The sequence below is a fragment of the Hoplias malabaricus genome, chromosome 9, assembly GCF_029633855.1.
Source record: "Hoplias malabaricus isolate fHopMal1 chromosome 9, fHopMal1.hap1, whole genome shotgun sequence".
NCBI classification, from domain to species: domain Eukaryota; kingdom Metazoa; phylum Chordata; class Actinopteri; order Characiformes; family Erythrinidae; genus Hoplias; species Hoplias malabaricus.
The window spans coordinates 12467488-12601595 of record NC_089808.1 but is presented as its reverse complement, the minus strand read 5'-3'; the positions used below and the strand labels follow the sequence as shown (position 1 = coordinate 12601595).

General features: G+C 38.2%; 9 protein-coding genes, 1 long non-coding RNA gene and 1 other non-coding gene across 13 annotated transcripts; 7 read left to right on the top strand and 4 right to left on the bottom strand.

Moving 5' to 3' along the window:
* The first annotated feature begins 20642 nt into the window (after positions 1–20642).
* Positions 20643–25266, top strand: penkb (proenkephalin b). Its single transcript, XM_066681843.1, has 3 exons — positions 20643–21028; positions 21758–21901; positions 23655–25266. The coding sequence occupies exons 1-3, from the start codon at positions 21017–21019 to the stop codon at positions 24288–24290; spliced, it is 792 nt and encodes a 263-aa protein (XP_066537940.1). The 5' UTR covers positions 20643–21016; the 3' UTR covers positions 24291–25266.
* Positions 25267–28622: 3356 nt separating this feature from the next.
* On the top strand, positions 28623–36907 carry sdr16c5b (short chain dehydrogenase/reductase family 16C, member 5b). The gene is made up of 7 exons (XM_066681842.1): positions 28623–28865; positions 29030–29357; positions 30658–30789; positions 31784–31883; positions 31999–32143; positions 33630–33755; positions 35212–36907. The coding sequence occupies exons 2-7, from the start codon at positions 29037–29039 to the stop codon at positions 35303–35305; spliced, it is 918 nt and encodes a 305-aa protein (XP_066537939.1). The 5' UTR covers positions 28623–28865; positions 29030–29036; the 3' UTR covers positions 35306–36907.
* A 164-nt stretch (positions 36908–37071) lies between these two features.
* Positions 37072–43352, bottom strand: chchd7 (coiled-coil-helix-coiled-coil-helix domain containing 7). Its single transcript, XM_066681890.1, has 4 exons — positions 43214–43352; positions 40593–40678; positions 39889–39987; positions 37072–39020 (listed from the first exon to the last, which is right to left on the bottom strand). The coding sequence occupies exons 2-4, from the start codon at positions 40650–40652 to the stop codon at positions 38916–38918; spliced, it is 264 nt and encodes an 87-aa protein (XP_066537987.1). The 5' UTR covers positions 40653–40678; positions 43214–43352; the 3' UTR covers positions 37072–38915.
* Positions 43353–46081: 2729 nt separating this feature from the next.
* plag1 (pleiomorphic adenoma gene 1) lies at positions 46082–54766 on the top strand. Its single transcript, XM_066680177.1, has 3 exons — positions 46082–46161; positions 52978–53316; positions 53809–54766. Exons 2-3 carry the CDS (start codon positions 53081–53083, stop codon positions 54764–54766), a joined length of 1194 nt encoding a protein of 397 aa, XP_066536274.1. The 5' UTR covers positions 46082–46161; positions 52978–53080.
* Positions 54767–67215: 12449 nt separating this feature from the next.
* On the top strand, positions 67216–69283 carry rps20 (ribosomal protein S20). The gene is made up of 4 exons (XM_066681649.1): positions 67216–67358; positions 68185–68284; positions 68459–68532; positions 69035–69283. Exons 1-4 carry the CDS (start codon positions 67356–67358, stop codon positions 69215–69217), a joined length of 360 nt encoding a protein of 119 aa, XP_066537746.1. The 5' UTR covers positions 67216–67355; the 3' UTR covers positions 69218–69283.
* On the top strand, positions 68325–68392 carry LOC136707938 (small nucleolar RNA U54). The gene has a single exon (XR_010804297.1). It is a non-coding gene; the product is annotated as a small nucleolar RNA U54 (small nucleolar RNA).
* An 875-nt stretch (positions 69284–70158) lies between the features above and the next one.
* zgc:56231 (uncharacterized protein LOC406257 homolog) lies at positions 70159–80146 on the top strand. Of its 3 annotated transcripts, none has more exons than XR_010804157.1 (19): positions 70159–70368; positions 70817–70941; positions 71406–71498; positions 71846–71965; positions 72090–72228; positions 72504–72694; positions 72954–73047; positions 73554–73733; positions 74310–74421; positions 74896–74958; positions 75035–75181; positions 75524–75689; positions 76058–76237; positions 76315–76454; positions 77016–77181; positions 77752–77881; positions 78282–78352; positions 78746–78885; positions 78962–79098. XR_010804157.1 is itself a non-coding variant. In XM_066680497.1 (19 exons), the coding sequence occupies exons 2-19, from the start codon at positions 70819–70821 to the stop codon at positions 79193–79195; spliced, it is 2463 nt and encodes an 820-aa protein (XP_066536594.1). In that variant the 5' UTR covers positions 70159–70368; positions 70817–70818; the 3' UTR covers positions 79196–80146. The 3 variants fall into 3 exon arrangements, 2 of the variants coding, with proteins under 2 accessions (XP_066536594.1, XP_066536593.1); XM_066680497.1 differs by having other exon boundaries at positions 72504–72688; positions 78766–78885; positions 78962–80146; XM_066680496.1 differs by having other exon boundaries at positions 78766–78885; positions 78962–80146.
* Positions 80146–92004, bottom strand: LOC136706841 (tyrosine-protein kinase Lyn-like). The gene is made up of 13 exons (XM_066680499.1): positions 91878–92004; positions 90934–91045; positions 89177–89219; positions 87479–87584; positions 87263–87361; positions 85358–85461; positions 85004–85153; positions 84247–84399; positions 82849–83031; positions 82400–82476; positions 82028–82181; positions 81458–81589; positions 80146–80776 (listed from the first exon to the last, which is right to left on the bottom strand). Exons 2-13 carry the CDS (start codon positions 91042–91044, stop codon positions 80574–80576), a joined length of 1515 nt encoding a protein of 504 aa, XP_066536596.1. The 5' UTR covers position 91045; positions 91878–92004; the 3' UTR covers positions 80146–80573.
* Positions 92005–96041: 4037 nt separating this feature from the next.
* On the bottom strand, positions 96042–104297 carry LOC136707302 (oxygen-regulated protein 1-like). Its single transcript, XM_066681290.1, has 4 exons — positions 103641–104297; positions 102391–102541; positions 99905–101827; positions 96042–99655 (listed from the first exon to the last, which is right to left on the bottom strand). Exons 1-4 carry the CDS (start codon positions 104295–104297, stop codon positions 96042–96044), a joined length of 6345 nt encoding a protein of 2114 aa, XP_066537387.1.
* A 5750-nt stretch (positions 104298–110047) lies between these two features.
* On the top strand, positions 110048–122932 carry LOC136706767 (uncharacterized). The gene is made up of 4 exons (XR_010804146.1): positions 110048–110263; positions 110989–111048; positions 111179–111272; positions 122719–122932. It is a non-coding gene; the product is annotated as an uncharacterized lncRNA (long non-coding RNA).
* sox17 (SRY-box transcription factor 17) lies at positions 114417–118355 on the bottom strand. Its single transcript, XM_066681363.1, has 2 exons — positions 118005–118355; positions 114417–115853 (listed from the first exon to the last, which is right to left on the bottom strand). The coding sequence occupies exons 1-2, from the start codon at positions 118225–118227 to the stop codon at positions 114817–114819; spliced, it is 1260 nt and encodes a 419-aa protein (XP_066537460.1). The 5' UTR covers positions 118228–118355; the 3' UTR covers positions 114417–114816.
* Positions 122933–134108: the final 11176 nt, after the last annotated feature.

The window sequence follows — 134108 nt, the reverse complement described above, 5'->3', positions numbered from 1 at the left end:
AAATTGCACCCTCCACATTAAGAAGACTTATGGGCCAAAACGGTTTAATACTCACAGCATCTTTCTCCTTAGGAATAAGAATACCGCCTGCTCTTCTCCACACATTTGGAATGATCCCTTTCTTCCAAACAACAACCATCAACCTCCACAAAAACTTAAAGACCTCAGGTGCATACTTGTACACCTGATATGGCACATCATTAGGCCCTGGAGCAGAACATGTCTTTGCATGATGCACCATATTTTGAACATCACTCCATTTTGGTGGGCTAACCTTCATTTGCCACTTGATTTCACCTAATGGTGGAATATCCCATGGCACCTCTAGCTCATTTGCCTAATCTTTATCTGTATACACACCATTGAAATGCTCCTCTAATTCCCTCTTTCCAACTTTTAACTCCCAGATTTCTCCTTACCAAATAAAGTCTTCACAAAATTAAATGGATTCCTAAATAATGCTCACCTTGCAATTTCCTTCTTTTTCTGCCTTTTCTTCATGTTCTCTGCTCTTCTTCACACTGCCATCCTACTCTTAGGTTCGTTCTGTAGTATCTTAATAGAATTTTTTCCTTACTCTTATATTTTAACAGACTTACCATAGTAATACTCTCAATTTATTGTTTAGATTTGCTTGGAAAAGGGTGAACTACTTAATTCAAAGGTTTTTTTTTTTTTTACCCCGGTGTCTAAGTAGATACAGCCAGGTAAGCACTCCCATTGCTCAGTAACTTAAACCAAGGACAAAATGTACAGATTAACCACTGGCATGATTAGGAATTGACAGTGGAATTAGTCAACTGCACTTATGGTGTTTTTCCACTGCATAGAACCTACATGACTCTATTCAACTCGGCGCGGCTCTTTTGCTTTCCCACTGGCCAAATCTGGTACCTGATACCTGGAACCTGGTAGGTGTTCAGTCCCAGCTTCCCCGGGGTTCCAACCATGCTGAGTAGGTACTAAATGGTGATATGTAAAGCGCTGATTGTCATGTCAATCACCACAAAATGCCGAGCTCATTCAAATTTAGCACAAAATCGCTGCTTGTAAAATCTCTTCAATTACAAAAGCTTTCACGTGTATTTGTATCTGACTCACAATGGCAGCTCATAACTTTACCTTGAGATGTTTTGAAGAAGTTTACATGCTCCTTGGGTCGGTGGCCAAATAAATTTCCAGTCAATTCCAGCCGAATGTGCAACAAGTAAAACTGAGCTGTGAGAACTGGGTGCGGAGCCGTGTTCAGTCCAATAAACAAAAACAACACAAGAATACATGATGAGTAAACAGAGCCTAACTTTTCCGCTGCCATTGTTGTGGTTTTTGAAAAGCCAGTGATTAGCCAGGTCTTGTTAGAGACTGGGTTAGAAAGCTGAAGCAAGCATTGAACACATTACCCTGAAATACTGGAGCTGGGTGGCAGCATCACTACCTTTGGCACCACTGCGCCACCCTCTTACTTGAGTTAAAATTTTGATAATGAAAAAAATGGGGCAACGTCAGATGTGAACATGTCGATCAAGAATGTATCAGCTGTTTTCCTGATGCACTAACACTTTTTGCACCACATGTCAGTGCAACACAGACACATGACAGTGTGAGAGAGAGGTGTCTCAGGTTGTGTTTGAAGCAGGTTAGCAGGTGTTTAAGGCCAACAAATTGATTGTGGGTGTCATGAAGATTGCTGTCCTGAGGCTTAGTGTGTGTGTGTGTGTGTGTATGTGTGTGTGTGTGTGTGTTTGTGTGCGTGTGCGTGTGTGTATGTGTGTGACGCCTAAGATGTTCAATCTGTCAAAACAGTGTCTTCCTCAGATAAGAAAAACTGAATGTGTGCCAAAGAAAGTAAATGCAGACACACTGTGTACCTGCTCATGATCTGGGCACATGTCCAATTTTGGGGTGATTATGCACAGTCACTGCAAATTAAAGTAAAACATTCTCCATAATTTTTCCTCTTCTCAGTCTTTTTATCACTCTTTATCAACCAGAACCCCACAGTTTACAAGGGAAGTGCAAAAAAAATGTTACAATAACATATGCCTACTATATGACAAGACTCTTGGTTCTCCACATTTTTAAACAAACACTAAATATATTATGTGTCTTGTGTCTTTCAGCCAGTTTGCCCCCAGCCATGAACATGATCTGGGTAAACTTCATTCAGAAACAAAGTTTGTGTAGTATAGTGGGCTTAGTTTGTGTTTGGCCGCTGCTTTGTCTGATCCACTGATACAAGTTCTACACACACTAACAACTCACCACCACCACCACAGGTGTCACTACAGCACTAAGAACAATAATAAGCACTAAGAACCACCACCTAAATCATACCTGCTTTGTGGGAGTCCTGATCAGTGAAGGACAGTATATATAATATATATGTTATTGTTTTGTCAGATTGAAAACTGCCATCATGATAGCTTTTATGCAATCAGCTGTGAAAAAAAAATCCCTAAGAACCAAGTAAAGTTCCAGGTAAAGTCCCGCCAAACATTTTGGCCATGGAACTTTGATCTAATGATCTGAGCTTGAATATATTACAGAGTACAGAGGGACGTGAACTCCCCTCCGTCCATCAAGCACTAACTGCCGCAGGACAAAAGGACAGTGGCACTGAGACTGAAATGGATAGAGAGAATAAATTAAAGAGTAATTGATGTGGAAAAAGTGTTTACATTAATAAATATTAAATTAAGGGCAGGAATGAAGAGGGACAGTGTGTGTGTGTGTGTGTGTGTGTGTGTGTGTGTGTGTGTGTGTGTGTGTGTGTGTGTGTGTGTGTGTGTGAATGTAAACCTGCTCTCTAATCCAGCTACAATAGTTGCCAAACCGTGATGTCAAATGAGCTGTACACTTCAGTGAGTGCTAGAATATTACAATACTAATTAAAACTGACACTTTGCATCATCATCCATCTTTCTCCCTCTCTCTCTCTCTCTCACACACACACACAGAAACTCTCACAATAATCACCTTGATTGTAAATTGTCGCCATGTGTCATTCAAAGAATGTGTGCCTGTGTGTGTGTGTGTGTGTGTGTGTGTGTGTGTGCGTGTGTTTGGTGAATGTATAAGTGTGAGAGTGGATTTTCAGCTGTCAGATCTTATTACTGCATTTGATACAAAAAAAGAAAAAAAAAAGGAAAAGTTTCAAGCAAAATTTCTGATCATCAACTGGTAGCAATGCTATTTTCAGAATTCCATCTGAAAAGAAGCATCTCTCAGACTGACATAACAAGGCAAAACAATCAGAATAACAAACTTGGGTGCATATGTTCAACCGAAAACACATTATTAAGACAGTTACATAATAATGTAATTAGTTCTGGGAGGTAGAGATACATTTTTTGAACATCTGTTCATTCTGACTTCACAGGTGTATTGAGCTACTGTGGAGATAAGATCAATTTAGATCACACTACATTTTCAAAAGCTTTGCATCACCTGCTCATACCACATTCCTTCAAGTGTAATATCCAGGAGTGCTGCAGGAACAGACCTTTACTCTTCTGCAAAGACTTTACACTAGCTGTTGAAACATTATTTTGAAGGTGTGACTGCATTCAGCCACAAGTTTAAAAGGTCAGGTGCTGAAGTAAGAAGATTATATCTACGTCAAAACACCACTCAAACTCTTCCCAAAGGTACTGCATGCTGGTTGTAGGTTTGGCTTATGTGCAGCTTCTCGGGAGTGGGGATAATACAAGCTCTGTTTGCACTATAAAAAACCACAGTCAGCAATATGTGCACCTTAAAGCCGCTGAATTTGCAGACTTTCTGACACATAGCGTACATTCTGTACAGCCCTCTATACCCCTGTGTTCCCATGTTGCAGTTTTATGCATTCTTAAACCCATTCAATCAGCTGATAATAGATGGCTCTATGTAATTCTGCATCTTTATGCGAAAGGCGCTAGAGCAGCAATTAGAACGTCATTTTTTGAAAAAGACTTTTGTGAAGAATCTGCGATGAGTGGGTTCTAAGCCTCAGGTTTTAAAGTGAAATGACAGCAGTGACAAAAGTGTAGAATAACAACCCATTTGTCTCTTTCTCTCATTATGTCTGTACCATTTTCTTCAATCTGTCTTCTCTTTCTCTGAGGACACTTAAGAGTGTGGAGAGCACCTAAGCCTATTACTTTCTCTCTGCATTTGTTAGTAGAAAGTTTTCTCCTTATTTTTATATGGTTATGCAAACAAACTGTTACATAAGAATTACAGTCAACTAGAATCATCACATTTTACACCTATGATCCTAAGTGGCCTAAAATGTATGACAAAGTTTATAAATGCCATAGACAGTACTTCATAAAGTTAATAAAGAAAGAAATAAAAAAGAATTTTAAAGCATACTTTTACATTCCCCAAGCACAGGGTCAGTAAAGACAGGAAAGTGCATATTATTTTTTTCTGTGCACAGTAATTTAATTGTAATAATACAATTAAATGTGGTCCTGTGTGTTCCTGAATATCTAAAGCTTGTGTTTGATATAGATATGAATCACATGATGTGTAGGATAATTTATTTGGTCCTAACACCAATGTCCTCAGCCACCATTTCATGCCAGATTCAGCACGCATACAATTTTAGAGTAAACACAAATCTCTGCTTGACTCAGACTTAAAAAAGAGGTAAAACTATGAGCCTGTGTAGTCTACCAACTAAGTGAGTGTACATTTTTTATTACATTTCTCACCCGTGAACAGCGTGAAATGGCTGAGAAAATGTGATATGTGATTTGTGTTTACAGAATCCTTTCCAGTCTGAAAGGCATCACTTCAGGCTACTGTCACACTGCCTCCTACTGGCGATACTTTATAACAGCAAACGACAGGAAATGAAAGGATTTGAAAAATGTTTAAGACATTTAAAATAAATTAAATAAACAAAGAAGACAGTTACATATGTAAGCACACTGTAGGTGTCACAATAAAACATTTTTGGTGTGACTCATTTTGTGAAACATAGACTAAAATATTGACTATCCTCCATGTGGCAGACCAGAACTCATTTCCCAGCTCAGGCAGGAACATCATACTTTACCAAGACTCCTAACACTACATTAACCTCTGTAATGTGATCTTACATGGCTCTAGATTAAGTGCATCTACAAAATGCCATGGATGTAAACATGATATTACTGGCTAATATTACTTTGCCCCACCCACAGATGCATGGTGATGTAGTAATACATTTCAGAAAATATTTCATAAGCAGACAAATGTCATTAGACTTAGATTAAAGTAAGCTGGACATGTGCAGAGTTTAGTCTTTTAAATAAGAACAAATGACGAATCATGTTTGGTTTATGTGACCAGGTCAAGCAATGCATAATGTTAGTTTAAAGTTCACTTTAAAATGACACATATTTAAAGCATCTAGTAATAACCTGTATAAAAGATTTATTTTGGGAAAAGTGTGTGAAAGTGCTTCTGACATTCATTATTTAATTATCCAGAAATTTTGCCAGGATATTAAAGGGTTACATTTATGAAACACACACAGACACACACACACATATATATATATATATATTGTTCTGTCTAAGCCTCCCTATCTGTATACATCTCTGTCTCTAGTCCCTTGCTCTAAAACTAGTCAAAGATTACATCCAAAACTAATTACCCAGGTTTTGCTATTCAGCCGAATGTTAATTAGCCCATTCCTTCAAGCTAAAGTAGTGCTTAATTACTTTAATGCCATCCAGAAAAAAGAAGTGTTGCTGTTTTTACAAACAACAGACCTTAGAAGTCAAGATAAATTAGAGCATTATATAGCTTTGTGTGTATATACAAAAATTTCAGTTCCAGGAACCATGTTTTTGTTCTAAAATAAACTTGACCATTCATTGGTGGCAATTTTCATGTCTTAATTATTCCCTTTCTTATTTTCCTCCCTATGGCCAGGCAACTTCGTTCACGCTTTTCAAATTTTCTGTGAACCATGTGTGAGCTACTTAACAGAGGTTAAATAAATAATCTGTCAGTTTGTGTGAAGCTTCCTACAGGTGTGAGTGTGTTAGTGTGTGTGCATGTTAAACTTCGATGTCCAGAGTGGGTTCCTGCCTTCAGACCAATGACACCAATTAAGTTATGGACCCACAGTGACTCTAGTCAGGATGAAGTGGTTATAGAAGGTAAGTGAACGAATGAATTAATTCAATAAACATATAATTTATGTATAAAATATAAAAATGTAGGAAATAATATTAATTGAAATGCTAAAGAAAACAAAGCACTTAAGAAAGAGCACAACATGTTTTGATTAATTATCAAAATTCATTTTGACATCATGATCCTGATGCCGTCAGTAATAGATGCTGAGAAGCAGATATATTAATTGCTGCTATTCTTAGAAAGAGAGGGGAGAGAGAGAGGGTGGAAGAGAGAGATAGATGGATAAATACTTGTTAGTGATAATTATCCTTAATGAGATGCTAGCAGAGTTACAAGCAGGTACTGATAATGGAGATTTGCGTGGGAAAAGTGTGTGTTTAAAGCAATAACACACTGTGTCTCTCTTTCTGTGTGTGTGTGTTTAGAACCTCTTCTGGGAAGGCTTTACAATAGCTGTCGGAACAATGCTTTCAGGTTTTGATGGCATTACGCCACAAGAGCATTAGTGTAGTCGGGTACTAATTTGTTCCGGATCCCAAACCCCACTCGTCCCAAAGGTATTGCACGGTACTTCACCATTCCAGTGAACAGTTTCACGACTGTGTGGTCCTGTGCTGCAGGGATGTAGGGCTTAAAAATCCTTAAAACCATGCTAAAGTATGAATCATGTTTGTGTGTGAGTTTATTTATATAGCTGGAGTGTTTAGAGGGGTGTCAAGAGAAGCACCGGCCCTCATTTGTTGTTTCGTCTGATATTCATCGGAACAATAGAACGCCAGCAAGCACAAGGTACTTCTTCATAAGAAGCACCACTTCATGTGACTCATAAGCAACAAATAAAAGGGGCAGGCAGGAGCATGTTGGGTATTTTTATATGACAGGTGTGACAATCATAATATATTTCTGTTTCTGTCCACCTCCCAATCCTAAGTCATTCAATATCCTGCAGAATTTATAATAATTATATATTAAACTATATGATCACAGAAAGTCACCCAGAGTGGGACTCAAACCCACCTCCAGGTCCCTGGAGCTGAGTGACTGCAACACTACCTGCTGTACCACCATGCCACCCTTCCCCTTACAGCTGCACTGTGTAATTCATTTAATAGCACCGTCTTGAAATCATAGGGGAGGGAAGAGGTTGGTCCTACCCTGCTCCAAAAGTTACATAGTTCAGTTTCTGCAGTTCTGAGCCTGGAGTAGCAGAAACAGCTGTGTCTTCATTACATGTCAGTAATGCCTCACAATGAAGCTGTAATTTAAGGTGAATACACTACCTAATGTTCCTTTAAGATGCAATTATTTTGGACAGAGGTGTTTGATTTTCTACATACAGTTAGTAAAAATCTTCATTGAAATGTATGAGCAACACAGGCCACAATATTCAATCCCAAGCATAAGTTAGAGGGGTTTAAAGCTCCTGAGCACTGATCTGTGGAGTAGTGGAACAACATTATCTGGAGTGATGAAGCTACAGCTAATACTTCTGGGAGGAGTTGGAGTGGTGTATGAGATTCAGAAGTAATTATCCAACACCATTAACTGACCCTCAATGCTGTCATGGTTGATTGTCTTCAAGTCTCCACAGCAGTTTTCTAATATTTAGTAAAAAGCCTTGCCACAAGAGTAGAAGTTTTTAGTGTAGAAATGAAGTGCAGACTACCTACTGATACCCTTTATTTCAGAAGAAATGTTGGATGATAGATAGAATATAGACATAGTTATGAATAAATTAGTCTGTGCCCATAAACTTTTTAGTGTAACTTTAATGACCGTTAGCTTTAAGATATTTACTGGCCACTTCTGTTGGTCAGTTTGTCAAGGAAATAACTATTGTTCCCAAATGATGTAAAAATGAAATAAGATACAGCTATGAAAGAAAACAGAAACTCAACATAGCTATCTCTCTCTCTCTCACACACACACACACACACACACACAAACTCATTCTGATATCTTTATACTGATATATACTGTTTTTCATTTGGCTTTAATTTCCTTCATGAACACTTCCTCATGAAGTAGACAGTTCAATATTCCCCTCAAGGCAAAATCTGCAATATAATATTAGCATGATTATAATCTAATCTATTTAATCTTAGAGCCTGAAATTAACAACAGCCATCACCGGTATGCAGGATCTTACACATCAGTTTCCTACCTAACATGGATCCCTAAATGAGATAAATACAGTCTCATCTCGGACAATAAGTAGAATTTTCACGCTAACTTTAACCATAACCATTTCATTAATATAAATGCATACCTTCACCTTAAATGTAATGATTCATGCTATGGCAATGTGTTTTTGTCTCTATAAGGAAGACACAATGGTCCCCACCATGTGATAAATAACAGAGGGAAAGAGAAAGAGAAAGAGAGAGAGAGAGAGAGAGAGAGAGAGAGAGAGAGAGAGAGAGAAAGAGAGCATGTTTCCACAATCAGTGTCACTGAACCATCATTAGTATAACCAGGGTATAACTATATTCATTACTTTATTAAAAGGCTTCACTCTTCACTCTTAAAAATAAAAGGTGCTGAATAACTTTTTTTGCACAAGTCCATAATAAGCCTCTAATATACTGATGCTCATATTCATAGATTTGGTTTTGTAAGAGTATACCTCCATAGTTAACCTTCCTCAACAGCAAGCATAGCTAAATTTTGTTTATCTCCTTCTTATGTAATAAAAAACATATAGAACAATGTAAATGCATTTTCAAGTAATGTATTTTTTAAAAATCAATGCATACACTAGCTTTTATTGTATGTTTCTATAGTCCTTTGCTCTGTGCTCACATTTTCAGTACAGGACTTCACATAAACATTGTTCCTCATAAAGTAATGCTCTGTCCCAAATATATAGCATGTCAACTTTTAAAGAAACATGGGACAACAGCACATATTCCTTGCACTGTGTGAGCATTTTATTGCAACATCCTGCCGTGCCGTCTTTCTCCTCCCTCCTTTTGTTTTGGTGCTGTTTCTCCACTACACTCCTGCCCCTCATTTAGCGTCCCCACCTAAGTGTGGTCTGCAGCCTCACCTACCCAGGTGTTCCTAGGCCTGTGTCTAAGTAGGCCCTTTGTTTCAGAGTTCCTCTGTCTGGTATTGATTCATTTTTCCTGTGGTCCAGAAACCGGTTAAACTCATTAAGAACATCATGTCTTCAAATGGTTTTCTGCGTTCTAGTGGCTGTACCAGTGCTAAACAACACTGATAAGCAATTATTAGGGTGTAGCTCCCTAAGGTCATATGTAATTGTCGCATCCTTGAAAGGACCATTGTGTAGTATTTTTACCTTAAAATGACAGTTTCAGAATGAATGGGATTCCTTACTGATCTGTGACCTGAGAATATCATTGCTGACTTGGGAAGAGACACAGGAAAGCTGTGTCAGAGGAAGCAAGGAGGAGGAAAAGAGAGAGTGATACAAGAGGCAATGCTGATTTTACTTAATGGTGTGAGCTGAAAGAGACGTCAGGATACAAGACATTGGGATGTAATATTATCCATATTAGTAAATATTTTAGCATTACATTCTGACGTTCTGGTGCTTTTTTATTGGTGTGGTTGTACTGGTTCAGGTTCTGTTCTTGGCTTGCTATGATACTGAGCTGTGGAAATTTCGAATGCTCCACAACAGAACTGACTAAACATAAATGTTTATTTCAAAATGTACATCCCTGCCAATTATATTAAATATTAATCTTTTCAATTCTATCCTTGCGTCACTGGGTTTTCTAATATGATTTCTAATAGCTACTTGTCTGGTCAGTTTTGTTGCATGCTAAAAAAATATCTTGGGTTTGCAACCTAACAAAGTTATCAATTAGTTTATAATAACATGGTTCACTGTATATTATGATATTAGGTGGGATATATAGCTTTTATCATGCAGCCAACAACATTTTTATTCCATTACACACATTCTCCAGACATAACATTCGAAGCTTAGCATTCACTGGTGTCAGATAGGTTGGAAATGCAAGCAGTATTTCAGCATATGTAATCTGTTTGTTTGTGTGTGTGTGTGTGTGTGTGTGTGTGAAAGAGAACGAAGGAGAGTGACATTGTGTGTTTAATGTGTGTTTAACTTGATTTTATAACAGTACTGTAAATGTGAATTATACTCAGCAACTCTAGGGTGAGCCCAGGAGACAAAAAAAGTCTATTCTTAGTTGTTCCTTTAAGGTGGATCTGAGGCATGAGAATATGTGAAACGTAAGTAAAAATGTAGAAGTGCAGAAGGGAAAACACAAATAAGAAACCGATTTTAGCTTCAGTTTGTTCCTCCTTCACAGCTCTGACTGAAATGCAAACACCATTCTCATTCAGACTCTACTCAAAACAGGCTGCAGATTAAATATCACGTTTACTAGCATAGACCACGCCCAGAGAAGCGTCAGAGAGGGGGGCAAACTCAGAAGGTTTTTGTACTGGAGTTCGAGGTGGCTTGGAGGCATGCGCGTAAAGCCATGCCCCTAAAATTAGATGGTTGCCAATCGTTCATGGGCTGCAAGCAGATCGTGGGCATGGGTACGGATGTATCTGTGGTAGGCTTGCGAGGACCAGCGGCCGAGGACTTGGACGGTGTGGTCGGGAATTCTTTGATGGGAGGCTGAGGAAGCCACTCTGATCCTAAAGGAATGAGCACAGAAGTAAGCGGGATTGAAACCACTGACAGAAAGGATGTGACGGAGATGAGGCTTGCATGTGACGGGTCTGAAGATGGCGAAGGAGTTGTTCAAATGGACTGAGTAGGGAAGACAGTTTGAACAGATATACTGGAGTGGTTCTGCCAAACTGGTCCGTTTTGCTGTGTTTTATAGTGTAGATCAATGTAGTGGTGTCAAAGATTTGAACATCTGTGAAACTTGGGTTGCGTGAAGGATTGTAGGATAAACATGAAGAACTAGATGAGGTGCCAATGCTCTGAATCTCTGAAATTGAAAACGAGAAAGTGAGTCAGCTATTGGATTGGAAGTAGCCCTTAAAATGAACTGGTGCATGACTGAATGCCAAACGAGATGGCAGAGAAAGAACATGAGTGGCAGTGACTTTGAACGCCATTTATTAATTATGTTTATGACTGATGCACTGGATGATAATGGCACAATAGGCCCATTCGTGCCCCCAAAGAATGGCAGTGGCCACGATGGAGTACAACTCACGCAACACAATTGAGTCGCCAGCGTCAATTGAGAAAGAGGAGAATTCTGAGGGCCACTGAGATGCAAACCAGTGATGCATGCCATCATAGTAGAAGGAGCGGCATCCGTAAATATGGAGGGGTCTTCGGGATTGGAAAGAGCATCGTCGTAGAAGAATGACATGCCATTCCAGTGGCGGAGGAGGAGGAGCCAGAGGTTCAGCTCGGAATTACAAGCAGAGTCTAGGTCAATGAACCGGAACAGAGTGAAGACAGAATAGGCAAGATTTAGGAGGTGTGAAACGAAAGCGCGACCTTGGAGGATAATTCGTTCGGTGAAGTTGAGGTGACCCAACAGAGAGAGGAGCTGATGCTTATTGCAACTAGATTGAGTAAGAAGGTCAGAGAGGAACTGGAAGATGCGGTCTTATTTTTCATGTGGGAGGGATGCTTGGAATAAGACGGAATCCAGCATGATGCCAAGGAACTCGAGTGATGTAGTGGGACCAAGGGTTTTCTCTGCTGAGAGGGGAACACCTAGGCGGCGGAAGGCAGAATTGAGTTGGGTAATGCAGCTTGCTGGCGGGGAGGAAGGAATGTCGAGCAACAGGAGCCGTCCAGGAGGTGGATGACGTAGGGAAGGTGATAGATGTTCAGCAATATCCAAGATAGGGCCTTGGCAAAGGAGTAAAAAATCTTGGGGCTGCTCTTACAACTGAAGGTCAGCCGGACTGCAAAATAATATGAGCCTCGCCAGTGCATGCCAAAATGGTGCAAGAAATCATGATGAAGTGGAAGGATTTTAAAGGCGAAGACAATGTCCGCCTTGGCCAACCAGGCGCCGTGTCCGATGATCTTGATGAGTAAAACCCTCAACTCGAGTATAGAACGGGGAAAAATCCGTGCTGGGGATGAGACTATTGATGGATGGCATGGAGGAGCCATGGGGAGCCGAAAGGTCTATGATGAGGCGATTCTTACCTGAATACTTTCGGGTGGTGATGCCGATAGGGTTGATGCAGAAGAGAAGGGAGGCATGGAGGGCCAATCATAAAACCATTTGAGACCTCCTGGCGCGATGGTGGCTGTGGATGAATGCACGGGGGGCTGGGACAGGTCAGCAGCAGCACCTGTAGGCAGAGAGAGTGAGAGAAGGTGAGGGGCCTGTGAAGGTGCAGCCTGAAATGGAAATGGTTGGGATGGCAACATAGGGTCAGGGTGGGATGAATGGGGAGCAGGGGATGGATGAATAGGGACGGGGTGAGATGAAGGTGGAGGGGGTCGAGATGACAAGAAACCGGGAAGGATGAAAGAGGAGGGCAACGGAAGAGGAAGAAAAGAGATGGAGTCGGGTAGCGTAGAAGGAGGGCGAGAGAGAATTAGAAACGAAGGTAGCAGGGAGGGGAGGAGAAACCTGAGGAGATTAAAGGGTCCGATAGCATTGCAGCGTCTGCAGGGTCCGCGGCTGGGATTGCTGTATCAGAAGGTATTGTGGAAGCAATGCGATGTTGTTTGGCACGGAGATGGAGAGTAAAGGGGTATAAATGAAGCTGTGGAGGGGTAATTGGGGCATGGTCTAGCTCCCAAAACTACATTACATGGTGACTTCACTTAAAGAACTTAATTACTATTCCATTCTGTGTTTTTAAACGTGTTCAATATTACTGTTAGTAGCAGAAGCAAGTAGTAGCAGGTCTAGCTAAAGTAAATTGATAGATGTTTCCCCGAAATAATTTTAATAAAAAGTTACTGTCATCATTAATATCAGTAGATTTTCTACCTCCTCAAAAAACAAATAATAAAATAATAATAATAATAATAATAATAATACATTTTATATATATATATATACATTTTCATGTTGCTGTGAAAGTATTTTGGGTGGCACTGCACTTTTCATACTTTTTTTTATAGCAATCCATCAGATGCTGAAGGAATTTGGCAGATTTCTGTCAGTGTTTTTGAGAGATGACTGTCACCCACTGAAGCTAAATGAACAGCCTCTGGTTTGTGCCAACTCATTACACTGATCCCTCAGGACCTTCTGGAGACAGTATCTGCATCCATCACTAGTCATCCAGAACTTCCTCACAATAACACATCACTCTGAAGAGCACAGTATACACTCTGTGGACAAAAGTCTATGGACACTTGTTCATCCCCCAGTTCTTCTGAAATGAAGTCTGCGATTCCTTGCTGCTGTCAAAAAGCCTATACTCATCCGGAAAGGCTTTGGAGTAGATGTTGTAACATTGCTGTAAAAAAAAAACACTACAGCTTTAGTGTGGTCAGGTACCAATGTTGGATTTGTCCCAAAACTCCACTCTAACTCATTTTAAATTGTGATATTTAACTGTAGAGAATTCAGCCTCAGTGCTTCACAGCCCAATGCTGGGAGGATTTAAACCCATCTTGCAAATGCATGCCATTAAACATAGTGTCCTTGATAACAGATCATTCAACAGATGTTTGCGTCTGGCTGAAGAGGACAGGCTAATATTCCCTCAGGAACAAAAATCATATGAGGGATTATCATCAGATCAACAGCCATGGAACTGAACGTTTTAATTTAGCCTTGCACATCACAGGCCTTCAGCATCACGAGGAACGCATTGTTCCTCATGGCCACAGTACACACCATGTGCTAACACACACACACACACACATACACAAACACACTACCGCTGTAGCTAAGTCAAGCTGGTTAGTCGTGGTTAGTATCTGACCACTAAGCCTCAACTCTATTTGTCCAACGCAACATGCATTTACATCAGTTTCTTAACAACCCACCAGTGTGGTGTCACAAAAACAATACGTGAGCGGAATACATTAGTTTAATCATCCACCATAAATCAGCAAGCATGAGAATACAATTAAAATACAGACAACTGCATCTTTCTTTTCCACCCATGTAAACAAGAGCTTTGCTTTTGTTTTTGGATCAATTCATCTTGCTTCCCCTAATATTTCAGATTTTTTTATTCTTATTTACACCTGTACTTTTCTCAACACTTAGAGCAATTTCATTTTTATTTGTATTATTTTTTTTTAAATTTTAAAACATTCAAGAGTTGTATCAACCACCACAATTATGTAAACATTTGCTTGGAGAACGAGATGCCAGCCAACCTGCACCAGTCACCCCACTGCATATCAGCTATTTGGTAGAGGAGCAAGAGAGCAGAGCAGGAATCACAGGACAGTCCACCACAGGGTATTACACCTTCTCTCTGTCACATTCTCAAACCTGTCAACAGTTTCGCACCGCCAACTTAACAACGTGTGTTTGGACTGTGGAAACTGGAAGAACCCAGAAGAAACCCATGCATACACACATGGAAAACATACAAAATTATTAGCAAAGTATTAAAGTCTGTGTGTTTTAGCAGGTGTTTTGAAGCATTGTACACATGTGATACACAGTCCGGTTGGTTAAAAATTATTTGTTTATTTCTTACTCTATATGTACAATGTTTGTGAATTCAGCTATTTCAAGATGCATCTGTTGTGGATAGAGACATTCCATTGTGCACTCACAACTTGTACAATATAATCTCCATTAAAATGAATGAAATTCACATGCTCTAGAGTAGCTTCACTTGATCTCAAATTCATTGTGCTTAATATAAACAAGTGTATAAACTCACTTTAATATTGAGTAGTCAAACTGTATTCTCTGGAGTGATGGAGTTCCACTCAATACCTTTAGGATGAGCTGGAGTGGCTACAATTTTTGTGGCTAAATGCCATTAAACCCTTGCACTGATGTTTCAAAACCAAGCCTAAAGCCTCACCAGAAGAGCAGAGACTGTTACCTCAGTGAAGAATTAAAAAACTGCCTGTAGTCTTCATGTTGGATAAGCAGGTGTTCACAAACTAGCAATGGTACTTCATACTGTGTAAACATTTAATAATATATAGACCGAGTCTGAAGGACACTTGCTAGTAGTCACTGGTCAAATGACAAATTTTTTTTAAATACATTTTTGTCATTGCCAATTCCACTCATTAGCTAACCCGACCTAATCACATGATGCTACCAAGTTAAGAAGGTAAACATTAGCTCATGGTTCCTCTGGGACTTGTGAAAGCAGCAATATTTTTTTTCATACAATTGCTAACGCTTGGACGCGATTACTGGGCCCGTGTGCATTTTATTAGCTTGTTTTTAAACTGAATGTAGAAAAACAGCTCGTTTGTTCGTTTTCCATTTGAAGACAAAGACAGAAATGAGAATTCAGTCCGTTTTTCTGTTATCTCTTTCTGTCTCCACAACAAATATACAGTTCATTGCTTTGTTTTGGAAGTGTGGGCGGGCTTAAAGCACAACTTTCAGTTCATTGGGCTGTCTGAGCGATGGCCTGTTCTTTAGCTGCTCTCCACAGTTAAAATAAAAGTCTTCTAGTTCTAAAAAGAAACTTCTAGTTCCACATTAAGTCCTTAAGGGCGAGTTTCACCTACCGTAGCCGCAGGAGCTAACTGGCAAAATATTAGAAATATTTTATGCTTGTTTTGAAGTAAAGCGACATTTGCTGAAACTACATTAAACTAAGATAATACAATGTTTATCTTAGTTTTTAAAAGGAGAAAATACTGATATCTGTGGCTCGTTTAGTTGCTTGCATTGCCATCTTGCCACTGATACATAAGGCATTCACAGTCAGTCGTATGAAGAGTGTCCCCGTGTTTATAGTGCTATTTGAACATTGGGACCTAGCTACACAGAGTAAAGCAGATAACCAAACTAAATTGTCTTGTTCATTTAATAACTGAACGTCATCATCTTGCACTCTATCTTAGTAAATCTACACTTTCAGAAACACTGTAAGTATACTATTATTGACTGACTGATTGATTGATTGATTGATTGATTGATTGATTAATTGTAAGGATATATAGACGTTGAAAGGGAACTAGATTTTGGAGCACTTCTGTGAGTATGGGATTGCACCCCAACAGCCACAAGAGCACTACTGCCACTCATCCCAAAGATAATCGACAGAACTACATAACTCCAAAGCATAAAGTCTGCTCCCTAGTCCAGCATTGGGGGCTTAAAACCTCTCTAGCTGACTACTGGCATTGAGCATTATGAATTTTGGCTCATGTATAGTTGTCTCCAAAATAGGTGCATTGTGAAGAAGCTAATTTCACTCATTATTTGGTGTGTCTATAACTGTTGTGAGAACAGTGTACCTCCGCTGATCCCTTTTAAGCTCTGAATAATTGCTTGTTACTTGGCCAAGTTACAGTGACTCAACATTCATTGTATTATAATAAAGTCTCAATTTTATCACCTTTAATGAATCTGCTTAACGTTCTGGAGACTCCAGTCTGCTGTGATCCATCACTACATGCTTTAATTAGACATTTCTCTGAATTATTAGTGTGAAAGGAAAGTTTCCAGCTGGTTTGTGTGTGTGTGTGTGTGTGTGTGTGTGTGTGTGTGTGTGTGTGTGTGTGTGTGTGTGTGTGTGTGTTTTATCCTGCTTCTCTCTGCCTTTAAGTGAGTAGTATTGAAGCAAGCTGTATTCACACCTCGATGAAGTGGCTGTAGGTGTTTTTCGTATCCTCAATCAATAGCTTTTATAGTGGTGTGGAGAGCAGGCAGTGGTCAATAGCTGCTGGAGAAAATACTCAAATGCAGTTGAAACACTGGGACAAAGGCATAAAAAAGAGCAATGTACTCATTCTCACCACTGCCATGAAAAGACTGACGTTAACCATTGTCACCTCTCACTGAATTAGACAGCTGTGGATGAGACAGAGTGTATTGACCTGGAGGAAATTACATTGGCTTTGTGTGTGTGTGTGTGTGTGTGTTGGTCTATGTATTCATCATGTTTTGTGGACCAAAATCTGATAAATGTGCTCATGTCATGTCCCCATGATGTCAGTTGTTACATTTAAGGTGATGTTGTGTTAAGGGTAAAGTTGGAGCTAGGGCTATGGCTTACTCTATATAAAGGTCATACCTTGGACCTGGTCTGCTGTTCTGGTGTAACTCCACACAACTGTACTGCCAACGACTTCCCTGTCTCTGATCATTCATTTATTTCATTCAAAATCAATATGGCTTTATCTAACAGTAGACCACCACGTACCATTACTTATCGTAATATAAAAAATTTTAATCTAACTTTACTTTTATCAGGTATTGACAGACTTCCTAATCCTAGTAATTCAGCCACTACTGATGATATGGTTCATCTCTATAACACTGGACTTCACTCTCTACTGGACTCACTCAGATTCAGATTCAGGACTCATGATTCACAAGGATCTGTATCATAACCATCTTCTTCTATATAAAGACAACCTTTGCACAGCAAAATCCCAGTACTTCTCCCAACTAATTAGAGCTGGTGATGGAAACACACGGGCCCTTTTTCCTTTGGTCACCTCCACTCTTCGCCCACCAGACTCTTTATCTTCACATTTCTACTCTGCCGACCATTGCAACTTACTAATGTCATTCTTTAATACCAAAATAGATCTGATATACCAACAATTGCTTCCTGACACTCTCTGTACATTATTTTCAGCTCCTTATATTCACCCATTTACTACATTTCAGCTTCCAACTGTCTCCAATATCTCTGATCTCATCCATAAATCTAAACCTTCCACTTCTCAACTTGACCCTCTCTCAACACCCCTGGTTAAAGCATGTTTATCTTCGTTATTGCCTCTGATAACTGGCATTATTCACTCCTCCCTCACTTCTGGATCTGTCCCTTCATCTTTAAAGTCTGCTGCAGTCACCCCTATTCTAAAGATACCCGGTCTAGATCCTAACAACTTCAATAACCTTCGTCCCATCTCTAACCTACCTAGAGAAGACAGTTGCCTCTCAGGCTCATTCCCATCTCTCTAATAACCACCTCTATGAGCAGTTTCAATCTGGGTTTCGTCCCCATCACAGTACAGAAACAGCTCTCCTCAAAATAAACAATGACCTTCTGACTGCAGCAGACGCAGGTGTCTTATCTATACTCATTCTTCTTGACCTGAGTGCAGCATTTGACACCATCTCCCATTCTATCCTCCTCCATAGGCTATCAGCCATCGGTTTTTCCAACACACCACTGGACTGGTTCGCCTCATATCTTTCTGACTGCACTCAGTTTATTCAGTTAAAGACATTCACATCCCAGCCATCTCCTCTCACTTCCGGTGTTCCTCAAGGCTCTGTCCTTGGTCCCATTCTCTTCATAATCTATCTTCTCCCTCTTGGTCATATCTTCCGTAAACACAACATCCAGTTTCATTGCTATGCTGACGACACCCAGCTCTACCTTTCTAGCAAACCCACTTCTTCTCTCCCTCCCACCTCCCTATGCAATTGCTTAGAGGAAGTCAAGTCTTGGTTCTCCTCCAATTTTCTCAAACTCAACAGTGATAAAACAGAGGTTCTCCTCATCGGTTCTAAATCCACTCTTGTAAAAGTAAACAGTTCCTCTATCCCCAATGACAATACTTTTGTTTCCCCCTCCCCTCAGGAAAGGAGTCTGGGTGTCGTCCTCGATATCTTTCCAAACCCATATAAATAACATTACTCGCTCTGCATACTTCCATCTTCGTCACTTCAACCGCCTCCGTCCTTCCCTCACTCCTGACAATACTGCCATCCTGGTCCACTCCCTGGTCACAACCCGTCTGGACTATTGCAATTCTCTTTTATCTGGTCTCCCCTTCAAGTCCCTTCATAAGTTACAACTGGTTCAGAATGCTGCAGCCTGTATTATCTCTAGAACTCCATCCATTGATCACATCTCCCTTGATCTTCAACAGCTCCACTGGCTCCCTGTTAAATCTCGCATTGACTTTAAACTCATATTGCTTACTTTTAAGGCCATCCATCACCTTGCCCCACCATACCTCACAGAGCTCCTTCACATAAACAGATCCTGCCGGACTCTTAGATCCTCCTCATCCTTCAGCCTCACTGTCCCTCCAGCCTGTCTTTCCACCATGGGGTCTAGAGCTTTTAGCCGCACCACCCCCCGTCTTTGGAATTCCCTCCCACCGGACATCCGTAATATTGACTCACTGGACATTTTTAAATCACGCATCAAGACCCACCTGTTCAGGACAGCATACAGTCTTTAGCCTAGTCCTTTGATTTTATGTATCTCTTTAATTAGCTTGCTTTAATTATCTTTGTTTCTACCTGTTGTCTTGCTTTGATTTTCTTTATGTACAGTGACCTTGAGAGTCTTGAAAGGCGCCAAAAATAAAATGAATTATTATTATTATTATTATTATTTACTCTAGGCTAAGGTTTTCTAAGGTGTTTCTATGCTATCTATCTATCTCTGTCTCTATCTCTCTGTTTATGTATATATGTAGGTACTGCTTATGCATTTACATCTCACACTGTGGGGGCCTGTCTTCTTTATGGGGTGCATGGGCATGTCTCTGTAACAAAAACCATTATATTTTATGATGAAGAAGTGTTAAAGCTAAACAAAATTCTACCTCCAGTTTTTTGTCTGTTTTAATGTTTGGCATGATTTGAAAATGACACTTGCTATTTCCACTGCGTTCATTTCAAGGTAAATGGACAAATATAGACAGCCCAGAAATGGTTCAATATCTAATTTGATCAGAATGGTTAGAAGGGTTGGTCAAACACAATTTGAGGAGCAATTAATATGATTTTGTGATATAGTTCATTGGTAAGAGGCAAAAACAATATTTCAATCAAGTGTAGGAGAGTTAGGATCAATGGTATAATAACATGTGTTACACAGAGGAGGATGTGTTTATAAGAGAATTTGATAGACAGAAGTTTAGCGTGACTCTTTTCTAAGATTTTAGTTTCTGGCTTTGTCAGAGGTAACACTCAAACAAACAGAAATGTGTTAGCAGGGGCTCTCGCTGGTGCTACCCAGAGCCTCTATGAGGAAAAACAACCAGACAATTTTATGAACACGCATCAGAAGACTTCTAAATTAGACAATAAACGTAGGGTTAGTCAATCATTCTGTCTGTAAAAACACTGAGTGGGGTATGGGGTTACACCCTTGTAAATTATGCGCGCGCGATTCTGGACTCCACACAGTGAGCGTTTTAATGGGACAGAAGGCTGCACTCCGTTGCGCTCGCGCTGGGATATGATTTAGTTGAGAGCGACCCCCTTTGCCTTAGTCTTGACCCGGTCTCCTCCTCGGCCAGCCCTTGCCCTCGCTTTGAATAATTGTAGGTCATTATAGAGCAGCACTCCTCGCGCTCGTGCGTCACTGTGCGTCAGGGCGAGTTTCCCTGATCGCGCGGATGGGAACCTCGCCCAGCTTTTTAAAGAGTGAAGGGGGGTCTTCTGGAGCAACTTCGGTCACGCGCACACTCCTCAAAAAAAAGGAGTTTCTATAAAGACAACGAAGCTCGATATAAATCTGCAGTGATCTAGAATCAAGTGCCTGTGCAACCCCTCCTCTCTCTCTCTCTCTCTCTCTCTCTCTCTCTCTCTCCAGCACTGTCTTTACACCTCTCTCTTTGCATCTGCCTCACTCTGTGATCTCCCTCTCTTCTCGTTTATCTTACTGTGTCCCTGAAACCCCCTCCCCCCATCTTTCTCTCTTTCTGCATCTATCTATCTCTGCTTTTCTCTCTTTCTACATCCCTCTCTTTCTCTCTCACTCTTGGGACTTTAAGCCAGACCTGTGGCTCCAGTTTAGCGCGAGACTTCAGCTGCATCACACAGCGCTGGGAGAGAAGCGGACCCCACAGCAGAGCGTGATGATGATGAAGGTCAGTGCACGCGCTTCTCCAAACGAGCACTCACAAATCTCACCGTCCGTGCGCTATAGCGCTTTTATTACCATATTTACCACATGTTCTTCTGCTCTGTCTCCATTAAACTTATAAGACTCAGCGAAGAAACTTTCAAATTCAGGTTAATAACTAATTTCTGAACAGTTCACTTACTTTTGGCAAAGCTGTGCCAAATAGTTTCTGAAAAAAAATAATTATAATAGTTATATTACCATCTCACAATTGCAGCATTTGAAATTGGCTTCCTTTGTGCCAGAGCTATTGATGTGTATACTTTTATTCAAATGCAACAACTGGATGGTTTTTAATTAATCATTTTCTCTGTCAGGTCCAGTGTCAGTAAGCGTGAAGAGCAAACGTCATAATTAAGATGAATAATAACGAATGACGACGTCGTTATAAACTATCTATACTATAATAACTGAAATGTTAAGTAGTGCACTGCTATAATAATTTTAATAATAAACAGCTGTAACATGTTTAATATAACAGCGGTGTTCAGTAATTAATTGGTATAAAAATATATATTAAAATTCAGCTACAATATTAATGTTAATTTATATTACCAGCAGTGTAAAGTAGTGATAATGATAGTGATAAGCAGTACAAATAGTCTACGTTTTATTGTTAATTATGTAAACAGTGATAATTTATTGTAGTGGATTGTAAAGACGTAACTTTAACTCCCCATCTCTTCCCCTTTAGTCGGCGATGGGCTGCAGGTGGTCGCTGCTGTTGTTGTTGGTGTTGAGCGCGTGGCTTGCTCTCACGGCGCGCGCAGACTGTGGTGCAGACTGTGCGCGCTGCTCGGGGCACCTGGGACTTCAGCAAACACACATCAGCTCCATAGTGAGTACATTCAACCACGCACATACAGACAGAGAGAGAGAGAGAGAGAGAGAGAGAGAGAGAGAGAGAGAGAGAGAGAGAGAGAGAAAGAGAGAGAGAGAGAGAGAGAGAGAGAGAGAGAGAGAGAGATGCAAGCACTGCGTAAAACTCAGTCACGCTCCGAGCGCCAGAAGCTGCGCGCGCTGTTCTGGTATTTTGTGGCTGTTACGAATACATTTCTATTGAAGCCCATTGCCTGTCATAAACGCCTACAGACTCCTAGAACAAACATGCCCCACTCTTCATCTTGTTTTAGTGTCACAAAGCCTGGTAGGATGATACTAAATGACTGGACATGTGCCCTGACTGACCACTAGAGGACATATAAGCAACCTGAACGACCCCTGCAGACCCTCAGAGCCTTAGAATATAAGAAAAAGAAGTGACGCACTAATGTGATTTCAATGGGTGCCTCATTTCCACACGAATGCTATATATTACATCAACACATTTACTGGCAAATATACATTAACCAGAGGACAAAAAGGTACTTGTATTATTATTATTAATATTATTATTATTGTGGAAATTAGGCACACATTTGAAACAAATAGATTGGATCAATGATTATATGAGTGAAATATCTTAAAAAGAGTTTATAGCAAATGAAAAGTAGCACAAAATGCATTTCCTAACACATTAGTGTGTCTAGTAAAGGCCTTTGTTATCCTAAATGCTTTGGTTTTAACATTGTGTATCTATTGTTGCTGCTGTTGTTTAATAACCACATTAACCATCATATACATTTATAAATGTACTTGTGTACTTCTGAATGTGTGACATTTTAATAAGGAAAGCTCCTTGTATAATGACATGTCATTACTAGTCAATATATTAGCTATTTTATAGGTCTATATATATATATATATATTGATGCTGGGTGCATTTTATAACGGAAATGAATTTATTTTCCTGATGTATTGACTGAGTGGCATTTTTTAAGCACTGCATGCAGCTTCAATTCATGATGATGTATTGATCAAAGCTGCCTTAAAATCTTTCAGGATTTTCTTCCCAGAGCAAAGAGCGAGAGAGGGAAATACATAGAGAAAGAAAAAAAGAGAAAATGAAGGAGAGCGTGAGAGAGAAAATGAATCTATTTGTATATGGCTGTCTCATTTATCCTGAATCTGGCTTCAGGTTTAATCTAGACTTCAGTGTAGGGATTTTAGACACTTTCAAATGGGGGGAGGGGCTTAATGGTTTTCATGTTTGTACTTTACAGTACTTAAGCTTTTATGTAGTATAAAAAGGGTTCAGTTTTCTTATGACACTATACAGAAAATAGGCTAATACACAAAACCAGGATCTTGGTAAAGATAGGATGACAGGATTGTGTGTGTTACAGAATCTATTCAAGATTTTGTGAAAATTGAGTGTCACGCTGCATTAGCATGCATATGGTTGCCCAAAAGCTTATCACATCCTCACGCCCGCACATGCTCCCTCACTCATCTCCACATACCACACTGCTGTGGAATGAAGGGGAAGGCAGTGACTGGTGTCATATATATTCCTCTTTGATGTTAATGGGGATTTGACAGAGGGCTTGCATTTCGGCCACAACATCAAATCCGATGTGTCTAATTATGCCAGAGTGGTCGTGTTGGGTGTTTATGCTCGTTTGGAAAATTGAAGTTGGTGTGTGTGTGTTTGTGTGTGTGTGTGTAAACTGTGTATCTTCCAGACCGTTCTCATGCTTATGTTTTGGCAGGCATGTGTTTTGCAGTGTGAAGGGCACCTGAACATTGGTAGCTCTTGGGGCTTGTGTCAAGGTCTCCTGCAAGCTGCCGAAAGCACACCTGACTCAGAACGCGCATCGGCCGAAAACGATTCTCAACAACAGCACCAGGAGGAGAAAAGATATGGTGGATTCATGAAGCGTTATGGTGGCTTTATGAAGCGTTATGGAGGCTTTATGAAGCGTTATGGAGGCTTTATGAAGAAGGCTGCTGAACTCTACGGCCTGGAGCCAGATGACATCGACCGTGGTCGAGAAATCCTCTCCAGCAGTGACGCAGAGGTGCTGGCCAATCAGGTGGAAAACGATGGCGAGAGAGAGGAAACTGCTATCAGAGACTTTCTCAGTGCAAGGGGCGAGGATGCAGGGTTAGTGGTTAAGCGCTATGGTGGATTTATGAGAAGAGGTTATGACTCTGAGGGTCAAAGACCACTTCAGAAGCGCTATGGGGGCTTCATGAGGCGAGTCGGCCGGCCAGAGTGGGGGGAGGAGAGCAAACCCTATGGAGGTTTCCTCAAGCGCTCACCACAGTATGAGGAAGATGAGAAGGAGGAAGAGGAGGAGTCGTCCGAGATTGAAAAACGATATGGGGGCTTTATGGGATTTTGAAATCCTCGCAGACTTTGGTTAGCCATTAAGTTGTGTTCCCTTCAACTCTGTTCTCCAACTCTTAGATGCTACTCTATGATCATGGCAGAAATGAATAAAACAAACCACGCTTATAGTGCTGTGTTTATGGTTTATTCATAAAGTCCACATAGTGCTACATTTTTATTACGAACGAGAACACAAGATTCATTCAAAGATTCCAATTACATCTGGTTGTTTCATGTGTCTTGTGTTTCAGGATATAGATTATTCATATAAAAATGCATATGTAAATTCTATGCTACGATGCATGTAATATAGATTTAAGATGGAGGTTGTTTAAGACCTATTTGAGACAAAGGTTATAGCAGTGTAAATGTATACATACTTCAAGCTACATTTAAATACCTGTCTCAATCGAACAAAAGACTCCACACAAGCCAAACAAACCCCTCCAAATACAACCAAAACTCCTTCCAATAAAACCAAATCCCCAGGCAATAAAAAAGAAACCCCTACCATTACAGGAAAATGTAATTGAAGTAATCGATGCTCATATAGTTAATTTATGTTTTGCAACACTTAGAATTTCAGTATGTTTAACTGGAGGTGCATTTGACTACCAAGTGTAAACAGGATATTAAAAAAACATTCCTCCAGCTAATCCCATGAAACAAGTAGGTGTAATAGACAATAATAATATTATAATAATGGTAATTTCCCTTATTACCTCTCTGGTCTGCCCTTTTCTCCATTTTTCCCTTCATTCCTCTTTCCTCTGCCTCACACCAGTTCAAGTGTTCCGTGCCAAATTCACTTAGAGACTGAACCTGTGACAGACAAAAATATAGCAGCTGACTTGAGAGGGTAAAGCACATTGTTTATTCGTCCACAACAGAGTGATTTCCCCATCAGTGCCTGTATTTCACATAGTCTGTTGTTTTGGTGTCAGTCTGAATTTGTCATATGCTGTACAGCTTGAATAAACTGCTCGAAACTGCAACAGAATGTCTCTGTCTCAAATAAATACGTCAATCGGCTGTTCCAGGGACACATCCTGTCTCTTCTTGTGAGTGGTGCTTTCAGACTATTGTTAGTGGGCTAGAATGAGTGACTTTACTAGAGCATGTCAAGATGATGTCTCTCATTATAAAGGCTACGCTAATCACTTGATCAATGTCTCCAGACAATGGCAGAACGCTTTCTTTTGAGTGGTCTGACACAAACGAGAGCAGCGGCTATAGACAGTTGCCATTGAAATCATGGAAACATTTACAACTGTGACTCAATCAAATGCCAAGTTGTACTCATAGTATTTTAATAAACACCCTTATCTACATTTATATGCCATTTTTATAGCCTTTATTTTAGGTTACTTAGGTAAGTAATGTAAGAGACAAAGCCATAAACTGTTATCAAAGGGTGAGAGTGGAACTGTTGATGATATAGACTCCACAAAACATAATACCAATGTCACAACTCTTTTATCTATGTCGCCCAGTAGATTAACAGGATCTGTCTAGATTTAAAGGCTAAGCTGAATTCTACTTCAATGTTATGTAAAAACATATAATGCTGTAAAAATATATGCTGTTTTGATTTCTTTTATTCCAGTATCCATTAACTTTCTATTAAATATTACATATATTAATTAGTATATTGTATAAAATATACTAATTAATATATATAAATGTATTCCAGCCCATCAAACAGTAAAGTTATAAGGAATGTTTTATTGTTTTTCAATAATTGCTTTCTGAATGAGTCACAGCTCAGTCAGTCAGAGTAGAGGTCATTTATGTCAAACAGTAAAAATAAAAAAGCCTTTCATTTTAATAGACAAAGGAAGATTGGTAAATAAGGATCTGAGCCCTTTAACTTCCTCACTCTCATGAATACATGCTTTGAATTTTAGTTTCGTAAAAGTTACTATAATCCATAATTGTTTCCGGACAGTTGGCCTCATGATTTATAAGTGAACAATATGCCTGGAGATTTCAGGCGTTATGTATTAGTGTTTGTACATCTATTGCTGGCTCTGTGGACGAGCATGTCAAAGTCTAACGTCCTGCTGGTCTTTCTCAACCAATGAGAGTTATGAGGGCAATGGTAGCAGTTCTGTTACCTGTTACCCACATCAGTGGAGGAGGCATATAGAAGCTGCTGAACCAACAATAATATTAACTAGGCCAAAGTGTCTGTTTACATAATACATAGCTTACAGCAATGTAACTACCCAACTGAACAGACTCATAAAAGTGCATCAAATATTCTAAATATTTCATACTATAAATATTAAATACGTTTATATTTCGGACCTGGTCTAATACGCCCTGTCGTTCTTAAAATGTACAAAAATATAAATTTTTGCATATTTGAGTATTTCTAAGCACATTCAGAGCAGATTATAGGCAACTCAGATAGATTTGTATCGATTGCTTTAATAGCTTGTTTAAACTAATTAATCCCCCCCCCAAATTGGTCTCCATTCAATTGCAAAATTCATATTACACAAATTGTACACAAACAACTAGTCTGATCCAGGCACTAATGTTCCTCTTAATGATCTTGTCTTTATTGCCCTTATTGTTCATGAGAAGGCATTTGAGGCTAATGCATCTAATTGTTTTAACTGCTTTTTTATGCTTGGATCATACAAATGTGTTCACCTGCTGTGTCGTGGCACTTCCCAGCAAATGTTTCTGCTTGTGTTGCTGCCAGTGTGTTCTTTTGACTCAATTACCCTTTTTGAAATAGAAGGTCAAATAGAAGGACACCTGATCCTGCCTCTAGCGCTCCAATACAACTCCACAAAAAGAAGAGAACCAGAATCAAAGACAAAATAATGTCAGGAAAAACATGATCATTACTTTAACATCCACTTAAATATAACTATGACGGAAGAAGTCTCAGCCACACACTCAGTCTGATACCTTCAGTGCATTAAGTTGCCCTCATTCTCAGGATTCTGCTAGTTGCATTCTGATTGGCTATTTGTACATCCTCGCATATGCTAATCTGTGTATTTTGTTGTACTGGCTCTTTTATTTGTTGCCTCCTTCTAGCAACCATGCCAAAACAGAAGACTTGTTATTGGGCCTTTTGCGTGTCAGGCAAATTTGATTTCCCACAGTAGTAGGTGGTTCTTGGCCATGCTAGGAAGCAAAAGGTACCAGACTTTTTGCTACAAAAAGAGTAGCAAAAAAGCTAACGACTGAAATTTAAAAGGTAACTGTCCTCATAGTCTTGTACGGAGCCCCTAAAGTGACATTGTGGGTTTATTTAGCAAGTTGTGATAATAATGAAATAATATTTTGATGCCAAAAAATAATATATTGAGGCCACAAAATAATATTTTGAGGCCACAAAATAATATCTTGAGGCCACGAAATAATATTTTGAGGCCACAAAGTAATATATTGAGGCCACAAAATAATATGCTGAGGGCACGAAGTAATATTTTGAAGCCACAAAGTAATATATTGAGGACACAAAATAATATATTGAGGCCACAAAATAACATCTTGAGGCCACAAAATAATATTTTGAAGCTTGTATCAAGGGACCTGCATTTGCAATGCACACAAGTTTGATTGGCATAGCAGCTGAACAACCACACAACTACCCTTTGAGATTAAGTCTAACACCAGATTGCAGTTGGTTAACATTAATACACACTGCGTTGAGGTTCATGGACGACATGGAAAAGCAGTGCGAATTACAGAACTTTCTTCAGGAGAGATATATGTATGGAGGAGAATCAAATAGCAAAAATGGTTTTGTCAAGGGGCGCAGTCATTTCATGGCATCAATTTACTATTTTGTGGCCTTAATATATTATTTTGAGGCATCAAAATACTATTTTGTGGCTTCAAAGTACTATTTTGTGGCCTTAATATATAATTTTGTGGCCTCAAAATACTATATAGTGGCCTCAACTTGCTAAATAAACCCACCATGTCACCTTAGGAGCTCTGTACTTTTTGTCTTTTTCTCATTGTACATATATTTTTTATAATTATTCTTTGAAAGACCCCTATACAGTGAGAAATTAAGTGTCTGTGTGGTGCTGCTTATATGCAATTAGACATATCATGAGGAGATTAAACAGTCAACATCTTGACTAGTTATTTTCTCTTTAAAACTGCAGTGTTCCAAAGACCAGGAACCAATCTTGTGAGCTTGTGAGACAGGGCTCAGAGTGGGGAACTAGTTACATATTCATAGAGCTACACATACTGAATGAAAGTGAAAGTGAAGAGTTACAACTAAGACAGTTTTGTGGCATTGGGTGTTATCTAAATAAAAACGTATTAACAGGAGAAGCTGTCTGAGCCGGAGGTGTAGATTTTAGACCAGTCTGTCCAGCTCTTTGATCTTCGTTTCTCTTCGTGGCAGCGTGTAAACAGTTAAGAAAAAACCGCGCCCTCCACATCCTGTAGAGCACCGTTATCGCGCGCTCTGCGTTGCTACGACCTTCGTACCGCGGTAAAAGCCCCAAGAGACCGGAGAGAGGCGGGAACGAAGGCAAACAAGAGAGGGGGTGGGGGGAACGAACAGACGGGTGTAAGTCTGCGCAGTCGAGCATAAGCTGAGGTAAGTTCAGTGTGTCGAGTTTCATCCACTGAGGGGACGGAGGGAGGGTCTAAATGGCGGAAGTTGGAGTAGCCCTCCTCTAACACTTCAGAAGCAGGGTGTGTTTACTCATATTTAATGTAAACAAACCGGAATAAAGCCCCGGACTGGCGCTGTGCTCTCAGGCCCGTGATGAAGTTCCTCCTCGAGACCCTGAAGGTGCTGTTTCTCTCGCTCTGGCTGAGCTTGGAGGCACTATGGCGCTCCGTCGTACCTGCGCGCAAGAAAAGCGTTGCGGGGGAGACGGTCCTCGTGAGCGGCGCGGGCGGCGGCCTCGGTCGGCTCCTGGCGCTCGAGTTTGCGCGGCTGGGGGCCAAGGTTGTGCTCTGGGACATCAACGAGGAGGACAACCGGGAGACCGCGAGAGTAATCAAAGAGACGCACGGAGTGCGCGCGCACCCCTACGCGTGCGACTGCAGCCGCAGGGAGGAGGTTTACAGAGTGGCGGATCAGGTATACACACACACACACACACACACCTATAAAAGTGTTATACACTCTATGTCCAGTAAAACAATGTGGCTACCATAAGGTGAACTATGTATGGACAGTCATTCATTCATTCATCGTCTGTAACCACTTATTCAGTTCTGGGTCACGGTGGTTCCAGAGCAGGAACACACCCTGGAGGGGTGCCAGTCCTTCACAGGACAACACACACTCACACATTCACTCACACCTATGGACACTTTTGAGCCAATCCACCTACCAAGATGTGTTTTTGGACCATGGGAGGAAACCAGAGCACCCGGAGGAAACCCATGCAGACATGGGGAGAACACACCTCACAAACAGTCAGCTGGAGCAGGGCTCTGACCCCCAAACCCAGATCCCTGGAGCTGTGTGACAGCAACACTACCTGCTGTGCCACTGTGCTGCCCTTAATGTATGGACACAGACTTTGAATTCTGTACACAAAGCTTCTATAATCTCTAAAACATTAGACTAAGAAGCAGCAGCTGCACAAGTTTACAGCCCCATACTCAGTGACTAGAGGGATATGAAACTTTAAGGCGTTAGACAGTGGAACTCTGTTCTTTGTTCAGTCTCTATATTTTGAATGAGCTGAAGTGGTGTGTTTGTGATCCAAAGCTAATTATCCCATATCAGGACCTGGCCACAATAATGGTCTTGTGGTAGAATGTGCAGTACATGCGTAAATGGTAGGAGGCAGCATCACAATATTTGTGCTCATAATGGTTGGCAACATAACATACTGGCAAGCTGCAGTAGATGCATAAACGTTAGGGGCAATGCAGGATCACAGTGGCAGAAACTTTTGAAGAAGGTGGTGTCAGAGCCAAGTCCGAAATTGCCCACGTCATGCTCTGGTCTGCTCTCCAATGTAACCTTCCAGTTACAAGCGTAGCACATAGGCAAATATGTGCTAGGCTAAGGGAGTGTTCACACATGTCCCAAACAATTGAGCCTGCACCCAGGACTGATTCTGGGCTTGTGTGGGGAGGGGCTCACTTGCTTTCACACAGAATCCCATACAAACACTGGATCCATTGTTTATTCCACACGTCTCTTGTCTGAGCACATATTAACAAAATGCTATGAGTTAACTGGATCCTGTATTATATTATCATGTAACCTCATCTGTAGCACCGGAATTGGGATAGCTCCCACACACACAATGGACTAAGAAGCACTGTGACAGTGTCTTCTATGGCTGTAGAAGCAGAAGACACTCACTTGTTGTGTGTAGTCTAGTTGGAGAAAGCTAACACTGACCCAATTTGTCTTGCAGGTCAAACGGGAGGTTGGTGATGTCACGATTCTGGTGAACAATGCTGGCATCGTCACAGGGAAAAAGTTCTTACAGTGTCCAGATTCCCTCTTACAGAAAACAATGGAGGTCAACAGCATGGCCCACTTCTGGGTTAGTTATTTTATTTAACACTCACACAGTAAGAACTGTGTGTAAGTAATGACATTTTATTCATGTGCAACTGATCCATTTCTCTAAAGCTGCATTAGGTTAGGTTTTTGGAGTAGGATTAATGATTCAGGAGGAAAATATTAGATTCATTCACAATTCTAAAATACACTATATAGCACCTAGGCATGCAGACTGCTTCTACAAACATTTGTGAAAGAATGTGTCACATTCAGGAGCTCAGTGAATTACAGCATGGTACAGTGATAGGATGCCATCTGTGCAACAAATGCAGTCAAGAAATTTTCTCGCTACTAAATATTCCACAGTCAACTCTCAATGGTCTTAAAACAAAGTGTAAATGGTTTGGAACGACAGCCACTCAGCCACAAAATGGTAGGCCACATAAAAAGACAGCTGCGTCAGCTGATGCTGAGGCATAAGTGTACAGAGGTCGCCAACTTTCTACAGATTCATTAGCTACAGATTAGCTCAAGAACAGTGCTTAGAGAGCTTCATGGAATGGGTTTCCATGGCAGAAAAGCTGCATCCAAGCCTTACATCACCAAACACAATGCAAAGTGTCAGATGCAGCGCAGTTGGGCTTGGCGGTTGCCAGATGAACAGTACTAGTCTGACTGCATTGTGTCATGAGAAAAGTTTGGTGCAGGGGGGGATAATGGTGTGGTGTTGTTTTTCAGGATTTGGGCTCAGCCTCTTAGCGTTTAAAGGCTGGATCTAATAAAATGTTTTACTGCAGTTATAGTGATTGACAGATCTCTTTGGCCAGTCAGCGCTCTGTTAGGGTTATACATCAGTACATTTAGTACCTACTCGTATGTCTTCGTACCAGGCACACACAGGGACTCAGTTCCTGGGACCAGGTAACAGATTTGGCTAGTGGAAAAGCAAAAGAGCAGAGACAAGCCGAGTCAAGTAGGTTCTATGTGGTGGAAAAGCAGTGCAAAACATAATCATGATATTTCTTTCTTAATAGATGTACAAGGCATTTCTCCCAGCAATGATTGCTGGAAATCATGGTCATCTGGTCAGTATCGCCAGCTCTGCTGGACTAATCGGAGTGAGTGGACTGGCAGGTATACACCTACCCTTATAATGTGTTTGATGGTAAAACACTAACTCTTCCATCCCCACAGCTCTCAGAAAGCCTATAGGTTCACCTGTGTTTGTGTACATGTGATTTTTTGGCAGATTATTGTGCAAGTAAGTTTGCGGCAGTTGGCTTTGCAGAGTCCGTGGGTTTGGAACTGTTGGCTGCAGGCTGTGATGGAGTGAAGACCACAATAGTGTGCCCTTTCTTTATCAACACTGGAATGTTTGATGGAGCTAACACAAAGTAAGATGTAGCTTGTGCTTTTTTCCCCCTTTATTTTATGGCAAAATCACAGTAATACGGGGAAATTACAATTGGAGGAAAATCAACATGATCCTACTCTTCAGATTAATATGTTAGGATTTGGATTAGAACGTTTCGGTTGTATAATTTGCTTATAATTTGCTTTATATATATATATATAGCAATATATATATATATATATATATATATATATTGATATATATATATGTATATATATATATATATATATATATATATATATATTGATATATATATATGTATATATATATATATATATATATATATATATATATATATATATATATATATATATATATATATATATATGATACACACACACGTGTATATATGAGAGAGATTGGAGGTTATAGAGATGTAGGTAGACTGACAGGCAGACAGCTTTGGAATGTTTCTTGCCCTGAGCACTGTCTCAGGTGTCAGGTTGCATTTGAAAGATCAGTGTGTGTCTGTCAGATGGTGCTATGGTGAACGCGTTTCAGTTTTCGGGGGGGCTGTGTAGGTGGTCCTGCCCCTTCAGTAGTTCTGTGGCTGATCTTTTTAATTAGTATCCATAAAGTGTGTCTAAAATTTTCTTTTGCCACGCTAGATCATCATTTAGACATTAAGAAATATCAGAGGAGCAGAATGATTACTGGTGAGCCAGGAGTTGCAAGGATTAACAATTCTGGAGTAGAGTTTAAATGTTAAAGGATGTATCCAGCTTTTTTTCCAGTCAAATGCATAATCATCATCTGTTGATTATTTTGTATTTGCAAATCCTAATAGCTTTTTCTTTGGGGTTTAGTTTTGTTCTTTAATTATGGCAGTTAGTCTGGGCTGTTTCATGTCTGAGCTTGATACCAAAGTAATGCTAACTCCAGCAGAGGGCAGTGTAAGGCCTACATTAGGAAGAAGCTTATATTTTGTTAAAACAAACAAACAAACATAAAACACCCATAGAGAATTAAAATGAGGTACATTGCAAACATTGCCTTGAAACAACAAAACCTGAAACTTGCTGCTGCAAGCACGTGCATATGTCAATACCGTGACAGGGCTCATTCTTCACCAGCTTCAATCTCCCTTTGACCCAGAGCACAATGAAAGACAATCAAAGTGGAATTCATGTAAAGACATTAAAATGTTACTTACCTCATTCACATTCTGTTCAATTAGTTCAAACATAAAAAGCATATCTGAAATATCCCAATGCTGTGAAGTTAATCAGAAATGCTCATTGCTGCTGAGCATTGGGCTGTGAAACTAAGGACATTTTTGTTGTTGTTATACCTTTGGGATATGTTGGACTCGCTTCGAGTAGGACCAGCAGGTGTTCACATGACGCCTAAGAAAATTACCTTGGTTCTTTAGTTCTATATAAAAATAACATGGATTATGTAATAATCATGTGACTGTAAATTGTCAACACTCTGATATGTGTGTTTGTCTCTGTGTGTGTGTGTAGGTGGCCCGGACTCATGCCCATTCTGGACCCAGAATATGCATGTAGAAAGATTATGGATGCTGTTCGAAGAGATCAGGTGTATCTCTGTATGCCTCGTTTCATGTACTTCGTCATCGCTATGAAGAAGTAAGTTATACTTCACTTTTAAATGGGTCAGTTTTTTTTTTGGGCCTGGGTCAGCACTGAGGCACTTAATGTCAAGTGAAAAACATAGTGAAGTGAATGTATTTGTTAATACATCAGTATATATAAATCAGTATAAGTATGCTGGTTGGCACAGTGGGGCAGCAGGTAGTGTCACTCCAGGGTCCACATTTCCAGGATATAAGAAGCAAGCACGTAAAATATCAACAGTGCCTTAATATTGGAGGAAAAAGTAATGAATGTACGTTTGGTTTATAAAAATGATTAAACAAAACATGAATAAAACACTTCATTTAACCAAAGAAGACCAAACATATGCTTACACAAAACCTTTCCTGACTTCCAGTGTACGTTAATATAATATGATGTGAAGTAGAAAACAGGTTGTTGTGAAATCTTGGCATAATGTAAACAAAAGCTGGTATTTTGTTAATATATCAAAACATCAACAATAGGGATAAAAGGTCCTGTTCCAAATGTTACAATATATACATTTAATTTTTTACATTTAAAAAAAAAAAGATTTATACTTATTTATTTATGAGTGTGTGTGTTTGTGTGTGTGTATGCTCTCTTTGTTAATGTTCAGAGCTCTTTGAACTCTAGGATAATGATGCCAGCATTTAAGATTTTAATTAGTGACAACACAGCGTATGTCGGAGCTATGAGAGCATGATACTGTAATGGGTAAAGCACTTACGGCCTGACTGATCTACTGCCAGGTCTTTGCTGCATTGTTCTCAGGGCATGTGTGCATCACTGTTTGATCACACGGTTGTATCACTCTGTGAATATGAATAGATGTAAAATTTGTTTAAATCTAGTTCTACTAATTAACATTTTATATTACTAAGTTTAGTTTTAAAAATGTATTAACTCCATTTAGGCTGAATAACCCGAATAAACACCACCACAATAAGCCTATACATTTTTGGGTTACGTATTTCCTTTATATTTACTGATGTTTGCTGTATGTAGATACATCAGACAGAAGTTAAGCGTTCACATATAAGTCACAACAAAAAATTAATTTGTTGGGATAATGCATGTAATTAATTAACTTCATAGTCTGTATGATATAATTAGTCAGAAAATAACATTTCCTTAGTTAACTTCATACAATATATTTAATCAATAATATGTCAAGAGACCATATTTATAAGTAGAGGGAAAGTGATTTCCATAATGTATTGAAAGTACAGTGTTACAGTCAGATGAGAAGCATATTATAGTATGTTTCTGTGTAATTATCTTTTAGGTTTGTTTTCTGTTGTTGTATTCCGGTTGACAAATGAGTACCTTTTAGATAATTAGTAGTAGTAAATAACTAAAGACTTGTCTATGACATTTGCACAGCATTGTGTTTTTACAAAGCTGTTTGTCAAACAACATTACGTCAAAGTAACGTTTAACATTTCTACTTCCTTTTCTCTCTCAGTATTCTGCCTGTTAAACTGGGTTTACTCTATGGCGTGTATTTGGGAGCATTTGATTTCATGGCCACGTTCAAAGGTCGCAACAAGAGCGACTGATTGTGCCAAAAGAAGACTGAACAAAATGGGAATCCGTCGTCATATTGGAGATGCAGAGAGATCCTGAAGAATAAAGGCATCTGCTAGAAGAAATTTAACACTGGGAATAATTAACAACAAGTATTAACAAATATGCAAGTCGTAAACGATCTGCAGCGTTAACCTTTAATAGTTCTTAAAAGCACTTAGTTGTTCAGTTGTTCTGTAGCCTATTTCTGTTAAGGAAGTAGATACTATAACTCAGGTATTTTATGGGTACGTGAATATTTACAGGCATAATAATAATGTTATAACCAAGGATGTAGTGGAGGATAAACACATATATGCTGTTTACATAACTTTTAAAATATGAATTAGTGTTTAATTCACTTTTATTTACTCACATATTCTTAACTGAATGTAAGGGGTCCAGAAAATTCATGCAATCGTTGGTTAAAATGTCCTGGTCTGCAACATATCCTCCCCCTACCTCACCTCCAGGTCCCATTTACAGAATGTGAAGAGCTACGCATACAGAAGTAAATATTAATAATTTTTACTTCATAAAAATTAAAATGAAATAACTTCATTTCCCAAGTATTTAATTGTTGAATAAATCCGTTTTAGTATGTTAACTACCAAGCCAGGCCCATTTAAAGATTTAAAGGCCAAGTTAGCTAATGAGTTAGACAAAAGCTGGTATGGAAAATTTAGGAGTTTACATCACTGGTTATTACAGTAGTATAGTAGTATACGATGGAGTTTTAGGGCCACGGCGTTTAAAAAAAAAAAAAAAAGATTCCAAGAATAAAGTCAGAATTCTGAGAATATTCTCGGAATAATTTGCTGCGTATAATGGAGCAGACACACCGTGTAACTGTGGAATGCTTTGCTTAAGTCATACTATGGTATAAATTTCAGGAATAAACACTCAGTTCTCTTCCACATCAGGAGCACAATGCACAAACCCATGGCATGTAGTTTCACATGATACAATTAATGAACACGAAAATGATCCAGAGCGAGTGGAACTCCTGTGTGCCCACGAGGCTCCATCGCGTTACGGCTCGGACTCGTACAATAAACTAAAGCCTTATGCATCGCAGTCAGGGGCTGCACTGACGGGGTCGTCATGTCGTGTGGATGCATTTAATAAATAATTCTGTTCACTTCACTGACTGCTTCTTGCACAACTCACTCATGGCGCACAGACTGTGAGTCTGTCTGTCTACATTATAATAAATAACTCAAACAGTGTTTCTCTACATATTCTGATTATATTCTCGAAATTATACAAACCTTTTTTACTCAATTATTCCAAGATTTTTTCTCAGAATTATTCAGAGAATATTCTGAGAATTCTGACTTTATTCTCTGAATCCTTTTTTTTTAATTAAACGCCAAAATAATATGCAATCACAGCTTTTAACTGTGTTAATAATATGAAAAATGCACATATTTAGCATGAAATGTACATTGACTGAACCTGTTATTGCTCTTATAAAATAAACTATGCCTTAAAACTTTCTTCTTTCCTTACAAAATATATTCTTTGGAGGTTGGTGCTAAACCTAGCAATGGATTCTAGCCTCGTCAACCTTAATAAAGGGCAATAAAGATGTGATCAAGATTGACATACTTTGTCATTTGGTGTGGCTTTATTTCATTGGATTATATATATTTTTAAAAATCTCTCATAATGTTTTTGCATAATGTTGCACTTTTCACACACAAGCAGATTCATAAAATGTGTGGTTCTCATCAGCTAACTCAGTATTATACGCCACATGCATGTTGCTGGTTGCGTAACAGCTGCACTATGCAAAGCAACTGTACAGTACAAACACACTTATGATTGATTGCAGGTCTTTGCAGAGGAATACTAATTTGAAACAGCTGAATACAGAACTAACAATTGTCTGTGCAGAGTGCCTGAGTCAAATTTCTTGCACAATTAAGATAATCACACACGATTACTCCACATTATTTCATCACAATCTAATTCGAAATCTATGTTAATGATTGCTCATTTTCAAAAATGATAACATAGATCACTTTGGTCTCAATTAACACAGAGGCTTGGGGTGTTAGCAACCACCACTGAGACCATATCAGTAAAAAAAAATCTGTTGTTTGAATAATTCATTTTTCACCATTTTTGTTGCCTATTTGATTTGCTAGTTTCGTACGCACCGCTATTCAAAAACTTGTGATCACAGTTTTCAATAATATGGAACTCATGAATATGAATAAAATAAAATAAAATTATTCTAATAAGTGTACCCTGTGTAACACGATAATGAACAGCTGTAGATGATTGAATAATGAAACTGCAATTCTTTCATTTTCAACAACGGTTCTGTCTCCAGATAGCCGTTGGCTATTGTTCTGTATTGCTTTTTTGTCAGAATACGCACACGTAGTGTTGTCGCCCGAATTGTCCCGTATTTGGACACTACAGATGCGTTCCATTTTGAACCGATACGGGGCGCTTTGTGTTCCGTTTTTTTTAGGTCACACTTTTGTTTGAGACAGAAACAAGCAGCTCTGAGCCGGAGCGAGGGGCAGATTTCGTACGGCTCCTAAACAGAGAACACGCTTTTCATTGGACGTCACTTTTATTTAACCAATCAGCAGCCAGAGTTACCTGTCCATCATTCAGTGTGCAGCCAATGGAGTCACAGTCCCTCCTACAGCGGTTTGTTTTGCGGCAGCGCTGAGAGCAGCAGGTCAGAGCTGAAACACTGAGAACTACAGCTCTACTTTAGATAGAACTAATGTTATCTCATCTCTTTGTGGCTTTGCTTTATCTGTACCTCGTCAAAGAAATTTGCTGCTACGAGGCAATTACCCCAGACCCCCCCTTATCTTTAATCTCTAGTGACGACCATGGTGTCTACAAACATTTGGAAATATTGTACACAAAACTGTCTTAATCATGTCACTGCGATTAGAGACACGTTCATCATGACTTACAAGACAGAAGTGAACACACATGCAGCATATATCACAACAGCTTGTGTTCTTAGTAACAGATTGGTTGTACTCATGGGTGTTAACTACACACAGAACGTTGCAGAGGCATTTGCATTCACACATTTTCTTAATTACCTTAAACCTTACTTACTACTGAATCACACAAGTGCGGGTGAGACTGCTGGAAAGATAAGGAAGCAGATACTGTGATAGGACATGTAGAATTTTATCGCCTCCCTGTGGTTTTTGAAAAAATTACACCACAGCGTTTCACAATAAAATCATATTTAAGCAAATGCCTGAATGTTGTCTTCCTCCACACCCTGTAATAGATATAATTAAATAAAATATTACAAGGATAACTTATTTTTATCTGCACTGGCACAGATATGATTTAATAAACATTGTGGAAACATTTCAAAAAGTTTAATTATGTTAATATACTGGACACCCACAATCGTGTATACATCAAACATTCTCTCACTCACACACACCCCACTGGGCTGCAGAGCAAATAAAGTCTTTAAGTCTTCCCTTTGGAAGAACATATTCTTTCACTCATAATGCACCTTCTGCAAGGCACAATAAGGGCTTCAGTAATAAAAGCACAATGGAAGAGAACTCTTAGAAACAGAGTTAACATTGAGTCTGTTTGTCAGTAGGGCTTCCCTCCCAGAGCAGCAATAATTTCTTCTCTCTCTTTAGCTGTAGGCATATCTGGCTTTATTCCTTCACGTCTGCGTTGTAGCATTACACCATGCTAGGAGAGAAAAAGAGACAGACAGATAACACATGTTTACAAAGTACAAACAGAGAACAAGTTCAGAACAGGTTTAAAAATGTTAATGTAATTATCTAAAAAGAGTCTTGGATTCCATCAATGACCTCAGAGTGAGTTGCATGACAAAAACAAACAAATACATATTTAGATTTAAGATCATTATTATTATTAGGTATAAGCCAACACACTTGTACGAGTGAAAGTCAGGATTTTCTAGAGTTGGAATTCAAAACAAATTATATATAAAAAAGTAACTGTTCAAAACCCAGTGGTCAAGCAATATCTGTCCCCATCAGATAAACAGTAATTAATGCTTTCTTTTATGAATGCTTTCTTTTAGAGAGAGAAGGAAATCGACAGGACAGCAATGAAAGCAAATGCACTACAGAAAGTAATGAAAAATATGCACCTTTTGCTTTTGTTTTTCACCTGATATGGAAAATAAATAATAATTTTACTAAGTCTTAACTGGAAATAAAATAAAGAAAGGGTGGTCTTGGATTTCATTAGTTATTAACATATGTACAACTGTGAAAAATGTTGATGTGTTTGTACACATTTATATGAACTTATAGGAAGTTAAAATATACTTACAAAATATAAAAATAAAAATAAATAAAAACATAAGGAAGGCCATGGTATTTACACTTTTTCCATAACTTTCAATGCAGTGCAGCAAAAACTATTTTGAAGTGACAGATAGCAACATTTTCCATTCACCTGATATTATATTACTTAAGCACATATGCCAGTGCAGACAGCCCACACTTCACAAAACCATTACAAATGAACAAATTAAAATTTTAAATGTTTCAGAAACATAATTCATTACTGTTACATAACTCACCCAGTACTTTCTGCAATTCTTATACTTCAGGAAGTATGCAGAGCACATGTTCTTATCATAGTTATATGCATCCAAGCACCTTTGTGAACCGTCACTCTCCTGAGCACAAAAACAGAAATATGAGACAGAACTAGATGAAACAAAGATGCAGAATGAGCACACACACAAAAAACACCTTATTGTGTGAAAAAGGTTTCTCAAATAAAGTAATTTTATAGAACAAAAACATCTTCGTAACTTTCCATGGAAGTCAATGTAAAAAGATTTTATTCCCATTATGGAATTTTTCTATTGGTCCATTCGTCGTGACATTTTCACACAATGTGAAACACCATCAATAGAACTCATCTATTGACTTTATTTTGTTGTAGGCACCCCCTAGTGGACGAAATATAACTGCACCTGTTTGATTCCTTTTAATGGTGCTTGTCCTACCCCCTCTAGTAAACTTATTTTATGAAAAGACATACAGTATATGACCATCAGTAATACATTATATCATCTTATCTCTCAAGTCCACTCTGTAAGCATTTTTTACCATTGGTGGTGTTTTTCAATCTTTTGACTCTAGCTACAATATTACTGTTAATTTACAGCTTTTCAAATTTTAGCGAACTGCAAATTTTATAAATTCATATTAGACAATTACACATTATACAGCTGTCAGTCAACAGTATAGTGCCACACTAATCTCACAGACTGACCTCGATGCACGGGTTGCTGTCCACATTACGAACCTTTCGGGCACTCGTTTTTTCATTCATCCTTTAGACACATCCGTCTGTCTGTCCTGGAACATCAAAATTCAGCATAATTCTCCAAGGAAATATGTCAGTCATCACACTGTTAATAAATATAACCTATTTGATTGTTGCCATCCTATTTTTTTTTTTTTGTAACAATATGTTTATTTATTTCAGATTCTGATGTCAATTAAAAATAAAGCGAAAAATGTCAAAAAATCTGCTCCAAAGTTTATTTATAAAAATATTTTTTTATATATTTTATTTATTTACAAAATATATAAAAAAAAACATTTTTTAGAATTATGCTATCTGTAATTCACTATAATATTGTAAAAACATATAAAATTATATGTGAAGATGTGAAGGCTATATGTCGAGTAGTTTGTAGGCACTTTCTCATCCAATATTTTCTTTGGAAATTACCAGTATTAATAATGATTTTCTCACACCTTGCTGCACTTAAAACTTCTACATTTCTGGAATATTTCTGTGAGGATATGACAGCGTTCAGCCACAAGAACATTTTTGAGGTCCAGTCCTGATGAATGACTGGTTCTAGACCTAAGTTCTGTGTTAGTGCTGGGGACTATTTAATACAATACACCAATCAACCATAACATAATGACCACCTCCTTGTTTCTACACTGACTGTCCATTCTCTCAGCTCCAGTGTCCACAGGGGCACTGTGTAGTTATACAATTACAGACTGGAGTCCATCTGTTGCTCTGTATACATTATTCATACTTTTTCACCCTGTTCTTCAATGTTCAGGACCCCCTCAGGACCACCACAGAGCAGGTATGGTTTGGGTAGTAGATCATTCTCAGCGCTGTAGTGAAACTGACATATTGGGGTATGTTAGTGTGTTGTGCTAGTATGAATGGATCAGACACAGCAGTTCTGCTGGAGTTTTTAAAGGCTTCATTGTCACTACTGGAATGAGAATAGCCCCCAACCAAAAATATCCAGCCAACAGTGTCCTGTGTCCCCGATGAAGGACTAGAGGACAATGAACACAAACTCTGCAGCCACAGATGAGCTACTGTCTCTGACTTTACATCTACAAGGTGGACCCATGAGGTATGGGGTCCTGACCATTGAAAGACAAGGTGAAAGGGGGAAAATAAAAAATACATAGCAGCAAATTGTCTATTGCCTTCATTATAAAACTACAAAGTGCTCCTGTTTGGTCAGTGGAACCCATAGAATGGACCAAAAGTGTAGAAATAAGGAGGCGGTCATCATAATATGGTTGATCTGTGTAGATGACATTAGATATATCTCATCAAGACCCTCCAGTTCCAAGCACATCATATCAGCACTAATTCCCAGGTGAAATAAGCACAGCAATTAGAAATATTAGATGACCATGTTAATTAACTTTGGGGGTTGGTAGTAATTAATTATAATTATAATCCAGGTGTGATAGACTTCTATTAACAGGACATAATATCTGTAATAATTTTTACTCCTGCTCACATACAGCTACATTTTGTGGGATATACTTTATCTACTATTTACTCAAGCATATTTTAGGCATCATCAATCAGTTACTGATTTATTTATTATTATTATTATTTATTGTATTATTTCACTGAGTGTTTTCTGGAGTGATGCTTTGACAATTTAAGCGGTACTCGAGCCATACCTTAGTTTCAGTGCTAATAGAGGCTGGAGATATTACATTCCATCCCTCCACCGATTACAAACTGAAAACCCATCACCTCTGTTCATCAATATTACATATTTAGAAGCTCTCTCGCAAAAAAAATAAATAAAATAAAATAAAAAATCTGAATCTTGGTCTGCATTCAGTATGCATGGATCTATGAATATGTAATCAGCCCCTGCCTCTATCCACACTTATCCCTCTGCTACTTGCGTGCAGATCAAAATCCCACCGGACAAATTGATTGGACAGAAGCCTTAGATTTTTGACATCAGAAACTCTAGTGGTCTGAATCTGCCCAGTTTCAAAGCAGAAATGCTCAGTCATTGCACTGAATGTTTAATTCACTCACTTTTTGTAGCATTAGCATAAAGAAAACATGGACATGCTAACAAAATAAAAACCTTGAATTTCTTTTCTAAGGGTCTTCAAGAAGTTTCAGTTTTATTCATTCTTACGTAGCTTAAATAATATTTTTTTTTATGTTAACCCCTCTACATACACACTATGTATAAACCAGGTGTTCTTTCCCCAGTGTTAACAATAATCATAGCAGGTTCATTCATTCTGACCTTCAACATTTCCAGCACTTAGACCTCCAGTGAGCTAGGCTACAGCTAACAAACAGTCAAATGTATGAATGGTTAATGAACTGACACTTGGTAAAATATTTTGCTGTGCTTTTCAATCCAGAACAATCATTCCTTGATGCACACCAACAGATACGTTTACAGACAAGCATACACAATGTCAGACCACCATAATCGTAGTTAGCTACTGAGCAAAGGTTTGCTAGCAAGACAAGCGAACTGTGAAGCTGCGTGAGATCTGATTCATTTTCTATATTCTAATAGTATAACCAGCGAGAACAGCCCAAATTGAAAATCTAAGACTTTCCACACAACTTACCGTATAGTTCAAGCAGTCCTTAAAACACAGAGTATATTCTGACTGCATGCATTCAACTAATCTCTGAGGTTAGAGGCAAGAGTCGATTCTAAAAAAATGAAACGATTCTTCTGTCGAGAGCCGACTTCCAAGCTTCAGAATCGAGTCCACAAAGAAATGCACATATTTCCTGCGACCAATGTTTAAATAAACTGTGAAAACGTAATCCTTCAAAACATAATCCGGATGTGTTTTAATAGTAGAAAATAAAATTCGAAATAATATTTTCAGCAAAAAATATAATTACAATCGTACTGTCAGGTGAGGTTTACAATATCCCTGATAAGTTAATTCAGCTGTTTTAACCTCTAGAATTTTTTTGCTGAAGTCAGATATAAAAGTGTATTGTATTACATTTGTACTATATTATAGTTTTAGTTTTCTTTACTAAACAAGGAAGGTCGTTCAAATGAGGTCTTAAAATAGTCAGTCCGTCAAGGACATAGTTTAAACATCAACGAACGTCCAAAATCCATCGTAAGTCAGTTAAGTGGTGACCAATTAATAACGTCTGGAAGTCTTTTCAACTTTCATTTTCAATTTTGAGAAAACGTTGATTAGACGGCAGTCATTACGATATTTCAACGTTGAATCAACGGCTAAATGTTTACTGGGTTGGCTCTGAGACAATGACAGACTGTCACATGCAGTCTGTGACTGAACAGGAAAGGTAGAAGTCGAATAGGACGATTATCAGACTAAGTTCAAACTTCATGGTAGAGTTGACTTGATTTTTGGTGACAATTTTGCTTAATATTTTGTTAATGTTAACGTTTTTCCTTCTATCCCCCTCACTGTGCTGTCTTTAGGATCATTTCTGTTTAGAAAGATGTTAAACTGTCAAGACGGTCTAATAAGAGTATTATGCTGCCTTAATGTATCGAGTTTTTATCCCCTCTGAATCATTTATTTTGTGAACCAAAACTCTGGTGAATTCAGACAGTGCAAGCTAAAGAAAGGTTTCTGTGGATATGAGTGCAAATATTCATGATAAAAGACATTTAAAATGCTTACGAGCACGTGAAAAAGAAAAAAGCCCAAAGCATAAGACGTGTATACATTATATATTTAAAAAATAATCGGTTCAGTTGTTAGCATGTTGCTAGCGGGCCTATAAATGTCTTTGCCCAGATTAGTATTGTGACTAAGAGCGTTAATATACGAATTTAAAGCTTAAATACTGTCACGAATTCATTCATTATTTATTTCGTGTTAAATGTGCTTCAAGTACAGCATTGCCAAACAAAGTGCTGCATCTTGCATTTTTTTTTTCTTTTAAACTGAAAATTAACGACTCCCCGATCTAAGAAGTCGGGCTCAGAACTACAACTCCCAGGGTGCAGTGCGGGTGACATCAGCCGCGCACTCATTCAGTCAGCGCAGCAGACAGACAGATGAAAGAGACATTCGAAACACATACGCACATGTTTGTGATGTTTGTCTGTCTGTGTAGTGAAGATTTGAACATTTTTTCTGATACACATACACGAGAAAGACAACTGAAATGGAAAAACTTAGTCAGAGTAAAAGAAACTGGGAATTGTATCTATTGCAGCTGCATGTTGTTTTTCTTCTTCTTGTGACATCTAATCTAATCATTATCTAATCACTATTTGCAAGGTCTGAATGGATTGTGTACTGAGATATAAACACCAGTGGAAGTTCATATCGTTCTGTTAATAAATACATACTCATATGTAACACTTTAATCCTGGTCTTGAATTTGTGTCTAAGCTCTCCTCAGTGAACATAGTGTAGTACTGACACTGGTCAGTACAAACCTTCTAAATAAATCTTCCTAATCTTTAGGTTGAGGTATTCTGCTTATATTAAACATATTCTGGATGCATTTCTTTGGCCACATAGGAAGAATTCTTGGAAATCACACTCCTATGTTGTAATCAACCTATAAATGCATCCTTTGAAGTATGCAGTCCCTGAATTGAATTGAACTGGCACCCCTGCTCAAATCAAACCCACAATACAGTTCTAGCTTTCCAAACGTGACTAAAGGCTTCCCCACTCATTATGTTTTGCTGCCCATCACCCCCAGTTTCACTGACGTAATAAAACTGGAGGCTATGTGCTAGACAGGAGTTATGTAGTTTTTGAAACTAAGGTATGAACACTCAAACTGTGCATTATTAGCTGAGAGATTGGTGGCTAGAAAGGACGAACTGAACATTTTTCCAGGACTTAAAAACTATTTCCAAGACAACTTTGTTACTTTCCTTATTGCTGCATGGCTGAAAACTAGTATTTAAATGTCCAGGTTGTATGGAAGATTGGTTTATTATGGAATCAATTCCTTTGATTCGTAGTAGGAGTCGACTCAAAACTTTCTGGAACGTCATGTATATGCACATATTCAGAGAGAGAGAGAGAGAGAGAGAGAGAGAGAGAGAGAGAGAGAGCACAACCCAACAGGGGAAAAGAAGTTTGTTGATGGACAGCGCGGAGGACCAATAGGCGATGCCTCTCCGTGCACTCGGCGAAGGATTGGCGCCTCTCCCGGCCACTTAGGTGCGGTGAAGGTCCGCTCTGGAGCCCACCCCCCCGCTTTTAAACGCAGCTCGAGTGAAGTCACAGCGATTGACAGAATCAGCGGCGAGTCCCAAAATTTCGAATTTCAATGGCGTTTGTTGGGGGGCGGTTAGCCGCGGGAGTGACAGCTGGTCTGGCCAATCAGAGGCAGGTGGGGGGCGTGATGAGCGAGTGGGCGTGGCTTCGGCAGCGTTCGGCTGCACCGCAGCGCATAGCCTACACAATGGCTGCTGGAAAGAGGAGAAAGCAAACAATTTTCAGGCCCGCCGCGTCCAGCAAAAAATATGAGAAAAAAATTATTAAAAATTCGGAGAACAGTTGAAAGTGGAGAAAAACGCCCCAGAAAGGATGTTAAGGCTCCCACGGTAAGTTTGGCGGCGGTAAAGCAAACCGTTACGCCGTTCTTGAATTAAAATATCGGGGTTATTCAAATTATGAGAGTGAGGGCTGAAGCTAAGGGGGAGAGAGAGGAAAAAAAGTTTGTGTTAATCAGCGCCCTGACAGGAAAAAAAGCAAAACCAGCGGGGGCAAAAGAAATGCAGAGAAAAGTGAATATAAACTGTGTTGCGAAGTTTGCCGAATGCAAATAAACGTCAACAAACAGAGGAAGTGCTGAAGTTTTTTTTTTTAAGTTGGCCAGAAAAAGTTTGCAGTTGCGTCCAGGTTTAAGAGCTGTTTTTTCCTCGCCTTTCTCTGTGAATGTAATAACGACGAGGACAGTGGCCGTGACGGGGGCGAGCGCGGTGTGAAGCTGGGGACAGGGCTGATAAACTGGGTGAACTGAGAAGAGTCCGCGGCTGAACTCAGTGCCTCTCTCACGTTTTGACACATTTACGGTGCACCGCGTAAACACGGTGGCGGCGGCGCGCGGTCCCTCGCCGAGCGCGTTCACGCCGTGTTTTGCTAAAGTTTGTTGAGGTTAGGAGTGTGTAAGACAGTAAGGGTGTGTGAGTGTGTGGAACTCGGGTCCGTGGCTCTGCTGATAACGGAGTTTTTCCCGCGGAGAGTTTGCCGCAAGGAGGAGGTGACGGTGGAGGGGGAAAGCTGCTTGTCAATATCGCAAACAACCAAAATGGAGGGAGAAAGTTTGAGGGGGAACTAATTGTGGCGATGCTGAGATCAACATATGTCCATCTGTACTTCTCAACACTCTCTCTCACACACACACACACACGTATAGTAGCATATATATAATATTCAGTGAGTACACAGGCCACAGAAGCTCTAAATACACCTCTGCTTTGACTTCACTTTATGTACCCCAGTCCTACGCCTTTGTACAATCACGTAAATGGACGGCTGTGGTTGCGTAGTTGTGATATGTTCAGTTCACGTGGAACTCAGGAGAACCGAGACAGCTCAAAGCGACACCTTCTTCTTCGGAGTGGAGTGTACCGAGCTCTGTGACTGTGTCAGAGCTGTTGTGATTGAGGGGAGGGGGAGAGGTGGGCTTCTCTTGTCTTCCTCGAAAGCCTTGTCGAGTGGTCTGCGGTGGTCTTTTGTACTGTGCCCGTGTGTGGATGAGGCATAAGCCGCCTGTAGAGCTCGGTAATCCCGCCGTGTTGTCATACGAGGAGAGTGGACTTGTTGCCCATGTACAAAGAGTGTGATGGAGGGTCTCTCAGTAAACAACGTGTGTTTTTTAGAATGCGTTTCTCTAGAGGCGTGCTGCTCCTGTGAGTGCATGAAAGGGACACGTGTGTGTGTGTGGAGAGAGGAAGGTGGGGGAGTGGTGTTGGTGGGGGTTGATACCCCTCACCCCCATCCTTAATGCCCCCGAGTGGCCCTTTATGCGGCAGTGATTTGTTGGAAAGTTGTGGCTGTATAGGGCTTATCAGTGGATGTACTTCATCTGTTGCTTTGTGTGAGTTTCGTGCCTCTCCGTGTTTTAATACCCGCTCTGAAAAAAAGGTGTTTTCACGCATTTGAAAACTATTTTTGATTTGCACCGTCTCTTGTTTGCCGTGCTTTCCGCTGCTGTCGGGGCTCCACGTGTTTGCGTTTAAGGCACACGCAGCTCCGCGTGTCTTGAAACCTTTCTCAGAAAAACTTGAAATAAATCAGACAGTCGTGTGTGGAGGAGGGGGAGGTGCTGAGTGTGTTTCATTTAAGAAAAACGTGTTTCTGACTTTTACTTTTCCAGTTTCTGAAACGGCATCTACTTGTTATTGGATTTGATCGCTCTGTTTCATTTTCTCAAAATTTTAACAATAAAATGTGAAGAAAGACAAACAGATTCATTTAATAGTCTAGAAAAACCGAGTCTATTAAGTGTGGGCTTTGATTTCAGTTTCATTGTGATTTTAACTTGATTACTGCATTTTCTAATGAAAATTAATTTAATTTCTGCCCAACAGAAAAAATAGCTTGTTTCAAATTTAGTGTTATTTATTTGCTGTTAGGTGTTGTGTTGGTGATAGGGATTAAACCCCAAATCATTGTTTTTAAATGAAGAAAAATGTTTAGTTTGGCTTTAAATAAAGAAATATGAATAATATATGTACACCTACCAAATTAATATGCAGGACTCTCTGGGTTTTGTCAGCAAAGTGTTCTAGTAAAAAAATAAAAATAAGTTATTTAGGTTGGTGTTTTCAGATTGCTTGCTGTCAGAAATATGTTTTCTAGTGGGATATATTTAGATTTCTCATTAGAAACCAGTGCTACAGTTTTGTACATAATGCTTTTAAAATACTTCAGTTCTTAAGTCTAATAATATTTAAGTTCTTATCTTAAGTTTTATTTGTAATTTCCATTATTAACATATCAGCACCTGATTATTTAGTTCCTTTTATTAATCCAGGACACTGTCTTACTAAAATAATTTCTATAACTTTAAAAGTTTTCCCTTTATAATTAAAATAGATGATTTACAGAATTGATTTTAATTTTATTGTAAACCTATAGAATTTACTCCAGAATTAAATGTATTGTCAATAAATCTACAATTCTATAAATCTCCATTACTAGTGAATATTTTGTTTCTTTTATTTAACAGCAGTCAAAAAGCAGAAACATTTATAAGGCAAAAAAAAAAAAAAAAATCAATTTCACTTTTTCTATTTAGTGTGCTGCTTTTATGTTAAACATAAAGAGTTACCAAAAAAGCAAAGAAGGATTAAAACACATTGTGTTAAATATTTAAAAATGGTATTTTATTTAAATGTAATTGTGAAGTCTTCAGAGTACAATCTGGGAAAAAAACAGGAAAGTACAAATAAACATTAAAAGACAAAAAACCTACATATATTCCTTGTTAAAAACTAATTCTGTTGAGGAGTTTAATACTCCAACATAAATCAAGATTCTGTACCAAATAATAGTTTTCCTTAAGCCAAGAACCATTTTGTAACCTTATTTTTTTCAGATTGCCATCATTATATTATTATTGCTGAAATACAGTGAATCAAGCAGATTAACTGATGAATGTAAGATTGATAGATGACAAAAACATAAAGTAACTTTAAAATATATATTTTTAGCTCTGGAACAGGAAAGGTATCCAGGAGAGAATGAGAAAATTAAGTCATTTATGGTCTTGAAGGGAGTTTAAGGGTCCCCCCCAATTACCAAAATAATTCATATAAATATAATGGAATACTACAATTGCTTTTGGTGCCATAATCCATTATTGATGTTTATAATAGTTTTAGACCATGTTAACATCAAAATATAATCCTCTCTTGGATTAATAACCAGTTTATTACATAAAGAACTGGCTGAACTTTGACTTTGATTTGTTTATATTTCTTAAATATATTTCCTTGATGGTTCTTTATTGTAGATGTCACAAAATTAAATTTAGCCTATACTTTGTGTAGGGAGTGGTCTAAAATGAAGCAAATGCATCTTATAGTCCATGAATAACCTGCCGTTATTATTTCATAAACAGTCGATGAATAAACAGAATGGAATAGGGTTTGTATTCTAATTTATTTGACAGCATATAGAGAATGACTCTTCAGGGTATGACTGCTAAATGAGTATGAAATATATGTTAAGCTTACAGTTTTCTGGTAATCAAGACTATGTGACCATGTGTTTGGTATTGGATGGTGCCATATGGTGATGGAGCATGGACCTCTTCATTCACAGAATATAATGAAACTCTTTCCAGTAAGGTTGCAGATAGCTGTAAGGTTGTTAAAGCCTGAAAGGTGATTTCCTGAAAGCTGTGCATGTTTATGTTTGATCTCTAATATCATGTCCATCAATTATCTTCTTTTTGATCAGAAGTTCCAATGAATCATCAAACTATGTTACCACTGTATTACTGTAATTTTAGGAATTGCTGTCTATTTACAGCATATGATATAAGATATTACACTCAGTGGGAGTCCAGTTTTATTCCCTAATTTTCTTATATTCCAGAGCATATTTCAAGCTTCACTCTGGATTTTGTGCATGCAGGAAAACTTAAGTATTTTCTCTCAAGAATGCTTCTGCACTTGATGAAAGACAAACGGGGGTGTATCAAACATGTCAAATATTACTTTTGTAATATCAGTAGATTTTGTTGTTATGTAGATGAGTATTCTATCATTCATTCAATGACTATGACATTGACAAACTTTCTATTTTAATTTGTGAATAAGAACATGTTCATACATTTCAGGCTGTGTTAAATAACTGGAGTGTTTGGCATGGTGTGTGCCATGGATCAGTGGTTTACGCACAAGATAGTTAATGAATGGTGTAACAATTATTCATTTCTAGCTTTTCTGTAATTGCTGTTGTCTCAAAATGAATTGTTAATATAGTTATTTGGTACATTTTTAAAGTCAACAGTATTTGACGGTCTTTAAACAGCAAAGCACAAGAGGAAGCACACTACTCTGGTTTTATCATGGATATGGGCTGTGCTAAGACATGATGAATCAGAGTGTCCAAACCAACTATGAGGCAGTCATAGGTGTTCCCATATTGAGCATTTTGAGACTTCTAGCATGAATCTGAGTTAAGTACCAGAATTATACATTTATTTACATTTTAGCCTGATAATAAGTGGATATGTTGGAAGGGGAATGAAACATGATTTTATTGGGTATTATTTCCCCCAACCATTGATGTGTGGTGATGTAAACAAAACTCAGGATAAAAACGTTTTAGAGGCACACAAATGTTAGAGTAAAACAAGTGTTTTGTTTGTAATATGTGATATGCTGAATCACGATTAAGCCTCAACTAATGCAAAAGAGAAGGTCCATTTTTATTTCAGATTGACTTTAAAAGCGAGTTCAGAGAGAGAGAGTAAAAACATGCAGACTGTAGAATACCCAGGTAAGATTGAGGTTCGTGTTGATTTTTTAAAGAAAGAGTAACAGATAAAGAACACTTGACAGAAGTGCATGAAACGCCATAAGGTAAACCCTTAAGATGGATTGTATCCTCAAGAACAGAAAAATCAGGTTGCATCTGTACAGCTCAAAGACTAAGTTTTATGGAAAATGAGATGATGATTAACTTGGACAAAAGGAACAAGAGGAGGAAAATGTAAATAAGCAGTTGTTAATGGTTCCATCTCATCTGTGAAACATGGTACCTTGGCCATGTAAAGCTGCTAGTGGAATTTATCATTTCTCGCTAACATCTTTTAAAGAAGTAACTTAACTGTTAGGTCCAGTGAGATGTATAAAACAATCTAAACATAAGGTTCTTCACTGATGAAGTCAATCACTCATGCATTTTAATTGGAAAAGGCAAAACTGAAGGCAAACAGCACCAGAAACAAACAGGAAGTGAAACTCTCAGCTTGGCATAGCGTAGCCAGGAAAGATATGTACAATCTGGTTATGTTTATGCATCACATACTAAGATTATGGTCATTAATGTAATTCCTTTCCTGACCAGCATGACTATGTATTGAGAGTGCTTTGATCATATAGTTCCCCTGGTAACAATGTACAATAAGGGTACATGATTAATGATACTTCAGACAATATTAAACCTTACTAAATGGTTAGATATGTCAACATTAATCATTAATTAATGATAATAACCTAGAAGTGGCCTTAACTATCATTCATTTAGGATCTTATAAAATTCTAAAAATAATATTTGTTCTTACTTCTGTTTCTTGTTTCTAATGATTAATTGTGACTTACCTAATCATTTATTAATGATCATTGCTGCCTTAATATTTAAATCTGTATACCCTTATTGTAAAGTGTTACCATTCCTCAATAATTAACCCCAAATGTTTCCAGTTTTCATATCTAGAGCACAATGCATGATATTTTCCAAAGAGAAACGTGTGTAAGCATTTTAGATTGATTTTCCCATCTTGGAAGTATTTGTGTGAATGCACCTGGCATTCTTCATTGGTTGAGAACTCCGCACAGCATATCTGAACACAACTAAATTGCCAGTTTAGTTAAAAAATTCTTCACTGGAAATAAGTTTGTTAGAGTGCTAAAGCTTAAATTATGAGCTTGAGCCCAACTGCACCCAGTTATTCAGGTCAGGGTTGGGGAAGAATTTGTCAGGCTTAGATTGTGTTCAAGTTTTGGGTTCAGGTTTCTCTCATCTCCCTCATTTGTGGAATGCTTTTCCCCTTTTATATCCTCTCCTATTTTATCTGTTGCCTATAGATTTAAGCCTCCCTGATTCTCGAGAACCCAAACATTTTAACTCAGGAAAATTTGCCAATTAGCCAATTAGTGGATCATGTGAGTTAGAGCAAGCATTATAAGGCACAATGTGCTGTGATAGCCTCTATATAATATCTAAAAATAAGGTTGGTAATAAGTTGTCTGGTGATGCTCTGTTTATTATGAACAGTTAAGTTTAGAATTAAGTGTTTGAAGGTAAAAAATTAGGTTCTTAGCAGAATTCTCCTACTGTATTCAATTCAAAATGTACCTATATTTAAAAGTATATTTTGTACTTATGAATGTGTATTTATTATTTATTATATAACATTTAATATAATATGTGTTGTATGTATGAATGTTAGTTCAAGACAAATTGAGAGTCTACAAAGCACAGACAAACACAGAACGATTTTTAAGCTTTTTTTTTTTTTTTTTTTTTTTAAGGGGGCCTCCATTTCCAGGTGACTTGTAGATGATATAGGGAAACACTGCAATGCTCAGAAATGAAGGATTCAACTGTTTTGTACTATAACTACTATTTTCTAACGTTTCTTGGAACTCACCCAGCATCCTCTCTTATTCCCTCAGGGCCTGGTCTCTCTGTGGTGTTGAAGATTTGGCCTCTCTTGCTCTGTCAGCATTCGGACACATTGCACGTGTCCATCGTGTGGCTTGCCTGTGCTAAGTTGCCATGGCCACAGTCTCCCCTGAAGATGACTGCCCCAACCCGGCAGAACGCGACCGATTGAGGAAAAGGAGGCCAGAGGGCAAAGGGAGGAAGAACTTCCTGTGTCAGCTGTGTGAAAAGGCCTTCAACAGTGTGGAGAAGCTGAAGGTGCACTCTTATTCACACACAGGCGAGAGGCCGTACCGCTGCACACACACCGACTGCACCAAGGCTTTTGTCTCCAAGTATAAACTTCTACGGTGGGTCACATTCTTTTTCTCCATTTCATTATGACAGCCTTACATTTCTTTCTTTAATGGAGAAGCAGGCATTATAAAAGAGATATAGCCTTGCTCCTTCTGTAAACAGCAGAGTTTTCATGTACCCAGTTTTCTTGAGGAGTACATTTGGCCAAATACACAGACACATCATGTACATTACTTGTACATTAGTTAAAAATGTAAATAGATAACTTAAATAGAATAAATAAACCAGCAAGATAAAACATCTACTCAATAACAATCTGTCTATTTTTTCTTGAGTTCAGACGGATGGACCAAGTCTGTCCAGGGCAGTCATGGTGTATTTCCTTTATGAATCACCTGAAAAATACCAAAGACATTTGTCTGCCAGGCCACAGTGAAAAATAAATACCAATTACTATGAAATAAGAGAACTACAATTTTTTTTATCTCTAGTCAGCAACATCCATAACCCTTATTCTTTCTCACAATTGTTGTTTGTTTCTACAGGCACATGGCCACACACTCACCAGAAAAGACCCACAAGTGCAGCTACTGTGAGAAGATGTTCCACCGGAAAGACCACCTGAAGAACCACCTCCACACGCATGACCCCAACAAAGAAGCCTTCAGCTGCACAGAGTGCGGCAAGAGCTACAACACCAAGCTGGGCTTCCGCAGGCACCAGGCGCTGCACTCTGCTCACCGCGGTGACCTCACCTGTCAGGTGTGTCTGCAGCCCTACCCCAGCACCCCACTGCTGTTGGAGCACCTGCGAGGCCATGCTGGCAAGAGTGCAACCGGGGCCAAGGAGAAGAGGCATCAGTGTGAGCACTGCGAGCGCCGCTTCTACACACGCAAGGATGTCCGGCGCCACTTAGTGGTGCACACAGGCCGTAAGGACTTCCTCTGCCAGTACTGTGCTCAGCGCTTTGGCCGCAAGGACCACCTGACTCGCCATGTTAAGAAAAGCCACGCCCATGAGCTGCTGCGTGTGAAGGCGGAGCCAGTTGAGTTGATGGAGCCGCACCAGTCTCCAACATCGGGGTCCCTCTCGTTGCGCTATCCGCTAGGTCACACTTCCTATTCGCCTCCACCCCCTCTAAGGGCGGAGCTTGAAAGCTATCTCCTAGAGCTACAAGGGGAGGAGGCATCCAAGCTGAATGCTGCTGCTGCCGCCCCGTCTGTTGGGGAAACAACACCATCATTGGACTTTTTGTCTCCGCTGTTCAATTTCTTGCCTTATGGTCAAGGGACTGTGCCTGCCTTGGGGATACCTTACAGCCAGGAGGAGGGGCTGCCTGTAATAACGCCCTCACAGGACGCACCTGACCCTCTAAATTCGCTTCACACGCTCCCGCACCCACCAGCGCTTACACCGACCCAGGGACTCACTGCTAATTACACACACTCACAAAGCCTGAATACAACCACCACCCTGCCTCGCTTCCACCAGGCCTTTCAGTGACCCAAATATATATGTACACACATACTTAGCTACCTTAGCACTTACTCAAAATCCTAACCATACTTTACTGTCAAACTGGCACTTAATTATAAAAAAACACAACAAAGCAACACTCGTTTCTCAAGCCAGTAAAAAAAATGTGCCTTTGAGAACATATCACACATTTGTTTATATCTACTTCAGTCTAAATCTGAAGGTTTTTTATCAACAGAGGATGTTGAACATCATCTGATAGCTGTCATTTAAAATGAAATAGTCAACTTGAGTTAAAAAAAAATCATGCCTGCAAAGCAGAGCTCAGTTTGCAAGTTTTGCTCTCAAAAACCTGAGATCATGTAGCTTTCAAAACCCTCTCATTTAGCACTTTGAACTTCTAGCGATGAAGTTCCATCAAAGCTAAAAATATTTTTCAGATATTTTTGTTAATCTTCTTGTTTGTTTGTTGACCCACAAGCTGTTGGGTACTGAAAAACCAGCATTTAAGTGACAGTGTCAGAACTCTACACAGCCAAAGGCAACCAAACCCCTCAGAGCCAGAGTAAGGAAGGCTCATCTTGTTTTGCTTTTAGTTTTTATTTTTATTATTATTTTTTTGTTGGCCATTTGCCTTCATGCTGCTGCTCATTTTAAGGGCCTTTAAACTTTATCAGTGCAGATCTGCTTCACAATACAAAGCAATAAAGGGAAACATGGACATACTTTACAAAGACTATTAAATGTACACACCAACAGCTCTTAAACACCATCCCTCAATGTCTCTTTCCTTGCCATTACAGTCTTTACTTTCTTTCTGTTTGCTATTCAGAAACCAACACAACTTTCAACCTCATCCACCAGAATGCTGTCCATTGCACTGATTTAAGTCACCAATAAAACAAAACACATCAAGTTCAATCTGTGCATACACAGAACTCTTAAGGACAAATGCCGTTCTACAAATCTGCCACTTACAAAGGCTGTAGAAATGAATCTATGTATAAAACAATTATTTGTATTTCCCAAAACTCCCAGCCAAACCCCTAAAGGAGCAGATTTTGTGTGTGTGTGTGGGGGGGGGGGGGTCATGTTAAGGTTGGACATTGCAGAGCTGTGCGTTGACCAGCTGAGTGAATGGTTTGTATTTGAAATTACATTGGGATCTGAAGTTTGTTGGGTGCTGGAAAGCCTCCATGTTGGGCATATGTTTCATAATAGCACTTTCTTAAACAATCTGATGCCTTTTTTGTCTGATGTTTTGTTAAATGTTTTATCATGAATGATTTAGATGTCATATTTAGCGCTTTAGCAGATTTTTAGCACATATATATATATATATATATATATATATGTATGTATGTGCGTGTGATATTTTTACAGGTACACTTCATACAGTGTTTCAAATTTGTTTATATCTCCTTTGTTTTTTTTTTGTTTTGTTTTGTTTTTGCTTTGTTGCACAAAATGTCTGTGTCTCTCACTGAGACTACAACTTACATTAGGAAAAATTATATTCCACCCATACTTCTTCAAAGCACTTCCTTGTTTTTTTTTTAAGTTGTAAAATGCCTTGTATAAATCTGTTCATGAACCTAAAGCAGTTTGTAAATACTTCAGTGCTAATGAAAGTGTACAGAACCGGGAAGACCAGAATGCCTCAATACTTGTAAAGTGTAAAACAGTGATGTCATTGATGCTGCTGAGTGCATGACTCTAAGTTCTTAGAGAACCTGATTTGAATCGCTCTGTTCTGGGGCACTTTCACTGGGAGACACAGACCTTTAGCAATTCAACATTTCAGTTTCAGTGGTACCATCATTCTGTGTGTGTATTAAGTGTATGTGAGAGTAACACAGTCTCTCGTTATTTTGGATATTGCTGCTAATGTACATGTATGTATGGCCCCTGATGGAGCAAAAGAACTTCTCTAGTTTTATTCTTTCTTTTAAATCCAAGACTGTATTAAGGAGAAGGAGTGTGCCTACCTGTTACATTGGGATGTGTTGTGAAGTCGACAAAGCCTTTATTCACAAACTTGTTTGGGAGCTAAATGTTGCCATAACAACGTTCATGGGGTCCTAGCAGAACTGACCTCTAAACTCGCAACCTATTGAAGAAGAGAAATTCAGAAGAGAGTGTTTAGATCATCAAGAGACAGCATTCCAGCCATAATGGTGTTTTACCTTGTGTCCTTTATGTCCTTATTGTTTTTAATCACATTTCTGTAATGCCATCCTGTGATAGTGGCTATTGCTAATCATGTATATGTTACTTTAATGTACTTTTACAAACTACTGTTGTTATGTGTATAGCCCAAGACAGAATGATTCATATATCTCTAAATGTGTGTGAGATTGCGCATCTGTGAGTGTGTGTGTGTGTGTGTGTGTGTGTGTGTGTGTGTGTGTGTATTTGTAAAGAGAACTTGCTGCTGCAGCCTGCATTTCCTTTTGTCTCCTCCAGATGACATCATCCAAAGAGAAAGTTATTTATTGGCTGGCTAGGTGAGCCAGGTGTTTTAGAAGGTGAATGGCTGGCTGTTAGCATGTGTGTCTGTGAGAGAAGGAGAGAGAGATTGTGTGTCTGTGTGTATTCAGACGACCTTTGCTGCTATGTGAGGAGAGGAGAGATTCGGTCCAGTGTTAATACTGTCCACAGTACTGAGCTCAATAAACATACCAGAAGGACTCACTTTACCAGGTGTTTTCTGTCTTTATTTGTGGAATACATCCATGTGTGTAAAGTTTGGAAATAAGGGTGGGTGTGATAGGAAAAATTTTGCAGGCATAAACCAGTATCTTGTTGCTGTCCAATAATAACATCTATCTGTATTTTTGTGAATTTTAGTTTACGGTATCATTTGAACACAACAGCTGTCCTTCACGCTGTCTGAAAATAGACCAATAGGAATGCCCCAAAACTAGCTGGAATTAAACCTTTTACATTGACTTCCATTGAAAGTTCACATTTTTTAACTTCTGCTATGTTTATCAATGGACGGCAACAAGTTATTCTAATTTTGACTTTTTATTATCTGTATTATAAATGATGCACTTTTACATACATATTTTTTTAAGAAAAAAAGAAAAAAATGTTATTTATATTGTTGCTTTGGCAAACAGAAATTATTGAAAATGCAGTGTTTTCGTTTAAAACACAGTGCATAAGCATTGGCTAAAAAGGGAGGCTTACAGAAATTGGCTAAAATCATCTTCCAGTTTGGCTGTAAATAACAATTGTTGATCGATACATCTGTACAATATAGACTTCTATTCAGAATTTTAAAAAAACTTGCCATAATAAAGTCCATTTTAAATGTAATAATAAATATATGGCTATAATAAAACATGCATTCAAATTAATAATCAGGGTATCACAAAGTATTTTGGCAATGTTTTAATAGAATTTTATTTAAAAGTTTATATAAATTGATCCACAAAAAACAGTAATTTACCTATTAATAAATGCCTCTTTTGATCATGAGCTTTTTTTATTCTGGGTATTGGCATTTTATTTTTACTGGTGTAAAACTAAATTTTTCGGTTATTGAATAATCAGCAGCTGTCATCACCTTGACAATACATTTTAAGTAAAAGTGTAAAAGTGAGAGGTCAAAAACCGTACCTAAATATCAGAACTATTATTAAACTGCTATTTTTTAAATAATAAATGATTGAATTTATCAACGTAGGCCAACTCTAATCTTTAAGAACAGAAACAAAAGTATATGGGTTTTAAATGTACACTTTCAGATGTTTTGTGTAAATCTGACAAATAATCAATTTTTCAATATAGATAAAGGTGATTTAAAACACTATTACACTAAACATTATGAGTGAAATTGAATAGAAAATAAAGCTAGAGAAAATTTGAGGTGTTTCCAGAAATTTACTAAGTCTAGATGTTTCTTTATTTTAAAAATATTTGGTGACAAATCAGATATTTTAAAGCCAAAGGTTTGCTGTATATGCTCATTAACTTTCTGATTTACATCACATAATATTAGGTCTTAATATGCACAGACAAAACATCCTCTGCAAAGTCCATTAAAAAAAAAAGAAATTAGTAAAACATGATATTTTTTTTGGGAAGTGTTAAAATTACATTTTTGTATAGAAGGCAAATGCCATAGTTGTGGTTATTCAATTTTTAAACTGGGCAGTGGAGAAATAAAAAAAATCCCCCCCAAAAAGATTTGTTGAATGCAAAAGTTATGTTTTTATATGTTCACATCAAAAAATAAATTTCATTTAATGTCAAATATAAAAATCATTTTAAATTAAAAAATTTATTTTATTAAATTAAATTGTCAAAAGATTCAACTTCATTAATTCATTAATTGTATATTATAATTCAATGCTTCTAAAGTCACTATGTAAGACTAGGAAATGTACAAATTGGGCTGTAAAATGTAACATAAAAATAGACATTGGATGTCATATTGAATATTGTCAATTATAAATATGGCAAAAATACAGTAGTGTCTAAATCATTTAGACTGAATTACTCTTAATGATCCAAATGTCACAGAACATATAGTATCAAAAATTTAAATAGATCTAAAATGTGCTCAACTTTTACACAGTCTATTCCTTCGACAAATAATTATCATTTTCATATTGCAGATTTATACCAAGACTCTCATGCTGGGATTTTAAAAAATTCAATTTAATATCAGTAGAATATAGTTTCTGCCTATTTGTTCCTATTATAATTATTTTCATTGCCAGACTTTTATGGTTTTGAAGAATATCATTTTTTTATTTAATCAAATCTTCCACTGTTTCACCTCAAGCTGTCTTGATAAAAGTTACTTTGAAAAATAGTGATGCAGTGCCATTTGAGAGATATTTAATATTACCGAATCCTTCAACTAAAATGATAGATGTGTTTTTTTTCTGGATTGAAATCATCAGTAAAATAAAATCAAATAATTCTGAATGCTGTCACTTGATTGTCTGCTGTGATGATCTTTGATTTGAATTTTTAACATAATTTTTGGAATGAGTTATTCTGATGGTCCTAAGGTTTCTGAATTGCTATAATTGTATACATAATAACAGATATCAAACCAAACAATTAGAATTCCATCTTGCTAGTTTTGTGAACCAAAAATGTGTAAAGACCAGCTAATTTTCCCAGTGGTTACACTATTAGCAAAACACTAAAATAATATAAACGAAGGATCTTAACACAAAAAATCAAAACAAAGTGCAAACAAAGATACTGAACGTTTACACGTGTCTTGTGCTTTCCTTAAGGTTTTCTATTTTTAAATAGCTGAATTCAATAATGGGTATCCATATAAGCCACTTTATATTACTATATTTTGTGTAAATTATGTGTGTAAAGTGAAGATAAAAGACACAGAGAAACAAAGACAAGTTCCTTTTACAACTTATCTTGCATGTTTCATAAAAATAATGTACAATGCAAATTTGTACTCTGTTGTACTCTAATGCGAAAATAGAACTCTGTTGTATCACTTATTGTTGTTGTTGGGTAGTGTAGGGTTTAATTTGGTGGCTGTGCTGATGTGATGATACTCCGTCTGCATATATGTCTCAAATTTTTTTGTTGCCCACCCTGTCTTTTGGTGTGTTGAGGGCTGGGCTGTTGTCTTTGCTGAGTATTTGTAAAGGCTGCTGTGCATTGCCTGTTCAGGAAAGAGTAATTTGTCTAAAAGAGTGTTGTGGTCCTCACCCTCCATCATACTTTGTTATACGTCATTGACCCTAGGTTTAAAAAATTATAATATTAGTTGCATCCTTACATATTTATCCAGCCTTTTCCATAATTACATTGATTTCTGTGAAAAATGTTATCAGGAAGTTTTTAAACTTTCATTGAAAGGATATTGATTGATGTAACATATAGATAATATCTATATTATTCAATTATTTTTGAATATGCTAAAGTGTCCCTATGGCCATCAATTAAACCCCTAAAAACTAATTTCCTTAGAAGTGTCTAAGATGTAACTCTGCACCTTTGCCTTCCTTCAGTATCATGGATCTAAGGATATACAAGTAGTCCCTTAGCCCTCCATTTCTCCACCCACCCCTCCGCCGCTCACTGGCAGCTCAAAAGCACTGAGTGTCAAGTTGATGATATGGGGTCCTTAGGTTGATGACATAAGAAACCCTGGCCGTCTGAATTCTCCTGTTTGAGTCTTTAAGACAATGCTGTTTCAAAATGGAAATACATGGTGCTGACTGCTTATTTTGCTAATGATATGTATTCTGTTGTAGAAACAACATCACACAGGCATGTTAAGAAAGTTAAAAAATTGAACTTCACTGAAATTGGTCTTTAAAAAAGTTACTGGAGTGTCTTTTTCCTCCAGGGATTAGCATGGATGGATTTGTATTGTGGAAGTTTGTGCTAAAGTAAACACAACTTAAAGATAATATTTTTAACAGTGTTACTCATTTTACCCATACAAACAAACTTCTTAAAATATATATTGTTCCTGAGTTGGATTTCTTTTTGGCAATGTTTGTGTGCATGTATCCTCAGACTGGAAATTTGGGTTGAGCAAGACATAAATTACAAAACATATCATCATGACTAGCCTTTAACTGTACTTATGCTATGCCACCTCCTTGTTTCTACATTGACTGTCCATTCTCTAAGTTCCACTGTCCAAAGGAGCATATTATAAAAATATAAAAATATATGTGAAAATGTACTCCAACATTAGCAGAAAGATACCCTCACTATATGTCCAATGTTTTGTAGACATTTGCTCATCCAATATTTTCTTTGGAAATTACCAGTATTAATAATGATTTTCTCACACCTTGCTGCACAATATTTCTGTGAGGATATGACAGCGTTCAGCCACAAGAACATTTTTGAGGTCCAGTCCCGATGAATGACTAGTTCTAGACCTAAGTTCTGTGTTAGTGCTGGGGACTATTTAATACAATACACCAATCAACCATAACATAATGACCACCTCCTTGTTTCTACACTGATTGTCCATTCTCTCAGCTCCAGTGTCCACAGGGGCACTTTGTAGTTATACAATTACAGACTGGAGTCCATCTGTTGCTCTGTATACATTATTCATACTTTTTCACCCTGTTCTTCAATGTTCAGGACCCCCATCAGGACCACCACAGAGCAGGTATAGTTTGGGTTCTCAGGGCATAGCACTAGGTCACTCAGTGCTGCAGTGACACTGAATGGATCAGACACAGCAGTACTATTGGAGTTTTTAAATGCCTTATTGTCACTGCTGGACTAAAAATAAGTCCGCCAACCTAAAACATCCAGCCGACAGTGACAGGACTAGAGGACAACCAACAAAAACTGCAGCAACAGAGCTACCTTCTCTGACTAGACCAACGAGGTAAGAGTGTCTAACAGAGAGAACAGTGAGTGGACACAGTGTTTAAAATATCCAACAACACTGCTGTGTCTGATCCTCCCATACCAGCACAACACACATCAATTAAACACAAACCAATGTGTAGTTAAAATTTAATTATCTTAAACGAGACCATCTAGTCCCAAAAAGCAGGATATATTTGAATCTTTATAATACTGTAAGTACCAAATGGGGGCTTTTTTTGGCCCTACCTCCCTTAAACTGAAGGGGGCTGAACTTCTTAGCACGTCTAATGCGACCTTCCCTTGATGAAATGTGCTGTTTGCTAATGAATCGGTTCCGTGAATTCACTCTTTCAATTAAACGCTGGGAGTCGATTCGTGTTAAAGAGCCATTTTACACCCTTTGTAAAATTTATAGAGAACAGCGAAACGTTTGATTAATCCGTGTAACTGTCTGAGCAGCGTTAGCAGATTGCTTATTGATTTGATGTGTGTTACAGGTACATACAATGTAAAACAGCCAAAAAAGCGAGTTATCCGATGAAATTCCAAAATAAACACAAATTACTTTTGCTAAGTAAAATCAAAACGTATGTCAATATGGCATATTGAATATATTTTTTCTATATAATCTACGTCCCAACCCTCATCTATGGTCATAAGCTTTGGGTAGTGACTGAAAGAATGAGATCGCGGGTACAAGCGGCTGAAATGAGTTTTCTCCGCAGGGTGTCTGGACTCTCCCTTAGAGACGGGGTTAGGAGCTCGGACATGCGGGACAGACTCGGAGTGGAGCCGCTGCTCCTCCACGTCGAGGGGAGCCAGTTGAGATTGTTCGGGCATCTGGTCCGGATGCCTCCTGGGCGCCTACTGGTGTGTTCCGGGCATGTCCAACAGGGAGGAGGGCCCGGGGATGACCCAGAACACGCTGGAGAGACTACGTGTCTCGACGGGCCTGGGAACGCCTCGGTATACCCTCGGAGGAGCTGGAAGCAGTGGCTGGGGAGAGGGAGGTCTGGGTTTCTTTACTCGGACCCAGAATAAGCGGTGGATAATGGATGGATGGATGGAATATATTTTTTAGATTAATGCATGTGGACACCACACAACCTTTAAATGAATAAGGTGAAGTGAGTTACCTAATACCAAATATGTTATCAATAACTACCTATTCCTTTCATTCATTATCTGTAAGCGCTTATCCAATTCAGGGTCGCGATGGGTCCAGAGCCTACCTGGAATCATTGGGCGCAAGGCGGGAATACACCCTGGAGGAGGCACCAGTCCTTCACAGGGCAACACAGACACACACACTTGAGTCGCCAGTCCACCTACCAACGTGTTACCAACCAAATTTTTGGACTGTGGGAGGAAACCAGAGCACCAGGAGGAAACCCACGCAGACACGGGGAGAACACACCAACTCCTCACAGACAGTCACCCGGAGCAGGAATCAAACCCACAACCTCCAGGTTCCTGGAGCTGTGTGACTGCGACACTACCTGCTGCGCCACCGTGCCGCCCCTACCTATTCCTATTTAGTACAAATCTTGAAGTGTAGTTCATCAGAAAATAACAGATTTCACACATGGCCTGTGAACATCAGTCTGTCAGCAAACAGTAGTATACATTTTAATTTGTTGATTAAGAGATCTTCTGTAATCTTTTGATTTATCAACAGACAAACTCAATCACAGGTCATTTATTTGTAACTTTGTCCACATCTGGATGGTTGTTGACTTCAGGAGAATAAGGTGTAATCATTCTCCACTGAACACTGATGGCTCCACTGTGGAGACCGTTATGAGCACCACATTTTTTAGTGTTCACCTGGCAAAGGATCTCACCCAGTCCCTCAACCAGGCCTGTTGGTTATAGAAGAGGGCTTTGAGTCCTAATCCAAATTTCCTAGGTAACCCAATCCCTCATTTTCCTATCAAGGATCAAATTTTGCCCCAGTTTTTCAAAATATTTCATCATCATAATCGTCTTCTCTTCCGCTTGTCTATTTCAGGGTCACGTTCAAAAAATATTCAGACTGGATATAGTTGATTCAGATATCACAAGATAAGGCTTTCTAGATCAGGATTTTCCACCCTATGTGGCCATCCGCAGAAAAAGTAATATTTTAGCATTTTCCAGTCAGGAAATTAAGAGAAAAAAGGTTTATTAGCAAACTGCACATTGTCCATTTTAAAAGACATTATACAAGAGAATTAAAAGTTGAAACATGGCATTCCTCACTGCCTGTCCAGCTGGTCCTTCAGACTGCAGTGTTGGTGGTAGCAAGTCAGAGCCCCTGTATTTGGGTTGAGGAAGAGCCCACTGTTCATCTCTGCAGTGTTCATGCTATATTGTGAAGTACAATGCAGGCACAGATGATTCAGACAAGCAAAGTGTAATTTTAACACCCCATTTAACCACTCTGTTGTCCCTCTTGCTGTTGCTTGGTCTCTGTTAAAGCTCAACTCTGCATTTGTGTTGAATGTTGCTAAATGTGTCATTAACAATAAGAGTGAGTAAACACTATCACCAAGTATGATACCATCTGGGGGTATTTGCTAGAATTTTTAGGTATTTGGGTACAGTCTATTACCCCAGTCATATTTGGTATTTCACTCAAGAAGAAAAAACTTTGTGTTCTGAATTTCTGGAAATACAACAAATTGGTTCAGAAATCTGCCATGCAGATGAGACTTTATGAATGACCATGCATTCAGTGGACTTGGTACCATCTCCAATAACACCATAAAATGCTCCACTTGTGAAGTACCCATCAATAGGCTGGAGGTTGGTTATTTTTCAATATCTTTAGGAGCCGGTTTTACAAAACTTTTCATCTTGATCCAAATTGTCTGGATAATCAAATCCCCCTTTTTCCTATCCAGGATCAAAATGATCTCAGAGATTTTGCCCAGTTTTTCAAAACATTTTCACACTGGATTAAGCTGCTCCAGATGTCTCAGGATAAGGATTTCTAGATCTGGATTTTCTGTGATTTAATACTCCGAAATATACACTGAACGAATAATGTTACCATTTTTTGTTAATGAAAAATAAAATGATTAAATCAAGCATTTGTAATAGATATAACTGTTCCCTTTATTCTCCATCTCCACACTTTATTTAATTATTAATTTACATTTTATCCTATCTTTGTTTTAATTTTAATTGTCTGACTTTTGTAGTCACAATTTTGTCTGAAAAACATGTTGAGCTACATGAATGAAATAAATGACTAAAATTTCAATGATCACGAGAAAAATGAAGGCTTAATACAGTATTCCTCATTCATGATTGTTTCTTACTCTTGCCAACATTTTAAAGAGTTAATAGCAAAGAGTTAAGAGTGTAGCATTTAATTCTGATTACAGATTGAATTGGGGCTAGTTTTCAAAGGTATCCAACAAGATTAAAACAATCTAGTTGGATTCAACTTGAAAAATGGGTTTTTCAAAACAGATTAAAACTTTTTTTGATCCTGAAGATTTGGATCTGGGTTTTGTAATCCAATCCACACTTTAATCAGGATTAAATGCTACAATTGGGTTTTTCAAAACTTCTAGCAGAAATCTTGGATTGCTTTAAGAACAGATCAGATAGAAAAACTTAAAGCAGAAAGTCTGTAAAGACAACTCTGAAGCAATAATACCCTCAAACTGGAAAAAGCCAGTGAAACATTCAACATCCAAAAAATATTAGGGAGGGGAGTCTGATTCACAGTGAACCAGTCAAAAAAAACAACCAGTTTGAACAGTGTCTTATTGTCGAGGAGTCTGGTAGCTTCGGGGAGAAGCTGTTGCACAGAATTTATTCATATAATGCTGAATATCACTGACGGACTGATATCACAGTCTTTGCATGGTGTCAGGCCTGATACAAAGAGTGAGTCAGGACCTAACAATGAAAGTGCAAAGACATACAGTATATGCCTAGCTGGAAAACAGATAAAGCTAACTGTGGTTCAGCAGAAGAGACTTAACTATGAAATCCCCTTCTTAAAGCTAAAATAATAATCTATGCTGAAATAAATAAAATATGCTGACATTACTTCTGATGAAGACTAAAAACCCCAATGGACTTGGTTTTCTTCTTTCTTCTAAAATGTCCTTTCAGTGAGTGAAAATTTGAATGTAAGTTTACTATAAGATTTTGCTGAACTTTTTAGTTTTTTTAGGTTTTTAGTTAATTTTGGCAATATATTTTTAGAGTAATCTATTTTGTTGCTCTGTAAAAATGTGTTAAATATATTTAAAACATTATTTTAAAAATTTACAAAGGTTTAATTTAAAGTAATTTCTGTACAAAATATCTCTTCAATCCTGTAGGTCCAACTTGAATCCACATCTCAAGGTAGGATAAAACAATAAATTTGGCATTTGTAATCCAAAATACCTGCATACATTTTTGGGAAACCCCAGCTGTAATGTTTAATCCTGTTTAAATGTTAGCTAGATTGGATTACAGGATCCAGATCCAAATCTTCAAGATAAAAAAAAATTCTGTTTTGAAAAAAACATTTTTGCAGGTTTAATCCAACTAGACTTCTTTCATTTACTCAGATACCTTTTTAAAACAGCCCCCAGTTAAGAACGGGTGCCAGCCGCACCGAATGTATGTTCACTGCCATGGATGGGTTAAAATCGAAATACACATTTTGTTGTCTGTTGTGGCAGTATTTGCCCGTTTTTATGCCTTAATAACACCAGCTTCATAACCAAGAAAGCCCAGCACAGTCTAAAGTGTTCAACAGCTTCTCCCCCAAGCTACCGGACTCCTCGACAAAAGAGACTGTTGAAACTGTTTTGTTTTTTTAACTGGTTCACAGTGAATCAGTCTCACCTCCCTAATTTTTTTGGTTGTTGAATATACAAGCAGGTTTGCAAATGTTCTCTTTATGTAGTTTAGGTTCCTTGGAATCGTTTTATGTAGCACTTTGTTCCTGCAGAAACGTTGTTTCCCTTCACTGTGTACTGTATATACACTCTATGTTTTAGATGAGAATAAAATCACTTAGCTTGAAGGGGTGCTGTTGAATAAAGAATCATTTGTGAGCCAAATGAGTCGATTCCTGCTGGTGAACCGAATTATCGAGAAATCTGATACGACTCGATGCTGCTCCCGCCCAGCGGCGCAGTGCCCGGATGTTGTATATATATACAGAAGCGTAGGCCTTAAATCTTTCTTTCTGTGAAGATCTGAGGGACGAAGAAGGTTCCTGACTCACCGCTGTTCGCGCAGAACTCACGAATAAGTCGGTCAGGAAAAAACAGTCATGGTAAATACATCAGTTCTCTTATGCTCAGGGATGTTTGACGTGTATAACTCGCAAACATACTCCTGAAGCTCTGTCATTTGGTGTGTGTTGTTAACAATCGGCACGTGCGGCTCATGCTAACAGTAACTAGCCCCGACATGTAAGTTTCCCCAAGTCCTGACCGTGTTTATTGCAAATTCATGACGAGGACTGTTCTCCTGTAATAGTGGGTGTCGGTTTATGTGAATTTCCTATTGGAAAGCAGAGTGGATTAAGTTGATGTACTTTAGTTCGAAGTCTCGCGCCAATATGATTAGCGATACCTTCATACGGCGTTGGAAGCGAGGCTGGTGTATAAATGTGGAGTGACGCATAGGACTGGTTTTGAGCATAAACTGCTTTTGCTCACCAAATTTCAATTTGAGCTTTGAGAGGGAATTGATTAAATTTGGGTTGGTCTAACCATTCGGTTCGGTTTTTAGTCCAAGTCCTGACTTGTGTCCCTAAAGACTAGCTCCAAAAGCGGTCAGTAACTTGTTCATTCTCCGCTGTACTACTTGCTGATGTTCACGCGTAGCTTTTCTGTGCACAAGTTGTAGAGTTAAAATTTATAGTTTCTGATGTTCAATGCTGAAAGAGTGCTTTAAAATGAGCACAAGTTGAATAATAAACAACCACGACCACATCAAATTGTGTGATTTTGTTTAATTGTTTTTTTTAAACACCTATCCAAATTAAGATCTCTGGAGTTGGGAAGATGTTGGTATGGAATGGAACTGATCTTTATGCAAAGTAGGGGTACTTTTTAAGCCTTGTCTTATTTTATGTTAATCTGTTTTTCCTTCAGGCATTCAAAGACACTGGCAAAGCTCCTGTTGAGCCTGAGGTGGCCATTCACCGCATCCGAATCACCCTCACCAGCCGCAACGTCAAGTCTCTTGAGAAGGGTGAGATTATGCATCTAGATCTTTGTTTTCTAAATGCTGTGGGCAATGAGGATGACAATTGTAATATGATTGTTGGTGATTTGTATTATACGCTATTCTGAGCCTTTGAGAAAGTTTGAGTATCATATGGCTATTTGATGCTATGTTACTTACAAGTCTTTAATAAATTTGCAGTGTGTGCTGATCTGATCCGTGGTGCTAAGGAGAAAAGCCTTAAGGTGAAAGGTCCTGTGCGCATGCCCACCAAGGTATGTTAACATTTTTTTTTATTAGTGATTTCTACACTGTCAATTTCAGTTTTTGTGGTGTCATGTACACATACTGTATCAGCTCACTGACTTGTTTCATCAGGTATGCATTCCCATGTATGTCCAACATAAAACTTGACGTTTAATTTATCTTATCTTTACGTTTGTACTGTGCGCAATTATTTGCTTAGCTTCTGAAGTAAATCTGGGAGATCAATTGTTAAACACAACAGCAGCAATACTTAATGTCATGAAGCTGATGCTTGGGTCAGAAACTTAGCTATGTGATAAAATGGTCATTTTGTGGTCAAAGTAGGGGTTCTGTAGGAATCATATTCCTGAAAATTAAGGTTGAAAATTGAAAACAGGATTTGTTTTGAAGGTTTGAGGTGATTGTTTTGGGATGCTAAAATATTAATTTGTAGTATCTATGGAGTTGTGATTAAACTAGAAGTATATGGCAAACTTTGTACAGTGCTCTTAACCAGTTTTGTTTGCTCAGACCCTGCGCATCACCACCCGCAAGACCCCTTGTGGAGAGGGTTCCAAAACCTGGGACAGGTTCCAGATGAGGATCCATAAGCGCCTCATTGACCTTCACAGTCCATCTGAGATTGTCAAGCAGATCACCAGCATCAGCATCGAGCCTGGTGTTGAAGTGGAGGTTACCATCGCCGATGCATAAACTGCTTTGAATTGCCAGACTGAGCAGTTCTGATCTTATGACAGCAAAATAAAGAGGAAAAATTGAGTTGTGTGTATTCTGGTTCTTTTTGTGACATTCCAGCTAACTTTATTAGAACATGAGCATGAGGCTGGTTTCTTGACCCTATGAAGTCAATGATTTATGACCAACACCTTGACATTTTGCAAATGTGATATGGTATTAAAGGAAGTTTTAATGGCACTGGGGTTATGAGACATGGGTGTTTTATCCCTAACCAGTAATAAGTCACACATTGGTGGTTTCAAGTAAATGGGTGGGAATAACACTAAACGTCATGTTACTCCAAAAATACTCAAGTTCATAGAACTTTAGGTCTGAAAACTGATGTTACTAACACTACACTAGATGCATGTCTTTGTTTTGAAGGTTACAATGTTTGAGTATTGTCTGCTTAATGTTTGAGTCCATAGTTCAGTTAACAGGAAGCCATGTGATTGTGACAAGTTCCTGATGGATGTAAATTTGGGTAAACTGAAAATGAAATTTTTATACAATTCACTCAAATTGAACTGTTAGGTTCATGAGACTACAGTTTAAAGCATATTGAAGCAGAAACTATTACCACATGGCTCTAATTCACTGTGGGTAAAAACGGATTTTCACAAAGTAGGATGTTATTACTCTAGGAAGCCATCGATATTTATAGGTTGTCCAACTGCAGCTCACAATGCACGGGTTGAATGTAAATTCTACGGACCCATGCAGCGCTCTTTATACTGAACTGAGATGCAGCCAATATGAAGAAGCATTCACAACCTTGACGTCCGGTTCAGGTGCCAGTTTGGCCCGCGACGTTGATTGATACTCCAATCTGATTGGTTGGGAGGTTTTGTATCTGATTAATAATTATTTGTTTTCCGTTTCTGGGCGGAGCTTAAATTCATCAGGGAAACTGGAAAAAGCCGATGTTCACCAGTCGGCGACGTTGTTGAATGTCGTTTTTAAATCTTAACAACGCAGTTGAATGTGTTGAAATGTTGGAATATAATTTATAGTCTGTAAAAATCCGGTTCTTTGCTATCTGAAGAGCTGAAGGTAGACAAGTTAGTTTGAGCTCCTACTGTTAAGGGGTTATCTCTCTGAAGTTAAGAAAGAAGAGTCCGTGTTTGGTAAGAAGTAAAGTGTAGCCAGATAACTTAAGCCTGAAGTCATACCTGGCCAGCGTAATACGAGCTGAGGGGCATTCTTATTGGACAGTACTCATCTGGGTTTATTACATTTCTTGCTACAATAACATTTTTTATGTAGATAAAGTACACCTTATGTATCTGTCTTTCATTAAGCAATATTGTTGCCATGCATATATTTTTATTAAATGAACCAGCCACTTTAGTTTATCAGTTCATGTAAATACAAAATATCAGCTGTATTATATGTAAGTTTCATTTTATTTGTGGAAGTATATTTCTTGTTTAAAAAAGAAATGGCATCATGATACTACTTGAACTAAATCATGGTATATTTTTTTCCTACAGTATTTCTGTGCTGATTGCACTGATGTGCTTACATGAGTATGCTTGCATCTGTTTTAGAGACTTATTTTATTTTTCTTTGTAGCTATGGCAGGTAACATTGACCTGACCCATGAGGGCACAGAGTTTGTGGCCATGGAGTCAACTGCTTGTGACCCTCACCACATAGATTTACCTGAGCTTTCTGGACTGTCCTCAATCACTTCACAGGTATAAATGGTGTTAATATCAATATTCCACATCGTGTGATCTCTCCAGATTTAGAGTATAACACTTATGTCCTGGTGGCTCAAACTTTGTGTTCAGGTTCTGGGTTTGTGGGTTCAAACACTGTCTGTGAGGAGTTTGGTGTGTTTTCCCTGTGTCTGTGTGGGTTTTCTTCAGGTGTTCTGGTTTCCTCTAACAGTCCTGCCCTTGCTAATATTTGGCTGAATAATTTCAGAGGGTCCAATTGTGTTAACCCCTCAGAGAAAGCAGGGGTATACTGCATGTTGATACTGTTTTAGGGAAGAAAGTTGAATGAGCAGATGTCTGCAAATTTTGGCTAGTGTTTGTTCACATGTTCTGTAGTGTTTAACGGAAAGCATCACACTGTTATAACCATCTTTACCATGTCTGACTTGGAGTTCTTTCCCTTAACATGAGGTCTAACTTATGTCTGTGTTTGTGTTCAGAGTGAGACTGCAGATGGTTCTGAGCAGCAGCTTCAAGTTTACCTCAGAGTTCGTCCCTTCAGTAAGGAGGAACTCAACAACAGTGAGGACCAGGTTTGAGAGTTTTAACAATCTGTAAGCTGTAAAAGCCACTTGAAGCTGCAGCTGAAACACCCTATATTCTGGTTTTGTGTTGCATCTTGTGTAGTTAGAAGGGAATTTAGAAATATCATGCCTGAGTCTTTCCAGTCATAGTGCTGGTCCTGTGTTTGTGAGAGCACAAAGATGAGGTTAAACAGAGAAATGAGTACTGATTTAATATGGTGAGAATGAAGGCTCTGAATAAGGAGCTGAATTTCTGTAGTCTAAATAGGAATATACAGTATTTAGATATATAAACAAATTTTAAAACACTGTTTTGAAACTGTATGAACATTCTACTTTTTTTTTTTTCTGTTCAGGGTTGTGTTGTTTTGGAGAGTGCTGAAATTGCTGTTCTTCATGCTCCCAAAGGCTCAGCCTCCTTGAAGAGCAGTGAGAAAGGGATTGGTCAGCAGCTTCACAAGTTTGGATTCACCAAGGTGTTTGGAGTCTGTTCATGCTATTCCTCCACCCCCCACCCCCCAAGTCTGATACCCTGTTACTTTGTATGATCTCTTCTGTTTCATTGTGTAATAGTATGGTATGTTATGTCTTTTGAGGTAGATCTTTGGGCCAGGGTCAACTCAGGCAGAATTCTTCGATGGAACAATCAAATCTCAAGTACAGGACTTCCTGCAGGGCAAAAATGCTTTGGTGTTCAGTTATGGAGTAACCAATGCTGGGAAGACGCACACAATACAAGGCATGTCCCATAATATTGGCTGAGTGAAGTTTTAAAGCTTAAAATCGCACATTGCATTTATCCTCTTAGTGGTTAACTCAATTCAACTTTGCAGTGGGGGGTGTTTACATTTCAGGGGTTTTTAATCATTTTTATAAATCTGTTGTTAACAAAAATGTTTTTGTAATAAACTATACATGTTATTAATTAAACATGGCAAGTATTTAAGAAATAGGTTTTGGAATATTTACCTACGATCCAACTCATCAGTGTATTATGTTTTTATGTTCCTGTAGGTTCTCAGAAAGATCCTGGCATTCTGCCTCGTGCTCTGGATGCAATGTTCAGACATATCAATGGACGAATGTATGAGCACATGGACCTGAGGCCATACCTGAGCTCAGACGTGCAGAAACTGGACTCAGATCAGCTCAGAACAGAGAGATGTGCCAAGGCAACACTCTTTAGTCTGCTCAAAGAGGTAATGGTCAGTGTCTGGTGTCCAAAAAGCTTCAAAACCTTAAGATCATCTTAACTGGCAAGGGGTGTGTTTATTTTAGTACTTGCTTCATTGTTTAACACAGTGGTCGGTCTTTGGGGTCTTGGTGCATTTTTGCACTCATTCTACCACCACAGATTTTGATGCCTATGTTTGGGGTTTCATCTAAACCCAGTTTAGAGTGGAAGAACAGATCTACACAAGATTATATTTAAATTGGATTATTAATAATGTGTCTTATCTGCAGGAGACGGAGTCTATCAGAAGAAGCCAGAGTAGAAGCTCCTCCACTTCGTCTGTCAACAGTCTCTCTTTCTCTGGAGTCTCTTATGATCAGACAGGTAACAGATATACTGTCAGCATCAAAGACCAGTAATCACAAATTACAGCTGTTATGTTTTTAAAGGGATCCTATTAGGAAACAATATGGCATATGAAACCATGTTTTTATTAGTGTATGATCACATGTAACTATATATTGGTTTAATTGGCTTAGAATGAGCCCATCATATCTACATAGGGTGAGTGACCTCATCAAACATTGGCTGTAGTGTTTTGTCATTGTTTCTCTACAGTAACCCATAAACAGCTGCTGTGGCTTTGAAAACTTTGGAACTGCAGTTTGAGTAGGGAAGAGTGAGGGGAAAGACAGTAGCCTGCACTGTGAAATTTCACCAGTAGACGCCGCCAAAGTTTATACACTGCACCAGACAACTGGGTTTAAAATTAAAATTAAAATGTTTCCTAGTCTCTGACTGTTACTTTTGTTTAATGCTTAAACAAGAGGTTGCATTATTTCTGGGATTGGAAATGGTATTATGTTTTTGTGCTTATATCCCTTTCTTAGTGGACAGTGCAGAGGCAGCTGTGGATCATGACCAGGCTCTGTACTCTTTATGGATCTCTTACTATGAAATCTATAATGAACATGTGTATGACCTGCTTCAGCTGACTCTCAACAATAAAACAAAGAGGCGCCCAGCTCTGAGAGTGTGTGAGGACAGTGCTGGGAACTCCTATGTCAGAGGTGATACTGTGACAGTCATTATTTAAGTGGTTGATCACGAGAACCCCCAGAATGTCTCTGTATTAATATATTTCTGATAGACAAACCTATCTGTAGAGTTTCTTTACTTCAGAGAACGTTCTTCACTTTTAAATGTACTTTTAAGATGATAATTATTTGTATTTTTTTTTTTTAAGCTAAATGAAAGTTTGGATTCTATTCCTTGAACAGTTCTTGGGTCTTAATGAAACATCAGTGACATATTTGGTCAAAATATCACATGGAACCTACTACACAGCTGCATCTTCCCAGTGTAAACAGCATTTGGTGAATGGTGTCAAGGCTTGTTCCTATTTAAATGAGAATGAGATGCAGCCCAGGAGCAAGGAGCAGAAGCTCTTTTTACAGTAACAAACTCCTGTTCTCCTCCAAAGCACGCCATACAGAGTTAAAATAAACTGTTTGGAAACATGCGGGCTTGTTAAAATGGTGTGTTTTGTGAAATTTTAAATTTCTTAGTAAATTAACTGTTTCAGAATAGCTTTTTTTTTATTGTAAATGTATGTAAAATACTTATGAGGAATTTCCTCATTATAGATCTCAGATGGGTTAATGTGCAGACAGCTGAGGAAGCGAGTAAAGTTCTGCGTGTAGGGAATAAAAATCGCAGTGCTGCTGCTACCAAAATGAACCAGTCTTCTAGCAGAAGGTAATATCACTCTACAGTACACTTACTTTTGCTTATTCATTTGACTGAATTTTACAAAGTATCATCACTGTCCTATTAAAAAAATGTATCTCCCAAAAACTAACTACAGGAGGAGGGGGCCTTAACGTTCAATGGAAGTCAATGTAAACGAGCGCATATATTGCTTCATTATGACATTTCTATACAATGTGACAGACAACTCCTGTGCTCAAATGATGTAGTAAACTAAAAATCCATAAAAGCAGAGATACGAGTCTTTAATTGGACAGTGATGATATATAAATAGTGGTAGCTAAACTTAAATTATCTAGAAACACTTGCCTGCAAAAGTATCTTTACAGCAGAAGACAAAGTGGGGTTTTTTTTCTTATTTTTTTTAGTCAATGTAACATTTCTGGTTAGTGATTTTATAATTCTACATATGGATACCCATGTCCTTCACTGACACTTTTTATTTACTGTACTTGTACACAGCCACAGCATCTTTACCATCAAGCTGATGCGCATTGATGGAGCTGATGTCCAGGGAATATCAGAGTATGTATCTGAACTTCTTGATCCTAACCACTTCATGTCTGTGGATTTGAACAAATCTGTCTGTCTTCTCTCTCAGGCTTTCTCTGTGTGACCTTGCTGGCTCTGAACGATGTAATAAAACTAAAACATTTGGAGAGCGTCTGAAGGAGGCAGGAAACATCAACAACTCTCTGCTGATCCTTGGCAAGTGCATTGCAGCCTTGCGGAGCCACCAAAATGACAGGTACATCTGTTCACAACCACAGTGGGTAACCGTTGCCCTCTTCTACACAAGACTGTTCTGTTTTCAGCTCAGGCAGGAACACCATGCTATATCAGTCCTGGGGGGTGGTGGTGGTTGTAAATGGTTGGTAAATGTTGATTACTAAATATACTACCTTAAATTTAGGTGCGGGTTAACCTCTAAATCTGTTTTTAAATGGGTATTCTGATCATCCATCCATCCATCCATTATCTGGGGAAAATGAACACAAACTAAATTGCATAGAATGTTTTAGTTAATATTGTGTAAAATAAGCTTAAATGAGACGTGTTCAAGATCAGAGTAACCTGTCCATTTTTCCAGGGTCAAGAGCAGCTACATCCCATTTCGAGAGAGTAAACTGACACGCCTCTTCCAGGGTTTTTTCTGTGGCCGTGGAAGAGCTTCCATGATTGTGAACATTAATCAGTGTGCGTCCACTTACGACGAGACACTCCACGTCATGAAGTTCTCTGCCTTGGCCAAAGAGGTACTGGGGAACAGGGGCATGTGTGAATGGCCTAAATGTCTCAGCCTTGTCCTAGGTGTTCTCCTGCTCCCACACACTCAGTTCATCTAATAGTCTAACAAGCCTTTGAAGCCCACCCCCTTATAGATAGATTGCATTTAAAGTAAACACCAATAGTCATACAGTGAAGTATACTATATTGTGTTGTATCAGTTCAACACAAATATAGCCTTATGGGTTGCATGTGCTTTGTAAATGTTTTTTCCCCCTCATTCCCATTTTGAAGGGTATAGAGACTTAAGATGTAAATCTAAATTAGATGCATCTAAACTTTGAGTTGCATATTGAAATATTAAGTTACAAGTTCATTTACAGTAGTTGTCTCTCAGGTTCTTCAGGTGATCCCCCCTCGCTCCATTGAGTCTCTGGCACCTCGACTGATTGGGCGAGATGGTAAACCTTTACTAAGAAATGGGGTGATTGACAGCCAGGCTGTGGATGACTATCTCTCAGAGGATGAGCTGCTGGATGTAGATGAAGACCCTGACATGTCGATACTACCTCAGGAGGTAATGTTCAAACCAGATTTAAAATGAAACAATAATATATTGTTAAACGTGCTTATACTTAACCTGTTTGTGTGTAGGAGCTGTTGAATTTGGTGGAGAGTCTGAGGGCAAAGCTTTTGGCTGAGCGCAAGAAGAATCTGCAGCAGGAGATCCAGATCCGCAGAGAGATGGGTGATGCCATGCTGCAGCAGATCATGGAGATTGAAGAGTTTCACAGGTGTGCTTGTTAGATTTATACATATTTGAAACACACAAGTTTAAATGCAGTTATGCTCTATTGATTGTATTTCACTGATTCTAGTTAAGATAAGAAAACTTTAGATCCAGAAAATTTGTATTGTCCCAGCAGCAAGAAAATTGTTAGAACAGACATAGTAAAAAAACAATGAATGCTACACTTTAAATGCCCCAAATACTTTTACAAAAATGCAGGTTACTCACTTTGTGTTGTGTGCTACTTTGTAACTAATGACCATTTCCTTGTGGAAATATATCTGACTCTCAGTCTAAGTATATGGACCAAGAAAATAGACGGCTAGTGAACATGCAGATATTGAGGTGATTTAACCCACCGTGTATATGACCTTCTAGCATTGTAACAAACTGCTGCAGGTTGACCTTAGAGACTTTTGCACCCAAATTCCAAATGCCTCTAGAATCTTACTGTAGTCTGCTTTTGCCAGCAGAGTAGCACTAACACTCAATTCTTTGCTGATTTGTGACAGCATGTCTATTGCAGTGTGTGAATCTGGTTGTGGTTGTCATGCCTCTGTTTCAGTCGTCAGATGGCAGATTTGAAGGAGAGTTATGAGGAGAAGATGGATAGCACTTTTGACATGTATAAAGAGGCACTGAAGGAGCATGCCTACCAGTGTGCTCTGGAACGGCTAGAGGAAGACTACGTCACTGTGGAGGAGTACACAGCAGAACAGGACCGAGCCAAGGTCTGTAATGAAATTAAACCACGTTTGTGTTGCTTGCAAAGCTCTGAATATGGCTTTTACCATTCCTGATGTTTACTTATGCCTGCATTAACAAATGTACCCAGTTGCAGTCACACAGCTCCAGGGACCTGGGGGTTGTGGGTTCGATTCCCGCTCCGGGTGACTGTCTGTGAGGAGTTGGTGTGTTCTCCCCGTGTCTGCATGGGTTTCCTCCGTGTGTTCTGGTTTCCTTCCACAGTCCAAAAACACACGTTGATAGGTGGATTTGCGACTTAAAAAGTGTCCGTTTGTGTGAGTGTGTTGCCCTGTGAAGGACTGGCGCCCCCTCCAGGGTGTATTCCCGCCTTGCATCCAATGATTCCATGTAGGCTCTGGACCCACCACGACCCTGAACTGGATTAGCGCTTACAGATAATGAATGAGTTTGGACACCATATGCTGGAAAAAGTCACCAGATAACAGATAACTAGAAACGGATTCTGAGAAACTGTAGATTTTGTAGTACAGTTGACTTTCTGTTAAATTGGGATGATCTTCTGGCTCTCTAATCTACAACTGTTTTCCAACTAGGAGCTTGAGAGGCGTGTTAATGAACTGGAATGGAAGCAGAAAGGTTCTGCCGGTGCTGCATCTGCCTTGGCCTTCTATCAGGACAACTCCACGCAGACTGACACAGTTCAGCCAGTGACAGAGGGGACAGGTGTGCTGTTTGCACGTGTAGCACTTAATTTTCTAGCAATACATGAGTATTTATGTATTTACCATGCTGTTTTAGGGACACTCAAATTAGGGGAGAATGGAGGGGAAAAAAACTCTAGTTTTTTAATAATGAAACTAACAGTACAAAATGGTAATTTAAGAATTTTGTTTAATTTTTTCACTAAAAGTCAAAGTATTAAGGCTAAATCATGCAAAAATGTGTTAATGACAGATATGGTGGATTTGGTCGTGGTATACTTTGATCATAGCTCCATGAAACAAGCATAATCCCATAACATAATGCTGACCTATTGCAATTTTTGTTACAAACAAAAATTTCCTTCCAGAAATCCTAATTAAGTGTCTATAATATCCTGTCTCCACATGTCTACTCACACAAGACACTGAGAGGTTTAAACGTCTCTACAAGGAGAAATGCGCTGTGGAACAGTTGTGTGCTGAAAAACAAGAGGTAAATGAATATATATATTATTTATTCACCCTCCCTTAAATCATATTTCAGTGAATGATGTACAGAAAAGGAACCCTGAATCACTTGGATGAACTTGTGGCTTTTATATAGATTCTGAAAAGTTTTTCTACCTAAAAAGCTGGAGTCATTTTAAACATTGAGTCAGGAGTAATAAATTACCCCTGAGTGTACAGACACGTACATTTGAGTAATATTGCAATTATAATATTGACCAAAAGCTGTATTCAAGCGTACACTTCTAGATCAAGATGGACATGTCAGAGTTGGAACAGTTTCTGTATCTCAAACTGTAGGAATATTGTTGCTGAAATAGAGGAAGTATAATGGAGTAATAAAAATATAACTGAGCAACAAGTGTGCTGCTCACAACAGAGTTCATGTTCTTTGCCCAGTCGGTTGTGTCTCTTGAGAAGCGGATCAATGAGTTGAATGAGACACTGCAGGAAGCTGGGGAGAGCTACATGGAGAAACTTGCTGAGCTCCAGAGTCTACGGAACAGACTTGATTATCAGGTACATTAGAACAAACAATGATTTATGTCTGTTTATTGTTGCAAAAAAATGTTTAAACCTTATTTATTGTTGACAGGCACAAGAGTCTGAGCGTTTACAGCAAGACCTCACTGCGAAAGAGGCAGAAGTCTGTGCTCTGAGGGAGGAGCTGATAAAACTGAATATGGACTCATCTGGACAGCCCCGTCAGAAAAGGGGACTGTTGGTCAACATCAAGGAATCAATGTCCAGTCCGTCTACTGGAAACCTGTGCCGCACAATCCGAAAATCTGTCCGTACTACAGCCACTCTGAGGAAGAAACCCAACTGACCATAATATGCTGTCTGTGTATGAGTAAGCCTCTGGATTATATGCAATTTTGTCTGTTTTTATTTATGTAATAAAATTTTTACAAGTATCAAATCTGTTCACGGTCAGGTTCTGCAAAGTCCTTCAGGAATCTTTCATACACAGGATGTCCCCCCTGGACTTCAACTTCCACCTCGAATTACTGGGGGCACCGGTCCTTCATGGGGCAACACACACTCACACCTATGGACACGAGTTCCAACATGTGTTTTTTGGAGTGTGGGAAACCAGAGCACCTGGCGGAAACCCACACGGATACAGGGAGAGCAAACAACTCCTCACACCCCAGTCAAATCAGAATGAATCAATTTGTAATTTTGGCTCAATTGTGCCACTTTTAGATCATTCAAAAACATTCAAATGTAAAACTATATCATACATCACAAATGAACAGGGCTTGTTTCTATTTAGCAAAATGCTAATTCTCAAGTCAAGCAATTTTATTCAGATACAGAGCTGCTAATCATCTTGACCTTTACCTTCCAGTTATTAATTCTGCACATGCCCACCCAGTGGGCTAGTCCACCTTGGAGGACTGGCCCGACATGAATAATGACTTTACTAGAATTTAAAGAAAATAAATTTAGGCTGTGTCCTGAATCCTGTTGCACTCATTTCTCAAGTGAGGAGAAATAGGACAGTTCAGAGCATAAAATCAAAATTGATTCCCTTTAGAATTTCTTAATTCTCATGAGATTTTAGTTGCTGACCAATGCCAGCCCTTTTACATTTGTGTTTCCTCCACCAGGTTTTGTCTGCTGTGCATTTGAAGTCTTAAAATACTTCCTGGAAAGCACATGCTTATATTCTCAGCTTGAAGCTGTTTCAGCCAGTTAATGGTACTGCCAGCAAGGTGGAAGTTTGACTGGGATAGCCTTAGTCCCCTGTGTCCTTTTCCAGCCAGACTAATCCTGAATCCTTAAAATGCCGTCCTTACAAACCTAGAGTTCATATTTGTATGTGCAAGAGGAGGGGTGTGGTGTGTTACAAGGGAGCCCTCTTTCACTGAGATTGACTTATAGGTCTGCGTCTCTTATTGTCAACATTGTGTACCTGATGAGCTGTAGGCAGGGTTTAGAGCCTTGGATCTAAACTTCTGAATTTGTAGGGTGTTTTTTTTTTTTTTTATAAACCATAATTGATGTATTGCTAGATGTTAAAAGGGTTGATGGGAAGCACTAAAGCTATTTAATCTTTAATTATTAAATCCTGTTTATGGTTCTAGTAAACTCACCCAAATCCTAATAAGCCCTGATTGTAAGCTACTGAACAGGCTCCAAAAACAGATCAGTACACAGTCCACTGCTGTTGTGTTCTTGAATTTAAGCCTTTTGTCATCTCAAGGTTGTTTCTGATATTGGTCCTCAGTGGCAGTGAAGTAATCTTCCAGGATACTCTGCATAAATTCAAAGGTGGGCCTCTCCTCAGGTTTTTCTTTCCAACATGTCGTCATGATCTCATACAGCTTTTTGGGGCAGGTGTCCGGTTGCTGGATCCTATAGCCACGCTGCACTCTTGCTATTACTTCAGCGTTGCTCAAACCTGCAGCAGAGGTGTGGAAATGGAAGTAAAATTGTAACGAGATTTAAATGAATGCTTTGACATGTATGACATGACATGATGTATACCATATGGCTGAAGCACTTGCACATCTTGAAATAAAAGGATATTAATATAACATCTCTCTGCCACTTCCTTTAAGGCTTTAGTTTTGATGTTGAAACATTTGTTTGAGGGCTTTAAGCCACCTTTAAAACCCTTAGAGAGGTACTAAAAATAGAGGATTAGTTATGGAGCACATCACAAATCCCACTCCAATTCATCTCAGAAATAATCACTAGAGATCGATTACTCTAGAGAATGCAGTTCTGTTGCTCCACATCTGTGTGCTGGGGGTCTGTATTTCTTCGTGGAGTGAGCGTGGTTATAATGGGCTCATGAACAACTGCCCCGCATTTTTCCCAATTTATAATAATTTCATTATTATTATTTTTATAATAAAGTTAAAATTCATGCATGCACATGAATCTGTTGTGTCTGCCGCTCGTCTTTTGATTCTACCACTAGAGAGCAGCAAACACCACTCTGTTCAAAGCTTTTCTCAATTCCTTTAACCTTCTAAAGCAAGTGTGTGCTAATTCGGATTAGCTTTAACAGTTGAATGCCTGCATTGTCTATCAAACATTTTACACAAAATATTAAACAGGTTAACCTCTTACTGACCAGTGTAGGGGATTTTCCCGTAAGTGATGATCTCGTAGAGTAGTATGCCGAAAGACCACATGTCTGATTTTATGGTGAAAGAGCCATAATGTATAGCCTCTGGTGCTGTCCACTTAATTGGAAATTTAGCACCTAAAAACAGAAGGAAATGTAAAAGCATTTTTGGGTTTGTCTGTTGAAGGCTGTAAATTTTGTCTATCAATTAGAATAAATGTATTAGTTATCATCCACCACCTGGTTTGGTTAATCAATGCTGGTGATGGCGTTTACTGTATCTCTCTAAATATAATTGGTAGCAGCAGTGGGCTCTAATTCTGTAAAAAATATATTGTGTTTTTTATATATTGAGTGTATTATTTGTACAGCTTCATGTTGATTTAGGTCACATGACTATTTTATGGCTTAGCATGTTATCCACGATATGTCAAAGTCTACACTATTCAATTTTACTGCTTGTAATCATCTTATAAATATAGACTAATGTATTATTAGGAGTTCTGTCCAAGGACTCTTATTGGTGTAACATGGTGTTCCTGCCCAAATTAGGAATCCAACCCCCTGTGCACAGACCTTCTTTGGCTGAGTACTCGTTTTCCTCAATGACCCTGGCCAGACCAAAGTCTGCAATCTTACACAGCAGACTCTCACTGACGAGGATATTAGCAGCTCTCAGGTCTCTGTGAACGAAGTTCTTCTTCTCAATGTAGGCCATGCCTTCTGCAATCTACCACACAAAACAGAGTCTTCAATACACCTTTAGAGTCTGCACACGGTTCTTCTTTTCAATTCTTGCCTCACCACAAACATCATGCTTCACAGGAGTCTCAGTTCTCTTTAGTATTTCTGTAGTTCTGAGAAATGTCTTTATTAATCTCACACATCCGTTCAAAACACAGTGTAGTTTACAACTATTTAACCTGCCAATTATCGGTGTATCTTTACCTGAGCACCAAAGTCAGTCAGTTTGGAGAGCTGTAATTTTCTGCCTCGTGGACTCTTCAGGAAATCCAGCAAGCAGCCTAATATCAAGACACACACAGCCATAAGCATTTTTATAATGTACATGTTGAAAACAATAAGAAAAGCTCTAAAAAATAGACTATTTGTATTAGCTATGAATGAATTTTAAAAATATAAAGAACACCATGGGACAAGCATTTTGACAGTAAGATATTACCATACAACCATGAGAAATAATGAAAGACTTTTTATATTTCAGTTAATTTGTATACAATAAAAACAATTGTAATGTAAACATTATGAAGATATTTTTGGTTGTATTGAATATTTTCAAATGAAAATAAACATTGTGATAAAAAGTTATTTACATTGAAAGAAATAGAGACATTTTAATTCAATGTGGATGTGTGCATGAGTAGCTGTTTATGTACCATTAGTCATGAACTCAGTGATGATGTAGATAGGTGCAGTTTTGGTGACCACAGCGAAGAGGCGAACCAGGCGATTGTGACGAAGAGTCTTCATCAGGTTTGCCTCCTGCAAAAATGCCTCCACAGACATGGACCCAGGCTTCAGAGTCTTTACCGCCACCTTAGTGGTATTATTATACAACGCTGAACAAAGACAGATACACAGAACACCATATCAACAGCTTATCAAACTGCTAATTTATAACCAAATGCACTCAAATAACTTGGCATGGAGAGTAAAGCTGAATTACTAGTGACATACAGCCCTATGCAAAAATGTGGATACCACTGAGGAAATAAGTTTTCATTGATTTTTTTTGCACATTCTCTACAGAGAACATAATTCATAATGATATTTTCCTTATATTTTATATGTATGATTTCTATTTATGTGAGGTTAATGTTGCAAAATCAATAAAACAACCAATATTGACATTTTTAATATGTTCAGTTCAGTTTTGCATTCAAATGTATTTACTGACACAAACAACATTTAAATTCCTATAAATGATAAAAGTAGACCTTGAGAGAGAGAGAGAGAAATAGTAAGAGAGAAGCAAACAGCAAACGAGATGATTCCTTAACAGAGGTGTAGAATATCCTGAATTCATACTTAAGTAAACGTACAATCATGTTAAAAAATTCCCCAAGTTAAAGTCAGAGCAGACAAGCCAAACCATGTAACGAAATATCAGCTCAAATATATTACTTAAGAACTTAATAATTCATAGAACTACAATGAAATTCTTAAAACAACAGAGGAGCCCATGTTTAAAAAGCTATATTCTTCTTTTCTTTAGTCACTTTTGATCTAAAACAAAATGGTAAACTTAAAAACTCACAAAGAAGCACAATTGCTGTGATGCAACATAAAAATAAAAGCTCACAAAAAGGAATTGGTAACTAAACAGTAATGCCATAAATGGAACTAGTAAAAAAGTATATTACTTTCCTCACAAATATAGTCAAATAGGAATCAAAGTAAAAACATTCTTGAGTACTGTGAGGAGTTGGTGTGTTCTCCCCGTGTCCGAGTGGGTTTCCTCCGGGTGCTCCGGTTTCTTCCCACAGTCCAAAGACACACGTTGGTAGGTGGATTGGAAACTCAAATGTGTCCGTAGGTGTGAGTGTGAATGTGTGAGTGTGTTGCCCTGTGAAGGACTGGCGCCCCCTCTAGGGTGTATTCCCGCCTTGTGCCCAATGATTCCAGGTAGGCTCTGGACCCACCATGAACCTGAATTGGATAAGCGGTTACAGATAATGGATATAATAATGGACATTCTTGAGTAAACGTAACTACTATTTACCTGAGTTCAAACAGAAAGAAGAGCCACGTATTCAACACTAACTCACACCTACCCAGCCAGACTTCTCCAAACTGACCAGCGCCGAGTCTCTTCAACATCCGTATATTCTCCTTCGAAACTTCCCATGCATCTTCATCCCACTGAATCTCAGCTTTGGGCCTCACACACGCTTTCCCTAATCTCCGACACAATCCATCAGGTGTCTCTAAAATAAAGACAAATGAGAGAGGCAAAGAAAAACATATACTTAATTCAACATGGTCAAAATGATTATCCCCACAATCCATTATATTACTGATATTTTATCTTATTTTTTTAGGTCTAAATTTGCTAATGTTTCCATGTTTTGTTTATTACAATATTTGAAACATTCATTGAGTGTCCCTAGGCCCCAAGCTAATATGCTAATTAATCCAGGTGAGTTCTGGACCCACAATGACCCTGAACTGGAAAGGCAGTTACAGACAATGAATGAATGAATGTAAAAATCACTGGATTAGGAACACCTGCCTTGTATCTAGTTAAAAACTCTAGCAGCCCTACTGTGTCTGATCCACTTGTACCAGCACAACACACACCGACAGCACATCACTGTCACTGCAGCTGAGAATGATCCATCACCCAAATCATACCTGCTCTGTAGAATTACAAAGTGCTAATGTATTGTCAGTGGAGTTGATAAAATGGACAGTGAGTGTAGATACGTCATAGGTGTTCCTAATACAGTGATCGTTCAATGTACAATAATATTTATGTTCAGGTTACTCAACAGGTCATGCCTGTAGAAATGCTGTGTGTGTTTTACCTACTCTGGTAATACATAATAAGTTCATCCATTTTTTTGAAGGTGACTCTCGTAGAAATGTAGAATCCTCCATCGTCCAAGACTCGAACTTTATAATGCCTTACCACAGCTGAAGCATTAGCCTTAATGTCCCGCACTGACATAGAATAACATCCTACACATAAAGACACAAAAATAAAAAAGAATTAATTACATCTCAGAAACTGGAACAGCTTTTGGTGCTTTGCCTCATTAACACTGTTTTCCTGTTTTCTGTATAAGTGTGTGATATTTCATTGGACGTAAAAAGCCATTCCTTTACTTTATCATGCTGAGTGTGTGCACGTGTGTGTATGGTTAGGTGGTTGTGTATACAGACCTTCGGTAGTCTCACTCTTTCGCAAGAGGAAGGCACCAGGTTTATTGCCAGGAGCCAGCAGGTATCTTTCTGCATCTCTTCTGTTGACGTTTGTAAAGAACCAGCTGAAAAACAAAAGTGGGAATTGATGATAATATTAAAGACCCGAGCTTCCTTCTTCCCACAAAACTATTAAGAGCTATCTAGTACATCAAAATAATAAGAAATATTCCCATTATTATTAATAAATATGTCATTATAATGACTTATCAACTCATAATAATGAGAAATGAAGGGATAGTACGTGAGATAGGAGAGTACTTGGGACTTGAGACAGCAAGTCATAATTAAGATTGGACAATCATTTCACTTTCCATATGCGGTACACTCTGTATTCAATGAACACTCATGTTACACAAACAGGGTTACATGTACAGGTCCTTTGGGGTGTGCAGGAAACTGCTAAGGACTTTTTATGACACTGCGGTGGCTTCAGTGATTTTCTACGCTGAGGTCTTTTGGGGCTCTGATAGGGACAGGAAGAGGCTAAATAAACTGGTCAGAAGGGCTGGCTCAGTCTTAGACTGTCCTCTGGACTCCATAGAGGAGGCAGGGGAGAGGAAAATGCTAGAAAAACTGATATCAATTGTGGATAACCCCTCTCACCCCTTATATGTGACAGTGGGGGCCTTGAGCAGCTTCTTTAGCAGACGAATGTTACACCCACAGTGTAGGAAGAAGAGATACCGAAGGTCATTCATACCTACTGCTGTTAGATTATACAACACTCACAATATGTAATATATATTATTATCTGCACATATTTTTTTGCACTATCTGTCTTTGCACTACCAGTATTACTACCTCTGCCCTTTTCCCAACAATGAGAATAATCATGTGCAATAACTTCTCATGTGTAACCATCTCTGTATGGTTGTATGTGTTATATGTTTGTGAGTATGTAAAGTTTTTAAGTCTTTTTCTCCATTGTTTTTATCGCGTTACTGTTTTTTTCCCACTTCTTGTCCAATGCCTAAGATTTATGTACTGCTGTAACAAGTGAATTTCCCCAATGTGGGATCAATAAAGTCAAGTCAAGTCTAAGTCTAAGGGTTGGGAGTAGGGTAAGATTTGAGATAGTAAGTCATAATTAAGGGATGCTAAATCATAGGTTTGCATTGTTGTATGACAGCAAATCGGATATCAAATAACAAACCAAGTTATTTTTAGAGAACAGACATGCTGTCATGTTAACAGTCAGATCAGTGTACACAGCAGTTATTTCACTAATTCACCAGTGTTAAAGCAACACCATTAGTGTTAAAATGCAAACTTGTCAACACTCTCAGTGGTAATTTAACACTAATAGTGTTGATTTAACACTAGTGAATTTAACACTAGTGATTTAACACTAAACTTTGCTGTGTAGGCGTTATACAACAAAAAACAAAGAAACGATCTCCTTGTGGGAAAATATCGATTAATTTGCATAATGTTTTCATATAGGGTCAGTTTCAGGAATCATCACAAAAGATGTTGCAATCTTTTTGCAATTTCATCAATCAATTAAAATTCAACCGAGGTTGTCCCAACCTGCTCTAAAGAAATCCAGTAACACAACACAGGATCAACAACATATAAAACAAAACATGCAGGTGAGCAAAACAAAGGTAGGAATGGCTAAGAAAAACTCTCTGGTTCTGAAGCAGTGGAACCCTGTTCTCTGGAGCAATACAGCACCATCCAATATGTCGGGTATGAGTTACAGTGATGTTTGTGATCCAAAGGCTAATTTTCAAATATCAGTATGCGACATCCTGACTACATATTAATATTTATAATTTCAGAAGGAGTATTGGAAGAGCATGTGTCCACAAAGTTTTTGGCCTTGTTATGTATTTAGTCATTTTAAAATATTGCACTTACTCATTTGTCTCAATGCTCTCTTGTTCCTCAACATAATTGTAAGGTATAAAGCCTTCTTTACCAGAGGTCAGAGACTTAGCTTTCCACCAGTCACCATTCCTGCCACACACACACACACACACACACAGTGTTAATATGTCATTCAGTGTGTATTGTGTAAGAGAGAAACAGTTTGTATATATGAGAAAGTTACACAGTTATATGTGCTATACTCACTGCTCTAAGATCTGGAATTTCTCTCCCTTCCTGAACGTCAGCTGATCTTTGCTTGCAGCATTAAATGCATACAAAGCAAACACAACCTTTTGTTTGTCTCTGGGCTCTGTAGATGCACAAAACAGTTCACCATAAAAGTATCGGAATAATACCAGTATCTCTGAAAGTGCAACTTTACAGAACAAAGAAAAACCTTTGTCTAGAGCAGGGGTCGGCAACCTTTACCACTCAAAGAGCCATATGGACCCATTTCACGCAGTAAAGAAAACACTGGGAGCCACAAAACCCTTTTGAAATTTTAAATGAAATAATAATAACAGGGTGTTTTGCCTTTGTGCTATGTATAAACAAACTATACTGTGTTACATTTATGAAATCAATGAACCACTGCAGAGAAAATGAAATTTGAGTCCTAGTAATGAAAAAAAAACATTTTTAACTCCGAAAAAAAGACGTCAGGTTGAAGGTTAAGTAAAATACTTAATGTTTATTTGAGTCCTTGTAGTAATGAAAAAAAAAACATTTTTAACTCTGAAAAAAAGACGTCAAGGTTAAGTAAAAAATCAATGTCTATTTGAGTCCTTGTAGTAATGAAAAAATAAAAAAATTTAACTCCGAAAAAAAGACGTCAGGTTGAAGGTTAAGTAAAATACTTAATGTTTATTTGAGTTCTTGTAGTAATAAAAAAAAAACATTTTTAACTCCGAAAAAAAGACGTCTGGTTGAAGGTTAAGTAAAAAATCAATGTCTATTTGAGTCCTTGTAGTAATGGAAAAAAAAAACGCCGAACTTAAATTATCCACTGGCAGCAAACAAAAATGCAGTCCTCTCTCTGCGTGCTGTCATTATTTTACTGGCGCCGTGCAGTCAGCTGTCAAAAAGTTCAAGAAACCGCACACTGGCGGGTGTCGCACATTGGAAGTTGTGACGTGTATTAAGAGTGACAAAAAACAAAAATATTTTAAATATTAAATATTAAAATATGCCCTGTGAAGGACTGGCGCCCCCTCCAGGGTGTATTTCCGCCTTGCGCCCAATGATTCCCAGTAGGCTCTGGACCCACCGCGACCCTGAACTGGATAAGCGGTTACAGATAATGAATGAATGAATGAATGAATGAATGAATGAATATTAATATATTTTAGATGTTACAAGATCGCCATAATCTTCATAGAATTACATTTTGAAAATGAACGAACCAAAATAAAATAAATTTTAATTAAATACTCATTAATTATTTTCAAAAGCTGAGCTGCATCAGAGGGATCAAAGAGCCGCATGCGGCTCTGGAGCCGCGGGTTGCCGACCCCTGGTCTAGAGCAAGTTAAAATAAAGAAACTTTATTTAAATAATAATTTTGAAACATTTCAGTTAGTTTGACCTTCCTTTGTCTTTTTTCATTTTCACTTTTATTTTAATCACTGTTGAAAAAATAAATCTCCAAAAATATTTGACAGGAAATGAATAATAATGATCCCACAGAACAAATACTGTAGCACTAACTGTGATGCACTGTGTTTTCTGTCAACTTTGTTTAACAGCTAGCATTAATTTATTCAGCAGTGTCTGTGACTTCACCTATCTGTGTTTTTAATCATATGGCTTATATTTATTTTAAATTTTACAATAACTGTTTCTGCTGAAACAGAAGAAACAGACAGTAAGCACATGTCTGTGTGTTTGCATGTGGTGTTGCACCATCAAAGATGTGTGGATCCTGTCCGGGCAGCAGGGCTGAGTTCTAGAAAACAAAACACCAGGGTCAGAGTGGAAATGCAGTGGAAACTCTGATATGCAAATCCTGAGGGTGTTTACCTTTCTCTTGGGAGACTGAAAATGCCATCAAACTATTTGAATGTGTACACAATTTGAATGACGAGTGACAAAAAAAAAATGCTTTCCATTTAGCATTATGTGTTTGGGTGTGTAATTAACACAGTTAAGATATACATTTACGAACAGTAAAAATATCCATTTACATATAATAGACCCATTCTGAATATTCCGTTGTGACATACAGCTTGCATTAGTCCCTCAGCAATGGGCTAAAAAAATAATGGAACTGTAGAGTAATGAAGCAACAACCAGTATCTTTGGGATGTGTTTTAGTGGCACTGAGATCCAGACCTGACACCACTACTTGACCACACTTATGTTTTCTTATAGCTGAATATCATACAATCCCAACAGAATAGAAGAAGAAGAAATGATGGATGAGCAGATGTGCAAATCTTTTGGCAATACAGTGTAATTTTGTGGTGAGGGCACTGAAAGCTGATATACATGCTTACTGACATATGACGACTTGCATACTACTTTCAAAGTAGTAATAATATATATATCATAATATTAAAATAATACAAAGCCCAAGGGGGGAATACCAGTCGATTTTCGAAGTTGTTACCTAAATAAACATTCATTCTTAGTGTTTTGGTGTGAAATGTAAAGAAACAAACTTGCTGATTTCTTAAGAATGTTGCACTGACTGCAGTGACTGCAACACACTTTTTTTCACTACTCCTACTAGCCACTGCATTTAAACACGTGTTTAATAAATATAATGAAAAAAAAAATGCATCAATCTTACAACCAGTGACCCGTGTCCTTTTTTATAACAACTCTGGGCACTTGCATGTATTTGCAAATCAAAATAGTCCCCAAAGATGTTATAAAGGAGGACTCTGGTCACTGGTTATAAAATGATTAGGAAAAAAATCTTCACAGAAGGTGAAACAAAGTGAAAAGAATGGTAGTTGTGCCTGAAACTGTGCTCTAGTTACTATTCCCTATATTTGAAAATCTGGGTAACTATATATTGCATTGTTACAGGGAGCAGTATTTGTTTAGTTGGTGAATGATTTCAGACACTACTTTTTTGCTCATTGCTGTGCATTATGTAAATAATATGTCATGTGAAACTTTGGGGGAATTGTCAAACCAAACAATGCAGTGCATGGTGTGTATTCTATATCCGCTAGTATACTTTGCATATAAACTACTGTGGGGCACTGAATGCTCCACTCTATATTTACAGACCCCACTACAAGATGGTGGTACCCCAAAATAGTGCACCACATACATAAGGCAAAGTTCAAACACAGCTCTTTTCTGTTGTTATTTCAGCCTATCATTAAAACATATTGGTACAATTTTTGTGACACCGTACATGTTCACATGTTTGTGTGGCCTTTCTATTTCTATTCATAGGTCTCTGTCCATTCAATTAACATATTTGGAAGAAACCCTGGGCTTGAATGTGTAAATGGAAAAACTGTAAGTGTCTACAGAGCAACTAAAAGCCCAGAGCCCCCTAACCACAACAAAAGCAGAGTTGTACTGACAAAAATGACGTTTAAATGTTAGAGATTTTTGATTTAAAATGTGTATGTAATTATTAGAATAATAAAAATCATACAAGATCTCAAGCAAACATATGAAACCACCAATATATTTACCTTGTTTGGGCCTGGCTGTGTGGGGTCACTGGTGTATCTGTTATTACGAGGCCTGGGATTTTGTGTCTGTTTAAGGGCATCCTTTTTTTCCCTAGAGTTCGCACATCCCATACTAAAGAAATAAAGAAAGACAACCAAGTTGTTTATCTGTTGTTTATGTGTCTTATTTGATTTTAATTTCACTGCATTTATACTGTATTCATTTTTATTTAGAAATATGCAACAACTGATTTAAGTCACAGTAAATTAAACTAAAAAATACGTCTGCTTAGTGGCACTCAATACATTTTTGTAAGTATATGTTGTAATCATGGATTAATTTGTTTTTCAATCTCAAAATGTTTTTTTTTTCTTATGATAATATCTAATTTTTGTAAAAATGCATAGGCATATGGCCTCTGTAAAACAAAGTTAGAAAATTAAGCTATGATGTCATCAAACAACTTTTATCTTAAGATCAAAAAAACGCTTGATTATGGACGTCACCACGTATGTATCCATAAACAAACAGTAATAAATAAATAAATAAATAAATAAATATTCACACCGAGTTGTTGAAAAGCTCATTGGTAGAAAAGCTCATTAATTGTCTATGAAAAAGAAATGAAAATATGAATTGGTGAAAAAAACAGAAGCAGGCATTTTATTTTCACACTAACCAACCAACCTGACCTGACTCTTACACTTTGGGCTGAATGACACTGAAAGAATGCACCAATCTGTACTGCATAGTTTTGAAACTGATATTGCTGCTCAGGGGGGCAAAGTACCTAAAAATACCATTAAATTAAGAGAAAATGTTGTCTAGACCAGTGTTCAGAAACTTTTGATCATTTAATGTATATACTGTAATTTAAACCTGATTGAGAGCAGACCAGACACACTGTTTCATAGAGTTTATATTTGCCGTTCATGTGTTTGGTAAAGCAGTTTGGGTTACTCACCTAATCCTGTAAAGTTTCTTCAGGGCCCAGAGTTGTCTGTTTTTCCTGATGTCCACATAAACTTAATATATATTTCAGTGGATCTGTCTGTATCTTTTGCACAGCACGGTGTCTATGTTGTTCACCCTCCACATGAGCTCCACAGTATTTGCATAGAGTCAACTAAAGAAAGAAAAAACAGAAGTGAGCCTTTATTATGAAGAGAGCAACTAAGATATAGACCTATAAAACCTGGACAGCCTTGCTCAGAAATAACAAACAAACAAATAAATAAATAAGGTAAAATGTAAAACCTTTATTTATAAGCAGGAATTAAACACAGATAGAGAAAAGAGTATGGGAGATTTCTCTTAGATTTCCCTAAATGCAGTTTTTATTAAAAAAAATGTCAGTATTGTTCACTCCTAACACTTAAGATTCACATTCAAAAAACAAACAAAAAATAAATAATCTAATTTATTTTTTAAATCTAATTTTTTTTTACCAAATTATAATATATAAATATATATTATTGGGTTAATTTAAACTAATTTAACTACATTAAACTAACTACAAATTTTCTTTAACTTAAATCTGGAATATGACCTGAGCCGGGACCAGATATTTCTAGTCTTATGTGAGCTTTGTCTTGACGCCTGGTCATTTGTCTTTAGACAACAACTTTAAAGGAGTAATCTGTAGGATATTTACTTGATCAAAAAATGTCCAGGGTGTGTGAACATTAAGGAAACAGTCAAAGCTAAAAGACTGCTGCCTCTCACAGCATTGCTAAAGCAGTATGTTCTCCTTGAGAAGTGCCCTCTGAGATCTTGACTGCCATCCCACACTCTGTCCAATCATTTTACAGTCCACCTTGTGGCCAGGTCTACATCAGTGTCAACACTACAGAACAAAGACAGAGCTGGCTTATTTCCTCCTGAACAGGAAACAGCAAATCATTTTTTTAAAATATTGAAGTACAGACACCTATGAATAGATAAAAACTGTATTGTAGTTCCAATTTTAAAGGCTTGGTGTCAATATTAAAGATAGCTCCTTTAATTTTGGGAAACCTTTCTCCATATTTTCATTCATTCATCATTCATTATCTGTAACTGCTTATCCAATTCAGGGTCACGGTGGGTCCAGAGCCTACCTGGAATCATTGGGCGCAAGGCGGGGAATACACCCTGGAGGGGGCTCTCCATATTTTCTTGAATATTTATTTAGTCACTAAGGGCCTTTGGCACATTTTAATACACAATTATCTAAAAAAAAACATAGTAAACTTACACTTTTGTTTAAATAATTTACAGAAATTACACTTTTTCCCCTGAACACACGTTAGGAGATTAGATTATCTCTAGTATCACATTGACAGAGCACACTAGTATAAAAGACTACATTTCCCATCAGCCTTTGCCTCTGGTTTACAGTTGTGTTTGTGTTACACTTCGACAATACATCGCCACCTGCTGGAGGAGTCGTTGAATTATTTTAGGAGACATGCAGAAAAAAGGAAAAACAGTTCTCTGAGGCCCTGAGGTAAACCAGGCTGCTAAAGCCCAATTTATACTTCTCCATCGACCCTACGCCGTAGGTTACGCGTCGCCGTAGCATAAAGCGTATGTTTCTAAACGTTTGTAAATGAATGGCTGACATTCTGCTTGGAGCAATGACCCCCACCATGAAAAGACCATGAGCCATCATGAGAAATCCTGTGTATGTGATTAGCCGCGGTGGAATTAACTTAAAAATATAATGCAGACATGATATGACACGGTGTCTAAGCTTTGACGCTCCTCTTCAAATGACCTGATATATTACATTTGAAAATAAGTAAAATCTGCAGGGAACACCATTACTTAACATTTAAATATGCAATATATTTTTTTGTTTACTGAATATAATGTTGTAAAGTATACGATTTTATTCAGAAGGTTACATATTGTTGCCCTGTTTATGCTGCACACATTAGTTTAGCTTGATTAAAGTAAAGTTATACAGTAGCCTATTGAACCAGAATATCTGCAGCATCATTTCATTATACTCTTAGTCAAATGTTTTGTTCCAAGGTGTATTGAAATCATGGAGGTGATACCTAGGTTAACTTAACTTAATTATTTTTACATTTACATAGAGTTTTTCATCCTTTTAGATTTCTACTACTTCCTGGCCAAAGTCATTATTCTGAAGAGCCAGACATGCCACTCAGTAGCTGATTTAAGTTGCCGGATAAGTATTTGTTTTGCATTGTTTTTTTGGAGTCCACATGTGTAGAGCACACAACAGGGTTTATTTACTAATGGGGTGACAACACGTAAAAGCAAAATTAAAAGTAACTGTCCACTTAGAGATTTAATTTAATCTGTGTTTCTCCTCTAATCATCTCAAACAAGCCACAGAGTCATTGGCGCAGGTGAAACAAAAAACTGGGAAGGATTTTTTATTTTCTGGATCTGAATTTGCCCACTTCATTTACTGACACATATTTGCGTAGTTTAACAATAACATTACTCTGACAGACACATCTCGTGTTGTTAGATTTGCTTAGAAACGTATAGATCTGTCTGATTATGATTAAATAGACAGTATACACTATACACATCTGTATACAGCTGTTAGATGAATATCAGTATGTAAAAGAAACATTATTCCGGATTCTTTTTTGAATTATTGGACATTTGGATCTCTAAAAACAAGGTCAACCAGTCTCTGTACATGATTATTTTCTCAACATGTTTAATTAATATACAAACCCCATTTCCAAGTTCAGATACTTAAATAATAATAGTGAAGACAAAACTGAAATCCTTAATTTGTTAATTCATTTGAACCTTTATTTCACAGACAAAAACTACCTTCTTTGTAGTTATCAGTTATATTACTATTTAAGTCATTTTAATTATATATATATATATATATATGTGTGTGTGTGTGTGTGTGTCTTTAGTTTTATTTTTTATTGTTAGAAAGAGTCCCAACTTTTCTGGAAATGTGTTTTATGTATTGTTCTTTATATTTTGTTATAGCAACAAAAACTTTTTTGTGTTTATATAATTATACATCTAGCTGAATGAACTTTTTCAGAATAAATGCATTCAGTAATAAATTAATGCTGCCACGTGTAAGAAATTGCAGGAGAATGCAGAGACTATATTATATAACACATCTTTAATTGAACAAATATGTTACAAGAAATGAAACTCAAAGAATGTCAGCTGCCATTGTTTTTACAGAGTACATTTTAAGATTTTAAACAACTATAAAAAAAAAACACTGTACAATCATTGTATTTTATGAGCAGAGATTCTACACACATTAATGTTAAACATAAAATCTATCTAATTTATATAACGTAGTTAGTATTTTTAAAGCTAGATAAATATGTACAACAATTTTACATAGATTCACAAATAAAAAACAATACAACATCAAATCGGTGTAATACAATGCACATTATCTGCTGCAGTGGCATTAATGTCCTTAAGAACAGTCATTGGCTGGTTTGCAGCAAATCACAGAGATGTTTTTGGTTTATAAAAGCACATGACATTTGCGTGTGAGTTGAGCATATGCCCCAGTCTCGTGCTGCAAGCTCTAGCTGATCACCCTGATTTGGTGACATTTTGACCGCTGAGCACTTTAAAGCTTTTGGTCAAAATGAGATTAGCTTAATGCACAGGATGGCCTTGAAGTCGTCAAACATACCTCCCTCTACCCTGCTTTAGAAAGGCTGTACACTCACGGTGGGAAAAAAATAGCTTCAGGTTAACTCCTCTTACAGTACCAAGGAAGCAGGGCAAATAAATACAAACTTGAAGGTGGACACTGGGCATAAGACTAATGTGTTAGTTTTTGGAAGAAAAAAGCCTGGACACTTTGAGCACTGAATGATTGACAGTTGAGTGGTATTTTGAAAGATTAGGCACTAAATAATTCATGTTCTGTCACCTCAAGTGCTAATCAGTAACCAACAGCTGTTCTTACTAAATCAAGGTGATTCACATTAACATCTTCAGCACCTCCAGTTTTCTTTAAAAAAAAATCCATTATGCCACCTTGGTACATAAGGCAGTGCTGATTGTTCTGAAAATGGGAATTTGTTATGTAGTCATCTGGTTATTAAAATACATTAATGTCAACTATGGAAATCTACTGGGGATACATTGATCAATGTATATTTCAAAGTATAGGACAATGTTGTCCACAAAATATGAATAGCATCTCCAGGATATCAGGTTCTGTAGAGCGCCTTGTGACCTCTGATTGTGTGCTCTGTCCCCTGCCTGGCTGGGTAACCACAGGAGGTGTCATAATTTCTAACAACGGGTGCACCTTATTATCTGCTCGTTTGAGGACCGGTGGGTTGAAGGCAGGTAAAATGCTGTTTTTCTCAGGACAGGATTTAGGTGACTCTGTTACAGGCGTCACTTGAGCTTCCCTTTTTTGGGGGCTATAAGTATTTTGGGCTTCTGATTCCAGCTCAGAGTCACTTGCGTTTGGAAGGTTAAAATAAGTAAACTTTGGCCCTAAGCATGCAGTAGGCTCCTCAAGCTCTGTGGGTGGGACAATTCTATGAGGTGATGCTGGGCAAAATAAGGAGTATGGAACATCTTCCTTCACAGCATCTTGCTCGGGGTTAATTAATATAATTGTATCATTTTCTCCATACCACTGAGGTTCCTGTAGTTCTGGAGAGGATTCAGGAATCACCTGGTTTTCACAAAGCAACCAGCGACCTTTGTCAATGAGAACAGCACTTTCAGGTCCCACTTGGGCACTCAGAGTGACACAATGAGTTGGCTCATTGAAGGCATCCAAAGAGCTTGTGGCATTAAAGTAAGATAGGTCAGTCTTTACTCGTGTTCGAGCTTCATGGATGGAAGCCAGAGTAGTTACACTGGTTCTTCCAGGAGCTTCTTTTTTCTGCCCATGGGAGGCAGAGTGATGTCGCTCATCCTCCGGTGCTGTACCATTTGAATTACTTCTTCCATAGAGCCTCTCAATGGTTCTCTTTACAAATCCTTTGGCAATGGCTAACCGGCTATTTTCATCCTCTCCACTGGATGTCACTGGTGATGTTTGGGACCGGTTCCCCCCACTATCAGAAGATTCAGCCTGGTAGTCAGACATGTCAGAATTTGGACTGGGCAATCTCCGATGCCCGTTCTGGCTTCTAGTGTTGCTCTTAGCAAGAAACATTTCCCTGATTGACTTTACTCGGTTGATTTGAAAGTTTCCTTCTGAGTCCTGTGCTAGGGAACTGCTTCGGGAGTCATAGCTGAATGCTAATGAAGATGAAGGGTGTTCTGAAGACAAGTCCTTGTGTGATAGCTTAGTTGATTTGAACATCTGCAGTGATTCTTGTGGTGAAATTGACCGGAGGGGCATTTCACCATCACTCTTTTCATGGACAGAAATCTCCTCCTCCGTATCTTGTTCAATGGAGATTTGAGAAACAGGTAAGTTATCAGTGCCTGAAACATCTGGTACTCCAGTGTGGACCAAGACTCTGTTGTTAGTATCAGTGAGAATATTGCTAGCCCTTTGAGAAACTGAATCCAGGTTACTGATGAGCTCTGCCACTGATTTTTTCTTTGTTCCAATGAAATGCAGTGGTTGTTCCTCATACTCTACAGCTTCTTCTGAACTACATTCATTTGGTGCAAAATGTTCTTGATAAACTGTATAACATTCTGGGGCTTCCAAGATCATTTGCTCCTCCTCAGAATAAATAGTTCTTGTCTCATAGATAATGGGTTGCTCTTCTGTATCATTATTTTGTGTTATATCCTCTTTCATATTTGTTTGTAGATGATCAGTGTGCAACGTAACTTGCATTTCAAATGGCTGAATGTGCTTCTCCACACTGTCAGTTTTACCTTGGCTTTGTGTTTGGCTCTCTTCATGTTCAGTTTGACACTTAGAGAGAGATGATATTATGGTATCTTTTTGCTCTGTAACAGCAATGTTTTCTTCTTTATCACTAACATGATCTTCAGAAAAGCTCATAAGTTCTTCATCACAAGTGTTGTCTTCTTCCACTGAATTGGATTTCTCATCTTCAGAAGTGCTGGGTTTATCTTCCTCCTGTGATTTGAATGATTTATGGTCCTTTTCAGTAACCCTAACTTCTTTACTTTGCTTTTGATCCATTACTTTTTTTAATGCTTCTTTTCTGTCATCACAGTCTATTACCATGTGATACTTTGGATTCTCCAATATTTCATTTGCCTTGGTATTGCAGCGCTCAAATTCTGTCCTTTCAGCTGTCACTTCATTCTCCTTCTCATTATTTTGCTGCTTAGCATCAATATCCTGATTACCTGTATATCTGACTGCTGCTCTCGCAGGTTCCACAGCTTTCTCCTCTCCCCTTTGTTGCTCTTCTGAGGTAGACTCATGGGCAGACATGTCATCACTCATCTTAGTGTTAAATGCACAGTCATCTCTCTCAGTTCTCTTAATTTGGGAGAATTTATTGTCCTGATTTTCAGTTCCAACCTTGATTTCTTTTTTGGCATCAGCCAGCACATTAGTCACAGATTCATCTGGAGTGACACAGTCTTCGAGGTGTACTTTAACAGCTTTTTCAATTACAGATTTGACATACATGTTTACATCTTCTTCAAGCACAGAGTCAGAGAAGCTGATTGTTTTCTCACTTAGGCATGACTCCGTAAATCCATTCATCTTTAACCCTGGGAGTGACTCACTCAGATTTTCTAATCCTCCCTCCTGATTATCTCTGATGCTCTCCTCCTGAGTGCAAAGAGCAGCTAGCTCTTCTCTGATCCTGTCAGGAACACCTAGATCTTCCATGAGTCCTTGAATTGCCTCTTCCTCAGAGCTTGACCCACTGTCAGACCCATACCTTGAGGAACCTGGTGTGACGGTATGGCTCCTGGATACATCGCTCAGTTCCTGGAAGCCTCTCCAGCTCTGCAGAAGTTGAACAGATATTGAGTTTTGTAAAGCATTGAGGCTCACTCTTAGCTGTTCCTCATTCTCTATGGCAGCCATCTCCTTAAGTGACTGAAGCATACGCAAAGCCTCAGAGCAGCTCAGGTTGTCCTGGATCTGGTGGCATGCATTTAGATTTGCAAGACCGTCCTTCAGGGTCATAACCGAGAGGAAAGCCAAGAGCACTCGAGATGAGGAGCCAAATGTAGAAGCCAAATGTGAGGAGAAGTCTGGCATGCTGTTGGACTTCTCCAAACAAGACAGCCGCTTGTGCTGCGTCACATCACGAAGAGACTGTATGGAATGGCAGAGTTCCTCAAGAACATGTCTCATATCAGGCCTCACAGCCATTTTGACTGTATATGGTTTTTCTGCCAGCCAAACTGTCTTTTCTGCAGGAGGTTTTACCTGGGCATTTGCATCTGGTATTGGTCCTAAAGATTTGCATAAACTTGTTTCAAACATGCCACATTCCCCCTTTGGGATGATCATTTGTTGAACTTCACTTGATTTTGTGGTGTCACTACTTACATGTGATTTGCTCAAGCATGTTTTTTTAGATTCAAATAGCTTATTCAGTGATAAAGGATTTGGTACTGGCTTTTTGTCACAAGTTACAAATGTAGACAGCTGTGTTTTATCCGCAGATTGACTGTTGAATAGTGACACTTTGGTCATTGTGTTGTTTTTGGGTATTTTTTCTACAGATGGTTGGTTGAGTAGATGAGTCTTTTCTGAAGGATTTCGTTGATCAGGCATCTCTGGCATATGATCATTACCCATAGATAATTTTGAGGACTCCATCAAGACCCTTGATGATGTATTATTGTCATCTGAGATAGGGTGAGAAACATTTCTTGCCAAAGGTTTTTGTGAGACATTTTGGATTATTTTTATGTTCTCAGATGAATTATCACTTAGTATTGAATTAGCCTCTGTAGAATTGTTTTTATTCCATTTGTTTTTCAAAGAGATTTTTCTTGAAAGAGAAGGTTTTTCTTGATAAAAAGTGTTTTCTTGAGAGTGTCTGTCTGCCACTGAGAATGCTGTTAAAGACAGATTTCTGGGAGATGATCTACTACCTACGGAAGCATGGGGTAGATTTTCTTGGAATGTTTCTCTTGCACCCAGAGTTTCACAAGTCATATCTGATAATCCGGGAGTTGCCTGCACTTCCTCAGGTGTCAGAAAGGCTATATTTTCCTGGAGTTCCATGTAAGTAGGTAGCACTGGTTCAGGTTCACTCTTCTGTAGCCATAGTTCAACATATTTATTGAAAACAGAGGAAGAGGAATGCAAAGCTGGAAGGGAGATGCTTTCACTAAGTTCTCGTGTTTCTCTCTGAAAACCTCGTTCCTCATGCATAGATGTTTGCCGTGTTAGTGTAGATTTACTGGTTGATGCGTGAAGCAGGTTTTTCTTTGGTGACACTAAGCTTTCATTCAGTTTTGTTAAGGATACGTTTGCTTGTACAAGATTCACTTCATTTTTACACTGTTCTTTTTCAGCTGGCAGTTCATTTGAACTTTGGACTTTCAACTGAACTGGACTGTGCAACAAGGCGGGAATATTTCCCTGACGAGTAGCTTGAATGTTTCTTCTTTTTAAAAGCTTGTGAACCGCTTTTGTGTGGTTATGTTCGGCACGCCTCCTAGGTCCAACTCGACTGAAAATGTCAGCTCTTATTTTCTTTACTTCTTTCAACAGGTCAGTTTTATCAATGTTTTGTTTTCGCTCAGGAGCAGGAATTTGGAAAATATGATTCTTTTTCACAATTACCCTCACTGGCTTTCTCCTCTTGCTGGGGTCAGTTGTTGAGATTATCCCAGATTCTGAAGGTTTATGAATGCCAGTGCCAGGTGTACTAATTGTTGACTTCTTCCCTTTGATTTTTGCAGGCGTGTTTTCTTGGTGTAGTGTATGGACCTTTTCCTGTGTCGTGAGTGACCCATGAGTACTAGAGGCTTTGGGTTCAGATTTCAAATCCTGACTGGAAGAGTGCACTGTTTTTTCAGAAGATGCAGGAAATACTGTACCGGTTGACGCTGGCCGACATCCGGCTGGAGTGCAGGTGCCCATACCCTGCACGCAAAGCTGTGTATTGGCCAAGAAATTCTCCTGGCAGGTCTGCTGTTCATAGATGTGGAGCAATGTCTCATGGACCTCCTCCCCATTGTCATGCAGTTGCAGAATCTCTGAAGATTGGTAGGTAGTGGACTGCAGTTTTGAAGGGGTAACATTCAGCTCAGTGGGCAAGTTGCTGCGGGGTTTAGGTACTGGACGACTTCTGCACTGCCTTACCATACAGTGCTCCTGCTTCATTTCTCCGTTACTTGTCTCTTCAGTGTAGGCATATGATCCCAGCATATTCTCATGGATCTCGGTTTCTGTAACTTTCATGGTGCTCCCAACAGATTGTTTTTGCTGGACTTTGCGCCACCCAGGTGTAGAAGGAAGGGGCTGGAGGGGCTCTTCTATCCTCACAATTGGCTCTGCTCCTCCTGCCTCCATCTCTTCAGTATTTTCCATAGGAAAGGAATATTCTTCAGGGCAGTTCTGGAATACCTCTGAGGCCATGTGTTCAGAATTCTGAGGAATGTTGTCAGATAAGTTTGTCCCCAACTCTGGATGGGATTCTGAGGCAGTCTTCATCTGACCGACCACACTGGAGCGACTGAGTGTGGTGGTCCAATGAATGGTCTCCTCTTCTTTAATGGTTAGGCGCACTTTCATCTCCACAGTCATGCTGCCATCCTGGTTGACCCGAAAGGACTTTTCAATATCATCTTCAGTGGGCATGTGGATGCCTCCCTCACCTTCACCATCCATGCAGGCAACTGATCCTAACAAATGACCAGCCTCCATTTCTACAGAACCAGTAGGGTTACTTGGATAGTCATACGCACTTCCTGCAAAACTGTTGTTTATCTGATTCACAATGTAGCGCTCTGAGGATGGTGAGAAAGGACGGGATTTGGTGCTGCTGGTCATCGTTTTCTTTTTTCCTTTAGAAATTATTGTTCATATTTTAGTTAAGTGGATTACCGTAGATATTGGCACAAAGGGATAAAAAGAGGACATTATTTATTCCAGAGTCAGAAGTGAAATGCATCAGATTGATTAGCCAGTCCAGGACATCAGGAAAGCATTGATGGGGAGAGAAAGAAAAAGGGAAGACACAGAGATAAGACAGAAAGATATAGACCAGTTATGATGCTTGTTATAAGATGTAGGTCATGGTAGGTATTACTGGAGATATCGGAGCCTTAGAGAATACCCTCCGATAATCTCAGCCATAGACAGTCATACATATATGCAGGCCAGTAGAGCATTAGACTCATTAGACAGCAGTGCAGCTTAGTATTTGAAGACAACACAGTTACAGAAGAGGAATGAATTGGGAAATTTCATATAGCTTTTACAGGGTAGGTTTATTTAGTAGTCTTTAATTTCTGCACAAAATAATATGTGAAAATGTATATAATCTGGATGCCCAGTGATACAATATACTGAAATAGGATGGCTTAATTTTGCCAGTTTTAAAATGAATGGAAAGTTTGAGACTTACGAGAAACAGGATGCCTCCGTCCTACACTTTTCGCAGGTAGCCATGTCGGAGCAGATGGTTTCTGGATATCATAGTTTCTTTTTCTAAAAGACTCACGTCCAGCAGCTACCAATACTCCAGAACACAATATCAGAGCAGGAAGTCCATCCACCTGTAATAAAGCAAATCATTGTTTATCATTTTTTTTGAATAAATGAATATCTATTTAGATAGTCTATGTCACTGATGGTCAAAGGCTGCAGTTTTTCATTTGCAGTTTTTATGCTATTACTATTAAATATAAAGAGTAATGAACTTTGCAGTAGTAGTAAGTAAACAGAGGTCTTGAGGAGTATTTCTGACTGCCCACTTCATGCACTGTCCCAGGATGCAGTGCAGTATAATTGGATGAGATACTAAAGAGGCTTAATGCTGAAGGGTGATGGGTTTTCTTCAGCCCCCTCTGGGTTAAATATGCTCGTAGCAACTGTAGAAAAGCCTAGAGTGTATTTAAAGAAACAACACAGTAAATGCAATAGACTCACTTTATAAGGAAATGCATGAGTACAACTTCCAAAGTCATGAGCTGATTTTTTTTTCATAGTTGTTAATTCTAGGTGACTAACCTGACATGTTATTTTGTTACTATTACATGAAAAAGTTCAAACACTTTCTTCAAAATAGCCATGACATGCTATATTCATCTGTCTGTGTGATCTTTCTGTTGTCCTATATACTTTTAATAATGGCAAAATAAAGTCAGTGGAACATGTTTAGATGTGTTGCTAAACCATGACACTGTGCATTATGACATGTAACTACACCTTATTTATATATTTTAATTAATTTCTCTGAATACAGTTTGAAAATACCAGCTTCAAGTTACACTTTGTCATTAGGCTATATTATTAATGGCCAAAAGTTTGGAGACACCCGCTCATCAAAAATTTCTTCTGAATATAATCATATTAAAATGAATTAAACCACCAGATAATCTCCAACTCATCCCAAAAGAATGCGATGGTCCTTAGATCAGAGCAGTTCCACTGCTCCACAGCCAAATGTGAGGGCACAATCGGCATCAGGCATTGTGACTAGGCTAATGAAAAGAAGCTCTACCATTTAAAATCATGAATTTTTAAGGATATTATTCAATGCTTGTGTCAGCAATAAATGCATCTCACAGTAGCTGAATTATCTCATTATAAAGGCTGTCTACAAACATTTAGACATACTGAGCATCTGACAGAAACAAATGATAGAGTTCTAACCCTTCTTCCATCTGGAGTATGCAGCTTCAGCACTGGGAAGTGCATGACTTCAGACACAAGTTCCAGCAGAGCCTCGAAGGAGTGAGTTGTCCTCTTCTGCAGCAGAAGTGTGTGCTTGACCTCTGGGTCTCCGTTGCGGAACACCACCAATCGCCTGGGTGTGTGCAGCAATGCTGCGTGCTCGTTTTTTCTGGCCCTGCGAGTGCTGCGTGGACCAGGGCTCTGTCTCTCTCGTGTGAACCGTCTGCTGCTGATGGGCCGTGCGTGGTACCATGGTGGAGGTTTGCGTCTTGCCTGCTCCAGATCAATGGGCTTCACAGTGCGCTTGTCTGAGCAAATGTAGGATTGACCATGGTGCAGCTGGTCAAGGGAGCGGACTGTAGTGTGGCCCCTAGGTGTGGTGATAGTGCGGACCCCAAATGGCAGCGGAACACGCTTTGATAGGCTGTCCAGCAGTGCCTCGAAGGTTTTAAAAGTTCGGTTGTTGATGACCACTGGTAGCCCGCTGAATTGCGCATCTCCACTTTTGTAGAAGCATACACGCTTCGAGGCAATGGGGTCACTTATGTATGGCTGACGGGACGTCATCAAAGTGTGGATGCTGCCAGGGGACTGGGCCTGAAGAGGGGCTCTTCGTCCTGCTGGAGCTTCATTCATAGTCTCACTGGAACAGAGCAGGAGAGAGAGCGAGAGATGCCTGAGAAAGGTGAGGAGTGAAAGCAATATCTAAATCTTACTACATGTACTTTTTAAAATACTGGCTTCTGTACCCAGCGTGTAACATGCCTAACAAATAAACATTTTTAATTTAGTCTTACTTGAGATATGAGTATGTTTTAAATGTAAGATAGTATGTATTATATGATATAATAAGAAAGGGAGCTTCTTTTTCCTTCATGTTGCTGGGCAGTGTTTCTTGGTCTGCTCTGTACGGGGCAAAATCAGTAGTACCTGCTCTGTGTGGGGACAATACAGGAGCACAGCTATTGAAAATGTTACTGAGGGGAGATATGCAGGTAGTGACGTAAAGTTAGCCAGTCTATGTCCTTGAATATATATATATATATATATATATATATATATATATATATATATATATATATATATATATATATAGTGGACATTGTCCATACCTAAAAACAACCGCTTTGCTATGTGACTTATTACAAAGAGGAAATCACTATATTTTGTTTTATGTTGTATGTTAACTGCTGATTTCAAATAATACTTGCATTTTTTTGGTATTTTTACATGAACATTTCCAGGATTTTTCAGTACAAAAAGTTATGTATCCATTTACTTTTCCTGTCACATGGATTATCATAGAGTTGTATTTCTTTTTACATTTACCTCCCTATCTTAAATTTTTCTCTCAATGTCTGTTAAGAGCTGTTGTGCCTTTCACTAATTAAGATTTTTCAAACGTGTCTAATTCATATATTGACAAAAATAATGGTAGATAATAGGGCCCTTGTTTGTGAGAGTAAATGAGGGTGTTGAGGAGCAACAGAACTTGAAGCATCTTTAACACCAGGTGTTGTTTACTGCTTCACTTTCCTAGATTAAGCACAGTCAGGACAAAGAGGGAGACAGACTTGTCCTGTTTTTCAGACAGGTAGTCTACACCATGTCTGATATCAATTTCAACAAAATGAAAAAATGATTCATTTTAAAACCAACTGTAATAAATGATTCGTTTTCACTATATGCAACTGTCACTAAACTAACTGTGATACCTTGAGTGCCAACAGGTGCAATATACTTGTATTTAAACCAAACTAACTGAAAATTATATATCCATGCATATTTTCAAGGTGTTTTGGAGAGGTATGAAATGAAAATGAGCGTTGTTTACAGTGTTGCTGATAGGAACCAGGGTCATTGTGACTACAATACAAATACAAGCGTTTTATTTACTACACAAAACAAAAAGTGAGCCTACAAACTAAATTAACCTTAATAAATAAAATTAAAACTAAACTTAAAAATATTTGAATATTTGCAAGACTTTGTAAATCATTGTTTTTCTAATTTGAGTTTCTAAATTACATAGTTATAGAATCACAATTTTCAGTAGACATTAAAACATATATAATTACATAAATACTCATAACTTACTTAATATAAAAAACTAGGGAGCCCACTAACAAATAGGTATAGTCTCACCTCAGGTGGTGAGTACCATTGTATTTATGGCAAGTAACTGTCAGTTTAACAAACTGCTCTATAAAGAAAACAATCTCCATAATAAAATATAAAATTACACATAAAAGACTTTTCACACTTACCAGATATCTCATATCGATTGTAAAGTTTGGGTAAAATTCTGGCTCCCTCATGTTGCTCTGTGGCGCTCCATGCTGGAGACTGTTATTCTGGGCGATGGCTTGAGTATTAATTTGCCTAATCTTTGCTCAGTACTAATCCCGGTTACACTGAGCAGAGCCCACTTCACGGAATACATTTGTGGGAGAGTGTAAACCTTGGTGTGTGTGTATGTCTGCTTTTGTGCATGGGTGTTGAAAGGGTCCATAATAAATACAAGCAACTGCTGATATTTAAGTGAATCTGTGCAACAATAAAAATCCTCCAATAAGTATATAGTTTGAGTCTAGGTGGGTGTAAAGATAAAGTAATATATTTGTGGTAATGTGAATTACACAAGTGAAGAACCTGTTAAATTCCCTAACAGCTCACATCATCACACTGGCCCAACTCAGTGTTACTGTGTTTTAGGTCCAGGTGGCCACTGGGCCTTACTTAATCTCATTGTGCATGCTTAATATGGATAAGAACATGACTGTGTGTGTGTGTGTGTTTAGTTTGAGACAGATAGAATTGCTTATGTGTTCAAGGAGCATAAACAAAATAAAAAAAATATTATAAATGGTTTAAATAACTTAATAGCTTAATAAGATTGAGAGAAGGGTTAATCAGCTGAAACTAATATATATATATATATATATATATATATATATATATATATATATATATATATATATATATATTTTTTTTTTTTTTTGTCCTGCTCACCCTAGGACAGAACAAACATGGTTCTACCATGGTTCATATTGTATATTCTTTCATTTATAGTATCTATGAAGTATATATTGTTGCCTTGTTAAATAATTTTTTAAAAGCATGATCTGAAACCTGTTTTTCACCAGCATTGCATTTGAAAAGATTGGACACCAGTGCTCTCCCTGGAGTTCACAGAGTTTTTAATAAGCCAAGCCAATGTATTACTTCTTAGGAGTGAGATAGAGATAGAGACAGAATACATTATATATTACATGGTCTCATTCTGACAAAAACAAATCCAATGAAATGACTACACTACATATTACACACAAGCATAAAGACAGACACAGAGATGAACCCACACATGGAGGTTTAAGGTTGAGAAAGATCAAACAACTGCCCTCACCCACGGGAGCTATGATGAGGGGGAATGTGCACATGCTCCATAAGAGTGTATACATAAGGAAAGAATGTTGGACCTGCAGGAATTGAAGAAGACTGGAATGCCGGTGTGGTCTCCTGTCAGTCCCAGAGCATACCCAAAACAAAACAGAGAGCAGCCAAACATCCAGCTGAGCAAACTCTTTGTCATTACTGATAAGACGTGTGTGTGTGTGTGTGTGTGTGTGTGTGTGTGTATGTGTGACTGAAAACTGTGTACTCATTGCTTAATCAATAAGGAATCTCAGCTGTACTATTACTATAGACAAGCAACAAACACAAACGTCAAACTGACATCCAAATGCTTTTAGTCATGAGCTCAGCAGTGTTGAGATATCTGGACAGAATGTGTGTGTGTGTGTGTGTGTGTGTGTGTGTGTGAAAGACAGAGAGAGAGCGAGAGAGAGAGAGAGAGACTATATTTAACCCTTCATTGCAGTCTCGGCGCCGGCTCCAGATCCCTGAGCACTCTCTGACTGGGAAACTATTTAGGATGAAATAAGGGATATGTTTGATATGTGAAACTTGCACGTGCACACACACACACACACACGCACACACAGAGGAGTAGATCATGGTCTTACAGGGTCTCTGTCCATAGGAGTCATTAAAGGTCCCTGTACTCAAACAATAACACATAAAAATCAATAATCCTTGGCGTGAACATTTACAAATATTTTTGTCCTTAATTTTAATGACCAAACAAGAAGAATTACAGTTTTTGACACTTTTCCTTGCAAAATGTTGTGAGGAAACAAACAATATCAATTAAACAAGCTAACATTTCAGTGAAATCATTTATTAGGTTTGAATACATTCATAGACTTTTGTTTCTGTCAGAGCACAACATGAATTTCTCAGTCAGTCTCTCTCTGACTTGCTATGATATGTATTCATATGAACTCAATTGCTGTCTAGAAACCTTCTAAACTCTTTAGAAGAAACTCTTTATTTAAAGCATTCACATTTTATGCAAAATGGTTCTTCTGATTCTGTATGTATTTATTAATTTTTTTTATTAAACAATACCGTGTGTTAATCAAAGGATTTATTCAATTCAGAGTCTGTGAATTTAAAGGTCACTTTCTCTAGAGGTTTATCTCCATGAAGACCCACGAGATTAAACAACGGTTCATGTTTTGCACTTGGAGCAATTCTGGAAATTTGTGTAAATCTGTGTTACTACACACTGTATAAAACTATGAAACATAGGTAGCATTTATTTAATTTCATGTTTTGTTCATCTAACACAAACATCTACAGCTGATCGTCCCAAAGATTTGGACACCCAATGCCATTCCTACACATATACACATTCACTCAAGACAACAAATGACAACTCCTTTCTCAAGTCAGTTTGGGTCAATTCTTATTCTTCTGTCCTTTTCCTGGAACAGCTGGTGAGCCTTTGTACAGTTGACCCCTTTAATTGGATGAACTGGGAAGTAAAGCTCAGCCCATTACACTATGGAGGGAGAATTCCAGGATTTTTCATAACTTTTTTTTTGTTTCGTTTGGGAGGAAGCAGAGATTCCAGGCCCGGGGTTGACTCCTGGCAAAACACTTCCTCCTGCTGGGCTCCCTGCTGCTCCGGGTCCTGACCGTTCTTCCACTGGAATTCCCGACCGCACTGCCCTCCAACCCTACACCATGCCAGCCTGCTAATTTGTCCACCTTATACACAGGCCTTTCCTCAGTGAAAGGGCCCACACGTATACACATTTACACATACACAAAATGCACAGAGACCAAAGTGCTACACTCACACACACACCCCGTCCAAACTAAGTTAGGCACTTGAACATGAAAGCTCAGATAGCACTGATAAATGTCCAAAGACATACACACACACATACACCCATTTTTGAGTCATAAGGAAATAGCTATCCAACCAAATCTCAACAGAACAATAGTCTCACCTTTAGCTTGTTCACCATAAATCTAACATACAGACATATACACTCACAGCCGCACATTCACTCATGACTTTTTTTGTCCATACAGTTTCACCCTTCATCTCACGTCCTCCAAAGATAAGTTTGGAAAAATCCCTAATTTCACTCATGACATCCTTTAAGGGGGTGTTCACAATTCTCTTAATGTTTATGTCTTTTAGTATCTTTAATTGAACTATAGGAAGGAAATGCATTATATATATTTGCCCTCTGTATTTAAAACTGTCCATTACAGATAGTGAAATGTATCAAATTAAATCAAGTCATCATTCTGGCAGATATTTTTAGGCAGAAAATCACTAATTGGTTGGTTGGTTGTTTTTGTCATCATATTGTACTGAAACCAGTTCTGTAAGTACAATATAATATAGTATTGATTCCACACAGGAATGGCATAAATGGTCACATCATCAAGCAAGGAAGTGAAAATACAACTATTCGGTATTTGAAAGGTCTGTTATTGCCTTAGCCATGCACTACCACATTTTAATCAGGATGTAAAATGTGACTGACCACAGTTGTGACTGAATGGATAAGTGGCTCACATTTGCTGTTAATAATCCTAACTATGGTTGGTTTTCATTTATAGTTTCAATGTCTCTGACATGTTGCACTGTAATGATGTGGAAATATAAGTGATAATGATGTATAAATATAGGTAACTGGTTACATATGGCAACTCAGTAGACATTAAAATAACATTTAATTTTATATTATTTATAAAAAATGGGTTTAGATTATGAATATTTGACGTTGGACACGTTTATTTATTTATTTATTTATTTTAAAGGCAAACCACGCGACTGTTTTAATTCTATGTCTATGTAACTGGGATAAAAATAAAAAATCTTTGAGATGTTGAGATTTTCTGGGGGGTGCGCGTACCTGAGTTTGACAGCGCGCGCGCGCCCTCTGGCGGGCTTTTCACCAACGGTCACATACTGCAGATAAACAGAGATAAACTCACCGTCCCCTTATTAGATTCTTATTTTCTCGACTTATTTAAGGCGTGAATCAGAAAGTAATGTACATAAAGTATATAAAAAGGGTAACGTAAACAGACGCAAAAGTCTATTTTTAAAAGACTGTGGCTAAATCGCTAGCGTCTACATTAACAGGCTCTGGACCTTCAACCCTGGAAATACGTTATAGTTTTATATTATTTGATATTACCGTACCCCACCATTGGAAACCGATCAGTGCTTGGTAATTATGATTTTGTCTTGTGTGAGTGAGAGTTAAGCCTATATTTTACTGATTATTTTTTCAGTCTGCACACTAATAATTTAATGCTCTCAGTGTTAAGTTAATACTAATAGTGTTGATTTAACACTGGATAATTTTCTGTGCATCTTTATTTGAAAACAGGATATGAAGCTTATACAGAGATAAAGACTACAAGGTCTAGCTAAATGTTAAAATCCAGACTCATGCCTTACAACTGTAGAAAAGGAAGTGATGTAGCTACTTCTCTGGATAAATTCAGGTTAATGTGAACATCTATCTAAAGTACACTGTTTTACAAGATAATTTTAATGTATTGATATCAAAGTCCAAACTCTTTAAATGTGGTGCGCACTTTAAAAAACAGAGTAAAAATGTATACTGACTTTTCAACTTTTAAACATTTAGTTACTGGTCTGCCCTTAAAATCTTGCTTTGAATGAACTTAATAATAAATGGACTGAGCAAATGAAAATTATTGTTCTGCAAAAAAATAATTATTTGAGGTTTGTTTAACTTTATGTTTTAAGACAAATCTTGCTAATTAAATGTAATTAATTGAGGTTTACATTAAAGGCCTGGTTTTGAGTGGGACCTTTTTTCCGCTCCACCAGACTTCACAGAACATAATCAACAAATGTCCCAACCACAAAAATGATCAAAACCAGCAACTGAAATGTGTTTGTGTCTGTTCCTATTCTGCTCAGGTGCAAATGTGGAACTTGAATGATAAACAGGAACATTGATGTGACCCTGCTCTGAGACGTGTGGGAAAGACGCACACACACACACACATACATACACACACACTCACACACATACATTATATATATATATAATCTCTGACCTGTGGTCTTTCTTCTTTATTTAGTTTTATTTTGATGTATTTTTATTTAGGAGGAAATCCTTCTGTCTTAGTAGAACCACTGTGAATTTAAGAGAATGTGGTTTCCTGAGCAAATGAGGATGTTCCCAGCTAATCTTTCACAGGGTAAGTAGTTCAGACAATCCCTATACTGAGGAAATGCAAACAGGTGCTCTTGGAAACTTCCACAAATGCTCCAGTACTAAACACAATGAAACACATTCATCTTTTTTTTCAGAAATATAAAGAGTGGCCACCTACCAAAAAAAAAATTTAAAAACTTTTTAAAATGACTTTAGCTGATGACCACAATTATCAGAATCCTTATATAAGTTAGAGATATTATTTAATGATTTCAGTTTAGAGCAAAAATAAATAAATAAGTAAAATCAGGGTGACATAATACTGAAGTTGGGCCAGTAATATTACATATCTCTTTACTGTCCTGTATAATGCAAGTCATTTTCTGGTACAAGTGGATAAGAACAATAATTTCTTATGCACAGCATTGCCTAATTGAAAGTTCACCAGTTACTACATGTGTTAAACATGTTATCTGTAAATCATCACATGCCAAGTATAAATATGAAGATTTAATGAAAGGACTGTATTAAAACTTGTGGTCAGTTGGTTATAAATGATCTGTATTTCTTACACATTACTGTTTTTGTATACATTATTGAGATTTCCCTCTTGATTTTTGGATTATGTAACAAAATAACACATTTGTTGTAATTTGCCAGATATGGCATTAGAGCCAGGACAGCTTGGACATCTGAAAAGCAAAATTAGAAACAGCTCCAGTAGCACATGTTGAGTAATGACTCTTACTATATGTGACACATCTCTGAATCTTATGATATTAGGACTGTAATTGTGGGTTGCATTTGTACTCTGAGAGTAATATATAAATCCTGTTTAGTACCACAAATTATATTCTTTAGTAATCCTCATTTTTAGAAGGACAAATTATTCTTAAACTTGACTTAACTAAACAGTTATATATTATGCAAAATGTAATATTATACTTCAGTAGAAAATATGCATAAATCACTTACATTTTTAAATAAATAAATGTATCTGTCTCACTGTGTTTTGCACTATTAAGACAACATCAGACAAACTGCATCTAATCAGATTTATTTTACTAATTTCTAACACTCTTGTTATATTTCATGGAAGAAATCATGGCAAATTTAATATATTTTACATTTTAACATGTAGATGTTATAAATGGGAAGAATCTTTTTACAAACAATTCAGATGACACCCTTTATAACTAATTTCTCAGCAGACCCTTACCTCACTGGAACATTTTAAGGCTGTGTGTGTGTAAGTGGGAGTGATATATATATATATATATATATATATATATATATTTCAAAGAGTCAAATCAGTGGAAATAGCTTATTGTGTCAGAGCCTGGAGCACTGATGATCAAGTGTGAGTTTATATTTAGAAGCAGCACAACTGGACTGGGTTTGGGAAAGCCGTGCCTATGAAAGTGATAAGGCCAGGGAGGAGACTCATATTCCAAGGATTATAAAACACAGTCTCTCACACACACACACACACACATACATTCAAACAGACATGCAGCCACACACACACACACAAACACACACACACACACATACACACACACACACACTCACTCACGTAATACACACATACATTCTCTTTCAGACTGGAGACGCCCTGTCCATTGCAGCTGCCTCTGATGGACATTATGTCCTTCACTTACCAAACTTGAGAGTAAAAGACAGAATACACACAATTATAGCATTCCATGTATAAAAGGCGCATAACAAGGCCACCATTATCAATTATTAATCAAGTAATTTTCTTTAGCATTTACTCTGACTATTCATTTTTTTTAAAAAAGGAGAAAAAGTGAGATAAAAAAAAACAATGTTTTGCATTCAAAGTTCTAAGAAACATTTAATGAAAGCTAGAAGTCAGCAATTAACAAAATGTCATTTGAATATTGCTGTTTGCTTTTATTTCAATTTAGAAACTTATTATTATTGACAGAACCATGGCTGAGTTTCGGGTTCAGGTATATGGTTTTAATTTAAACTGTCTGAAAGTTTGTAATCTGTTATGTTTATTGTTTTATTAGAAATGTACAGTAATAATTTGTTCTGAAGTATCTACTTCAGAATATCAAACTCAAAATCTAATTACCCATTTTTCAAAAATTAAATATTCTGAATGTTAAATTGATAATACTCATTCTCAAAATCTATCTGTAATACATTCAGGCGTTTTAGGATCATCCACAGTTCTTATAGCTTTACACTATTAATTATTTGAAACTTGTGAATATGCACAGGGCTACTTTACGGAATTTATTTTATATATTTTTCTTGAACCAAATTGATTTTAAATGTGATGGATTTATGTTGTCCTGATTTCTCTGCCTGAGGCTAGTATTGATTAGGATTTGCATTAGTCGACTACTTAATTTGGGTATTAGTTAGATTTCATCCAGGTGTTCCCAGCCCCCATCACAGACAGCTCATTCTCTCTTAAAAGCACAAACACACTCACTCAGGTGCTTCTGGGTGGGGACAAAGCCCATTGTTTGGCATGTAGCTCACACAACAAAGTACACACACACACAGACCTGTTGAATGCTTCCACACAGTGTGTGGGAATCTGGGAGTCTGTCTATAAAAACTTGTCGCTGGTGCATGTTTCCGTCAGTTTGCTAAAAAGGGATGAAGGGTCAGTGTCAGTGACCTCATCCAAAAAGGCTCTTCCTCTTTCAAACAGAAAATGAGCTGCGCACTCATGAGCACCACACCAGCCTGTGCAGTCTACTACTAATTGTTTCTATTATGAGACCAAGCACAATACATGGCTTCTCTACTGGCCTGACTTTTATTCTCAGGCTCTCACAGCCCTGCGTTTATGTGAAAGTTTGAGGAGCGTTTGTGTGTGGGTGGGTGAGCTCAGGCTCTTATTGATGTTAATGATGGACTTTGTTTGGTGAAGGTGCAGAGATTACGATCATATTTAAGTCATTGGAGCCAACAGAGCTGCCTTAAACAGGAAGAAGTGTGTTAATCTCAGTTTCCCTGCAGCAAGAATACACAGACAAAGAGAAGAAAAGGGTCAGAAGTGCACAATGCAAAGAATGGAGTATTAGAGGGAGAGAACACTAAAACAAATATTTAAAAACATTGACAAAGAGGCTCATCTTTGAGACGTTTATTTCTCAAAAGTGCAAAAAGTATGAAATTACATTTTAATACACTGCTCCCTGTACATTTCATTTTATAAAAGAAAATATTTACAGTGTTTTTCATTAAAAAAGTTAATTAAACTATTCCCAGTGAATTTTAAAACTAATAGGTCTTTAACTGCCGCCCTTGAATATTTCTTTGATTAAATATGCCAGTAATTGAGGACCTGTTTGCTAGCTAACTAACAGAGATATTTTTAGGTCATTCATTTCTGGCAGTTCAGGAATTACTACACTGAAAAAAGGACTGATACAAATGTGTACAGCAGTTCCACATAAATACAGTTTATTACTTTAAGTTTGTCTTACAGCTTATTCACCTGTAGCATTATGCTTTTGTTCCTTTGGAAATATTGTACACCTTTGAAATTAAAGGACAATCAATACAACAGTTTTTCAGTGTAGCGCATTGTTGGGGGTTTAGGTGTTGTTGTAATTACAGTAATACACAGCAGTACTTGCATCAGACAGTACAGAGGAGATCAGGTCAGACCCCTGCATTTGTGCATGAGGGACCCCATATGACAAGTACTGCTCAAATTCACTACCATCCACTTCACTTAGCAATTCTGGACCATGCCGGTGAGCTTCCATGGAGGGCCGCAAATGCTGGTCAGCTGCGGCCTGTGGGTGTGTGTGACTGTCCTGAGGGGGCGACAACTGCTCAACTGGATGTTTCAGTTGAGAGGAGGGGTTATAGAAGACACTCAGATTTGATGGACAGCCCATGTAGCTGGGGGGTGGAGGTGGGTTGGAGCTAGGTGATATGCTCCTGTTGAAGAGCGCCTGTGATAATGAATGCGAATGTAGGGTGTTGTGATGGGCGTTGACATTATGGCTGCTGTTTACATTGCCATGTTCCTGAGAGTGTGAGCTGGCCATCAAGCTCACTTGTGTGTTGGCATGAGAGTGTGTGCTAGTGTGTGGGTTAGGGTTTGTGTGCGTGCTGATGCTTACTTGTGAATGTGTGTCACTGCGGTTATTACTGTGAACCTGTGGATTAATTAGGGCGTGTTGATGCCCTTGAGGTGTGTACTCTTGATGGTGATGATGATAGGTGTAAGCTGCCTGAGAGTGGCTGTCCTCCGGAGTGTGGCTAGTAAAGAATACAGTCTCTGTTGTGATAGCTTCCATTGGGGAGGAATCCGGGGTAGGCAAGCTGTAGGGCTCAAACATTCCCTGGGCGTCACAGTACTGAGGTAGCCCAGCCTGAGGCAATCCTATTGAGGTCAGGGAATAACCCACACCAAGACTGTCCATGCCCAGAGAGGCAGAGGGCTCAGAGGTGCCAGGAAGCAGGAAGCCTGAGTCCAACCGCTTGATCCTCTTCACCTGTTTGCGGCGTCGAGGTCGGTACTTGTAGTTTGGATGATCCTGCATGTGCTGCACACGCAGCCGCTCCGCCTCATCCACAAAAGGTCGCTTGTCCACCACAGATAATGCCTTCCATGACTTACCTTTATAACAGAAAGGGAGCAGTTTAGTTGTTAGTTCAAGAACTATTAGTTAAACTCAGCTGTTGAATATTTTTGTCTTTAAAAATACTCTTAAATCTTAGACTGAAGACTACTATAAGAGCTATGGTATAGTTCTGTGAATCACTCGGTTGCTTGTAGTAATGAACTTCTAGAATCAAAACTGAGAATACAATGTTAAAAGCATAATATATCTGGACACAAACATCAGTTAGTAAAATTAACACAGGAATTATAAACACAAAATATTTCTTAGGTGATATAAACTAGCATGTAAATTCATGTAAATGATAGTTATCCTCGGTCCAGGCTATTCCTTTGAACAGACCCATATGAGTTTTAACTGATGATGAGATCTAAGTTTCTGCTACTTTCCATTTTTAGCTATGCGATATAACGACATCATGCCTTCACATTGCACTAAACCACAACAAAGTGCTTTGACTTGCTTTAGCGCAGTGGATGAAAATCACGTGTCTAAGTAACCATGGAAAACACCAGAACATGAGATAAAAATTGGATTTGTAAAGTAATGCAAAATATATCTGATTTTAAAAACTTTAGAATTTCTTTTTGTTGTGAAATTCAAGGGAGGGGATAAATGTTGTAATACTTAGTGTACTAAAAAAGTAAAAGAAATACAACAGGGGCATTTCAAATATGAAGGTTATTGATAAATCTATGTAATATATATTTTTCCTAATATTGACTGTATATACTTTACTGGTAGTGTCGCATTGTACTTTTGTATTTAGTTCAGGCTTTTACCTGAGGTGATATCGTAACTGCAGGGAGAGCAATGTGAGGTTAAGTGCCTCAAGGGCACAATGGCTGTGGCAGGCTGTTATCAGCTAGGATCAAAACAGTGACCTCCTGTTTCACGGCTAAGCTTCATCGACTGCCTTGATTATATGAGGAAATGTCCTTTCTGTGAATAAGACTATGCTTAACGTATGGCACAGAAATTCATTTATCAGATAACACTCAGTGAATGCTACTGTGAACTTTTCAAGACACATTACTTTCCTGAAAATATAAATATTAAAGAAAATTAAATGTTTAATATGAAGCCTTTACAGTAAAGACCAAATTACTATATATAGAAGCACACAAGGCATTGTTATTTCCGTTTCTATCCGACAAAAGCAACTATATTTACATACATTTCAAAGTTTACTTACATTTCAAAAAGTAAACCATGCAGTGGTTTTGATCAAACTGGGTAAAATTGTGATGACCATGTTGAGGACAGGGTCACACTGCTTGGGTTTAACCAAATCACAGTAAATCCAAAAACTCTTATGGCACTCTGCAGGTGATCTGACTCTCGGGAATAGGAGACACATTAAGAAACTCCGACCTAGTACAGTTTCAGCTGGTGCACATTGTAGTGTATTGTTTCTAAATATGAGAAAATTCTGTAAATACCATGACTGTGCAATTAGAGCATAAAAAAAGTGAAATAATAATAATTTATAGAGGAAAATTAAATAACAGATCCCCTGGGGCCCCGTTTTAGCATATAACACATTGTCCTTTATGACCTTATGTTCAGTAAAACCCATTAGCACCCATAAAACCCCCAAAGGCATTAAAGAGCACAACAGTGTTTACAATGAAGGAAAGATACAGTGATTTATGTTAAACCACCTAGAAAGTATAGTTCACTGCATGAAGGTAAAAATAAACTAATGATCTAAATATGGTTTGTTCCATTTAAACGTCCTCCCCTCCCCCCTTTTCAATAACTTAAAACCTTCTAATGAAATTAATCTCTGATGAGATTGTGGGGTTTATTATATTTTGTTAATTCATGCACAGCGATTGCGTAACTGCAGGAAATGTGCACTGCAGGGATGTTATGATTTTATATATTTATGATTTTTATGTTTTGACTGTTATTTTTTGGTATTTTCTTTTTCTCTCCCTCTCTCTGACCAAACCAGTTGTTTACTGTGTTAGTTTTAACTGTAGCTGAATAACTTTTCCCCAACTCTCAATCCCGGAACAAATCCTCACTCTTGGTTCAAACTATACAAAATATCACGTTTTACTAATATTTGAGGATATCTGATCCTCACAGATGTAGCAAGACAAGTGCACTCACACACAAGCAAGTGCGCACTCACTCACCGAGCATCTTGCTGAGCTCTGCGTTGTGCAAGTCGGGGTTCTGCTGCGCGAGTTTCTTGCGCTCGTCTTTGGCCCAAACCATAAACGCGTTCATGGGTCTGCGGATGCGCGGCTCTTTGCTGTCGCTCGCTGGACTCTGCGCCTCAGTCCACGCGCACCGGCGCGCCCCTGCCATGCTCACGCGCGGCTCGTCACTACCGTAACCCGCATCCGGACTGCTCATGTCCCACACTTTATATACACACACGCGAACGCGCGCGCGCACACACCACAATACCGCTGAGCTCTGCGGGCTTTAGAGTGGTCGTCGCTGCCTCGGTGAAAGTTAGTGAAAGGTGTGAGCAGAACTGATACGGGGTTCTTCTCTCCGGCTACACAAATGTGAGAGCGCGAGCTTTAAGCCAAGAATTGACCAATAGCGCGCGCCGTGGGAGGGCTGGGGGCGTGTAAGCAGCCGTTCGCGCTGTGTTGATTTTAGGGGGCACGAGCGAGTAACGATTAATGAAGATTTTATTACAAGTTTAATGTTATCCTCTTCTTTTACGTTTTCTTTCAAACAGTTTACACCATTAAAAATCGATCAAGATTCACTTCAGTCGTCACTTTCTGTGGAATGAATGTGCAGTCTCTCTCTTCTAATTTTCTTCTTTCAACCTGAAATTTAAATCAGTAATTTTGGAGTTGCTTTAAGTGTTATGTGATCTAGGGTGTGGCAATGCCCGTTGGGGCAAATTCAGGTCCAGGAAGTAAAAAATTATTTACAAGTGCCCTGACACCTCAAAGGTGGCATGTGATGCTTAGAGAAGCTGGGCAAGTTGAGTGAAATCCTGGAGAGGATGTTATTTAGTTACTTCTGGTAAATAAATGTCAATACCTTTTTTGGAAAAATGTGCATTTGTGTATGTAGAATGTATGTGTCCTTCAAACCCTGAAAAGGGAAAACAGGTGGGGCTTGATATTGTTTGGCTTGAGTCAGACAATTAAATACATTGTTTGATGAATGGAGAGGTTTTCATTGTTCTTTCTGAGGTTTTGTCTTACTGTGTTTTGCATAATTCATTTTTCAAATTAGGGGTGAGGAAACAGACCTTCAGGATGGACTTTTCTGTTGTCTTATAGTTTCCAAGCCTATTCTTCTGGAATAGCCTTGTCTTGTGTCTTCCGTCTTTCTCATGCACTTAGAAATGGCTTGTGAATTACACTCAGCAAAAAAGTTCCTAAAGGATTCTTCTTTGCTGAATGTATAGTTTTGTTTTACCAAATTATTTACCAAAATATTCTATAAACCATCCATTGTAAAGTGCTTAAGAGATGCAAATGTGGTTCTTCTTTGGCCCAAAATTACCTTCTTGGTAACATCTATTTAATTAATAAGTCAATCTAAAATTAAAAACTGAAATCTTAAATCAAGCAGGATATTAGTTTATTCCACTGGTCACATAATTAGTCATATCATAATCAAATGATGTCATATGTAATCCTTAGTCAAAATATAATGACTTTTGCATGCCCCTAAAATGTCTCCTGATGTTATGATGATTCTGTCACCATTTAACTTGTGGTGTAAACTTGATATTTCATCAATTCACCAAGTGTTTATTCAGCTCAAAATTTCCTGTTAATCAAGCAACTGAAGTTTAGTTCAAATCTGACCTGTTAAGTCCTTGAAAGGATAGAATAAATGTCTTCCAGATCAGACCATTAGTGCCGCATACTGAACAATGCAAGAGGCATACAACATTTTCTAGGACTCAGGTCAGATTTCTCCTTTCTTGTGGATATTATCAGTATTTGTGTTTGAAGGAATGGTGAGCCTATTATTACTAAAATGAATGAATTTAAGTAATGCTTATAAGTTCAGTATCAGTTTTGTCAGACTGCAGTATCCCCACACACAGGATCTGATTTAACTCCACAACACCTTGAAGGGTTAAAATTTCTCGCCTTTCTCACGGGGGAACTGGGAGTGAGAGTATTTACTGCATTTGCAAACAGTGGCAGGAGGGTAAAAGTGCAGATAGCAGGGTTTTAGGATTAGACCAGGTATCCCCACTTGTTTACTTCACTGTTTCCTTCCTCCAGTCTTATCTGCCATCTATGCTGTGTATTTTCATTGGTTCACATCATTAACATATGATTACGTTTTTCTTGCCCCACATTATGTGAGTTAGAACTAAAAATCATGAAAATGTGCACTGTAGGCTATTACAGGATTGGTGTTTTGAGACACCAATAAGAGTCTGGGCAAGACTCAATGCACTACAGTTGCCTTCCACTGTAACATGATTAGAAGTGTATGTCTGTCTGCATCAGAGGGTCTGCTAAATGCTGTATTTAAATGTAAATATTCTGCACTATTCAGATTATAGACCCTGACTTTATGGAGTCTCGCTCATGGTCAATATGTGATCATCTGCTTAATTGCACAAGGAAGTGGTGACTGTGGTCCTGCAACACAGGTGTGCATATTAAGAGCTTCTGCTTGGACTTTTTGTAATTTAGCCAAAAAAGAGGATATACTCCTTGAATAATTCCAGTAAACCAGCCAAGTACTTTCACCAAAATGCACAGAAATAAATGCACTGATTCAGATGTGTATGTAATACCATGCATACATACATGCAAACTTACATGTATGAATTGGCTGGATGGTGTGTGTGTGTGTGTGTGTATACCACCATGGAGCAGGTATTTTTAGGTGGTGGATCATTCTCAGCCCTGCAGTGATATATGATGTGGTGGTGGTGTGTTAGTTTGTGTTGCACTGGCACAAGTGAATCAGGCACAGCAGTGCTGCTCTGTCCACTCTGTTAGATACACCTACAATGTTGGCTCACCGTGTAGCTGTAAAATCAGAAAGAGTAGCTCTTTTGTTGCTGCGCTGTGTTGTCCTTTAGTTGTTCACCAGTGGACACAAGGCACTACCTATAGGATGCTGTTGGCTGGATATTTTTGATTGGTGGACTATTCTCAGTGTGTGTCACCCTGCAAAGTCTCTGGACCCACTTCAACCCTGAAATGGATTAGCGGTTACAAACATCCATCCATCCATTATCTGTAACCGCTTATCCAATTTAGGGTCGCGGGGGGTCCAGAGCCTACCTGGAATCATCGGGCGCAAGGCGGGAATACACCCTGGAGGGGACGCCAGTCCTTCACAGGGCAACACAGACACACACATTCACACCTACGGACACTTTCGAGTCGCCAATCCACCTGCAACGTGTGTTTTTGGACTGTGGGAGGAAACCGGAGCACCCGGAGGAAACCCACGCGGACACGGGGAGAACACACCAACTCCTCACAGACAGTCACCCGGAGCGGGAATCGAACCCACAACCTCCAGGTTCCTGGAGCTGTGTGACTGCGACACTACCTGCTGCGCCACCGTGCCGCCCCGGTTACAAACAATGCATGAATAAATTAATATTTAATCTCGTGTGGTTCAACTTTATACCACATGCAAAAATATCAAATCAAACTTAATGTTCAGATCATTTTAAAGATTGTCTTCTACTGTGACAATGGTATGTAGTTCTTTAGTAATTAATTGTCTACATTTTATCGCTACATTTATTCATAGATCATTTTTCGAGAGCAAACGCTCAGAGGTTAATGGTTAATGCTATTGTTAATGCTATGTAAGAATGGGCTTTTTTGTCTTCTGGACTCCTTCTACCTGTTGCTGAGTGAAAATGACTTGTACTGTACTGTTATGAAATCAAGTCACACAACACTCCTCTCTTTTTCTCTCCATTTTTCTCACTTATTCACTGACTCACTCTCTCTCTCTCTCTCTCTCTCTCTCTCACACACACACACACACATCTTCTGGGCAGAGGTATATTCATATCTGTCACAACCGACTCTTGGGTCTTCTAGGGATAATCCCAGTCACACATACTCTCTCTCTCTGTCTGTCTCTCTCTCTCTCTCTCTCTCTCTCTCTCTCTCTCTCTCTAAGCAATATTTGTTAAACAAATGTGGGAATGTGTGTAACTGAATAAAATGATGTTGACTGCAGGATCAAAGCTATATATTGCTCATTTTGTATACTAGACAGTGTTATTTAAACCATAATGACCACCATAACTTTGGTGGTCCACTAGCCATTACAAGCACACAGCAGTCAACAGAAAAATACTACCAGTATCAACGTGAAATGCTAGAAAGTGAGCTAACCCAGCTAAAGTTACAAGGTGCTATCACTGGTCCTTGTTTATCAGTAACTCTCAAAAACCAGATTATAACATTTTGTAGTCAACAAGGCTTGAGTTCCACTGACACAAAGTGTAAATTTGGCCATTAAAACCTCTACAGAACTACAGAAAAGCACTTATTACCAGAATCCATGTGTAAGACTATAATGTCCACTAATCTGGCTAAAGTTAGCAGCCGGAAACCCTGGCTCACTGTTCAGTAATTCTTAAAAATTGGATTATAACAATTTCCTCAACAAAACTTGACGACACCCAAATTTATCTTCAAACCAAGACTATTAGTAACCAACCTCTCCATAATTTAGAATCGTGTCTTTGAAGAATCAGAAACTGGATGAATAACAACTCATTACTTTTATACAGTAATAAACTGAACTTATTCTTATTATTCTTATTCTGTTAAAAAACTCATCCATGCATTTATCTCAAACCATCTTGATTACTGTAACTCTCTCCTTTTTGGTATTTATTCCTCTTCTCTCCATAAACTCCAGATGGTTCAAAACTCAGCAGCCTGCCTTCTTCTGAACACCCGCTCGCATCAACATATTACACCTGTCCTTTATAATCTTCACTGGCTCACGTGCAAAGCCTTATATAAACCTACCCCTTCCTACCTCTCAGACCTTCTTCAGCCCAATAGACCCTCCCGCACCCTTAGATCTTCCACCACTGGCCGACTATCCATTCTCTCTTCCGATTTTTCGCAGCCTAGGAGACTAAGCTTTCTCCAGAGATGGCAAATGACTCTCTTCCATCACAAATACAGCAGTCCAACTCTCTATCTTCTTTTCAGTCCCAGCTTAAATCTCACATATTCTCCCTTGCATTCAACCTCCCAGTACCTTAAAGATATTTTTTTTGTGTGTATTGTCTTTATGTTGTCTCTCTGTTACTACATTACCATTAAAGTAAACGGATAGATTACTTTATTGACTTAACAACTCCATATGAGAATGCAGTAGATGAAGCATTTGAAAGGGAAAAAGCTGAATTTGAGTTGTAATTTTGTTATTATTGTTTTTGTTATTAAACAGCTTCATTTTTATAATCTACATTTTTTATCCTTTATTATTTACTATATATTTACTATATATTTTACAAAACAGTTTGTCCTTTTAGTTCTCATTTGTTTTATTTAACTAATTTTAATGTTTAGTCAATCACTTGTAAAGCACTTTGTGTTTAATTTTGATTTGTTTGAAAAAATGCTAAATAAATTTGGTTGATTGATTGACCAATTTGGTTGATTGATTAATTGAATGACGCTCTGAGCATTCATTAACTCTGCTAGTGGGGCTTGGTATGGCTTTAGTCATGCAGTGGGTGTATTCGGCTGGGCCCAAACAGTAACCTTGGTGTTAGGTCATAGAACGCTACAGCAACCCTTGTGGTTAGTTGTAGGATTTAAATGTTCAGTGACAGGTGATAAATGGAATGTGGTTGCAGGAAGAAAGTGCCCTGTGTGAAGCTCTAATGGATTGGCATCTTTGGATTGGATCTTATTCTCTGTATAATTGCAATTTAAATATAATAGTAGAATTTTTTATATATAGTTGATATAAACATTTGGCTGGATTTTGTATATGTAGGTGTCACAAAAATGAAGTGTATTTCAGCTAAGAATATTTCATCAAGTTTATTTACAGCCTTTTGTAGTTTAATTTAATCCATAAAATTAATGGTTGAGGAATTAAGGTTTTGTTTTCAGCTAATTTTAGCTGAGTATATTTACCACATAAGAATATAACTTTAATTTAATTTGTGGATATAGTGTCACAGTAATTATACAAACAGACAAAGGTCTGTACACTACAGGAAGGCCGTATATTGAGAAGATCATTTGCTCAGTAATAACTCTTTGGGGATTAATAAAGATTTATCATAATCTTATCTTGGGGTGGCACGGTGGCACAGCAGGTAGTGTCGCAGTCACACAACTCCAGGGACCTGGAGGTTGTGGGTTCAATTCCCGCTCCAGGTGACTGTCTGTGAGGAGTTGGTGTGTTCTCCCCGTGTCCGCGTGGGTTTCCTCCGGGTGCTCCGGTTTTCTCACACAGTGCAAAAACACACGTTGGTAGGTGGAATGGTGATTCAAAAGGGTCCATAGTGGGAGGGTCTCTAAGATAGCTGGGTGATTTTGCTCAAAGAAAGTGGTGGTGCTGTTGCATGCTAACATGGTCAAAACTCAGTAGACAATCTGGGGCTAAGATCATTACATTTTGATATATTTTAAATTGTGCAGTAACGAGCAATTGTGGTTACAGTTATGGGAAAAGACTACTAAGGTAAAAATTGTCAGGTTTGATTTCAAGTTGACATGAAGTAAATGTGTCAGTCTGTGTGACTCGTTCCCTTGAGCGTATAATATTGTCAACTTTTTGTGTCATTTTATGTTAAATAAAAACCCAACATTCTTTTAATAATATGCTGACAGTAATCAGTCCACACTGTGCTAATCAATCTGACAGCATCAAACACTTCAGGATTTTCAAGAGTCATTCTTTGTATTTTTTCAGTGACAGAGCTGAATGTGTGTTATGATGATTTATTTTGAGAAGTTAGGTTAGGGCACCTCATTTGTGTTCTGTGTTCCGGGAATAACTGGGAACTTCACCTAACCACATCCTATTTTCCAACAACCTTATTTTGTGTATGTTGTGTGTGTGTGTGTGTGTGTGTGTGTGTGTATGAGTGGGTGGGTGCATAAATTTGTAATGTGTAAATTCCCTTAGTAGCACACCTAAATTAATAATTTAAATTTTGTTTGATAAACTATACTAATACTCAATCGGTAAAATCTGGATTTTCATGGGTTGCACATAAAAATAATTACATAATAATATGTTATTTAGTTGTTCTAATCTTAGTAATATTTCTAACAAATGAATGCTTACTTTCCAGAGAGACAGTAAATCTCTCATTAAAAACTTATTAACAGCACCACATACTTTCTCTCATAGTATAAGTATGATTGATCAAGTCTTGCTCCTTTGTTGGCTGTGTGGAAGAGACTAATAAAGTAGAGGTAAAAAGGATGGACTCACTCAAATTTGAGAAAAAATGATGGAATCACTTTGTAATATGTGTTTCTAAAACTAATACCTGCAAATATCTAACATATCTAATAATGTGCAATTTAGTCTGTAGTTAAAAGGGACTCCCCAACTGTTAAAAGAGAGCTCTCAACTGAAAAACTATGAAGTGTTATAAAACTCTTTCAAGAAGGAAATCCAAACAAAATGTAACAAAAGAGGTTGGTGTTCCCAATTGTTGTTTTGACTGTTTTTATATTTGGTGCCAAAATACTTAAATGAAAGCCAGCAATAACAGCTAAAAAAATAATTTACAGTGGGCTAAAGAGCAGCAATCACTGAGTGTATAATTGAATAAAAGTGATATTCACTGATGAATCACAAGTTTGCACCAGCCATGGAGATACTGCAATATATGACAACAGTAACATTTTTTCACTCTTTGATGATATGGGATTGCATGGTGAAGATCCAGGGAAGATGTAACTCATTACTTCTGTAGGCAATGACCAGGTGTATATTGAAACTTGAACACTTTTCTCATTCCATTAATGGACAAAAAAGATTTGGAGTTAAGTCATTTTTCAGGGTGCATATTGCTAGAGAGCAGAGTGTCACAACATTTTTTCAGAAATTGCATCATCTCAATGACATGACCAGCAAACTGTCTGGATTTCAGTCTTACTGATTTTTACATCAAAAATTTCAAAAACAAAAACCTGCTCCTTGACAAGTCTCCATCCTGTCAGTTGCTATTCAAAAAAAGTTGGATCCAGCTTGATGTAGAATACGACTTTTGCTTAGTGAGGTCCATGCCTCAAGGAATTTAAGCCAGAGGAGCAGCAACAAAGTTATTATTGTTATTACTGACGATTTGATGATTTGTTTCTTGTCTTGTACTGGAAAAAACACACTATTAATTAATAATCTGTATCAAATTCATGCTCCTTTGGGTACAGAGCCTACCCAGAATAAATTAGCATGGGCAGGGATATACCCTTGACAGGGTTCCAGTCCATCAGAGGTCTTCAAAACTCCCATATTTGCGCAGTTTTGCACAGCTAATATTTGTGGTTTATATATTTATATATTTGCTAAGAAGCACAAAAGCTATATGAACATCCTTTAAATTTGGTGATTCCATCATTTTTGCCAGGGGTCGTACATCTGAGAATAGGGGTGTATGTCTGTGTGTCATGTCATGTTTTCACTGTGCAGGTGAAAGGTCAGACTCTTTGTACATATGTTTAGATTCTAACCCTAAACACATCACCCAAGTTTGTCCCCTGGGTAAGGGTGCAGTGGGAGTGCACAATATACTGGAGCTGTATTACTGTCATCATCTATTTTACTTCTGAACACTGAATGTGTGTGTGTGTGTGTATGTGTGTGTGTGTGTGAGTGTGTGTGTGGTGCTAACACATATACAGCTTCCGTTTGACTCATGTAAAGTCCCTCTCGGCACTCAGGAGCCAAACCTATTGTGTAATTCCCCAGAAAGGCTCGCCTGGCGACAGTCTGTGTGTGAGTGTGAGCGCGCGTGTGTGTGAGCATGTGTGTGTGGGTGTGTATGTATGTCTGAAGGCGGACAGTGTGTGCTCCTACGCCAAGGACAGGAAGCAGTTTGTGGGGGACAGGAAATGCACACTGAAGCAGTAGCTTAGAGAAGAATGAGAGGCCGCTCCCATACACATACACATACACACACACACACATACACACACACCTCACTCCACCCCAGACTCCCCGAGGCCTTGCTGGTGCCATACAGATATGCTTACCCACCCTGCAAAGGTTGGAAATGTTAAAAGTGTTACAAGTGACCTCGCAGGTCTGAAAGGTCCACTGAGTGAAAGTGTCATTGACAGATAGATGGTCTAAAGGGACTGTACTTTACACATCATTTGAGAATCTCAGGTACGTTCTGAAGCATGTAACACGTTTGCGCATTTTTCATATATTATTATATATATATATATATATATATATATATATATATATATATATATATATATATATATATATTGTCCAGTGAATGACTAAGGATAAGTAACCAGAATTACTGCTGCAACAGTTGACTGCTTAATTTTCAGTAAGACTTCTGTGCTTTTTAAAATGAGTATTTATGCAGAATTGATTATATGTTCATGGAAAGAAATCTAAAAAGATAATTAAATTTCTTTACAATTATTGAGATGCTATATTTAAAAGTTAAATTATAAAATGTTTACTGTTTATCTTCACATATAAATACGATCCAGAAACACTTCAGCAAATTTGAGATGAACTGAGGCAAAGTGGAAAAGTGTCCCGTGGCTCAGTTAATGCTGAACGATATATACAGATTTTGAAGCTACATACTGCCATTCATACAACATCTATTCCTGGGAAGGTCTTGCTTCCCAAACATTTACAGAGTTGTTAAAAGAGGAGGTGATGCAACACAGTGGTAAAAAAAAAAGTAACACTTCTTTTTCTTCAATATTTAAAACATTGCCTTTATGCTATTTTCATTAAAATGTAGGATGTAAATGACATGCACCAATATATTTTGTTTTTGTTTACATTTTGCTCAGTGTTGCAACTTTTTGGAAACGGGCTTTGTAGTTTAGCTGAGATAATAGCTTTTTCTAAGCCAAGACAAGCCCCTCTTCATTCCTGGAGGCAGTCTGTCCTTCTAATTCTCATTGTTTCCTCTTTGTGTGATACATCAAACACAATAGACTGAATATTTGATGGCAATCCTGACTTATGTGTGAACTTCAAGCGCAATACAGTCACATTGTGCAGAACTCTGAATAGTCTAGTTAAAGTCACATTTGGTTTAATTTTTCTTTTATTCTTCTCTCACCTTTTTCAGATCTGAGTGTGGGATAGATGAGTGGAATGCCATTTATTAACTGTTTAACAGAATATATGTGTTTCCTATTCATTTATGGACCCAGTGTGTGTGTGTGTGAAGTGAAGTGAGAGAAAGATAGAGAGAGATAACTGAAGTGAGAGTCTGTGTTTTAGAGAGTGTTCACACTGCTGAACTGAAAGATACTGTTGTAAGGAGTGGTTTTCATGTGGGCCACTTGTGGTCAGTTTATGGCCAGACTTTCAGTATGAGACGTATCATAGCACATCCATGACCCATGACCTCAACCCCTGGCACTCTGCATTCAGGGCAGAGAGAAATAGGCAAAAGGCCTAAGCATTTAAGGGAAAGTTATTAGTTTTTTTTGTTTGTTTGTTTGTTTGTTTGTTTTTCCAATTTGCAACTATTTTCCAGTTATCAGTATTACATATGAAACCTAACATATATTGACCTTAATTTTGTATACTGCCAGTAATCCATTTTTACAGTGTAGCTGAGCAAGTTAAATACGAGCTGAAAGTTGTCATTGGCTATAAAATATTTATACACGTTGCAGACAATTATTTGGAAAAATGTATTAAATACTTCTCGTGTGAGGAACAATTTCAGTACGGTTGCATATTGTTAGTGGATGTTTGAGACTCTGTGCAAAGATATCATCTCACTTTTGTTAAAAAATAAATTATGCTTACAATTATTGTAAATTCAACATTAATTTTAAAATACGCTTTATAGGTTAAATAAATATTTTCTGAGTAAATTTAAAAAAAAACTAGGATCTCTGCCCACTATCACTGTTTCACCTTCCTGACCCAGACTAACACACACACACACACACACACACACACTGGTTGAGTAGTTGACACTGATTATTACAACAGTATATCATTTTTATGAGCATTTGTGTGAAGACAGAAGAGGAATAGCCAGCATCCTGTGACAAAGAGAGAGAGTGAAAGACAGAGTGAGCAAGTGAGCGAGCGAGAGAGAAAGAGAGAGATGTAAGAAATAAGTAAGAGTGATATATTGAGCTTTAACTGGTCCATTGTTCTTTTGCATAAAGATAGGATAGCCTATGAACATTAACCTGAGTTTGATCCCTTAGAAAAAAACTTCAGTTGAATATTATAGGCCAAGGAACATGCACACACAGACACACACACACATACACTGAGAAAGCCGAACTCTAGAGACTGAATATTGATTCAGACTATTGAGTGAGTTCCTTTGATTCAAAGTTGTATGAGTTTAAATATAAGTTAATCATCATCTCTGTGTGTTTAACGCAAGTGTAAATCAATCTCTCACACACCTACCCCTGTGTCAGGTGTGGAGCTTCACCAGATTTGTGTTAAGAGGTTGAAAAAGGTGGAGATAAAAGCACACACACAGGCACACACACAGAAAAAAGGTATTGTACAGATAGATTTTTCTTCACAAAGTAACAACACTGTCAGTGTACACAAAAAGCCACAAGAGAGGAATTAAACTCTGTGCACTTTCACAAATTTATTTGTAGTCAAGACCACATGGATGGGTCCAGCTGGAGACAGATATATTCCTGTTAACACGCTATTTCAGTGAACATTTATTAGGAACATTTATTATCAATTATTAATGCCATAAGTTTTTGCTTAAAACCCTAATCACAAATTGTAAATGTTTTATTCACTTTATGAATATTCATGTTTTTTAAGTTTATTTGTATGACCCATATTGTTACATAATTGGTACATAAGAGTTATTTTGTTACGTAAAATCCATTAATATTTTATTAGTTGACATTGATTTTAAAAAATTGATTTTAAGATCTTTTTAATGCAAAAGCGAGCATGAATTATGAACTACATTCACATCGCAAATGTGCATAACTGGCAGCATAGAGGATTATTAAACTCTTATTGCATTTTAAGCACTGATGGACAGTAATGAAGTAAATGTAAATCATTACTGTAGTTTTATTAGTATATCAGTACTTTACTGGTGTGTCGCAGTCACACAGCTCCAGGGACCTGGAGGTTGTGGGTTCGAGTCCCACTCCGGGTGACTGTCTGTGAGGAGTTTGATGTTTTCTCCCCGTGTCCGCGTGGGTTTCCTCCAGTTTTTCTTTGTTTAACCTTTTTATTCATTCTGTGACATCCAAACTAATGTCTGAGGAAATCTCTGGCAGTGAATTTGCTGCTGATTGCAGCAGTCTCTGTAATGTGGAGTTCATAATTTTGGACTTCCTCAGTTCAACTGACAGATCACAGTCATTGCGGTCTGTGTTGATGCAACGTGTAGTTAGTTATATTTCTGAAGAGGTGTGAGTCAGGCTATGGCATAGGGTTTAGTTTGATGTGTGCTCTACAGTGTAGGTTCAACGCAGATTCATAAATTGGGCTTAATACTCCGGAGACAACAACCTCTGTTGGTTTGGAGGAGAAACACCTTGGGTGTATGTGACAGTTGATATAACATTCATTTAATAATCTTTGGCTGTTTCTGTTGTGTCCATCACTGCCAGAGTAATTAATAACATTCTATTAAAAGTCTGGGGAACCAAGAGTGACACTAGAGTCTTTTCACTACAATGTGTTGACTAACCATGAGACTTGTTACAAAAATGATAATAGTACATTAGAGCCTTAATATATAATGGTACTTTTACTTTCGATAGTTAAGTACATTTGAAGGCAAATCCTTTTTTACCTTTTTACTTTTACTCAAGTGGAGATCTAAATTGAGGACGTCTACATTTACTGGAGAAATATTTTACATTGAGTATCTGTACTTATGCTCAAGTACATGGTTTGTGTACTTTGTCCACCACTGCTCTTAAGTTACAGAAACCAGTAAAGCAATGAACTGGACAACTTTAAAACCTGACACTTGATAATACAGAACCTTGAATTTGAATTCCAGTCTTGAACAGATTTTGAAAGAATGCACTAGTAAAACATACTTTACATTGAATAATGCAATTATTAATGAATTTCACAGATATATAGCAGATATACAGATAAATAGCAGATATTTGAAAATGAATGAAGCTTATATTGAATAACAGGGCATCACACACACATTCACTCACACACTTACACCTGTGGAAAATTTCAATCAATCACTCCACCTGCCAGCATGTTTTTTGGAATGTGGGAGGAATCCAGAGCCAACAAGGGAAACCCACACAGACACTGGGAGATCACACCCAATTCCTTACAGGGAGTGACCCAAATAGAGGTTTGAACTCAGGCACCAGAGCTGTTTTATGGCAGTCACAGTACGTGTGCTGTGCCACCATTGAACACAATTCAAACACACTGAAAATCCCATACTGTGAATTGATGCAATTCTATTTTCAACAATATTTATACAACAATAAAATATTACATCATCACAAATTTGTCTTTCAGTAGAGTCATTTTAGTGTTTTTTTAATGCAATGTATTTTATTTATGTAGAAATTATGTAGCAATATAATGCAAAATATGTGCTATTAAACCTGTACAAACAAAATGGACTATCCATTAATAATGATAAAAAACAGGGTGTCATTAATGTGTCATTAATTCACTGTCAAACAACCCTCCCCCCTCTCTTTCTCACTCTCTTTCACATCCCAGATTTTACCCACTCTACACTCGTCACTCCGTCACTCACTTATTATAGCTGGCCTTCTGTTATAATGCGAATCAGACAGACATACACACACACACACACACACACACACATATATAGAAGGTGAGGAGCGGGTAGTGTGGTGGTTCTCACAGCTGTATTTTTATGGAGGAAATGCATGGTGCGAGTGTGTGTGAATACTTCCCTGTTCAGCACACACACACATACACACACACACACACACACACACACACACATAACTACACACAAATACACAAATTGATTTTAAATGAAACCCCATATGGCCTGATGTTCCTTACTCATACGTGTTACAGCAGTATTATATGGGTGTTATGTCTTACCTGTCAATCACTAATTAACAATATTTAATGTTTTTCATGACTTCAGAAGACAATTATTAATTTGCTTTGACTGATTACAATGTTTGTCGGTTAAATTTAATGTATTAGGTACATCTCTGTAATGTGACGCTTCTGTTGTAAGGTTTTTATCTGACATTTCTACACTCAGGATACTTTTGTTCTGAAAAAGTACAAAAACAAACATGAACACACACACACACTCACAAAAATAATGCAGATAATGAAAAGTGATTTCACACTTTAGCCACTTCCCTGAATGTGTCAGATGACCAGCTTCCTTCTGTTGATCCCTGAATAGATAAACACCCTGTCACTCAATCTCTCTCTCTCTCTCTTGCTCTCTCTCTCTCTCTCTCTCTCTTGCTCTCTCTCTCTCTCTCTCTCTCTCTCTCTCTCTTTTTCTCTACCTCTGTGTATCTATCTGTGTCTCTCTTTCAAATCCAATAATCAGCATGACTTTGGACAGTAAGTGTGATGATTTTGCCTCTTTCTGTATGTGTGTGTGTGTGAGAGAGAGAGAGAGAGAGAGAGAGAGTATGTGTGTGTTCTGAACTTTGCTCTCAAGGGGGTTTTGAGGGTTCTGGCTCAGCACCATCCTAAACAGGCCTTATCGACACAGTGAGGTCTTATCAGATGGCCTTGTGGCCTTACAATAACACAGGCGCTATCAGCGGAGCGCAGGCTCAATCTGGCAACCCGGCCCTACAACAACAATAAATACACCACTCGGCTTGTTCTCCAACTGCACACATTCCCAAGACAGCATTCCCCACACACTGACTGAGTGTGTCCTCTCAACACACACACAGACACACACCCACATTTTAGAGACTATAGTATTCTTAGTTACAGTTTTCAGGTCATACGTCTAATAAATTTATAATGATACTTTAATAAGACTAACAGACTACTAAGTATCATCATCTTCTTCTTCTTCTTCTTCTTCTTTTTTTTTCTGCTTAATCCATTCAGGGTTCCAGTACTATGTATATCAGTATAGCATATTTGCTGCAGACATATTTGGCATAATTAAACCAATAAGGCATTATCATAAGAGATTATTGTGCTTACAAATCTGTAAGTTATTAGTTTAAGACTTGTACAATATTATAAATATGTAAAGATTATAAAGATTTAACTGTAACAAAACATTATGATTCCACAAAGTCTGTATCATTCTACAAGAGAAATTAAATGTTTTGCTATAAATTTAGTAACTTTACTGAAATTGCTGTAAGACACCTACCTACTTTGGTTCTCCAAACACACACACACACACACACACACACACACACTCAAACACACTTGGATTCTCTCTTTTTTTTTTTTTTTTTGGATCATGCTGTCCCTCTAAAATGGATTTCTCTATTTTGAGAGTTAATCTGGGTGTGTTAATCTCTAGCAGGAGAGGTAAATGACCCTATCTACCTGAACTGTCTCATAAATTCCCACATGCTCATTCACGGTAAATCATGCCTGTGGAAAGCCCTTTCTCCAAAATTAAAATTTTCACAGATTTGTATGCTCGGATGGGTATATTCATATAGGTCAGACAGTCACAAATGAAATCATATTCATGATACAGTATTTCTTCACACAGGATTGTCATATATGAGTATGAGCTTATGAGCTTCTATGTGTTTTTAAAAAGAAGTACAATGATGTGTGTGGATTGTAAAGCGTCCTTGGGTGTCTAGAAAGGCTCTATATAAGTGTAAAGATACATACATACTATTCATTCATTATCTGTAACCGCTTATCCAGTTCAGGGTCGTGGTGGGTCCAGAGCCTACCTGGAATCATTGGGCGCAAGGTGGGAATACACCCTGGAGGGGGCGCCAGTCCTTCACAGGGCAACACAGGCACACACTCATTCACACTTTTTGAGAACACACACATACTCTCCACCTACCAACATGTGTTTATGGACTGTGAGAGGAGCACACGGAGGAAACCCACACGGACACGGGGAGAACACACCAAACTCCTCACAGACAGTCACCCGG

Coding starts and splice junctions, on each gene's coding strand:
- zgc:56231 (XM_066680496.1), top strand. CDS start 70,819: ATGGCAGGTAACATTGACCTGACCCATGAGGGCACAGAGTTTGTGGCC. Junction 76,455..77,015: donor GAGATTGAAGAGTTTCACAG/GTGTGCTTGTTA, acceptor CCTCTGTTTCAG/TCGTCAGATGGCAGATTTGA. Junction 78,353..78,765: donor TGTGTGCTGAAAAACAAGAG/GTAAATGAATAT, acceptor TTCTTTGCCCAG/TCGGTTGTGTCTCTTGAGAA.
- sox17 (XM_066681363.1), bottom strand. CDS start 118,227: ATGAGCAGTCCGGATGCGGGTTACGGTAGTGACGAGCCGCGCGTGAGC. Junction 115,854..118,004: donor AGAGCTCAGCAAGATGCTCG/GTGAGTGAGTGC, acceptor TCTGTTATAAAG/GTAAGTCATGGAAGGCATTA.
- sdr16c5b (XM_066681842.1), top strand. CDS start 29,037: ATGAAGTTCCTCCTCGAGACCCTGAAGGTGCTGTTTCTCTCGCTCTGG. Junction 30,790..31,783: donor ACAGCATGGCCCACTTCTGG/GTTAGTTATTTT, acceptor CTTTCTTAATAG/ATGTACAAGGCATTTCTCCC. Junction 32,144..33,629: donor TTTGATGGAGCTAACACAAA/GTAAGATGTAGC, acceptor GTGTGTGTGTAG/GTGGCCCGGACTCATGCCCA.
- plag1 (XM_066680177.1), top strand. CDS start 53,081: ATGGCCACAGTCTCCCCTGAAGATGACTGCCCCAACCCGGCAGAACGC. Junction 53,317..53,808: donor TCCAAGTATAAACTTCTACG/GTGGGTCACATT, acceptor TTGTTTCTACAG/GCACATGGCCACACACTCAC.
- LOC136706841 (XM_066680499.1), bottom strand. CDS start 91,044: ATGGGATGTGCGAACTCTAGGGAAAAAAAGGATGCCCTTAAACAGACA. Junction 85,154..85,357: donor AAAGAGTGAGACTACCGAAG/GTCTGTATACAC, acceptor CTTTATGTGTAG/GATGTTATTCTATGTCAGTG. Junction 81,590..82,027: donor CGAGTACTCAGCCAAAGAAG/GTCTGTGCACAG, acceptor TTCTGTTTTTAG/GTGCTAAATTTCCAATTAAG.
- penkb (XM_066681843.1), top strand. Junction 21,902..23,654: donor AAACACACATCAGCTCCATA/GTGAGTACATTC, acceptor ATGTTTTGGCAG/GCATGTGTTTTGCAGTGTGA.
- LOC136707302 (XM_066681290.1), bottom strand. CDS start 104,297: ATGAATGAAGCTCCAGCAGGACGAAGAGCCCCTCTTCAGGCCCAGTCC. Junction 101,828..102,390: donor ACGGAGGCATCCTGTTTCTC/GTAAGTCTCAAA, acceptor TAATTTCTAAAG/GAAAAAAGAAAACGATGACC. Junction 99,656..99,904: donor TCTACCCCATGCTTCCGTAG/GTAGTAGATCAT, acceptor ACCCTATCTCAG/ATGACAATAATACATCATCA.
- rps20 (XM_066681649.1), top strand. Junction 68,285..68,458: donor CGTCAAGTCTCTTGAGAAGG/GTGAGATTATGC, acceptor ATAAATTTGCAG/TGTGTGCTGATCTGATCCGT. Junction 68,533..69,034: donor CTGTGCGCATGCCCACCAAG/GTATGTTAACAT, acceptor TTGTTTGCTCAG/ACCCTGCGCATCACCACCCG.
- chchd7 (XM_066681890.1), bottom strand. CDS start 40,652: ATGAATGAAAAAACGAGTGCCCGAAAGGTTCGTAATGTGGACAGCAAC. Junction 39,988..40,592: donor ACAGCAACCCGTGCATCGAG/GTCAGTCTGTGA, acceptor TTTTGTGCTCAG/GAGAGTGACGGTTCACAAAG. Junction 39,021..39,888: donor AGAATTGCAGAAAGTACTGG/GTGAGTTATGTA, acceptor TTTCTCTCCTAG/CATGGTGTAATGCTACAACG.